This window comes from Bombus impatiens, unplaced genomic scaffold (genome assembly GCF_000188095.3).
Source record: "Bombus impatiens unplaced genomic scaffold, BIMP_2.2 scf_0155, whole genome shotgun sequence".
In the NCBI taxonomy this organism is placed as follows: domain Eukaryota; kingdom Metazoa; phylum Arthropoda; class Insecta; order Hymenoptera; family Apidae; genus Bombus; species Bombus impatiens.
This window is the reverse complement of record NT_176574.1, coordinates 1,091,628-1,209,374: the sequence shown is the minus strand read 5'-3', so window position 1 is coordinate 1,209,374 and position 117,747 is coordinate 1,091,628. Positions and strand designations below refer to the sequence as shown.

Here is a 117,747-nt window from a genome sequence, read left to right as displayed (position 1 = left end):
CGCGAGAGCGCGGAAAATTTAAAGACCAGACTTAATTATAACTCGAACTTGGCCAGAAGTCCAGTCTCTCTAGTCGGTTCGTCCGCGTTCCGTGTTCATCGCTTTCCATTTTCTTCTGTCGTGATCAACGCTTCTATGCAACCTAATCGACGGGTATACATCGGGTAGCATCGGTAAACTGTTTGCCATTTTATAAATACACCATCGTATCTAGACGTTTTAGTCGATTTTTGATAACTAAATGAGAATCTAAAAATGTAGAAGTGTCCTGAGAATTCATATAATATACGAAACCATAGAAATTTCTCAGTATTCGTTATAATATTTGATGGGTGAAATAAATCATTATTTACGTATATCCCCACTTCTCTGCTTATATTCACAAAAACATGAAATTGCATAAGGACAAATTGCAATTGCAAGATACGCGAATATTGCTGAAATATATAAAGTAATGGCCGAAATACAATTATAGATTAAATTATTTATTTAAAAACTTACTAAAGTTAAAATTAGATGTGGTTCGTTTTGTTTTATACCGATGCTAAAATAGTAAAAACTAGGCAAATATTGAGATACTTGATACGAGTTCCCATTTCGAGTCGTTCATGTGATACGTTTATTACGTTTAAGAGCGTAAGAGCACAGAAAATTGAAAGATGAGGCTTAATTGTATCGTTTGATTCTCGCTAGTTTATTCGTTCTGATCATCGTTTTTCTTATTTACTGACTCCTTGAAACTAGAATAGATTCTTTCGTGACGGTACAATACATTTGATCGCGTTACACGTAGATTGGAATGTGGAACTTTAGATTAACCCGTGAATGCACAATTTATACGGTCAATTTCACGATATATACATATATATTCATATATATATTCCTGATTCTCCAGCGACTACTCTGAGTCATTGATGATATGGTTAACTCATCGCGTACAATCGTAGAATAATTGCTTACCACACAACACCTGCGATCTTTACATATTCAAATTCGAATCTATGCGTAAACGGTTTGATAAATAAATCATGAGAGGATGAGTGATGGGGAATCTTTAAATATAAGTACAAATTGTACATTTATTACCGATATAAATCCATTTCGTTCGATAAAGAGAAATACGAATTAAAAATTATGAACATTAAGAAAGAACATTCAAAAAGCGCTTTATTTTTACGGTATAAGATATATTTTCCGGAATGATCAACTGATCTTTTTCGATTGTGCAGTGCAATCATGTGTTTCCACATTTGTTATGTAGATACGGTAGTGCTTGGTTTGGTATGCATTCCTACAATGTTCGTACATGTATATGTACGGACCCAGATTCCCTGCAGCATACGTGATTATTATCAAATAGGACGTGAAATGCATGTGGCTTCGAGGAAAAAGGAGATTTGATCTGTGCATTCAATTAGTAATTGATTTACGATTCGTTTCGATAGATCAGTCAGGAATAATTTTGAAAACTAGAAAATTTTCATCTACGTATATAACTATATTTTAACAACGATCCTGATCATTATGGTTGTGTGTTATGAAAATACAAAATTTTTTACCAGTAAAAGTAGAAAAATAACATTTTTGTAGCGTTACTGTTCAGGAGAATAAGTCGTGTAAATGATAGTATTCTAATAAAGTATAACCATTTTATTTTTTTTTATATCTTGTGTTTTTAATCGCGCTCTTGAATTGAATCGCTTGGGTGAGGATGTATTACATACATACATAAAATTCAGATGAATTTAAAGCGGGATACAATGAAATGAATTCTTTTCTGTATCGAATCCTCCAGGTAAGAACGTACGTTTTATGCAAAACTACGCATAATATTTCGATTAAATTAAAATACGTCATATTCCGGTAAGTTCCATTCAGTTTTGCAACTATTCATTGAATGTATCACGTTTGCACTCTGAGGTAATTGACTTCCCGTGCACGCGATCTTTTTCATTAATAGACAATGTTTGTAATTACGTATTATTCATTCTCTTTCGTCCTTTGTGCAACACATACGAAAAGAATTGTAACTATCGCTTTCAAACGTCATTTTTCTCATAATTTTGTTTTCTTGTAAACAAAATGTAATTCATCGCTCATATTAATAATATCATTCATAAACATTAAAGTTAATGTCTAAAGCGAAGTATATACATTTTTTATTCGTTATAAATAAAGATGTACCAAAAATTCATAATTTTGATAAGAAGATGTAATCTACGAATCTATAAAGATCTTCAATTCCCTAAAATCCTAAGAATCTTTAACATCTACAAAAGATAGATAATGTATAGATCTTCGCATTGAACGGGTATATCAGAACGTGTTCTTACAAATTTCATGAATTTTAAACATTCCCCTGTTGTTTTCAACGATCAAAGAAAGTTAGAAATCAGAACTCAATGATGGTTTGAGGGCCATGACAGACATCAGAGATACCAGAACGATTTCGAGTAACGCGAGATTGCGTGGCGTTGCTACTTTCGCTGCTGGCGCCTTATTTGCGTAGGTGCGTTTAGGTGAAACAGACATACATATAGAGGAGTGTACAATATACAGCACGACATAGAAGCTAGCCGCGACTTCATTCCTCACGGCCCGGCGCGCCGCGAATCGATAAACGGCGACCATCACGCAACACATAAACCCATCCTCGCTAACCACCCCGACCTCTACGACCGGCTGCACCATTCCCCGGATCGTACGGCATCTGTACGCTACACATCGTGTTATCGTTAAAGTAGACAGAGCTTTCGGTACATCGGCACTTTCAATAATGACGTAACGTCTTCTCTCCATCCTTTTCATTCATTTACTGATCTCGTTTCTCTTTCATATCTTTTCGCATCTTTCTTCTTTCCGTACTCTAATTTTCAATTCTAAACCGATGAAATCGATGAATTTTAGGATAATAGAAATCTTTAATTGTGATAAATACCGATTTTGATACATCCAACTTGAACGATGATATAGCATTTCCACTCTTCTTCCTACCCTACAATTCACTCGCTAATCTCGTTTCTTCGCACTCGTATGCAATCAATTGGATGCTTCACCTATCTTTTTAGGTGTTCTTTTTCTTTTTACGTGTGTCGATAACCATAGAATCAGCCTGAAAACAAGAGGCTTATGTATCTTTGTACGATTTCGATGACCTTTTTTAATAGAAAATTGAAAATAACTTGTGAAGTACTTACATTATAAAACAATCGTTTCAAAATTCTTTAAGCTAAAAAAAAATTATTTGTGTCATACATTGCTTTCTAGCGGAAAAGAATGAACTTAAAAATTTGGAAGAACAGCTATACAAAACGGGGAGAACGTGACAGATTTACTAAAGAAGAAAGCAAGTATCTGAGTATCCGGAAACGAGGTTATTCTAGATCGTATGCAATAGCGGCGAATGCGAATCATTATCATTTGCATTCATAATATGTAGTTGCAAGGTACTTAAACATAATCGCTACTTTCAGTAATATACAATGCATACGCGTGTATCTTATTAGGGATATAATAGCTAAAACAGATAAAAACGATTATCCACTATATATAGATCTTAAATTGATAGAATGTACAAAACATACTCTTTAACCTTAATTTTGTTACAATATACAAGCTCAAAACTGTACATTGAAAATATGCAATTATATAAAATCTGTAAAACAAATAATTCCGCGTACTTCACTGTTCTGTTAGATTTATCTGTTTATTTACTTTATAATGTGGGAGTATATAATGTACATACCTATACTTACACACATTACACACATGTGAAGCATACACGCTAAACACATACCTGCATACGTGGTTCAAGTCCGATCGTGCAATGTCTTCGCAATGTACGTTCATCATTATTTAATGAACAAATTATATTTGCAATTCGTATATATTTAATCTTTTTAACAAATATACGAATTATTTTCGAATGAAATAAATGATAAATTACATACAAGCGCAATCCATTATATTAAAAAACTGGAAAAAACACTTTATCATGTTGAAAAAGATACACTTTTACGAAAGAAGATCGAATAGCATTCTGTAACGAGCAAAAATCGTCGAAAGTTTGGCGCGAAAATGAAGTGCGCATGTAAGAAAAGTGGCGGACTAGGTGGAGCTAGCAGCGCAGTGAAAACAGAAACCCAAACCGGTCATGGAGGCTAGTTAACGACTGTGCGCCGCGCTTGTGAATAGTAATTTCACCAGGATATTGTGATATTTATACGGACGACAGAAAATCGACAGAAATATCGCCGGTTTAGACGAAAATGGGTGCATACCTGTCAGAACCGATTACGAAAAAAGTATCGAGCGACGAAGCAGGCAAGAATGTCGCATTCGGCGCGAGTTCCATGCAAGGCTGGCGAATTAGTCAAGAGGTAAGCTAAAACCCTCGAGCGGCCAGTGCACCGTTACCCAGTTTCGTTTCGGTCAGAGAACGGTTTGCCGGTTCACCGTTTCACTAGAGTATTACGACATTCATCCTGATCTATCGCAAACGTAATCCATCTATGTGTCGAAGCGCGAAATTCAGTCTATTCGATTCGAGAACGACAAATACTGCGTTGATAGTAACAAGAGTGCTTCGGCGTTTCGCTTGTGAACAAAACAGTACTGTTGCAAAATTAAGAATATTCATTGTCATGGTTCGAAGCCACTTCCGAAATGAAAGTTTTCACAGCCTATGAACGCTTCACGTGTTTCAGATTAATCTAATTAACTTGTTATTGTTTTTAATATAAATATCAATAACAGTACAATCTGTTTTTTAATTTAGAAATAGGTAAATAATATCATTGTTAAACTCACTGTGCCCAGAATAATATTTGTTATCCATGTTAGAATAACTTTCTAATAGTAACCTTATTTATTAATTAAAATATTAATTTTATATGTACATATGATAATTCACATGAATCTTTTTAAAAAATTTCCAATTAGTATATATATAAAATATACATTTGGATAAAAAATATAATTATTTGCTTATAGGATGCACATAACTGTTGCATAGATTTTGATGAAAATGTTTCATTATTTGCTGTATATGATGGTCATGGTGGTCATGAAGTAGCAACATACTGTGCACGTAATTTACCAGATTTTATTAAACAAACTGATGCGTACAAGAAAGGAGACATTAGGCAAGCTTTACTTGATGCCTTTCTGGGCTTTGATGCCACACTTGAAAAACCTGAAGTAGTTAGTATCCTTAAAGAACTTGCAGGGACATCTACCTCAGATAAGAAAAAAGATGAGTTGAATGAATCTGGTGCGTTTCTTTTTGTATTCAAACTATATTTTTATATAAATTACATTTTCATAAGTTAAGCTAATAATTATTATATTTCATAATTATTAGTTTGTTCCACCTATTTCTTTGTACAAAAATATGTTTAATAAAGTTGTCTTCATACATTACATTGCACATAGATGAAGAAGAAAATGTTAATAATCTATGTATGGAGGCAACAATGCCATTGGAAGAAGTAATGGCAAAATATCAATCAGAAATGAATCCTAATGTAAAAAATCTAAAAAACGAAAAATGCAGTAAAAGAGTATGTTCTGCGAGCCCTTATTTACGTGGTCGAAGAGGTAAAGAAAAAGCAAGCTCTTCGTCATCTGGCGCCGGGTGTTCATCATCTTCGTCATCTTGGAATACAAATGAAACCGACGTGAGTAGTTCCAGCCAACCATGTGGGTCGACTTTATCTAATATAACGAAGAGAAATGAATCTGAATGTCCTGGAAACAATGAAGCTGAACAAGTTCTTGATTCAACTACAAGTAATGGAAATGCACATGTCTCTGCACCAGTAGGATCAACAGCAGATGTGGAGGCAACAAAAAGTGCAGATATGCCTGATAGCTCTGAAGATGTAAACAAAAAAGTTACAAGTCCTGATAAAATTACATGTACAGAAGAATTAAATGCAAATGAAGTAGAATTAAATGGTGCAGAATCAAAGCGAATTGAAGATGCTGATAGCAGTAAGGGTGGGGGTGATAATGTATCAAGCAGTTCATGTACTCCAGTAGAGAATGGAGATGCAGGACAGCAAGAACGTATAACTAGTACTGGTAGAAGAAGAATTCAACCTATCACTCTATATCATACTCTTTTAAAGAAAGACAATGAAGATTCTGAGGATGATGATGACGATGAAAATGATGAAACATTTGATGGTGTCCCAGAAAGGTAAACAACTTAAATGGATTAACATAATACGATATAAAATTATCCATATATTTTTTCCATTACGCTCCTATTATACAGTTTTAGCGATGAAGATGATATAGAAGATATTGACGAAGATGAAAGCGAGGAAGATGAAGACGAAGACGAAGACGAAGATGAGGATGGAGATGCCAATATCGACGATGACGATGACGATGATGATGATAGTGAAAGTCTTATGATGGATACAGAAGAGGTATGATGACTTTTTTATGAAATATATCCCACTACTTGCGCTATAATATACATATAATTATGTTAAAATAAACACGAATTATTAATTTATACAGCCAGGATATGATAGTGGATGCACAGCAGTAGTTGCAGTTTTAAAAGGGAATGAATTATATGTAGCAAATGCTGGAGATTCCCGTTGTGTATTATGCAGAGATGGTCAGGCTATAGAGCTTAGTCTAGATCACAAACCTGAAGATGAACCGGAAATGGAACGTATAGTAAAAGCTGGTGGAAAAGTGACAGCTGATGGTAGAGTAAATGGTGGCCTTAATTTATCAAGGGCACTTGGGGACCATGCTTATAAACAAAATGTAAACTTATCACCGCAAGAGCAAATGATCTCTGCACTTCCTGATGTGAGGCATATCACAATTGAACCAGAAAAAGATGAGTTTATGGTGCTTGCGTGTGATGGTATCTGGAATTTTATGTCGAGTCAAGATGTTGTACAATTTATTCGTACTCGTTTGACACAAAATTACGAAAAATTATCAAAAATATGTGAAGAGGTACAAAATATACTTGATCACTTCTTTACTTATCATTGCTCAAAATGTATATTATTTATTAATAAATAATGTTTCATTGTAGTTATTTGACCACTGTCTAGCACCTGATACTTGTGGAGATGGTACAGGATGCGACAATATGACGGCTGTAATAGTGCGATTTAAGTCGTCGACTGATGCTGTAACGAATAGCACTGTTGCTGAAGTATGTACTGCTAAAAGATCGCTATCGCCATCTAAACCGACAGAAGAAAATAATGATTGTATTGTGCAGGAAGATATGATGAATTCTTGTAAACGTCTTAAGACCGAAGCAACTATGTGAGAAATGTGTTAAATGCTATGAACTGTTGCAATCTCTGGAAACAGATGAGTGAATGTGAATTTATGTAAAATTATGTAATTCTATAAAACTGTGAATTTTGAACAGATACTCAATGGTAATCGATACCAGTTACTTCAAATATCATGTAAAGTATGTTAGTACTGGCTATTGGTGGCAGACTGATCAATTGGAGCATATGAGGATGATACTTTACTGCTAATATTTCGACACTTTAGTGCTTAATCTGATACAAATAGACAGTGTTCTTTTTCATTTAAATTAAAAACAATTGATTTTCAAAACTGTTTCACTACATCTGTTATTACTGGACAGTGTACTATACGGTCTAACATTTTGATAATGTCATGTACAAAATATATAAGACAGTTATACAAACATAATTCTGTACAATTAACGATATAATAAATATTTCACTTTATAAGTACTTTCTATGGTAATGATAAGGTAGATGATAAGTATAAATAAAATCACTCTAAAATCATTTACTAAGTCAAAGCCTTGTAAGATTTTACAAATAATATAAGGTACCATAATGATTAGAGTAACAATAAATTTCTCAAGTTAAAAATTTTTTTATTGACTCAATATTTTGTGTATCTTAACTGTTTTATATCCTTATTGATCAAAATTCAATTATACATCATCTCATTTGCTCCATTAACATGAAATACGGAATATACTCTTTGAGTTTTTAGATAACATCCATAGTAGATATGTAATTGTACATATTTATAAATTTAGACTATAGGATTTATATTTGTAATTTAACGTGATACCATTTCTTATTTTTACGAAATAAAGTTTATTTTTGAATCCCTGAGTATAGTGGTTGAATGGATGGGTGTGCGAGTAGTCTTAAAATGTGTAAACTGTATTGCATAATAACGCCAATTGCGTACTACGCATTGCTAATTTGTGATCTTGTACTAAAAATATTGTTAAAAGAATAATAGTTATGTTATGGAATACTATCTACTTAAACTGTTTAACATATTTTTTAAATATCTGACAGTATCATACATTCTGTAAGTTTGTGACAACATGAAAACAATATTTCTAAAAGAAACAATAAAATTATAGATTAAATTTAAACATACAAACACTTTCAAAATTAATAATATATGTATTGGAAACAAACTAATTTATCACAAGAAACATGTAAAAAGTGAGGATGAAAAAAATATTTAAATTATTTATATCTTTTTAAGAAATACATACTTTATTTTAATGCCAATTATTGTATCTACATTATGTGCTTACAAGCGTTTTTCATCTTATATGATTAATTAAATTCTTTTTCTGTGTAGTTACAATACATAAGTAAGAAACATTTTTAACGACTAAACTTTAAAATAGAAACCCAACTTCATAAATTTTTTTTTATCTTACAGCTATGGTTTCATTATATCACTATTTCACCATAACGTGAACATACAATACGGACAACGATTGTCTATTCACAAAACATACAAAGTTTATATTCGATAAAATAATATAGATGTTAGATAAATAATTAATATAAATTGATCACCTGCGATGTCTTTAAGATTGCTTCAAGTTTTGTATTGTTATTCATCTTTTGCAACTGCTCACATATAATTGCGGCTATTAATAGGCAGTAATTATATAACAGCATTGTTTACAATTATAACGAAAAAGCAATCATAATTTTTACGGAAAACAACAAATAATACCATTATCAAAATGATTAGTAGTATATGAATATTAGAGACAGTATGTAGAATGATTCAGAACTGATGTGCCTTTCTGATTCAGGGGTTGGAAACCTTCAGAATATGTGTGTATATTTGATGCCGTCTTATTAAGAAGGGTTTAAACCCCGACACCGTCTTAACTGCAAACTTCGTCATGAACTTATGTATAAATATCTTGTTTCATAATATATGTCACTCTAATTATGTTTAATAGTTTTTATTTATTCTCCTTATTTTGATCAACTTTTGACGCAAAAAAGTACAGACATACGTTCATAATGTACTTAATTGAATTCAGTGTATCAATTCTAATTATAAATTCAACTCTTTAATTCACCGTTAATTGTTCAATAGTTTCTAACTGTTCCATTTCGATCTTTTTTAGGGAATCGTGTTGTATACGAAGTCTCTCAAGTTCCATAGATTTTTCTATAATCTGTGCCTGTAATTTAATATATAAATGTTATTTCTAAATTGCTTAATAAATTAAAATTTATTAAATATACATTTACGTTCGCCAACTTCATAAATTTTACATACTCATATATAAAGTTAACGTTTATTTTATTTTAGAAGTTGATTATTTTCGATAAATAATTGTTATACAATAAATTATTTTAATTTTTAAATAACCTGAATTTGTTGTTTTTGAGCATCCCTTTCTTTCGCAACAGAACGGAGTAAATTCCGAGTTCCAATAGTTTTCATCTTCTCTTTTTCCACCTCATTTGCCAACTGATCTATTATTTGTATAAATTCATCGGAATTCATTTGAAATTCGGTAATTTCTGAGGAATAAAGAACAGTATCGAGTCAAAAAAGAGAACACATGTATAAAATAAGTATTTAAAAAATCATATTACAAATTGTTTCGTGGTACAATTATAGGTACAAAAGATATATTTTATATAAAAATTTAGAACATATTATTCTAAATATATGTATCATACATACAATTTAATTATTTTTAGTATTATATATTATTAAGTTTAAACATAAGTTATTATAATTATATTCAGTAAGATAAGCTTTGAAAATGAATTGCTTATATGTATTCGTATGATAACGATGAAAAAATAAACAACTTCTATATATATATATATAACTTAATTTAATAGCTAATGATATACATCAAATTTCAAATTATTATAGTAGCGGTGCTTTTAAAATACTGATCAGAAGCATCCAAAGGCGGTAATACAGATGGCAGTAATTACTATAGGGAAACATGTAGTACAAGCATTTGTTTTGCACAGAGAGTATATTTAACAATCGCTGGATGTACAAAAAATAAGAAATAACGCGGTAAGTTAACTGAAAAACCTTGTAAAATATCTTGTTTGTTTAAATCGTGTATGTCAAAAGTGTACGTGTATACACATTATTTTGCATGAATTGTGATAATTTCGGTAAAACTCACTCGAAACAAAATTTTGACATTCTTCTTTAAGTTTATTCGTCTGATTTGCAACTTCTGGTTCTAATACACGAATTTTGCTTAAATCATCAATATAAATTCCATACTTTGCTAAAGGGTCAGCCATTTTCTTAAATAAACAAACGATCGACTCTTAGGTAGCTGCGCCTGCGCGTATCCAGAACTAGTCTTCGTTTCTTCATACTAGTCACTCGCCAAAATGGGAATACGATAGGGTATATTTTTTGCCGAGTCGTAAGACACGAAAGAGTAGTGAATCGTGTTTTATTTAATAAGATTTTAATATATAAGATGAGACTAATAAATGCCACATAAAACATCTTTGTGCTGGTTACTGTTTATCGATGCGTTGACACTCAAGAGACGCAACGCTTTGTTCTTTCTCTGTTATATATTTTACATTTAATATTTAGAAATCGATATATTTTTTCATCAATTTATTTATTAACGTTGATACTTGACGGTCTGATATATTATCATTATCATCCGTTATGTCCGGAAACCACAAAGCAGGAATTAAATATCCTTCGGAATATGTTAAGCTCAATATCGGCGGTTCTCTACATTACACTACTTTAGGGACACTCCAAAAACATGACACTATGTTACGTGCTATGTTCAGTGGCCGCATGGAAATTCTTACAGATCCCGAAGGTGACATTTTACAATATTGTTAAAATTTAATATGATAATGAATTATACTCTGCACGTTTTATTCTTTTGCAATATCAATTGAAATTCCACGACTTAATAAAAATTCATGTTTGAAATCTTCTAATATGGAATCATATTTTCATATATAAAAATCTCATTTAATACCTTTTTTTTTAGAAATGCAATCATTGTCTTTCATTTACTTAAAACCTATAAATATAATTTACAGGGTGGATACTAATAGACAGGTGCGGGAAACATTTTGGAACAATCTTGAATTTTTTAAGGGACGGTTCAGTTCCATTACCAGAAAGCACTAAAGAAATGGCAGAATTACTTGCAGAAGCAAAATATTATTGCATTAGCGAATTAGCTAAATCTTGTGAACAAGCGCTTCTTCGAAAGGAGAGGGAAGCAGAACCTATTTGTAGAATTCCACTTATTACTTCTCAAAAAGAAGAACAATTATTAATTAGCAGTACTACTAAACCAGTAGTAAAGTTGCTTGTTAATAGGCACAATAACAAATATTCATATACAAGGTGATAATACCTGCTTCCTAGAAATTGCAGTATGCAATGAAACAAAGAATGAATAAATATAAAAAGCCTTGTCTTTACAGTACATCAGATGACAATCTCTTAAAAAACATAGAATTATTCGACAAAATGTCCCTTAGATTTGGTCGTAGAGTACTATTTATTAAAGATGTAATTGGCTCCAGTGAAATTTGCTGTTGGACATTTTATGGTCATGGTCGCAAAGTTGCAGAAGTTTGTTGCCATTCAATTGTCTATACAACTGACAAAAAACACACAAAGGTAATCTCAAATGTATATGTAATAGATTTAATTGTATATATCCTATGCGATTATGAATATAATATGTAATATGATACGTAATGTAAAGTAACATGCCAGACTTTAATGTAGAAGAAACAATAAATATTTAATTTATAATACATAGGTTGAGTTTCCAGAGGCCAGAATTTATGAAGAAACATTAAATATTTTGTTATATGAACATCGAAATGGTCCTGACCAAGAGTTAATGCAAGCAACGTCATCGCGCGGTGCAGTCAGTGGTGCACCACCTTGTACGTCAGATGAAGAAGAGGGTGAGCGTTCAGGCTTGGCTCGCCTTCGCTCCAACAAACAAAACACCAACTGACCCAACCTTACCCCCTTTGCCCCTCCTAATCCAGCAACCCTTAACGTCGTTCGAGTCCTCGCTCTTAAAACGCGAGCCAATTCGAAGTAAGATGTGTGAAAACGAAAACTAAGCAAAATTTTTATATACATGCATACATATATAGACATCTACGCATGTACACTTATATATATATGTATGTATTCTCTCATACAAAATTGAACGATCAATATGTTTAAACTTGATTATTAGTTGTACCACTAAGTTTACAGTCTTACATTTTCTTATAATCGATATTTATACATCCTAATTATTTCACATATCTGGGATCATTTATAGAACAGAATGACAAATTCGTCTTAGATTTATTTATACTTTTATTATATCGTAAGATGTAGAAATATGTGAAAATGTGATATGAATACGTTTTCGTATTTCTTATTTTCAGATCATAAATTTTTAAAAGAACATAAATACGAGTACTGTTTATGTGCCAAATATTCATGTTAGAAGCGAAACAAGAATAAGTCGAAGTTGCCATTCTGTGATCAATGGAATTATTTACTCTTATACTCTATAACAACTTTTAAGCAGTTATTTAGAGTACTAAATTATATAATAAAGTTGCACAACATAGGATTGCATTGTTACCTGTTATAAGTATTATTATTACTATATAATTATATTATTACTTTATGGTTATTACAATTATATTATGATGATGATGATTATTATTATTATCATAGCTATAAACTCGACATGTTTATATTTTTTTTTTACAGAACAAAATTCTATGTGTCAATAAATTAATAAAATAAAAAATGTGCTTATATATACTTGCATTTTTCAACTTAAGTTCTACTAAACTGCTTAAAGGATGGTGCGGAGTGAACACTGCCAGTAAAATAATTTTAATGGAGTATATAAATTAGCCTGGTATAGTTTAAAAATGAATTCAAATTATAATTGGTTCTTCGATCTTAGAGTTACAAATGTTGGTCCTTTACTATGAACAAGACAAAAACTTTTATAAGCACGTAAGCTTTGTGTTAATTTTTATATATCATTCCAAAATGTGGTACATTTTTCTCATATTAATGCTTTTACTTTGCTTACACGCTTTCACTTATAAAAGCAAATGTATTATGATTCAATGAATACTGCAAATTAATATCACATATTCTTTTTAACATGGTGCAAACTCCTACATTTAATGAAGGGACCATATGTATTCCTATCTCGTACCTACAATTATTTTGCTGTAGGAAAATATATAAAAATCATTCATTAGTCCTTGAATTATTAAATTCTTGGATCGAAATCTCATTTTATTCTCCCGAATACAAGACGATATACCTAATATATTACAGTAATATAAATATAACAAAATTTTGCAACAAAAAACAGTTTAAGTTCCTATAATTTTATGTAAGAAAAATACCGGTATTATAGCTAGCGAATGTGGTTCATATCTCGTATTTATTATAAATCTCTATAGTTAATAAAATTATGTAACATGTAAATTAAGGTAAATGCAATATATATTATATTAATCAAAACATTATTGCTGCTTGAATTTTTCAACCTCACAGTAGAGCACATTTAATGGCCTTCTTTGGCAGGTAAAACAGACACGAGCTATAACATTTCTTCAAATTACATATTCTTATATATAAAATGAATAGAATTAATTATTCTTAAAAATAAATTAAAAATTGTACTGATTATTTATCTTTTCTTTCAGGAAACTAGTACGTCCCATCAAAATACATAGGGTAGCCATGGTCTGCTTATTAAATCTGCGAAATTCTTAATTTAGCCACATTGTATAAACCAGCACCGTTTATTAGTTAAAATATATAAAAAGCTTTGTGTGTGTCTTGTATCCGGGTGAATTGATTACCTATTAAAATTTTCAACATACATAAGCATATACATGGTTATATAATTCAATTTATTTGAAATTTAAAAATTCATCTAAATACCGCTCAAATAAGAAAATACTTTCTTATTCGCACTCCTTGTCTGGGGTTCACATTTACTTATACTTTTAAATTTACATATTGAGAATGTATACACAATTTCACAGATGAGTTTGCAAACTTGCCAAAATGTATTAACAGTAAAATATTAAATAGTAACATCATAAAAGGAACAATATTAAATTCTATCTACTAGATGTATAAATACCCCTAGTATAAGTACATGCACATGTAAATACTATTATTGTTACAAAAGACTAGAAATGATATTATATTTGATAATATTTTGTGAAAAATAGATTAAACTATAACTTTTTTATAGGTTTAAGTTTATATGACATTAAGTATAATAATATTCATGTTTCAATAAATTATTCGTGCATCCTCTTATATGTGTGTGTGTGTGTACACACATATTCTATATACAGTTAACTATGGAAGTCTTCACACATACCATTAAATGCTACAAAATTTCATTACGAAATTAGTGCCAAATTGAAATATATTATTATATAACGATATATGTATTTTGTTTAAATGAAAATTACACTTTTATTAGATGCACTTGAAAAGATTTGTGTAGGCCAACTGTATGTGAATAAATGAAAATATGTTAGTCATAGAAAAGATGATAATATTTAACATTATGTTAATGGAATGCTATACATGTGAAAATCAGAATTTTTAATAAAATTAATATTATTGTATAAATGTAATAACAGATATACACATTAAAATCATCTTCTGATCAATGATATTTTATTATTATAAATTGTATTTATCTTTCTATTTTTATCATATCATGAATATTATTTTAGTATATAGACTGGTTCAACTAAACGGGATTAACTAAATATCCGCCTTGTTTACTGTTATAACTTCTTAGGACAAAGTTACAGTATTCCAAGAACGACATGTGAAGGTGTTAATAATTTCTTTTTATAATCATTTCTTTTATGTGATTTCAAGATTATCAGTTTTTTTTTTTTAATAGAATGTCATATATATTTTTCGATATCCTTGTAGAGTCCAAAAAAAGAACTTCAATAACCATACCGTCCCCATTATTTAATTTTAAGATATTTGGGAGTAAAGTGTGTGACAAAATTAGCGACAAAATTAAAAAATCGAATTTTTCCGCTAGGCAAAATTTGTTAACTTTTGAGGGCTCAAATGAAAGTTTAGAACGTAAGGAATTAATTAAAATTAGTTTTATCTAATTGTTCTTCCTGATTTCTTAATTATGTTATAAGAAAGAACAAATTTCCTCTCTGTTATGTTATAAGCAAGTTTAAAAAATCATCCAATTAACCAAGAAACACTATAACCACCTAACAGTGAAATGATGGAACTAATCTCTTTATGATAAAATTAAAAACTGAAATTTCTCGCCTCTCTATGAGGCGAATTCTTGAACTATTCAGGAATTAAATCAAAGCTTTAACATTCCAGAAATCCTTTCTGTGTAATATTATTCTGATTTCCTATGTAATTAATTATATGCAATTAGTGCAAAGTATCCTATTTTAGATATGGTGGCCCCACCTGACGAGGCGAAGCAGTAGTACTAATAAGAAGCAAAATTTTTATTTAATAGATGGCACCACCATATCTAAAATACGGCGCCACAGTTTTGTTTCATATTGTTTGTTGACACGTTGAGGAGTACAGATTCGTAACAAAATGGGTAAAACGAAAGATATAAGTTCGGATGAAGAAAGGACTTTAGGTACGATTTTCGATGTGTTAAAAAATTAACATTTAGTTTACGTAGAGACGGAAACATTTATTATATTTTTCGTTTTATAAATTTCATTATTCATCTTTAGGTTAAGTATGTTAGAGATTTAATATCAGCATTAAAGGATTTCAATGACGCTTTACAAGAATCTGTTTCGTGGAAAATTTAATACTTTTTATATGCATTTGTATTTACTTGTAATGATCTTTCAATATTTATCTTATATATTGTTTTTCTTTTAGAAACTAACGAAGTATCTCCACAAAAGAGACATAAAAAGCATAAACATAAAAAGCACAAAAAAAGGAAAGTTACTCACAATGATAATGATGGCTTTAACAATGTTGCTACAGAAACAGAAAAAAAGAAGATGTTTCGAGTTAAAATAAAAAAAGATGATGAAAAAGGGTGAGTAAAGTAAAAAGGAGCAATAGATTAGATATTATGTCATTTTATAAATAATAGAGATATATTTATTTTATTATTTTTTGTAGTTTAGAGAAACCTCGTGAGAAAATACAAAAAACATCTAATCTTAGCATCGCAGGTGCAAGCACTGTGTTATCACCAAAAGCTGCAACAAAGAAAAAGGTTCCAAAAAATAGTAAAGGTAAAGATAGTGGCACTAGTAGTGAAGAAGAACGATGGCTCGATGCAATTGAGTCCGGAAAACTTGAAGAAGTAAGTAATTGTAACTAGTGTTTATAATATTGATTTCTTTATGAATAAGTTTTATTTATTATACATTAAATATATGTATTATTCTAGGTGGATGATGAGCTAAAAAAGATTAAACCAAAGGATCCAAAATTAATGACAGCACGTCAAAGAGCTATGTTTGAAAGAAAGACTGATACGGAACCAAATCCAGCTGTTGAACAACTTATGTCTTTACCAACTGGATACAAAGAAAAGGTTATGACAGCTGAAGCTATACAAAAAGCTGCTCTTAAATCCTTGAAAAGGAAACAACTTGCTGATGAGAAAAGAGAAAAAGATAAAGTATGTAATAATAACGAAAAATAAATATAATTACTATAAAATAGTATACTGGATTCTCTGTAAATAGTATTCAAAATTATACTTTTATTCCCATAGAAAAAGACAATGGAAAGATTACTGAAAAAGCAAGAATCTAAAGCTTCTAAAGTTATTGGTAAAGGAAAACCTTGTAGAAGGCAAGTTCCCTTGGTTACATACCGTTTAACGCTTGAAGGAAGTTCAATATCTTTACCTCCTGGAGAAGATTTTCCATTACAGCCTACAGAGGAGTAAGTCAAAATGATAGATAGTTTGAGAAATTTAATTGAAATTTTTATAAAATCAAATTATATTATTTTGTTGTATTTTTCTTTTTCAGAAAGGAACCACCCATACAAACTCTTTGTGGTGTAAATCAATGTAAAAAGCCCAAAAAGTATTCATGCTCAAAAACGGGTGTACCATTATGCAGTTTAGAATGTTATAAAACTAATTTAGCTCTATCTGTATAATTAATTAATATTTGAACTTGTCTGTGTTAGTGTATATACATCACATTACATTTTTTAATATACATCATTATTGAATAGTTTTACAAAGAAGGTAAATATAGATAGTGTAAAATACTAGATATATATTATATTTAAAAGAAATTAGAATTTTAATTGAAACAATACGGTTTTAAATTCAATTGTTAATATTACGACTAATTTGTAAATATTTTGTACATATCATTAAGTAACTTTCATTGTAGTATTTCGAATATGAGCATTTAGAAAATGAGTTTATGTACATGATTGGAATATGTAAAACAGAAAAAAAATATATGTAATAAATATTTATTACCTGTTTTTGAAAACAGGTAACGATATATTCATTAAGTTACCATCAAAATTTAGTAATATACCTCCCGTTAGTATTATATTTTCTTCCGGAAAATATTCGAATCTGCATCGAATGCATCTTGCATAACCAGAAGTAGCCTAGGCCTTGCTTTCACCAACCAAGATAGGCTCAACTAAGTCGCCGTATGATCGTGAAACGCGTAACATCGTCAGTGTTTATTTCCCGAGTCATCGTCGACTCGTGATTCGCGATGATTGTATGCCGGGTTTCGTAAATTACTAAATTTTGGGGAAACCCAGTTCGTCTGGGTCAAAATGTGGTGGTTCAAGAACTTTATAGCTTTCACCATCTTTTTTAGTTTACTACGAATATCTAGATCTCAAATAAGGGGTGAGAAAATAACTTATCTAACTTCAAATATTTATGTATTATCTATATTTGAAACGTCTATGTTTAATAAAATAAGATTATGAAAGTATAATAAAAAGAATTAATTTCAAAGTATATTACATTAAAATTACTTAAAAATCAATATATTTGCAAAAATGCGATTGCAAAATATTAAGACAAAGTTTTTCATTCTGTTGAAGAATCTATATTGAGTGCAAATATTTAACAACATGATTAACAAATGCTTAATTAAGTATTTAATTAATACTTTATAGAATTAATTAATATTTTACGAAATTCAAGTCTTTTGTTATTAACTCGATTATATATCTGAATTATTATTTAATTTCTATTAATTATTCGTTAATAAGTTTTTGTAGATTACGTTAACTAAATTGTTTTTCCTCTTTAAAAATTAGATGGTGATTCTCACGAATGTCTACGATCTTGTGCTGACAATGCACTTTCAAAAAAAGTATGCCGTTACGAATTCTTCGTTGAAGAATCACCTGCCCCGAACAGGTAAGATAGATAGAAGTCAGATAAGGTCTACGAATTTATTACGTATTTAATACATCAAAATCAATATGTATACTTTCGAAACTTTTATTTCAATCCAAGTTGAAACTACCAACAAGCTTTCGAAATTATTCTTCCACATGAGCAATTTTATATACTATATAATATAATGTAACCGTTTCTCAATCAATTAATACAAACAGAATGAATCAAATTTTCTAAAAAATTATATAAAATATAAAAGAAAACTATAAATTTTACACATGAAATCATTCTAATCTAGAAGGATGTATAACTTGTTCTCGGGCAATGCTGCAAACAAACTATAGCGCCGCTCAGGCACGATGTAGACCTAAATCAGCGAATATCCTCTTTGAAGGAGAAACCTGTCGGAATCTCGGTCAATTCGAATACACAATTTCTAGTGTAATTCAAGAACTAACGGTTCACACGGATACTAAGTGCATCTTTTATTTTTTCAATTCCCAACTGGTTCTTACACTACCACTTACTGTCACGAACATGATACTTGTATTATAGAGAATAACGCTAGGCTAGATACATAATAACATCATAGGTATACTTTGCGATCGTTGTTAAAATTGTGTGAAAATTGTAATCGTTATTAAATTCTTTTATTATTTTTTATATTATTATTCTAATATTTCATTCTGGTCACGATACGTATTATCTGATGTCAAGTACATATGCATTCAAATTCTATTTATCTGAACTTTTTAAAGTATGAATGGGCAGAATTAATTGATATTATATATATATACCATTAATTAATTTTTCTTATATTTTTATTGTTATTTACAGTATTCGCGATTGTACAAGCAAAAACGAATCGATGATCCACGACAACGTAATATTATTGAATAGCTTTCTAAGAATCAATGGGAAAAGCCCAGGCCCACAAATAGAGGTAAACATTTTTGAACTTATTGTTATCTTTCAATTTATGTATTAGGTATATTTTATACCTCTTTAAAAGTAGTTCGAAGCTATAATATATCAAATTTGTTCATTGTTAAGATATACTTTTGGTTAATTAACAGTACAATTTCAACGCACTTAATATTTTGAATTACGAGTTCACCTTTCAATTTTCAGGTATGTCTTGGAGATACTATAGAAGTGCTTTTATACAACAGATTAGGGTCCGAGGAATTATCTTTTCATTGGCATGGTATACGGCAAAGGAATTCGGCTCATATGGATGGTGTTCCGATGGTCACACAATGTCCTATTTTGCCATTTGGGGGTTTTCGATATAAACTAAAACCGGAAAATGTTGGTACATACATTTATTATGCACACATAGGTAAGCACATCGTATTCAAAACAATGAAATATGCAAACTGATTATATGTGAATGCTAATAAAAATATTAAATAATCAAGAACGATTGATTAATCGAAAAAATATTATGTTCTACAGATGACTGCAAATTTAATACTTTTCTTCTTAAAAACTAGTTCTTATTAAAATAAGTAACGTTTGTCATAAAAATAACTAAAATCCACTATGATTGATTAATTTATCAAACGGTGTTTCATCATCGTTATCCTTCAATAGTTAAATGCATAATCTCATAAATCAGGTATAATAAAGTGATTGTAGGGGTTAAGAAAGTTAATTTTATTTAAATTGTTAAGTTAATTGTTATGTAATTTTTTAACTGTATCACTTTGATAACGTTTAAATCAATTTCAATTTTCCCGCGCTGTAGAACGGCTTCTACTCCTGCGAGGACAAGCAAAATTAAAGTAGATCAATAATCTTGAAACCGTGTACTGTAGAAGTAAGGTTACAGGTTACATGTTACGCTTACTGTTTTAAGAAAAGTAGTGCGTATTAAATACTTAAATATTAATTTTCTTGACATCTATCTTTTTAAATTTTATATGTGTTAAATAGTCAAGTGAATTATAGTAATTTTGTGGTGATAAAATACAATGTAGAATCGAATGTAGCAAGAGATAATCTTTCACGCAGGAGGCTCAGGTACATTAAGTCATTTACATAATATTCTCAATATTTTAAAAGACAATCGTAATGACATTGACTGTTTAATGCCTCCTTCACTTCAACACTGATGGACAAAAATAAATTCATTTGTGTTTTCTTTTATAGCGTCTTTTGATCTGCAGTGTACATTATTATGTCAAAAGCATTAAATAAAAGTAATTTAGTATGAACTAAACCGAACTAAAATAAAAAAAAGTGCAATCGCTTTAAATTTATTTCGTATACGAAGAAGATTAAATTTAATATAGACAAGAAATGAACTCGTCCAAATTTTGTTCTTATTAGCGCCCTGGATTATCACGTTATAGGTATATTGTTCCAATAAGAAATTTTGTCTAAAATATCAGAAATACCAATGCATGTGAAAAATATGAAATTTATAAGAAATAATATGACATTTTTAATCGTTATTGCAAAAATAGTAGTTTCGAGGAAACATCAGCTAAAGTGAGATCAGCAATCGTTTCGATTTACATACGTTGTAATCGAACAAAACAAAATCGAGGAAGAAGATCGATAGTAAGCATTGAAAGATTAGTCGATTTTTAAGGTTGCTTACACAAAGAACCTCAAATTAGCTGCTATCAATCCTGTCATCTGAAATTGAATTTTTCATTATTGCGAATATCAAAAAATTGCTGTACAGTTCTAAACCAATCTTGTATTTACTTCCTATATAGTATTATGATACAAAATTAACGAATATCTTCTTAATATTAATACATTTTATTTACCTATTTCTATAATTATTAAATTTACAATTAAAAATTATCGCACAATTTATTCACAAATATAAAATAAAATTACTGTAATGTATTTATAGAACTGAATCCTTTCATTAATCATGGATATAACAAAAGCATTAATGACATTGAATTATTAGTTTCACAGCAGGCCGACGGCGTATACGGGTCGTTGACAGTTCGAGGACCACAAGATGACCCTAGCTTGGAAAGGATACTTCTCTTGTCATCAAGGCCGCCAACTCCTCTGTCGCGACACTCGCACCTACACCCACCTACGCCTAGTGAACTTCTCTTAAATGGCCAGGTATTGTTTTATCTAATTAGACAAGACGCTACGGTCAGAGAAAGATATATGTAATCCAGCATGAAATGTAGCCAAGATTTCCATATGCCCAGGGAACAAAACCGTTTTCGAAGATCAAAATTCTCGATACGAAATAATATGACAATAAGAACAATTTTTATACAAATATTATTTACTAGTGTTATTGCTTTTTACATTAAGATATTTTCATGGTCACTTGTCAAATGAAAAATTATGTTTTATTAGAACATGTTGAACAAACGAAAGCTATCTTTTTCTCAAAATTGTAAATTTTTTTAATGATATTTGTAGTTCTGTATGAATGAATGAACGAATATTCCAGCAAAACCAATCATTGCGCATATACCTAGCGTCTTAATTAAAAGATATTTCAAGTTTTACTTTTATTCGTTAATTCATATTAGTAAAACTTGTTGTATAATATAGATTACGTCACTGGAATGAGAACTTTCTCTCGTTGTACATTATGTTTCACAAAACTGACGTCATCATTGGCTATGTCTTCTTTTTCAGAATAACGGATCTATCTTGCAAGTCCATTATGGAAGGAAATATTTATTGCGACTTATTAACGCCAACGCGTACAATTGCCCTATACTATTATCCATCTCTGGCCATGATTTTCGCGTCTTGGCTGCCGATGGGAACCCGGTTGAACCGACGGTGGGCAGACACATCTTTTTCTTTCCAGGTATGCAGGCGATTCTCCTTGCTTATACCGTGTGTTTTGTACATTCGGCACACGTAATATATGATCGTTGTACGTACATGTCGGATATACAAAACTCTTCATCCGAGATTTTATATTTAAACCTTGCCTCTCGGTTTTCGTGTACACAATTGCGCTCAGTATTTAAGTGAAAGCGAGTAAAGGGGGCGAGAATGAATTGCAATCGATAAAGGTAGGACGAGACATAATAAAATGAAATTGAATTACAGCTCGTGGGATTAAATTATGTGAGCATTATAGATAGGTATAAGATAGATATGTATTTATAGCATAACTTGAGTATAATCGCCGAAGATGAATCGAGATGAAATATTATAACTTAAGAATGTATATGTATATTGGAAATATTTTTGAAAAACATGTAGCGTAATTCAGGTCGTTCACGACATGTGACTTAAAGCGATAAACGATGGTGAATAGTGGAAGAGTAAACGTTTGATATAGCCCTAATTGTTCTGCGTAAACTAAAGAATTTACATGCGTGATCGCACATAAGCGAAGCGCGATTCTGCCTGACGATGTTCATCCTGCAAAAGACTATAACTAGCGTTTTAAAAATGGTAAATTAAAGAAAGCAAAGGAAGTTACAAGCTATGCGAAAGAGGAGACGACAACGGAAAAGAAAGTGGCACGATATAAAGGCGAAGAACGAACGAAGATGGAGTAGTCGAAGAAAGGGAAAGAAAGTGAAGAGAATGAAGAGAAATGATGAAGATTTATGTTCGACAAGGAAGTAAAATGACAAACGAGAAGGAAGGTAGAGGAGAAGATCAAAAGAAAGGAAAAGGAAGAAACGTAGCAGAAGACAATGGAAATGAAAAAGCTTGGCTATCGTAATTAATGGAAAAGATAGGGAAAACAAAAAAGAGAGAGAGAGAGAGAGAGAGAGAGTGAAGGAAATAAAGCGGTGGAAGCGACGCGATGGAATTGAAGAAGAACGAAAAACGATGAAACGAGGCGCAAGGTCGTTTAGTAAACAAAGAGGAAGGGAACGCTCGAGGATACACGCAACGAGGCCGTAAGAAAGAAATGCGAAAGGGAAAGGGGAAAAGAAAAAGAGAGAAGGAGCAAGAAAAGGAAAGAACGAAACCGCTTGGTAGTCGCACATGCAGCGTGCAGCGGTGGCTGACTCGTTCGCGCAGACTCGGCCGTCTTCGTGTTCTCGCCGGGTTTCCGCAAAGGGAAATAAAGAAAGGAAGGCGACCAAACGCGCGCGGGTCTCGCGCAAAAATCATTAAAACGCGTGCTCGATTCGCGGCTGCGGCGTCGTTGTCGACTCATAGTCGACGATTTATTAGCGGGTACCCACCCGCTTGCTTGTCAGCCGACCGCATCGTTTAACTTTAGTCGACATCCGTCCGTACTTTGTAAATACTTGGACGTACGAGATACATAGGATTCTTTGGAGAAAACGGTGGCCCCTGGCCTAACAAGTGCCCGCGCGTCGCCGTAATATCGTCGTGGCCACTCTATTTTCCATGTCTAGCGACGACGCGTGGAACGAGCCAGAAACGAACGACACGCGGCTCGGCATGGAGTGGACTCGCGACAAAACTCTCGAGCTACTGCGCGAGTATCAGCAGAGACGCGTTCTCTGGGATTGGAATGCTCGGGGGTATCGCGACCGAACGAAGCGAAAACGCGCGATTCAAGAGCTCGCCGAGATCCTTTGCTGCAACACCCTCGAAATCGAGAAAAAGATCACGAATCTCAAGTGTCAGTACTCGAGAGAAGTTCACAAGATACAGAACAGCCGTGACGCAGCTACCGGGCCCGACGATGTTTACGTATCCAAGTGGTTCGCCTTTAAAGCGATGCAGTTCCTGCAATTTGGCACACGTAGATACAGTAAAAGGAAGAAGGTAGGTAGTTACATAGCTATAGATCGTTCTTTATCATTGCGCGTGTATATTACAAGTACGCTGTCGCGCGAGAAATCCAGTTGTGACAGATATTTCGTTCCCACGTGTCGCATTTACCTTAACGGAATACATATACAGACGAGACTCTCTTTCTCTCTTGCTATCAAATTATTCAAGAAAGAAATACTTAGTGTACTTTTGCCCTTTTTTTCCCTCTTTTTATCACACAAAATCTGTGGTAAGCAGAATCATAAAGGCTCCCTTTCTCCAATCGTAAGGAGGCTAGTTTACGCCATATAATTGGCCAAACAATTTCGAAGAAAGACCATTGTGTTTGAATGCATTTCGTGGAAACGATCACCTCGCCTGAACGAAGCGTCGCTGCTCGGGATACGCGTTTCGTCGACTCGTAGCAACGCGACGTGTCATTCTTTTTATAGCAATTTTTCATTCCGTGACTTCGCATTTCGAATCGATCTTGCTTGAAACGTGTCCGATTCTCCTGCACATTCGTGCGCTACCCGATTGCTGATAAACGATCATTCTATCCTTCTCCAATCTGGTCGTTTCCATGCTCGTTTTCTTACATTCTATACCGTATCTGTTCCTATCCGATTCTCTCCGTCTCATTTGCTTTGCTCCGCCTGTCGCCGCCCGCCTTTGTGTTCCTCCACCACTTTCTCCCACAAAGTTCTTCCAGTCTTCGTCTTCGAGAAACCGATCCAATTATGTCGATACATTGCTGCGATTAATTTGCCAATTTTTATGCAAATTTATATTTTTATGGACACAACTAAAGAAATAGGACTTAAGTAGAGAGATGGCGTTTTATCTGTTAGAAATTCTTACAGGTATCGTACTCTCTGATATTTTATACATTCTTCTATATTGTGTGCAATCTTTGGATTATTCTATGCTTAAATTTCACATAAATGCATAAGAATTCGCAGTCCAGCCATGATACTCGATACAGTTTTTGCTATTTTTATCGTTATTATTTATCGTTATCGCTATATTTCTATCGTTTCGTAAGAAAATGTAGAGGTTACTGGTAGGTGATAGAGGATATGGTTAGGCGTATAGATACATTAAATTTCACGAGAATTTATTTTTTATTTGCAAGTAACATAGTTCGATATTATTTATTCGGAATACTTTATCGAAAAACCGGTTTGAATGTTACGATATTCCAATGATCATTACATTTGATTATTTTTATTAGTTTAAAGTATAAATATTAATCAAAGTTCAAGGAACTGGTTGTAACGTTATCGCCGAGTCTAGTCAAGATAAATAAGAAATCGATCATGAAATGTCAGTATGCGTAATAATATATATTATATCTAGGGATATATGCACGTACATATAGAGTGACAAAAAATCAGCTAGGACTTTAAGAGTTTTATTATGTCAAACGGGAAAAGTAAAGTATATTTCACTCTTTCACAACGTCGTTCTTGCTGCACTATGAACGAGGTATTTTGCATATCTTTTTCTATAACGTTTCACAGGTCATTTTCGGTCTAACCGTGATTAAAAAATTGCTTAAATTTGAAGAAAGAATTATTATCGATACGTGATTTCTTGCTTCGATCATACGATATAGATTCGATTCAGAAATCAAAAGCAAAGGAATAATTTAAATGGAAAAGCAGTTTACGTTTCTTTCTGGTATATACCGCGAACTGACGCGTGTGCTTTTTCTTAATTAAGATACGTTCGGGCATTGTTTCTCGAGCTATTTAAATATATTCCCGTGAAAGTTTTTAATACGAAGTTTCCTTGAAAGATCGAAATGTTAGATAAACGTTGAATCGTGTGAACCGAGTATAGCGGATTGAATCGCGATTCGATTCGATTGTGTTTACGCGTGCCGTGTAATTATCATAACCAGGAATGCGAGGTTTTCTCTGGACTCCGGCAAAATTTTTGTAGCTAAATTAAATTAACACGAGAAGCGAGCGTGCGATGAAAATTGGCCTGTGTGGATCCCTAAAATATCGTATCGTAATCAATGATAATAATTAATAAAATGATAATAATTAAATAATTAAACAAAAAGAAAGTGAAACATTGTTGATAAAACGGAGAAAAACTGAATAGGAACACGAATTCTGTAATAATACGATAACTCGTAGATCGTACTCTTGTTTTTTTCTGTATTATTTGTACATTTACTAACACGTTCAAAAAATAGAAATCTATGCGAAGCGGTAAAAGGTAGACTTTGCTTAGTTAGTTAAAGTTATTTTTTATTTTATAAATAGTGTCCTCTGCTCGTAGTTATTATAACATACAACCTTAGTTAGCGATAAATTATGAGAAACATTATCGTAAAAGACCATGTCACATTAGAATTATGCGCATAAATAAGGAATATTTGTAATGTGAGAAGACTTAAGCGACTGGACCGGACTATAATTTTGTTTTTCGGACAAGAACTTTGAACGATAACTCTCCTCTATCGAATCTATGTATCAATCTGAAATCTTGCCATTTAAACGAAAGACCATACGTATGTATGTAAAATAGTAGATAGATTCACTCTTATTATAGAAACTCGAACTATATGAGCTGTTGTTTATCCCTCGACGAGTTCAGACAACACAAATCCTATACATTTCTGTTCTACGCGTTTCCTGTCACCCCTATACCGAATGCAACTGGGTTTCACTCGCACGCGTGAACGTACGCACACGCGTGACGATAAACCGATCGCAATCGACGACGGCGATAGATATGGAAATATATTCTTCTCCCTGCAGAAAATCGAGGAGGAGACGTCCAAGCTGCAAGAGGAGTACATAGTTAGTGACATCGATCCCGAGAGCATAACGTTTATAGACTGTAACGAGGAGACGAACGGATCGGGAACTGGTTCGTTCAACGCCTCGCTAAGCGAAGACGCGGAAGAATCGTCATCCTCGAGCTTGAAGGCGATGGAATTGTATAACGGCTCGTCGCACAATCATAATAGTCCGATTTGCGATCTGGACGAGTTCGGACAGACGAAATTGGAGACTACTTCCGACGAACGAAAGAGAACGAAAGAGGAGTTCGCGAAATTCGCGGAGAGTATCGCGGTACAGCTGGCAGAGATTCCCGACTCGTATTCGAGATCTGTAGCGAAGCTGAGGATCAATCAGATCCTGTTTGAAGCGGAGATAGGCGTCTACGCACAGACACGTCGCTAACAAATGCAACTTCGTTCCGAGTTCGAAGAAACAAGTAAAAGACGATCGTAGTACGATGATGGTGAAACGTCTCCGTAGAAAGAGATTTGTACGCTGTATACGTGTTATTTTGTCATAATTAGTCGGCAAACGAGGCGATGTGTTCATATTCCGTATGGACGTTGTACGAATTCGCAACGATGGACGATAATTAACGTCGGTGTCGGAGTACCGAGATGGATCAGAGAGATTGAAAGAAGAAATGCTTTTGTGACTGAACGAGAGCGAACGAGTAACTCTATTTAGCGCTCTAATTGCACCAAGTAGATGCAGATACGTGTCGTAATATTATGGGAACTATCGTGAAATAGTAGCGTGGATCGTGCTCCAAATGTACGATCGTTTTAACGACACTCCCGATTTTCACATAGGATTGTGTTAATATATTATATTTAATTCGAAGTTCGTCAGAGAAACGACAATACGAAGACTCTTAGCGTTTCTTGCTTATCAGGATCATTATTCGATTCCCATTTCTATCTTAAATTACAGATTAATTACGTTCATCGATACAAGCTACGCGAAACTTCGAATCGATGATTAAGGATAGTAACTTAAGCTAAATAGTCGGGATTTTTAACGAAACACATCGAACAATTTATTGTAATTTTAACTTTTCGTCCTTTAGATAGACAATTTTACGCAATGGGGTGTAAAACTTGCGCGAACAGATTGTATAATAAGACACGAAAGTTGTAGGAATTAAGACGTAATTTACAGTTGAATTCGTAAATTAGAATGCATGTAGTTGGCAAAAAGTCGTTTGTGATATCGCTCATTATACGAAGCGAAGTTTAAGGGATTTGAACGAGACATTTAAGAAATTGTTTATACTTGATATTATATTTTTTCGTAAAAGATCTTTTCCTGGGAATTAATCGTTCAAGGCCCCAGGTGTAAACTCGAATATCTCTTTGGAAGGAAGATAAACGATCTACGTATTATTAAGATTGTTGTGCTCCGATAGTAAGAGGATTCTGTGGAATCCAAGGAATAATTGACGTTATCAAGGGATAATAAATTTAACAAAATATTAGAAAAAAGATATTTTGTAATTAAAAGCCAGAACCACGCTGTATTATAAAAGGTAAACGAAAGGAGGAATTTATTTTCCAATATTTAAATACCTTTTGCGTATGAAAAATACGTTAACAGGTACGTTATCGTTTTAGCATTCGATTCACGAAGAAGACTGTATTTCTAAAATCTATTGCTATTTTTCGCGATTGTTATTTGCTTGTTTGTTACGATGTAACTATAATACGAATCGAGTATCTTTTTAAAGTATCTTCGATCGATCAAACGTTATATATAATTGTGAAACGAAATGTTACTCATATTCGATGGAAATAACGGATATGTGATTTTAAATGTGAATATAAGTCAAAAGTCCATGACATTTGAGTCAAGTTGAACAGAATAATGATGAAATACCGGTGAACTCGCTGGAATATTTAGAAGGGAAGTTTATAAACTTACGAATAAAGATTTGTTCGTATTGAGCAATGAACACTTGTTCAATTTCAAGGAAAAAGTATGTAATAAAGATTTTTCTTTATACGAACAACTTTCTTATATTTTTGATACATATTCCTAAATTCTTGAATTTTGTGTAACTTTCAAATTGATCTGGAAAATTTGCCCGTTGAAAAGGAAAGTTGATTGCCAATTACAAATACTGATTTGATTGTTTGCAAAATATCTTAACGAGAAAGTATTAATTAATGCGCATGTTGTGATACAGATCATATTTTATAAAATGAGTTCCAACGAAATTATTGATCCACCTAACAGCGATATTCGTCATTTATACAATCTGTCTTATGAATGATCTAGATTATAAGAATGTATTCCATTGATAGGTATCGTTTCAGGGCTTTAAATAGTAGACGTAGCAAAGTATAGACTACAAACTATTTTTTATCGAAAGCAATCCCTCCGTAAAATTGAAAATAAGTCGTTTTAGATTACTTTATTAATTTTCGTTTAAGAGACAAACTGTATTGTATTTCATATCATATCGACTAAATCCTTTGTCAGTAGGTAGGTATAAAGAAAACATTAGATAGTAATGATTGTACACAAGATTCAACAGTCTCCGGTGTATGTCTTTATATAACTCGTTCATCCTTGTTCCTGATTCTACGATAGTTTTATATTTTTATATTATTGTGATCCTTTTTAGAAGCTTTACTGACAACCGTTAAATTTTAAAATACATAGTGGAAACTAATATTCACACGATCAAACATCCTTTTTTTTTTTTTTTATAAGTTTGTATTCTCATTTCTATTAAACAAAATTTGGTTCTAAGATCATTATCAGAGGAATATTATTTCTTCCGATCGAACCTCTTTCTCATATCCTAAAAAGTTCTTCGTGGTAAATAATCTCGAATCAATTTTGTTCATATTACCATATCGATAATTTGAATAATAATTGATCGCCGATCTTTTAAATAGATCCGTTCCCATATAATTTAAGTGAACATTTCATGGATAAAGATATATCATGATTCTGAAAATGAAAATTGACAAAATGACAGTGTAATTGTTGTAAAATTAACGATCAGTAGAGACAGAAATATAATATAAAAATAAAAATGATAAAACTGTAATTTGCTATTATTTTTAATGTCTAATCGTAGATAAATCGAATAGGTATTAGTAATAATTTAATAATAATAAAATAATTTAATTTAATAATAATAAAAGTAACATTTTCTTAGTCGTTACTTTAACGTATATAAATATTTTTCAGTAGTCGTAAAATGAATTTTTTCGCGTTTCAAGTTTCTATCAGATATTAATCTTAATGATGCTCAATCATGAATTCCGAAGAAATACAGTGTCTTTCTGTGCAAAAGAAGAAAGTACATAGGCGAGAATGTAGAATAAGTTACATAGGGATCTAAAAGTTAAACTACACGATCGTTGCCTTGATATCCCATAACTTTTCTTCCGATAAATAGCGATTATAGCGTATTAATATTAGTGCATCAATAGCACAGTGTAAAAAATTCTTTGTAAAAAGACATAACACTAAAGTTATCTATTTATCTGTCTAGAAAAATCTTGGGAAGAATCAAAGTGATCATTGAAAAGTTAAGGTTGTACTACACGCGTGATTTTATTCTCGTGATTCATATTTTTTCCACATATTATTTTATTGCGAATGAAAACAATTGATCATTAAAAGTAAATATTTTATGTATTTATTCCAAAATATTGTTGGATATCCATGTAATATAAACTCTATTAAAAACAGATTTGAGAAATGAAATTTTCAAACGTATAAACAATTTCCTCGGTAAAAATAGAAACTCGGAGGATAGTAAGTACATATTTATATACATATGTGTAATAATTGCAGTTTTATGCTGATTACGAAAAATTAATTCGAACTGAGATTAAAAAAGTTTGCTGGGAGTTATAGGCATATCTACATGCATATACTCAGCAGCAATGAAACTTAAATTCTTCCTGTATTACGATATACATATCCCCATATTATTTCTTATAGTTTATATAGCTATGGTTTTTTATATTATAGCAAAACGTCTACACTTTACTTTGTATACTTTTATTCAATAAAATAACTAGGATACCTGTTTCAGATATGCAATTACTCTTTCCATAAATTCAATACCATAAAGTTAGAATATCAGCTTTTAATAGAAAAGTGGATATTTCTAGATGTCAGCAACGAAATTTGTATAATATTAAGGAATAGGATAATCTTATCATTTTCTTTTTTATTTTTTTTATAGATTCTCTACTATACGAATTTAATTTTAGGTGAGAGATTTGACATAATTCTCGAAGCAAATCAACCTCCTGGGAAATACCTCGTTGATATAAAGGGCCATCGGGACTGTCAAAACCTTCATCAGGAAGCTTTCATCCTTTATGATGATATAAAACCGCAGTCCGCTATAATCAAAGACGAAAAACTATTGAAAATCAATGACTATGCAATTACGAACAAGGGCCACGATTGTCATGAAATATCAAGGAATTTCATTTGTGGTTTGGATTTAAAAGGCTCGAGAGGGATCGAGATTAACTCAGACGAAATTATTTATGTTCCATTCGACGTGAATGCTTTTTCCTATTTCACGGATGAAATGTCCGACTACAGATATAATTTTTACGGATGCCCTTTCTATCCATCAGATCTAAGTAAGGACATGAAGAGTTTGTTAATATTAAAACTATCAGTCTGTAATGCCTGCCTAAATGTATTATACTATGCGTAAATGACCATAATTAATTTTTTTACATTTTACCAAAAGTACCTGCATAATTTTAGCAATTGCGAAATCAAACATTTGGAAGTTGTTACTTGAGCTGATTTGATAGTTGTAGGCGTCAGAACTGTTATTTCTAATTACTATTTTGTTTGTTCAATATTATTCGATATAATTTTCACTTACTTATAAATATAAAATACATACGCGAAAGATATGCCACATTACATTTATTCGCGATAGTTTCTTAATGGATCGTAATTTTTATTTTCTTAAATCTTTCTTCTTTTTTATACTTCTCGACTTTCTACATCCATAAATGCAAATTTCAGGTGTGAGCAAAGAAGGAGCAAGGGTTGCACAAATTAATCGTATATCGTTTAAATATCCCATGTCTCCGTTATTGTCTCAACCGGAAAATATACCAGAGGAATCGATTTGCTCTTTGGAAACGCGTTCAGAAGAGTGTGCTGACACACCATTGTTTTGTGAATGTATCCACGTGATCGAAGTTCCACCTAGAAAAAATATCGATATTATTTTAATAGATGAAGGTAATTTTAATCTACTTTACATTATGATTTATTATTTTATATTTAAGATAATTCTTTATTCAGGTTCTGGCGGAAATGTCTCCCATACGTTTCACGTACATGGCTATAACGCGAGTGTCCTAGGAAAAAGTAGTTTCGAACGAGCAATTACCAAAGAAGAAATTATCCTGTTGGATCGTAACAAACAGTTAGATCGCAATTTTTTAAATCCACCTCAGAAGGACAGTTTCGTTGTACCAAATAAAGGATACGTTATTCTTCGTCTTTTTACTGATAATTTAGGTAGAAACCATTATATTTGCAATCTTTAGCGAAATCTCTTAAGAAAAGAATAATTTCATTTGTGAGAATCTTTTAATAAAATTATGACATGAATTCATTTACCATTTGCAGGATATTGGATGTGGGAAGCAAGAAGCACGGCAATATCATCAGGAATATCTGGACCTGTTATGCAATTTTTGTTAAAGGTAGGAAATCGTGAAAGCTTCTTACCCGTTCCTTTGGACTTCCCTACCTGTGGAAGTAATAAACATCCGGACATGGTATTCGAAACCAACTAATTTAGTGTATAAACTGTAATTTATTATATTACCATATATTTATTTTATATCCTGCTACTTAATTCAAGTCAATTAATCACATTAATTTAACGTTGTACCATAAATAATCTTTATTTACATAAAAAAAGAGAATCTTTTAAAAGATAAATATTTTTCTAAAAAAGCAATTTGTGACTTACATTGTGAAGAATAGAAACGAATAAAATAGTAAATTCTAGAATGCAATTGAGGAACCAATTAAGTTTGGGGAAACTTATAAGTTATACAAATCTTTTAAAGTGTCCACCGCTGATCTCCAGTTGTTGCATACCGCGTGGCACCGGTGGAAGATCACTTTTATCCCCTACGTGAATGACCAGTTCCATTCCGGTTATGTGATGCCAAATAAAGTGGCAGTGAAGTAACCACCATCCTATAAAATAGTACTTTTATCTTCATCCGAAGTATTTTAATAAATTTATAATGTTGTAGATGTGATTCAAATGAATTTAATTAGCATCAATGTAATATTTACGATAAATGATTTTAGACATTTAGAAGAAGAAGAAGAAGAAGAAGAAAGTCTAATTTTCTCGAAAAAGAAGAACAGCTATATGAAGAAAATGCTATTTTGAAAGTAATTAAATATTTTACCAGGATTATTCGCCTTGAAACGTATAATTGCGTATCCTCCATTTATCAGTTTATTAGTGTCTTTACCAGGTGGATTTGAATATTCCCCATTTTTAAGACGTTGCATGTGTTGGTCTATTACTGCTTCTATATCTTATCTCGAAATATTTCTACCACCAAAATCCCCCATACTAAATACTCTAAATTCATAACCGTGCAAGTAGAACGAATGATATAGGCCAGGCAGGAGCACTGTAATATAATTTGTTATTTAACGCTATATAACGTATATATGTTATATAACGGTATTCTTTTCGTAATGAAACAAGATCAGCCTATTAAATAGGTCAACATTCTTTTATCTTGTACTAAAGACAAATACTAGATACCTTCGTCGTATATTACTAGCTCCACGATATTATTCAGTTGTGCATTGATAACGTCAGAACATGTGCAAGATTCGGTGCAATCGTTCTGTACGTTTTCCTTACATATTGTTTGGCGAGAAGTACGTTGCGAGAGCAGAGGCGCCGATGGTTCCACGTGCGAGATATTAAACGTAACAGCAATCTCGGAACCTGCAGCTGGACCTAAAACGAAACAAAATGTTTTACGGAAACAAGATATATAACAATAAATAAATAACACATAAATGAAATATAACAATAAAACGAAAAAAATTGTATTTCTTTAATTGGATGCAAATAAGCAGATTTTTTATATTTATGACGCACAAGAAATAATTTGCTATAATTAGAAAATGAGTAAGATGACTTATACATATATAGGCACTTATTTATTATGAGAGAATCATTAAAAGAAACTTACTAAAGTAGCGAGGGTACTTGTTTGACCTAAATAATTTCTTGTCCCCATCCTGATTGTAAACGAAGAACCAAAAGGGTAATATGTGCCTCTCATCCGGTTCAACTTTCAAGAGATCAGGATCGATGTCGAAGGCTTCCACTTGGTTCACACAAACGGCACTTTGTGTGTTATTTGTATTGCACTCCGTTCCATTAAGCGAATTATACGTCTAAAAAATGTGAAAGAATCACATGTTACAGTTGTTAGATACATCTAAATACAATTTACATATAACGCCAAAATTTTAATCTGAGAAATTTGTAAACACATTTGTACAAATCTAAATTTAACGTGGGTGTCTGATGACTATCGTGGTTATTATATGTATGATCTAAATGTAAAATATTTCTCACTATACATATATGTATATTAATACGTACGGTCCTTGTGTCGTATAGAATTCAATGTGGAAGAAACCGAGTATTTTTAACGGCTTGACAAATTACTTTGACGTCGTATTGACCAAAATTAATTTCAGCTGTCGCACGCTCCAATAAGGCCACTAAATTGCCTGAGATATATTATGTCTATATATATATATATATATATTAGGTCGTTATATTTCCAATTACGAAATCGTTTGATAAAATTAGGGCGTGAATTCATTTATTATCTGTAGGATATTGGATGTGGGAAACACGGCAGTATCGGCAGGAAACTGCACTCGTTACGCAATTCTTCTTCGAGGTAGAAAATCGTAAAAGTTTTTTATCCGCTCCTTTGTACTTCCCCAGGTGCGCAAGTAATAAACACCCGAACATGGTATTCCATACAAATTAATTTAATGTATAAATTTCAAGCTAAAAAGTCACACTAATTTTACGTTATACTACAAATAATTTTCGTTTACATTAAAAAGGAGAATCCTTTAAAAGGACAAAGGATAGGTAAATATTTGTTTAAAAAGGTAATTTGTGACTTATATCGTGAAGAATAAAAAAGAGTAAGTAAGAGTAATAGATTCTGAAAATATTATATTTCTGTTTCATCACTTTTTACATGTTACAATACGATCAAAGAATTAATTAAACTTAGGGATATCGAAAACCATAAAAATCGTTCAAAGTGTGCAACGCTGGTCTCCAATTGTTGCATACCGGGAAATTTGGTGGTACCGGTGGAAGATCTTCTCTGTCCCCTACGTGTATGACCAGTTCCATTCCAGTAATGTGATGCCAAGTAAAGTGACAATGAAGTAACCACCACCCTATAAAACAATATATTATATCTTCATCCAAGATGTTTTAAGCATTTACTGTGTTGTAAATATGATATAAATGAATTTAATTAACATTAATCAAATATTCGAGACAAATGTTCTTAGATGAAGAATAAGACAGTGCAATTTTCTCAAAAACGGGGAAGAACTACACGCGGAAAATTGTTTCGGAAATACGTATGTATATAATTGAATATCTTACCTGGATTATCCGCCTTGAAACGTACAATTGCATATCCTCCCATTGGAATTTTAACAGTATCTTTACCAGGTGGGTTCGTATATTCTCCATTTTGAAGGCGTTCCGTGTGCTGCTCTATTACTTCGTCTATGTCTGCTGTCGAAACATTTCTATTATCACCAAAATCCCCCATACTAAACACTCTAAATTCGTAACCGTGTAGATGGAACGGATGATATAAGCCTTCCAGTGGTACTATAATAAAATTTTGTTATTTAACATTATCGAATTTGCAATATTTTTTGCGCAATGAAACAAGATTAGTCTGTTAAATAGGTCAACATTCTTTTATCTTGTTTCGTACTAAAGACAGATACTAGATACCTTGGTCGTATATTACTAGCTCCACGATATTATTTAATCTTGTATTGATAATTTGCGAACATGTGCAAGGTTCCGTGCAATCGTTCTGTACATTTTTCTTGCATACCGTTTGGTAAGAACTACGTTGCGAGAGCAGAGGCGCCGCTGGACTCTCGTACGATATATTGCCAAACGTAGAAAGAAGCTGAGAATAATCGTTTGCAGCTGAAACGGAACAAATGTTTTACTAGTAACACAGGATAGACATCGACAAATAAATAATACAAAAATGAAAAACAAGGATAAAACTGAAGAAGAAAATTTTATTCTTTTAGCCGAATAAAAATAAGCTGATTTTCGTATGAATAATTTCTTGCGCGTTAGAAATAATTTGCTATGATAAGAAAATGAACAAGAGGATTTGTACATATGCATATACTTAGTTACTTTCAAAGAAGCATTAAATACAACTTACTGAAATAGGTACGGTACATGTCTGCTACAAATAATGTCCTGTCCCCATACTGACTGTAATTATAAAAGAAGAAAGGTAATATGTGTCTCTCATCCGGATCAACTTTCAAGAGATCATCATCGGTCTCGAAGGCTTCCAGTTGGTTCACGCAAATTCCATTTTCTGTGTTGTCTGTATTGCAATCCTGTCCACTAAGCGGATTATAGGTCTAAAAAATCGAAATCATCAATTAATAGAAATCAAGGAAGAATCAGGTATTACAGTTGTTAGATACACCCAAATAGTATTTGAAAAATAATTGGAAGATTTTAGTCTGAGAAATTTATAAAAGCTAAAGTAGTTCGTAATAATTAAAAATAGAATTAAAGCTACATTTCTTTCTCAGGGAAAGTAAATTTTTATTTAGGATGAATAAAGCAGAGCATGTTTTGATACTTACAACACCATCTGTTGTATCGTTATAAGTAGGACTTGGTCTTGTAGGCCAATTAGGACCACCATCGTATTTTAAGATAGCTAACTGCTGTACCCCAGTTTGGTTACATTCACCAAGTCCACGCACTTGTATCCAATAAGAATCAACACTTTGATTTGCAGTTAGGATAAAATCGACGCGTTCACCTGTATATTTCGAATGCTTATTTTAAACACATAAAACGTAAACTGGTACAATAAAGCAACTTTCTCTCGACTCTGTATTAAAGCAAAAAAAAAGTTCTATCATATGGAAAATATTCTTAGTCGTAATAACGTAATAATCTAATCGAACAGCCGATTTCGAAAGGAAAAGTTGAAATTTATCAAACCTGAAGACGAGATTATTTTATCCACTGTTCTGGGTTGCACATTTGCACCATCCTGAGCAATTATGACTAATTGATGTCCTTCGATTCTAAGTTCCGCCAGGCATACTGTACTGAAAGAATTAATCATCCGTATTCTGTGTCGTTCTCCGCTCCTTACGGTATATTCTGTTATCGGTGAATTCGTAGTTTGGCCGGTAACTGGATCCTAAAAACAATTATAATTTATTAATAATTAATAATCTGCTTCTGACGAATAGTATTAGCAAACAGAAACGAAGAAATCGTTTCTATCCGAAATTTACCATTTAATCGCCTAATGCTAAGAGTTTTGCGATCCTTAGACAATATAATATAAAAGAATATTTTTGCAGTAAAGATATACATATAGTTTACCGTCCAATTTCCTAAACCGTTTATAAGTATGTTCTGCGGAGCCTGTCCTGGATCACGTCTATACGAACCAGGATAACGTTCTAACGATAACACATGCATCCAATCACTTAAGAATATGATAATGTCATCTCTATCGTATGATTGATAATGAGGATCTTTAGATGGTGGATCTCTAACAATAAGACCACCATATTGCCCATCTAGCATGTGTGTCCAGATGTGAGAATGGTAGAAATGCGTGCCCGAATTTTGCACTACAAAGTCATATCTAGAACAGGATATCACAAAATTTGTATTTCATTTAGTTTCATACCGTGATATTTTATAAGAAGCTTATTTTACATGAAATGTTTTCTTTTATAATGGACACTAAATTAAAAGGATTAAACCGTAATAACAGTTCGCGTAATCAAATCTTTTATATAATAATAGACAAAAGAAATGAAGGGTGATATATCGTTAAATAGCAGACCGAATAAACGATATCATGATATTTATGGTAAAATGAAAAGACAGTAAAATATAGACTTTAAAATAGTATTTACCTAAATGACGAAGAAGACGGAATCGGGCATTGTGTGACATAAGGAACACCATCGTAATATTGAAAACCGTTTTGGAAAATTCCGTGCCAATGTATCGTGACTTCATTTCCTGAGGCAGCATTCCGCACGTCTACTATAACGCGATCGTTCAAACACACCTGAAAACGAGTCAAGTGTTTTCTCAAAAAAATTACGATCTATCACAAAAGTGTACTGTACATTTTCGTCTCCTTCGTATTTTCTTTATGCCCACGTACTTGTCGAAATTAACGAAAAGACAATGTCGAATAGTTATCGAATCTAGCAGTACTTTTATGTCAGATATATGCAAAGAAACTGAAAAATTTATGTAAAATCCTGCTCAAAATACCAGGATCATATGAAGAATACGAAGGAGAAATCGCAGTTCGTTATCATATTACGATTTTTACCTTGATCAATGGTCCTGGTAACTGTCGATTGATAGGTATCAAAGACTTTTCAAATCCATCTCCTAAAATACATTGGAACCTTTGAGATTCCACGTTACAAGCACTGAAAATATTGATATTTAGTTTATTTAATCACCGACTTAAATATGCGAGCATCTTTATTTCTAGCTTATTTTACTGCAGCTATTTTCATAGTTCCACGCTTTAATCAAATATATATCGGCGGCGGCAAATTAACGTGAAACGCTCGTGTGAATTGTCAGGAAAATTGTCAGAAAAATAAAAACAAAGAAAAGACACGCAAACGTGGTGTAAGGTGGTTCGTCTGCACTGGGCTTAGACTCTGTGTAGACTTTTGCCCGCGCGATATCTCTGTGATCATATATCCTTCTTCGTGCTTCCAATTAAAAATAAGGAAAACAGACATACGATCGCAGCGACATCGTAGCGTGCATCTGTTCTAAAGAGTTTAGAAACAAAGGGCAACAAAAGTAATCCTTTGTTAAGAAATATTCCGAATTATAATTGCCGATAAATTCCTGTGATTGATTTTTCGTTTTCCTTTAGGTAGCAAGATATGATGTAAATAATTCTTTACTTGTTCATACAGCAATTATCAAAGATTGATGAATAATATTAATTTATGAAGCGAGTATAACAAACAACGACTTAGCATTAAAGTACAGGTGGTTAGGAAGAGAAAGAAAGAAAGAATTTTATAATTTAAGGATTGCGCTAGTTTTGTAATGTGTGAATATCATCCTTATTTTACTGTTATTAATGTTAATTTGTATGGAATTCAGTATAAAGAAATTCTCACTTCAGATGCTATAGAAAAGATAAATATTACGGAAGGCAGAAGACCGAAATATTATTATTATAGATAATATTATTATTATTATTATATTTATTTATTTTATTCTGGAAGCCGCAATAGATTAAAATATACTATACCATAAAATTTATTTTTTGGAAAATATTATATTATATCTGTTCAGGTTTTTCTGACAATTGTTATCAAAACCATTCGCGTCGTTGACAATTTTTTAGTTCATGAAATGTACGTTATTTTAATCATTCTACGAAGTTTAATAAAACGTAGCTCATTGATGACTATCGTGGCAACTAACGTGTTAACGTGTATCTCCTGTCAGATATTACATACATGATCCAAACTTAAAATATTATTCAGTATATATATGTATATCAATACGTACGGTCCTACTGTTGTATAGAATTCAATATTGAAGGAATAATAACAATTTCTAGGTTCTTCAAAATCTGTGCAACTTCGTGCACATTCTTCGGGCGAAGAAAGTACTATCGATGAAGAATTAGGACCATAGTCGTCGGCCCAACCCCAGTACGCTGCGCACAAGTAAAACAATATATTAGAAACGATATTGGAAAATCATCGAATAAAATTATAAAATCTGTCAAACGATCCTAATCAAAGTGAAGCGTAATGGTATAATTTAAATAGCAATAATACGAAGAATAATACGGAAATTTTTAATTTTTATTATTATCAGAAAATTTAAGAGATGAGATTATAAATGTTTCGCGTAAAAATATGCATACATTAAATACATGTATCAACAAAAAGAGATATAGTAAACATTTATTAATTCATCCACAAGCATTAATTCCATCATTAAATGCGAACAGGGATTGATATGCAGACAATAAATCTCCTACGCATATAGTTGAAATAAGCGGTGTCTTTAAAATAGTTCGAGACGTACAAAACACAATAAACTAACTTAAGGAATATTATGAGTTACTCGTTTCAAATGAATCCATATTCATATATGCACAAATTATATACACTAATAATATAATTTGTATAAATAAATTTGCAGTAATTTGACAAATTTTTAATAAATAAATTACATTTGTAAACACTTACGGTTGCTGTACGACAGTTGCACGTGAAACAGCAGAACAATGCAAAATGCATAAAATTTTGTCACATTCTGAAAAATATTAAAAAAATTAACAAGCGTCATTTTCCACTAAAACCAAACAAAGTCCAGTGTTTTATGGGCCTTCCTTTAATTGACTACTACTAACATTTTTTCGCGCTAATAGCTTCAATTTATAGAAAAAAAGCGGGCAATTTAATCATTTTCAAAACTTATCGGCTTATCTACATTTCCGGGTATCGATTTACTTTTAATTACTCTGTAAGTTGTTTATCGTTTGAAAGCTTTTTAGTGCTGGCTTCCTTCAAATTATACAATGTCGAGGACATCACTTAAATGGATAAATGCAAAATCTATTCCACATATTTGAATTATATGTAACGAACATTCTGATAAGAAACAAACTCAGTGCTGTGTAAACAATTACTATAGAATGTTTTATTATAATTAAACGTAAAAAATAAACTTTTAGTTTCAAATATCTAATGTAAACGTGCCAGACCTCTGGCAGAAATCCAACTTAAATTACATTCTACTGTATAAAACAATACAACAAGGTTTTACTGTATAAAACAATACAACAATACAACATATTATACAATATAATATAACATATATAACAATAATTTATCATATTGTTATAATATCAATTATGGAAGAAAACATTAAAAAGGATTCTTCCATGTTCAATAAAATTTTACATTAAATTCGGTCAGTCGTATATTCCTCATCTCAATTTTGTGTACAATACATGATGTAATACTTAATTCTTACCATTTGTCATTTACACAACTTATTTATCTTCTTCTTTTTTTTTTTCAAAGTTTTGTTTATCTTTTTACACGTAATTGGTGTTCCACTATGCAAATAAAAGCATGTAATTATTGTTTCTTATTATACCCAAAATTGGAATAATAACAAATACATATTGATAGTATGAATAATGCATGTCACTGCGTAGTATAAAGATAACTAAAGTAATAAGTAAGTATATAATAAGTGATTTATTACGTCGAGTTTGCTTAGATAAGTCCGAAACATTTTCCCTCTTTCTATTTTGTCGTATACGCACAAACATGTTAAAAATATCATCTTCAAGGTGACTTAATGTCCTAATCAAAGTATTAAGAAAAGTGTTATATTTTGGTAAGATAGCGTTTTTTAATTCTAACTTATAATTCAGAAATATTTTACTTCTCTGCTTAATTCTGATAATTCAAAAAATAATGCAAAGCATTTAGATTAAAAGGAAATATTGTTTTAAAATGCATCTTTATATTATCTTTGGATGAAAGTCGTAATTTTTCTTTCGTATTGTATAATGTAAAAGCATTAAATTCATGAGGTTCATCAAATAATTAACACATTATCCTTTTTTATATTTCAGATGTATTATAATTCATGTTGTATAGCAGATGTACATGTACATATATGAGATGCTCAATCTCCCTTAATTTCTTTTACATAATTGGACATAAATTATTTATACATAAAATGCATTATATTGTTTACTTATCGAGTTGGAAATGCAAACTGACTTATATTTATAGATATAAATAAGTCTGTGACGTCGCATTCAATATAAAAATACAGTTGTATGTTTGTTTAAATCAAATTTGTAATATATCGAGACGTTTATAGGAAAACTTGCATTATTTATTTAAATAAATATCGCATAGACAATAGTGATGTCCCGAAACGAATAATATTTCAATTCAATGCAAAATATGCGGCATTAATATTTAATATATTGTAAGAAATCCATTCCCGGCTTTTAAAGATATAAAGATTTACAAAAACTTCTGAACAGTATCTTATACCAGCTGCTATTCAACTTGTGGATGAGATCATATCTCATTCTTCGAGGAAGAAATATTGCCCAGCTTTCTTCTGTTCCAAATCCTATTAACAATAAAATAAAATATGTACGAGAAAATTGATGACATAAAAAAAAGGTAATATCTAAAATAAAGTAACATACTTTCACGGACTGGCTCTTATTAATCCTCGGTCTGAAATTGTTTGGATCTCTTCTGAACGTAATACCCAAAAGTTCTAAAAACCTGTTCATTCCATTTAATAGAGATTGCGGACTATGAGCTGTAGTCGCTAATGATGGAGTACCGGAAAATACAATTACACGGTCAGCCAAGTACGTAGCCATGATAAAGTCATGCTCTACTACGAATCCAGTTTTCTTCGCATGTAAAATAAACCTAAAATAATCGCGTATTTTGATAATTTTTTTTAATAATACAGATTAATACAAATAGCCAGAATTTTCAATTACCGTTTTATTACTTTAGCTGCAACTAAACGTTGCTCAGAGTCCAGATAAGCAGAAGGTTCATCGATTAAATAAACATCGGCAGGCTTTCCAAGACATAAAGCTAAAGCCACTCGTTGTAATTCTCCTCCAGAGAGATTCTGTACTTCTTGATCCATAATATCATCTATTTTTAACGGTTTCATAACGTCCGTTACAAATTGAGGATGAACATAAGCGTCCCTAATTTTTTCATGTAATAATTGCCGTACAATGCCTTGAGATTTGGGACTAATTTTTTGTGGTTTGTAACTAATATGTAACTGGGGAATACTTCCTACAAAGAATAAAATTAAATCATTTAATATCAATAATTAAATCATTTACTTTTTTATTTAATACATAACGAATATATGAAAAATTTCTTGACTGAAGTAAATCTGACTTTACTTACCCGATCCATCATCAGGTGGCAAATTACCAGCCAACATTCTGATGAATGTCGTTTTTCCCGTTCCATTTTCACCAAGTAGCACGAGAATTTCTGAATCTGTAAATTGACCCTTCTCAACATTTAATTTAAAAGAACCCATTGTCTTCGTCATCGCGGGATATTCGTAATGATTCATGCGTTTGACTTCTTCCTCGGTTGCACTTTCGGCTACTTTAAATACAAGAGATTCCTCACGGAATCTCAAATTTTCGGTTGGCACAAAACCATCGAGGAAAATATTTATACCTTCTCTAACAGAGAAAGGCATAGTAACAACACCATACGCTCCCGGAACACCATAAAGGCAACAAATAAAATCAGACAAATAGTCTAAAACTGATAAGTCATGTTCCACTACTATTATGAACCTGATAAATAGGAATGATATTTTAGATTATATGTATATTTTTATTATATTATTTAAATTATTTATACTATTTACTTATCGGGATGAATAAGAGATCGAATCGTCACAGCCGCATTGAGGCGTTGCTTTACATCTAAATATGAAGATGGTTCATCAAACATAAAAATGTCTCCATTTTGAATGCATACCATAGCACATGCAAAACGTTGAAGTTCTCCACCAGAAAGTGCATCAATACCTCTATCACGTATGTGCATTAAATCTAAAAAAAATTCAATAGTTCCATTGTTAAAAGTCGGCTTCCTCGCTTAATTTTTATTATTTTATCGCTGTTCTTAAAATATCTTAAAGATATAAATTATTAACAGTAATTTGAACTGACCCAACATTTTACAAATTTCCATCTGATTTTTACACTCATCCTTTTTATCTAAAAGCTGTTGTACAGTGCCTTTTACAGCTTTAGGAATTTGATCTACGTACTGAGGTTTGATAAGAGCTTTTAAATCATCTTCCAATATTTTGGTAAAATAATTCTGCAATTCACTACCTCTAAAATGGCTTAAAATTTCTGTCCAATCTGGTGGATCCTATATTAATTAAACGAGAAAATTCCATAAACTTTAAAAAAAATGTATATTATGTAAAGAAAATATATTATTATACATACTGAAAATCGTCCTAAATTAGGCTTTTGTTTGCCTGCCAAAATTTTAAGAGCAGTTGATTTCCCAATTCCATTAGTTCCAACCAAACCTAATACTTCTCCAGGTCTTGGAATAGGCAGTCTGTGCAGTTTAAATGAATTTTTTGAATAACGATGTGTCGTTTCTTTCTCTAAATTACTAGGAAGATTAATAATAGATATTGCCTCGAATGGACATTTCTAAAAATACATATATATACATATATTATAATTTTAAAATATTAAATTGCTTATTATTAATTTAATATAATAATATTGTACTCCATTATTCACTAATATTTCTCTATAACATTTTTTATTATACCTTGACACAAATACCACATCCAATACACAGTTCTTCAGATATTGATGCTATCTTACTATTAGGAGTAACTTCTATACAAAGTTTTCCCATTCGTACTACTGGACAAGATCTTTTGCATTCTTGCCTGCACCGTTTTGGTTTACATTTATCAGAATTAACAATAGCTATACGAGTCAACCGATCAGTTTCCTCCATTGACTTTTTTGGTGGCATGATGGTAAAATATTTACCTGCCTGAAAATGTTATTATAGAATTTAAATTTAACAAAGAAATATTTAAAATTTATCATAATTTTAATTTCTATTACTTTCTAAATATTAAATTAGGTGCATAATACAAAATTTTAAATAATATAATCGCTATAATATTACAAATAATTGCAGTTATTAAATAAGAAATATTAAATTGACATAACAAATTGACAATGAAATTACAATTTAAATGTGAATATTCTAACAAGAATGTATCCAAACAATCAAAATATATACACTAGATTGAAAATAATGTAGAACTTTATTAAATATATCATATTTTGAAATAATTGAATTTGTTTAATCAAAATTTTTCTCAACGAGGAATATTATTAAATAATTGAACTACTTAGAAAATATTTCAACATATGTTCTGCTTATATTTCGTCATAAACGAGTAACCACTTTTTCAATTAGGACTGTATGAAATGAAAGAATGTAATGAAAATGAAAGACAATAAATTAATATTAAACATGTTATATTATAATTTTCATATATTTGCATTTAATTAAAATGTTTAAATACATGAAAATACAATGCTCAGTTCTACCACGAGTTTCTAACCTCAGGCAATTAATAATAAAACATGTTAATGTAATGGTACTTTATAAATATACCACATAATTAATAAAAATAATTTTTTTCGTATGTGTTAGGCCATTACTTCATAGTACTTAATATAGGCTTGTACAAACGTATACCTGTCAAAACCAAAAACGTGGAGGAAACTCCTTTACAACCTTTTCGAAGGAGCTTCCGCACTCGTACACCACCACATGCCCTTACTTCGATCATAGAATATAGAAATGACATAGAGTACGTACTCGATAAGAGATGTATCTTCTTAAATAACTTTTAATTCTTATAATAATCGTAACATTCTTCTAACTACAATAAAACATTTATATATTGTTAATCTAGACGAATCACATAATTTTATAAAAATTTGCATAAAGTAGTAAACAATTTATTCTCAGCCTCCCGGCCATAAAAGGAACTTGTTTCATAATTATTTTCTTCATTGACTTGCATTTACTGATGTATAGCATTCACAGTGTTATATATTAGTGAATGTATTCTCGTTTATTCATTTACCTACTTACACATGCATCCACTCATACAAAATTTTTACATACATAATTTAATTTTTAATTTCTAAAAAAAAAGAAGAATGTATAAACTGCGAAACATATAATTGTCATTATTCACAATTTATATTATACTTTGACTTTAAGATTTGTATTAATGTACATAGAAATAGAATCATTTATTATAATAGAAAAAAATAATACACAATATAAATTGAACGAAATTATTATAAATTATTATTTAACTTTCCGGGTGTTTCCAAAGATTGCGATATACGCTAGTGTACGCCACCTAGGTCGGTATGTATATTATATCATTTATATCTTCCATGAAGCATTATAAAGATTTGTTCTGAAGATTTAAGCATAGAATAGTAGGAATTACTTATATCTTCTGATTTTGTAGTGAGTACTATCTCAAAATAATGTCATTTTACTCCTTAGAGACTTTAGTTCCTGACTGTTTCAACAATACATTACTCTGATGTATATGAACAAATATTAGCCTAACCGTATTTGGTTTTAAAGCAGGTGTCATATGACAGTTCTTGATGCGTCTTTTGTTTATACAATTCACTTAATTGATGCAGTGTCAAAGATTAGTGTACTGTAATGTACTATAATATTTACTATTTATTATTACATGTAAGATTTTTGTATTTATACATAACAATTTTTGAGACTTGTATATTATAAAAAATGGCGGTTTCATGTAAACATTTTCTTTTGTAAATTTTTTTACTTCCTGTCTAATATTGGTCACCATTTTTGTTCGTAAATCTTTTTATAAAATAATTACGAATATTTAGTAATTATATCTATGTTTTATAGATTAATTTTCAGTAATGTTTTGATCAGTCTTTGTTAATTAGATTTGTTGAGATCTATTTTTTATGATATATTATATTAATATCTTTCTTAAGATATATTCTAAATTTTCCAATCGTTTACTTTCCAAATGGTTTTAATTTTACTTTTTATCCAAAAACATGTTAAATATATTAATATATTTTTTTATTTATATCATAATATAGCTGTTGCATTAAGTGGAATGGAGCGAAGTATTCATGAAATGTTGAAAGATGCTCCATCTTTAAATGATAGCGATAGTGCAGTTCATAGTGGAACTCCTCCACCTCATGTACCAAATAATTGTAATAATGAAAATCAACCCAGACCAGCTACAATAAACTTAACATTGGGTAGTCCTATATCTCAAATGTGTAAGTGGGATTTGTATTAATGAAGTATAATCTAATAAATCTATTGCAAAGAATTAATTTGAACATTACTCAAATATTTTTGTATATCTAATAGCTGTAACAGTATCTCCAAATACACCTATTCAGAATGGTGATACACAAACAATGCGTACTGCTCAAAGTAAAATTGAAAGCATTAAAAATTGGAGTATTTCTACATATAAGTGTACAAGACAATTAATGTATGAAAAACTTGGGAAAACATCCCGTACAGTAGACTCAGGTAAGTTCTATATAATATAGCTTAATGTTATTTATGTTTTTTATATAACTGTTATATCTTTCCTTTTATAGAACTTGAAACACAAATTGAATTATTAAGAGATACTCAAAGAAAGTACTGCAATGTGTTACGATTATCTAGAGCATTAGCTTCTCATTTTCATCATGTTGTTCAAACGCAACATGCTTTAGGGGAAGCATTTTCTGAGTTAGCACAAAAATCTCCAGAGTTACAAGAAGAGTTTCTATATAATTCAGAAACTCAAAGGAATTTGACCAAAAATGGTGAGACATTATTAGGGGCCTTAAACTTTTTTGTTTCTTCAGTAAATACACTTTGTAATAAAACTATCGAAGACACATTATTTACAGTACGACAATATGAAACAGCAAGGTAATTGTTAATATCACACTGTTTTAACAAGAGAAATAGTTAAATATACTTTGCAAATACTTATAAACAAAAGAGGTTTGTTTACAGAATAGAATACGATGCCTATAGAACAGATCTTGAAGCATTAGCACAAGTAACAAAAAACGATAGCAGCAATGCAGCAAGATTGGAAGCAGCACAGGCAAATTATGAAGAGCATAAGCAAAATTTTGAAAAACTAAGATCAGATGTTTCGATTAAACTTAAATTTTTAGATGAAAATAGAGTATGTTATTAGATTTAATTTTTTATATTATATTCTTTTAAAATGTTACATATTGTGACAATTTTTTTCTTATTACAGATCAAGGTAATGCATAAACAGTTATTATTATTCCATAATGCAGTATCTGCTTATTTTTCTGGAAATCAAACTGCTCTGGAAGCAACACTGAAGCAATTTAACATAAAAGTTAAATCACCAAATTCATCTTTACCATCGTGGCTTGAACAGTAGTTACATTAGAAGAAATGAATTCAAGTTATGGGAAACATGAACAAAAAAATGCATTCGTCCATACGAATTTCTTCTTGAAAGACAAAGGAAATGACAAGGTAGAACAACTTTCAAACACTCTTGAAAACGTACTAAAGGACACTGCTGTCAAATAGTTTGTCAGTTTGAATAGGTTTTTGAAGAAGAATAGATTGTCATCTAAAAACAGACTGAATAATTTCTGAATTATGCTTTAAATATTGGCCAATATTCGTGATACATGTCATATGTATCAGTGAATTTCAATTATATAATTAATAATTATATGCAACAGTTAATAATAATGAATAACTTCTGATGAAAGATTTAATGAAGATTCTTTTTATTCGATAGCAATGCTTACAAAACTTTAAAGGCAATAGATATTTAATTTTTATATCTGACTTAAAGAAGTTCTAATGTAAATACATAAACTATGATGATATATTGAGCTTTGAATTTTACGGTATGTACAAAACAGCATTGATTCTTTATTTATATTAGCATCAATTTAAATTTGATAAACTAAACAAATTGAGAACTATATTATTTTAATATTCCTCATTTCATTTTAAATATAAAGATATTGACCGAATTTTAACTTTGATTCTCTTATAACTATTAGGTCAAGATATATTCCTTATTTACGCACGTTGTTAAATTTAATCTATTTTAAAAGAAAGAGAATTTGAGTACTTCCAACTACACAGGATCAAAAAAGATTATATCATATTTTTAAAATATGCGGTGCTAATTAAAATGAGCGAAAAAAATGCTAATATTACACGGTTTAATTTAATAAGTGCTGTATGTTAGTTTGATACAATCATTTTTGGTCACTAAATGTTCAATATTTCTACACATTTATTATTATATGTAGACTGCGGATTTTTATGCATTTTATAGCAAATTTAAAAGTGCAAAATTGAACAGAATGTATGTGATATGAAAAAGTATATAAAATATCGTATAGTGCTTTCTGTGTACTTGTACCTAAAATAAGGTACTTGTATTGTCTAAAACAATTTTCTGCTAAGACTATACTCTTTTAATCATATACTAAAAAATGTGAATTTGTATAAATATCTGCAGTCTAGTTGTATGTATATATTGGCTTTATTTATAATTTTTTTATATAATAGTCAATTGTTTTGATAAAAATAGGAACAAGTTACATGCTTATGATTAGCCTAATCATATTTTTAAATTAATGGTACTTCCTTTGTGCAATTAATATTTATACAAAGATGCTTGTAACTAAGTTTACTTAATTTTACTTTCTTTTTCAGATTATGTTATATACATTTTTACAAAATAAATAATTTTTATTTTGTTATTAAACATATTATCATAACACAAAAGATAATATGTAATTATAATATCTAACTTTCAGAAAACTTTTGGGTATTTTAATATAGAAAATATAAAGTTTATTTACATTTTTATATATACCACAGTATTGGTTTACTAAAACAAAGAATCAATTTTGATTAATGTGTGAAAAGGAAAATATTTAACTGTTGCAAAACAGATTCAAACTAGTCATATTTTATAAGAGAATATTTAAAAATTAAATGGCTTGTGTAAAATTATAATTTTATATACTTTCATACACATTGACATTATGTATACAAATATTTCTTTTAAAGCAGCACTATTGTGTATACTGAAACGTTATGAATTATTACGCTTCATAAATAGAAAAATTTTTAGTATAGATATAATAAATGTATGTACATTGTCATTATTGTTTGTTGCTTATACTTAAAGTTTACAGTAACATTAATAGTAACTTAAACCATAAAAATGAAGCTAGTTATATTATGATATCATCAATGCGTCTTATCATGTTTTAAACTAACTCTTCCAATGTGATCATAATATAAATTTTCAAATACACATATAATAATGTGTATTAGTGAATTGTACATCAAATAAATGTACAATTCACTTTCCAAATTTTTGCGAATTATCATCATTATATATCTACATTTATGTATAAAGCAAAAATTATGATTCATACTGTAATAATAACATTTTATTTTTTTACATAATGCAAATTGACTTAATATATAATTTCTGAAAATTATTACATCTTTTTATTATGAATCTATAGAAAATACATTCCATTATTTAACAGGTTTTTTAGGAATGTTTAGACCAACAAAAGCAAATACTGTAATTAAATAAAAATAAAATCTTATATTTATTAAGTAGAAATAAGAATGAGAAGTTACACAGAATAACTTGAAATATCCAGTTGAAGCACTTTTTAAGTTATGAAATGTATTGTAGCTACTATATTATGTTCCTAATCATGATGTTATTGTGTGTATATTATGTGTATACAAACTCCAAACAATAAATGAATGCTTATATATCTTGCTTTGTATAGAATTCTTGTTAATTACTAGCACTGTTTCCTATCAAAATATCAAGTTTTATTTAAAAACTAGAAATGTATTATCAAAAAGGTAATTATAGTATTTTGTATATTTATTATTTTCATAGAATATTTTCATAAAATATATAAGTGTTTTACAAGAATTAATTGGTAAATAATTATAAATAACAATAAATATATACAGAAAGAGAAGTAACTTGAAATACAGTTAGGTTTAAAAAGTATATTTAATAGAGGACCTAATTAATTTACAAAATTGACTATTCATTGCTTTCAGAATTCTGCTCTTTTCGTGCTGCATCTAAAGCAGCCTGAGTCTTTTCAAATTCCTCCATGTTTTTACGAGTGATAGCAGATTGCACTTCCATAAATACTTGCATTACTTTATGATTCGCGTGGATATGTTTGCCTGAACAGTTCTCTATGCATTGAATCTATGGCAAATTTAAAAACATAATAAAAAAACGAATTTTATATTTTTTAGTACATAAGTACTTGTAGATTCAATATAATTGTGATGGGATACATGCATTTTATAAATAAAACTAATAATACATTTTAAATTTAATTATAACATACCTCTTCTGTAGATATATCCCTTGACATAAATGTACTCATGCATGTCTTGAAACATGTTTCAGATATTTGATTAAACAAACTATGGAAATCCTTCATCTATAAAAAATATAACATTAATACATAAAAATGTGATTTTATCGGTATTTCTATGTACAATAGATGAAATAGGTTAGGAGTAAATAATCAATTACTAGGCATGGATTATTAATAATTAAGTACATTTCTGATAATCGAAGCATCCATATTTGAATTATTTATTTTAATTCCCAACTTAAATAATAAGTTTACAATGTTACAGTATTCGCCGGTTTTACTTTTATTCAGGTTATGTCACTTAAATGTATTTCGAATTAGTATCGATAACTTCAATATCGATCGTTGATATGTTTTGATCGATTTTGGTAAACAAAAGCTCGAATAAAATAATTTTAATTAAAAATTGTTAATTAATGAAATAACAATATTGCAATAACTTTGCAAAGTCACAATCTTTCATTAGGATTCATTAATGACTAATCTCATCTTGCGTTTATATGTTACGTTATTGAAACATGATTAAATTACTTACATATACGTATGTACATATATACATACAACTATTAAATAATTGTTTTCTTTCTACCTTTAAACACTTATTATAAATATTATATAGTTTAGAAACTGTAATACTTTCAGCGACTTATGATAGCTTAAATTTTTTTCCAAATAAAGACTAAGTCAACGTATATGCAGAATATTTGAAATACTCAAGAACGTAGTACAATTTGAAATTTGTAACATAATATGTGTTGTACATTTCTTTCAATATTATTTATCTGTGACATATTTTATTTTCTCGATTAAAACTTTACACAATATAACATTAAATAATATATACGACGAATGAAACATCAATAGAAATTTATGCGAAATAAAAAACAGCATTATAACAGCAGGCACACTTATGAGAAAATGATGAAACAATGGGAAAATTAAAAAAATAGGTTTTTACAGTTTATATAAGGATACGTTAATCGAAAAAGAAAAAGGAATAATTTGAATACATCCAATATTGAGAAAAAGCGCGCGTTTATCGGCGCGATTCGGGGGCGCTCGGGTTTAACCGGATCGAAACGTCTGTGATTGGTCGCGGGTCCCGAGTCAGCGAAACGTGAATCAGTCGGCGTTGACGGAGCAAGGAGTACCGAGTTCGATTTGAAAGCAGTGTAGAAACGGAAAGTTTGTCAGTGCGTGTCGCCGGTGAATGAAGCGGGCTAATTGTTACGTGCGATGGCCGCGTGCTATAGCGAGCAGGCATCATCCAGCTCGGGAAACGTAACGAAAAAGTCACCTGCGGCCGCCGCGAAACCAGTCTGTTGGCAACATAGACTGTTCGGTAAACAACTGTCGCGGTGCAGTCAGGTTAATCAACAAGACACAAAACCGTGCGATGCAAGTGGTATGCTTGTCGATGAAGACGGCCAGCCGACTTGTGAAGTGATCGGTGTGTATTTTAGTTTCATTAATCCCGGTGCTACGTGCGATGACTTTACGCGTCAGCTGCTCGACCTGTACACCAATGTCAACTCGTTATCCCCGTCACACACGGAAAACGATCGGGACACAGAGAATTCCACCAGAGGTAGAGAAAGGAGGAAAAAGTTCGAGGTCGTGCACGTGGTTCTTTGGAGTAACGTAGCCGATGTCCTCGACTTTGAAGAAAGTTTCCGTGCACACGTTGCAGAGTTACCCTGGTTGGCTGTACCGAACTTGGACTACGAAAGAAAGGTAACACGCATCTCTGTAATTCTTTCATATTTCGATTTCCACTCCTCCTATACTTTATTCGATTTTTATATATCTTTATTGGGATATCGCTAAACAAATTATGGATAGTAATACTTCTGGCATTCGACAGTACTAAAATAAGGCGTCGTAAACACGTTAATGTCATGTATATCTATTTTTACTATTAAGTTCTACGAAATTAACAATCATATTTTCTTTCTCGAAAATTTTCAGAAACACTAAAACATTTTCATACTATGTTTATTTCGTAGCTTCTTTGTATCTTTCGTTCGATATATTTTCTTGTTTTCAATTTTATTCACCTCCATCGAGATTATAACGGGCGAAAGAACATTCCTAAATAATTGCACTCGAATTACTCCATCTCTCTCTCTTTTTTTCTGCTTGAAGCCGATATCACCAAATCTTTATCACTGAGATCGCGCAGCCACGCTATTTCAATTAAATTCAATCAAATAATTAGATTGGCTTTTTAAGCCGAATAATGGTTGCGTTTGCCGGAACGGCCATTCAGATAACTACTAACTCCTTGAAAATGAAAAAGCGCGTTTCTATTAATTCGAAACACCGTACGAGATAATAATTTTAATGGTTTTCCCATATTTCCCAACGGTGGCAGCTTTTCTTCACGACTTTTTCACCGGCTATGCGAATTTTACGGTCAGACGGGCTGTGATCAATTGAGGCGAGCGTATCATTTGAAATTTGTATACATATGTCTGTCATAAAGTTACACATGTATACATAGAGAAGGCACACATGCTGTTATGCAGAAGGACTGTGCGCGCAGCGCCTTTTTTATTTCCAACGGGTGTTTTAACCCCTCGCCAGACGTGCTATTTAGGGTCCGATTTTATTTGCACCGACACACGAGGCAGAGTCGACTTTCTCTAACTAAAAATCGTTCGTAATATTTCCACAAAACATCTGCTTCTCTACGAACTAACTACTAACGTGCTTTTTCAGTCACGATCAAATATGATTTCTTTTTTCTTTTTTAATCAACATTTGCACGACTTCTTTCTAGTAAAGCGTGTTTTAATCTATTCTTTTTCTTTTTATAGTACAGGTTTATAGACAAATGATATATTATACGAAGATTTAGTCCAAGTCAAAAAGAATCTAACGAATTAGAAAATAATTTCAGAAATCCAAGTAAAAGAAATGCCGATTAAGGTAACAATTTCACCCTGCAGATGGTGCTGGAAGAAATTGTAAATCTAATAATTTTACCAAGGGGTTACGAAAATCTGTGAAAAAATTCCTAACACCGTTTTAATTGGAAACAAGCAAATGAATGAATTGAAATTGAGACGAGAATTTTGTTCGTGGCGATTAAAAGCAGACGGTAGGACGGCATCGTACATTGATCTTTTCATCACCCACGCACCTCGATGACGCACATATCTCTTGTCTCGAAAGTTTGAGTGACTCTGCGTTACGTTGCAACACTTCGCACACGCATAGTGGATATTCGGTTTCCCCTATACTTTTTATGCAAGTTAACGAGGTTCTACTATCGCATCGGGGTAACGAATTAAAAAGAAATGACACGAGAGAAAAGAGAAATGAAAAAGGAAAGTAACGGTTTCCTATATGACGGTTTGAAACAGCGGTTTACGTTGGATAGTTTGCATTTGTGTAACGGAGATGCTTTAAAATTGCTATGTAAGGCGGCTGCTGTTAGTACTTATTGGATGCATACGCATTAGCAGCATGTGAATGTAAGGAACGATCGGAGGTTGTTATTCTCTGTCTTTTTTTCACGATCATTAGTCAAGCCACTCGAATTGTTAGTGTTTGTGATATATATATATATATACACATATAGAGTAATAGACAAAGAAAAAAATATATATGTATGTATGTATGTATGTATGTATGTATGTATGTATATACATATATACTTGACAGTCTGATTCGCGAGTAAATGTAACGATAAGAGTCCTGCGCAATTAGCGTCAAGTAGCCTCGTGATTCTTCCTTGCTCGTTATTCCGCCTATCTACCTGATCCACGTTGGGAATCACCCCCTTGAAATCGTAGGTTCTTTGTATACAGTTCCATTCATTTAACAATGAGAAGAGCAACTTTGGGTTGTGGAAGGTTGCAAGAAAGAAACGACGATCAAATTTTCCCTCTTTCACCATCTTTCTCTTTCTCGTTCAACATTTTTTTCAGTTTTTCGCATTGAAAGCAAACAAAGAAGCCAGAAACAATTGCGAAGTAAATTCTTAATTCCATTATTGTCTATTGAAAACAAAATTATTAAAAAGGAAATGTTTCGCGAGATCATAACGTAAATTTGTCAATAAGAACAAAAAACGAAGCAAGTAATTGGCAGAGATTACGGTTAATAACGCGAGTTATCGTTGCGTTACCATGCATCGTTAATGAAGTCCGTATTGATCTCCGGTGGCAGCCGGGGCTATCTTTTTACGTCGCTCCTTGAGAAGGGAGCAAGGGGACTGTGTCCAGTTTGTTCGACAAAATTGAACGGTTAGTGGTATCAAGGAAGCAACTGAGTGTCCGGCTGCTTGAACAGCTAGGTAATAGAGGTGCGCTGCTCATCGTTTGTACGGCGTAAACCGTTTCATAAAGGTATACGGCGGGTGGCTTTGCCTTAGACGCAGAAGCACCTGAGAAAGAGTCAAGGCAGCCTTTGCATTCGGGGTGGCCGACCCATATCTTCCGCAAATAGCTTTCTCATTCGGCCGGCAAGATCAAGAAAGCGACGGAAGGTAGCAAACCGAAAAGAGAGGAAAGATGTTTACGTTTGAGCGTACATAGAAAGAAAAGAGAGAGAGAGAGAGAATGTGCGCGCGAATCGGTGGCGATGCAGGTCTCCTCCGCTCCCCGAAAACGACTGAAACAGCAAGAAAAAAATAAAGGAAGGAGAGAGACGTTGGAATCTAGATAGACTTTGAGGCAGTTCGTACACAGAGTGGCCCGTACGCGGCACTATGTAATCCTTCCTCCACCTTTTTCCACCCCCTTTCCATCCACCCACACCCATTTCTCCTCCTCCTCCTCCCTCTTCTGCTCCTGTCTGCTTTTTACCTGGCATATCGTGTAGATTACACACGACCTACTCGGCAGTGGTCAAAGAAAAAGTGTAGTACATACGAATCGTCCGAATAAATGTATTCCAGTGCCTATGACTCAAAAACTCGCGTGAAATCCTGCAAATGCTTTGACGCCGCGCGTATCATACCCATAAAAGTGGTAGAAAGTTGGGCGAATTAAAAAAATTAAATGTTTCGCGTCATTTCCCTACCGATGCTCTCCCAATGTCTCTTAGCCATTTAATTCGTCTTTTTAGATTATACACTATCTTAATTCCTACGTTCTTATTCTTATTTTAATTTAAGCGACGCTGAATTTTGTTTCTTCTCTTTCTACCCTCCTTTTAGTTAAATATTTCTACTACGCTATTCCGTCAAGGATCTTTCTTTCGAAGATATTTCGATGGGAACGTAAACGTTTCAAACGTGTTCCCATTGTCGTTCGTAACCCTTAAAATTTACAAAATCGATCCTTAATAAGATGCGAACAGTTCTTCCATGTTCCGTAACATTTTCAAGCCATACACAAACGTGTAGTCTGCGTGTAATTGAAAGCATGGTAGTCTTAAGACGTTGCTGGGGTTGACCAATGGAAACACAGTGGTCTCGTCAGTCTCGGTCGGACGAGAGACGTCGGGAGGCCGATATCTGTATATACCAGGGGTGCGCAACTCCAAATTATATTCACCCCTACGTCAAATCGATTAACAACGTTCACAGATCGCGTCATACCAAATCATACTTAATCTAGATGTAATGGTATATACATATACGTCAAGTTCGCTCAATTTTATACGAATTCAATAAAAATGATAAAATCTTGAAAATTGTAGAAGTAAAATTAGCTTTGAAAATGGACAAAATTTGCAAAAATTAGATATCGAATGGAAAATACATAAAATTTTTAAATTTGTACCTGTTTCTTTTCTTAACACATTGTTGGCCAACTGTGTTATATAAAGACTAACTCGTATCGCCAATTATTTTACACAGAAACTAACAACTTAACTTTCTGCCTGAAGATACAGTTTACTCGTGATTGGTCAACAACGTTTATGTACGAATGTATGAATCTTATTTTTTGAAGTACTTTAAAACGTATTTTAAAAAGCTCTTTATACTTTTGCGAATAACACACATTGCAATGATATAATGTAAAACGCGCGTCGGCGAGATAAACCATTTAACGACAAGAAAGCTTTCCGGAAAATTTAGCGCGACAAAGCGCGCGTTGTGCACCTCTGTCGTTCACGAAGAAGGCGATTGAACGCGCGCGAACGAGTCAACAGTGATCTCATCCCTTCCCCTCCATCGCTCGTCTTCTACCCGATGTCATGGCATGGCAAAGGGTTCCCCTTGCCGGAGACAGACTAAATGGCAGAGTGTCTGCTAAAAAACGAAGAGTAGAGAACGTCACTTTTCAAATTATCCTTCATCTTCCAAAATCCTCTTCCGTATCCGTGATACTCGAAATAGTTGAAACAATCAAAAACGAAGTACGGTTGTTCATACGAAAGAAAGTAATCTCGTTGAAAAAGCCCGTACGATCGAAAGCGATTTCGACTCGTGTAATCTTGATATTCGTCGGATATCCGATATTCGACACTTGCTCGTAGCAAGCATGGACGAAACGTTTAATCGAACGTGGCTAGTCAGTGTAGATAGAATAATGGTATCACACGAGGATTTTTCGTAGCGACACAAGCGTTCCGTTGCCGGGAGGGAGAAAGAGAATCGACGAGGGTAAGCGGGCGATGGAGCAAGGACGACACGGGGGAACGAGCAAGCAGGAGCGATGGAAGTAGCGTGGTAGGGGACATACAGACCACCGGGGGAAATAACGATAGCACCGTCGAGCGAGCGGCAGCAACGCCAAGGGAGGACGTACGCGTTATCGACCGCTCCAGACGGAGACGGCGAACCAATGTATATATACATCGAGCGTAGGAACGAACGAGAAAGCGCCCTAGGAAATATACGAAGGGACGAGGTAATGCCTCCCCGTGAAGGGTCGCGATAACGTACGACGTCGCACGTTCGGCTACCTAGAGAAAACCCTTCTTGCCTTATTCCAACGCTCACCCTCTTTCTGTTCGGCTGTAGCGCATCGGCCCTCCGAATTTTACTCGTCTCCCGATCTCCCTCGATCGGGAAAATACTGCCAAGGGTATATAGTCCTTCCCAAGGAAAAGGTCCGCCAGAAAATAATCTGTCGAGCAACGAAAGTTTCGAGGGAGGATCGATTGCGCGATAGGTGTCGGTTACCGAAGATTTATTGAAATCTCTCTGGTCTTTTTGAACCAGATCCGTTAATCCAGACATCTTTTTGTCTCCGCGGTAGCTTGTATCACGCGACAGATATTCGAGTCTGTTGCTTGATTCGTTGTCGTCTTCGCCTGTAATAGGAAGATTGAACGTTGGGGTATAAACATTTGTTTTAACTGTTAGTCGTTCGAAATGGCGGATGAACGATCATAGCGATGTAAGTATATTGCTATTTTTTTAATAAAATAGTATCGATAATCTTTATATAAATAATATTTAGAAATGGGAGGCGCAGATAGGACAATTACAGTAATAAGCGCAACAATGTACGAAATGGCGTCGTACGAATAAATTATTCGTCATCGAAAAATCTGAGATGATTGGAAACTTTATTTCACCTCTTAGACTGTTCTTCATTATCTACCCTGGTATAAAAGGCTTCTGCAATATGTCCATTGTGCTTCGATCTTCTCTGCTCCTTTTGTTCTCTTGTAATCAGACAGCTTAACGGGAATCAGTATTCAATGCTAACGAATACTATAGTTGATCATCTTCCCGAGAGAAGTACGTAAGTGTAAGTACGTCCTAGCGCAATCGACAAAAATCGTTAATGCATCGTTTAACGGTATCAAAGCATTTGAGACCGACTATTTGCTTGTTTTAGATATATGTATATAATGGATTCTACTGTTTTCCTATTGGTAGAAAAAATATTTTTTTTCAAGAATAAATGGTTAAACATTAGGATAATTCATTAGAACTTTATTAAAGTGAATACAAATAGGATATATAACGGATAAAGGATAGTAAAAATACATAGATACCCTTAGAAACAAGCTATTATATATTATACTTGGTCCGATCACCGTACTACGGATTTTGCCTGTTCACCTGATACGGGCTATGCCAGATAGGGGCTATGCCCGACCGGGGCTGTGCCCAACTGGGGCTATGCCCGATACGGGCTGTGCCCGGTGGGGCGACGCCCGACTGGGGCTATGCCCGACACGGGCTGTGCCCGGCTGGGGCTGTGCCCGGTGGGGCTATGCCTGGTGGGGCTATGTCCGACAGGGGCTGTGCCCGATGGGGCTGTGCCCGATCATCTAATACGGGTTATGCCCATAGTTGTAGGTTAAAGGGTTAATCTTTTACATCCAAAGAGCTGGCTTCTCCCGATATAAGAATTGCATTATAAAATAAAGATTAAAGTGCAAATAATCAAAAACATTTTATTTTATGGATAAAACACGAAGCAACCTAGTACCATTTCACATATCGATGAATATTAGGTTTTCCTAAAAGTTTCTTTCGCGAGCGTAAATATTACGGGCAGTACGATGATATTATCATATTATTACGTGTACTTCGATTATCAGCTAAAGTTGTAACGAAAGCCTGTCATAAGGGTAACGATAAGAGTAGAATAATATTGTGTAAAGATCGTTATCATCGGAATATACGTGATAACCGAATATTCTTTTTTTTTTATTTGGAAGTAGTTTACAATCAATTCTCATTGAGTATTGTAAGTAAATTATTCTGCCCTTAGATTACCCATAGATAGACGTAGAAACCCTTGCTTGAAGGATAATCTTGGAATTAAATAAAATAATCAAAATCTCTATGTGTATAAACAGCAAACAGTATGGCAAGCTCCATCAGTAACCTTATTACAAAAGTTCATTCGAAACTACGAGAAATTCAAAGCAATACAACTGAAGAAAGTATATAGGTAGCTGCAGCTACCGCTTGTTTCAGAATCCACAAAAGAATTTCCAGCAAGTCTGCACCCTTCGAAACTGCCATCCTTTCTTATTTGCGCCGCTGCAGGAACTTTTAGCTTTCTTATCATCTCTGTTTTCACGGTTCATACTATGTATTATAATCGTGCAGCCTGCTAGAAGAGACGGCGATTCTTATTATCAGCCAAGCTCAGCCATCATCGTACCACTAAAACGGGAAGATACTTCCTTTTTAAAAAAGGATACGAAAAGAAAGGAAAGGAATTGCTAATACTTCTCTCTCAACTCGAGCATAATATTGAGAGGGTTGACTGCTTATCTAGGAAAAAACGGAAATCTAACCCCGTCTGGGGTTATTTGCCTATACGTATATCTTTCCCGTGCGCGTTCATCCTTTCTTATCTCTTCCGGCTTGAAAAACTTTCAACCAGTTTCTACTATCATGTTCGTGCCCCTTTCCCTTGCCTTCCATTCTCGTCCCTTTTTTGCCTCTTGTAGCACTGTAATCATGCAGCTGGGGGGCAGAAGGGATAGCACTCATTGTCAGCAGACATTACTCCCCTGTAGATACTCGTTGCGCCCTTTTTCGCCGTGCTTGAATTTCGTTGCGTGTTAGAAGGATAACGGAAGAAACAGAGGCGGCAGGCAACGTGTTTCGAATTTCTTGAACGTGCGTGTGCACGCAGCACACACGACGCCTCGTTCGTTTATATCGTCACGTTATTCCTCTCACGGTTCCTGAAATTGATGGGTTTCGATCTTTCCATCTTTCTCCTTCCTTTTGCTTCGACTCTTTTTTTTCCTCTTTGTAGCCAATACTCAAGTACTCTGCGAGCTGAATTCAAAACCACAGTTTACGTGGCGAGAAACGTATTTTCGTAAAATCGTACAACGTAAAACACCGATGAGGATTGCGCTATTACTTTTATCGATATGACTCTGGATAATAATCGAATGTAAAAGTAACTTTTATATCGATTTCTCTTATTTTATCGTGTTTTGAAAACAATTTGGAGAAATATCTGAATTGAGGCGTAAAGAGGAAAACAGTAATTTTACTATTTCTGATTAGCGTAAATATATCAGCCGCCAATTTAATTTATCACATATTATGCTTTAATGCTTCCCATAGATAATAAAATTATTAGAGCGAATAATTCTGATCAGGGTGTGTGCTTTCGTTCAATTTTATTTTCATCCAAAATCTCATTATACATATTAAAATATAGTAAATTACAATACACGTATTTCATCGACATGCAACTTCAATTACTCCTGCCTAGTTACACCTTTCACATTTCATTAAAACAGGTTTCGTTTCGTCAGTATACACGGTTCTTTTTCTTATAGAAATATATGTTAGAACGTTTATATAATCACTTAAATTTTTCTCTCGATTTCATACTTTGATCAGGAATCAAGAGATTATTGCAATCTTGTCGAATGGAAATCTTCTCTTGCGATTTAAAACAAAGAATGATGGCTCTCGCGAATATTTATGGAGGAGTTTGAAGAATCTCACGATCAACATTGAAATACTCTTATAGCCGACCAAGTATCTCTTTTACAGACCAGACTGACTCGAAGGTATCGGATAAAGGCCGATGTACCAACTTTGATTTTATTGGACGGTTCTAACGGCTCGGTGGTAACCAGAGGAGGCGTAGAGCGAACCATCGGCGACTCCAGCGGGGCTGAATTTCCTTGGAAAGCTCCTCATCCGAAGGCTGCTCTCGAAGATGGACCCTTATTGCCATGTGGAGCACGCGATAGTAACGAACCCATGCTACACGAAGAGTTACGTCATTGCTTTAAGGGTGTTTACTTCAGCGCACATTGGGTATATACTTACACAATATTCTCATAAGTTTCAACTATGTAAAGCTAAAAAGTATATTTCTCGTATTCGTCTCGATATTTATAAATCGCACAGATGTACACAAAAATATTCGTGTACGAATTATTTACAGCGCTAAAGTAGTATTCTATTCTTCAAACTATCGATTTCTTGGAAATTTATAATTAACGAGATATTGGAAAATATGATTAAATCTACGTATTTTTCACCGTAGTTAAAATTAACCGTTTGTGCTCTAATTCTCCTGCACTGAATAATCGATCAACAATTCCAAACTGTTTCATGTTTATATCGTGCAAGTTAAAAAGAGAATCTTAGGTAACAATAACAGTGTGAAGCTAACGATCATAAAATAACATTGTTATTTAATAATAGTTGTAGAAGACAGGGAACAAAAAATATATCATCTTATTTGACTCGTATTTCTTTTGAATTAATTATTTTGATGAAAAAATATAACTTTTTTTCCTTTATAAATATCATATGGAAAATGATATACATTTTCTGCGTTTATACAGTGTCCACCTTGCAAAGCATTTACTCCACAACTTGTGGACACCTATCAGCGAATTCGAGAAAGAGGTCACGATTTCGAGGTGATCTTTGTAAGTTCAGATAGGTAAGTTGAAAAAATGATGTCACTTATTCATTTCGGATAAAACGTAAAATATATACTTACATAGTAAGTAATTACGGTATAGTCATTAATTGAAATACAATTTCTATGATGTTAGGAGCGAAGAGTCTTACAACGTTTACATTGAAACGATGCCTTGGTTGAGGATACCTTTTAGTCAAGAAGAGAGACGACGAAAATTAGCAAGTGCTCTCGACGTACAAGCAATACCCACTTTAGTAATACTTGACCCTCGAGATAACATTATAACTTTGGATGGTCGGGCGGAATTAATCGAGGATCCTGAAGGATTGGTAAATAAAAATTTATTGAATCGATTTGTATTACTTCGTCGTTTTTTTGCTGTTTTTGATATAAAGTTTTCAATTTTTCAGAATTTTCCATGGACCAGTCGTCTGGTGAATATTTTAACTGAAAAATACGCCGCTTCGTTACATGATGCACCGGCAATTATTCTTTTTGTCGGTAAGTTCACTTTATAATATTTGTATACAAAATGATTCGACACAAAGATAGAACAAAACTTTAGAAACATATTGGTCGTTAAATAAATAAACATCTTTCTATGTATGTATAGTACCGGTAGTTTATTTATGTCATTATTATGCTATGACAGAAGGTGAAGACTGTGAGATTCAATTCGCAGAGAGTGTATTATTGCCAGCTGCACAGGTGTACAGACAAGGTAGACCTGACTATGATCCAAATTATGATGATCCAGATGATATTTTGCAATTTTATGTAGCATTAGATGTAAGTACCAATCGTATTTACCCGTAACTAATTATTAATAATTACTCTCAATTTAATGGATATACTATTGTTTTCCTTATAGTGTGAAACATCAGATATTCTTCGTGAATTTGTCGGATTAGATGATGCTGTACCTCTCTTAACAGCAATTGATATACCTCGAGGAATTTATGTGGTGATGGAAGATGGTGCCGAAATAACTGTAGATTCTGTACAACAATTTGTCGATAGTTTTCGCAATGACAAATTGCCTATAAACAAAATAGCTGCAGTACACAAAACTGCTAAGAATGATTACGTTTCTACTTGAATTTTTGAAAATCAATTGACAATTTTATACAAAATATTGAAAGCCATGTGGAGGAAGGAGCAGTCAAGATTTTAAGTGGTCATTATACAACCACAAAAAAAAGAAACCCCATCCTCTCTTCTCAATCCTGTCTCTGTGATACCATTGCTCCTTTCGTAGGAAGGATCTCGCGCAAAATGGCGCTTGTATTCGCACACCCCTTTGTGGAAGTAACCAAAAGACATGTATTATAATATCATAGTTAATAAAAACTGAGCGAATTGTATTTTTAAGTGTACACATGCACACGTTAATATATTATATTATGTACTACTTAATAAACGCCAAATGAACACGTCGAACGTATCTTGAGTTACTAGCAAGTGCTTGTTATTAACTCTGTTCTCCATATAAGTAATAATCGTTAATCTCATGCCTTGATTACAATTATTTTATAAATTAAAAATAAATGAATGTGAAAAATTGAATAAATTTATTCATACATTTTTTAAGTTAATTTTGTTCTTATATAAAAATTATAATTATTACATATCATTTACATTATACAATATTTGCTTTATCATCCAATAAATTTTGTTATCAGTTATTTCGTACGTAAATGAAAATATTACTAACTTACATTTGTCAGTTACAATATGTCATAAAAAATAAAATGTACTTAATCGATCCTGTCGTATTTTTAAAAATGTTTCACGCGTTATTGTTACTTCGTATTATTTAAAAAAAGGAAATAAATATGTGTGAAGAGAAAATTTCTATTTTATATGTTAAATAAATTACTAAAATTTTAAGCTAGAAGAGATGCTAAAGCATCCAAAAATCTTGGTCTTTCTTCGATTTTCAGTCTTATTACTGAAACATAGAATATTAGTATGTATGTAGAAAAATAAATGCTAAAAATATCATAAGTTATCCTTACTTGTAGAGTCAAAGTAATCTGCTTCTATGTAAGAATTTGTATTTTTCGCCGCTTGCTCAAAGGCTCTTCCAAATAAACTACGATAAATATTAATATTATACATGCAATAATATTAAATCCACTTAAAATATTTCCATAATGGATTTCAATTAATTACTTATAATTACCTTCTTGGTTGATCTTCACACACTGGTGGTATGCCAATCATTATACACATTTTCTCTTCTGCGTCATACACTGAAGAAGCTACAAGTGGCAATTCCGGTGCCCGCCTGTTTTTTGAAGATTCTACATAAGCCTTTAGAGTAAACTGAGCTAACATTATTAATGGATATGGATGCGCAAATATAAGATTGTCAGCACTTCCCTCTGGAATAATTATGTAAAGAAATGAACCAATGTTTTTTATTTCCTTCAATTGTAAAATACTCTGTGCAGTCTTAAAAATAGTTTTAAGCATAAGTTTTGCTTTCTCTATACCACTTTCTAAAATATCTTTTTTTGTACGGGATAAACAGTCCAATGCATCTAAAAAACAACCTTGTGGTAATTTTGTCTTTGACTGAAACATTTAAAAAATCGATGTATTAAAATATACACAAAATTAAACAAACAGAAACATAAGTGTTAGATACTTACAGAAGATTCCATTACAGCAAGCATAGCATAAACTATATCTGAAGCACAATATTTAAACTTGTAACCATACTGTAGAGTAAAACTTGTCCCAATTATAGTATCTACTTTATATTTTCCTGCTAATTTTTCTACCATTTGTTTAAATTCTTGCCTAAGAGCAAGATCCATTGCTGAAAATCGTTGCTTTGATTGCGCTAGTGGCAAACCCATGTCTGCCAATAATCCCTTCAATCGTTGTTCTCCTCGAAGAGACCAAAGTCGTAACGAAACTGCAGTTGGTACTGAGTGTCTTAAACTAGCTTCTACAGTCCAATGGCGATATAACACAAGTAGGAGACTACATTTCTATGTAAGAAAATAAAGTTTGTATTTTATCATACATAAACTTCATAAAATTGAGTTAAAAGGATACTCTTTGTCATAAGTAATTTTAACTGTACTTTGTCGCTGTTCTTGCTTATCAACTTCAGCTCCTTTATGAGTTAATCTAGATACATGGGCTTGAAGGGAACCTTCTTCAAGAACGCTTAACCTTGATTCTACTTTACCAAGAATAGCTTGTTCTGTAGAACCAATTATAGCCCACCAAACCATATCCAAATTATCTTTTGTCATATTCCATGCCATTTCAAATATAAGCATTGCACTCTACAGAAACACAAAATATATTTAAATTCTTATATTCCATATTATAATAATGATATTTATATATTTTTTTGATAACTCATACTGATTTGCTATAGTAACTGTACTGTGTATAATTGAACAAAATAGTTGCTCTTTTCTCAGTCCATTCTCTTCGTTTGGTTCTTCTAATAATATCTTCTTCATTTAACCTTCGCCTTTTTGTCTGAGATCCATTATTTTCTGATTCTTCGTCTGTTTCATTTTCATCAGACTAAATTTACAAAGGAAAATTTCTCCAATTTTTTTATTGTTAAATTAGCTGGTCATATAAAATTGAAACAAATTGCTTACAGAATCATCTCTAAAGACATCATTATATTCTGGAATTTCATCATCTTCATCTGGTTTACCAAGTATACGTACTTGATCTTCTGAATATACATTACATAAATCGTAAGGCCTATGGCTATCAACGATATAAAATATCACAGATTCTGTAGGTTGTAACAGTTCTACTAAGTCTAATGTACCCCCACAATTTATAAAAATAACATTCTTTACCTAAGTAAAAAATAAATATTAATAAGATTTGGCACAAAAATATGATATGTACATATGTTTTTTAAATTTTTATTACCTCCTCACAATTCTCTTCAAAGGCACGAACCATATCCTGAATACCTTGAATAGGTACAAGGGTATATATCATGTTATCATATTTAAAAAGTTGTTGTAAAATTCTACAGGCACAAATGGCATCAACATCAAAGTTAACCAACAGTAAACACCTCTACAATAAAGAATTAATGTTAGTATCTTATTTCATAACAAATAATCTAATGTATATATAATTATGATAATAATATATAATGTATATTTATTTATAATACATATATAATCACTTTGTCATTCAACAAGTGAATAAAAATTAAAGAAAAAACATAATAATAATTTCAAAATTAACTTAAATAAATTGTACAGTAATTTAAAAATATACTTATAATTTTAAGAAAAGTTGTAACCTATGTAAACATGACAAATTTTATAATCGAAGGGTTCGAAAAATAACTCACATCATGTTTTATTAAACGGTAAAATCCTCTTTCTAAGTTTTCCACAAACATGATGCAGTGATCTTCGGCATGGGAATATTTTTTATATTCACTGCTCTTTTTATTCTGTTTCACCCATCTCTAGCTTACCGCGAAAACTAAACATAACAGTAGCTAACAGTGTCGTGTTACGATATAGAATACAAGACAATCATAGATACAGAATACAGAATACAAGTCGTCAACAGTTTCATTGTCTAATTTTATTTAAGTATTCCAATTGATTTACAAAATCATAAGATACAATCTGTTGATATATTTGCTAATATCGGAGAATAGTCGAATTTAAATATGATTGGTATACAGAGAATGCCAAAGATGAGCGTCAGCCAAGCATCTTTTAGAATTAAAATCTTTTAGAATTAAAAATTCTATTGTATATCATCCCTTATCATTATATATTATATTTTTATAGAATTTATTTATATAATTTATTTTCACTGATATGCAACACTTAATATTACAATGGGTTTAAAAATGTCTTTATGTTATTCAAATAGTACATAACGTAGCATATCTAAAGTATACATAACCCATGAAGCAATATTGCGGACACATTTGCTCCTGTGTGTTTGGGGTCGCTTTAGTTCGTTGGAATACACGTGCTGTTTTCACTTAGATATATCAAAATGGCAGAAAGCGGTAATTATTTTTAATTTTATTCGTATATTATGCTATTTAGTGTTATATTTATTATAATCTACCTCTTAATTTGAGTCAGTATCCTTATCATATATATAAAAATAAGTAAAGATATTTACCTTCTGTTATAAATATCAATTGGAAATTTAGCGGCAAACACGTGTTTTAGTATTTAATAACTGTTTGATTGAAGATATTATTCTAAATGCATATTCCATACATTTATTTTATGTCAAAATTAATTTTCTATTGATGTATAGTTATATCTCAACGTAATGTCTATTAGTGCAATAGTGGTAATTTCATAGGTTATAACACTTATTTTTGTTATTTAGATAAAAACAAGAAGAAAAGCAAAAAGAAGTCTCTTGGAGAGATTCAAGCAACAATGAAATGTCAACTTGAACCTTCAAATGAGATTGTAAAACTGGAATATAAAGATTGGCCTCTTTTATTTAAAGTGTGTAACATAAAATTTAATTCATTTTATGATTTCTAAAGTAATTTCTAACACAGCCGATTCAACATAAATGTTACTATTTCAGAATTTTGATAAAATGCTTACTCGTACAAAACATTTTACACCCTTAACTAGTGGCTCAACACCATTACATCGTACTTTATCTGAATATATAAAATCTGGGTGTATTAATCTTGACAAACCATGTAATCCATCATCACATGAAGTTGTTGCATGGATAAAAAGAATTTTAAAAGTAGAAAAAACTGGTCACTCTGGTACTCTAGATCCAAAAGTATCTGGCTGCTTAATAGTATGTATTGATAGAGCAACTAGATTAGCTAAATCACAGCAATCTGCTGGAAAAGAATATATTGCAGTTTTTAAATTACATTCTGCTCCAGAGAGTCTTCAGAAGGTAAATATATGTTAAATTTAAAATATTTTAAATACAAAACATTGTTATTAATAAAAGAATTATATAGGTAAGTCAAGCATTAGAAAAATTACGTGGTGCACTATTTCAACGACCTCCACTTATATCTGCAGTGAAGCGTCAGCTTCGTGTCAGAACAGTTTATGACAGTTGGTTTATTGACTATGATGAAGAACGTAATATGGGAGTGTTCAGAGTTAGTTGTGAGGCTGGTTCATATATTAGAACTATTTGTGTTCACCTTGGCCTCTTCTTAGGCACTGGTTGTCAAATGCAAGAATTACGTAGAAATCGTTCAGGTGTTCAATCTGAAAATGATGGAATGGTTACTATGCATGATATACTTGATGCTCAATGGTTATATGAAAATCATGGAGATGAGTCTTATTTGAGAAGAGTAATTAAGCCACTAGAAGCTCTTCTAGTAAATCATAAAAGAATTATTGTAAAAGATAGCGCAGTATGTATTTCTTATCTATATGTAAAGACTACCTTTATATGTGATTTTTTTATAATACTACATAATTATATTAATAGGTAAATGCTATTTGTTATGGAGCTAAAATTATGTTACCTGGTATTTTAATGTATGACGATGGCATAGAACTAAATCAAGAAATTGTAATAGTGACTACAAAAGGTGAAGCTATAGCACTTGGTAAGTAATGTATCAAACTAACATGGACAGTACGTTATTTATTACAGTAATTTATGTGTTGATATGTTGATGTGTGATGTGTTGATATCTTTACTTATAAATAAACGTTTCAAAATTATCATTTTTGCATTTTTTTAATTACAGCTATAGCTTTAATGACATCTCCTACAATGACAGCTTGTGATCATGGTGTAGCTGCTAAAATTAAAAGAGTAATCATGGAAAGAGATGCATATCCAAGAAAATGGGGTTTGGGACCAAAAGCTTCCATAAAAAAACGTATGATAATCGAGGGAAAATTAGATAAATATGGAAAACCGAATGAAAACACACCTGCAGACTGGTTAGCAAATTATCCAGATTACTCTACACCTACAATTAAAGTAATTATCATTTTCTTTTCGCATTTTTTTATGTAAATATACCTGGTATAAAAGTTGTACATTTAATATCTCATGGATTTAGACTGAGGCAAATGGAGATACCGATCCTGCATCTAAAAAACGAAAATGGGAAGAAACAGTTTCAGAACCTACAGACGAAGTTACTATAAAAGAAGAGAAGGTTGAAGATTTAGAATTGACATCACCAAAAGAAAAAAAGAAAGATAAAAAGGAAAAGAAAAAGAAAAGAAAAAAGGAAAAAGTAGAATCAGAAGCTGATGAACCCATGGTTACAGAAGGTGCAACTGAGGTAAAATAACTTACATTTAATTTCCATATTTAAAATCTAAAAAAGATTCAAATACTTAATATTATTATTAACAGGAATCGCCAGCAAAGGAAGAAAAAAAGAAGAAGAAAAAGAAGAAAGATAAAGATCAAGATCAAGAAGTAACAGTTTCAAGTTGAAATAATTTTTTAAATATGTCCTTATTAAAATATAAGTACCATAATTTTTTATAAGTACGAGAGAAACGTTATAATACGTCATAAAAAGGAATATAAGTTTCTTATACAAAGATAATTTTCAAAAAATGTATACATATTTTACAACGTCCAGATTGTAAAAAGAATATCCATCTTCTGCAATATATATAATATATATATATATACATATACAGATGCATAGATGTAATTCAATTTATTATTAAATTGAAAAAATATTTTATATGTTCTCTAAACTTGTACAGATCGTGATTCAAGTCAGTTACATTTAGTAATCTTTTAGATTATATTAAAGAATTCAGTAATATTACATTATTAATAAGAATAAACGAATTTCATTGTTAGTCAAGTATTATAAATTTTACAAATAATAAAAATGTATATTGATACGATATTTAGTATCAGTAAATGTACATAGAATAAGTGAATTACATTTGCAAAGTATCGAGATATATTTTGCAAGTATAAAAAGATCCATTATGATTTATCTACTATAATAGCATTTTTTACGTTATACATTTCATATCGTGCACTAATGCGCAATATTTACATTTTTTATTATGAAGTGCATTTTCGTTTATTATTTCGGTCCTATTCAGATGTTTATATATAACATATTTTATCATACTTTATCAAAAAGCAATAGATTATATGTAATATCCGAGTGGCTGTCATACATTTTGAATAATAGTGTAAAAATCTACTTGTCTATTGTTAGCATTTTTTAATACAAAAATAAGCAGTATAAAAATTTGTATGTATTATGTATATCCCTTGAGTGTAAATTATAAACACGTATATTTTAAAAAGATGTATATTTTTTTATAATATTGCAAATGGTATTTTAAGAAATAGTTATTTGAATACAACTGAATCAAGCATAGCTCCCAGGCACTGAACAATGTTCGTAGACATAAGTGTATCCACTTTTTCCTCTAAATGTCGTTTTGGATCTTGTTTACCCACATTTTTTATAGCTAGTTGTTCAGGTGTCATTTTTTCTTCATCTTCTAATGCCTACAAGAATAAATTCTCAAGTTAGTATATTTGATGTGAGATTTTAATTTCAGACTTAAAAAATGTGCAATATTATATATTAACACGATACCTTGTTATAATTTTTAGCAAGTTCAAGCATTTCAGATACAATATTTTCATTAAGTTTGCTGTGTTCTGAATATTCAGCAAGTGTAAGACCATCCATCCATGTTTTCTTATGTAAATTTAATAGCATTTTCTGTTCTAGTTCATTTTTACGATAGTTAATGCTAATGCTATAATAATGGCGATTTAAGCCATGAATCAATGCTTGAACTGATGGCTTTTGTAAATGACCTAAATTAGATGTAGTTTGACGGGGTTCTTGTCCTAAAACCTGCAATTTTGCATATAATATCAGCGAATATACATGAATTTAATTAAAATTAAAATTTCCATTTTTAATTTGTTAATTACCATAGTGTTAGGAGTAATTAATCTAAATGCATCGATAACAACTTTTCCTTTCACTGACTGTATAGGATCAATAACAACAGCCACTGCTCTTTCGCTAAGAGCTTCAAATGATTGTTGTGTGTTAATATCTACACCAGAGAGCCAGCATCCAAATCCTGGATGTGAATGATACCATCCTACTACCATCTCTGGCCGACCAGTTTGTTTCAGCATGTCCAACATTTTTGCTTGAAATACTGGGTCAACTGCTTCCACACTGACTCCCTAATATAAATAACATGATAATATTAAATTAAATGTTAGAAAAATATAATTTCAACATGTATTTTAACAAAATATTATACAAAATTTGGATTCTTACTGTTCCTGTTTGAGGCATAGCAAATACATCAATAACACGTACAGTGTAATCATCAACAAATTCACCAAGCATTAAACCCATTACTTCCATAGGTACACCAGCCCGTCCATGCTTAAGCATTTTTAAAAGGGCTAATGACGATATGTACACCTAACAATAATAACATAACAAAAGTGATACATTAACAAATACAAAATATGCTATTAACCTGGCATTACACACATGAACTTTTGAAACAAATGTATCGATATGATATATTTTTATGGTCTATAATTTCTTGTCGAGATAACTTAAAAAGCAAGAAGTCATAATTATAAAATATCTTATCGTGATTGAAATAAAAATTGTCAATAAAATTAGCAATCAAAGTAAAAAATTGAATAATTTTAATGATTGAGTAAATTCTACCTGCTCTGCAGTATCAACAACTGGAGCATCTGACGGTGGAGGTCCTTGGCTAAGACCTGGCATAGCACCTCCTAGTCTCAATAATCGATCCATGACTATCTATTTTGTATTTTTCGAACAACTCTAAAAACATTGTATAATAATTAATTTGGAATTCGAAATATATAAGATTCTAATCATTAAATTGGCTATAAAATCTAACACAAACCAATTATTAATGAGGTTAACTTTTGTTAACAATATATCCAAGAAGAATTACATTTATTTAGGTTATACAATATTACGTTTATTTACTTACTTATTATATTATATTTTTGATTAAAAATAGTACGATTTATAAATCATCCGTAGTATTAAGCAAACATTCCTTTTATGAACCAATGCATTGACAACTCTCAAATCTGCACACTCATGAGCGCAGTCTGCTGGAGGAACTAGCATTTATACTTATGTAGTATTGTTCATAGATGTTAATGGTAATATTTTGAATTCAACAATAATGACTGACGTTCAAACCGCACCTCGTGCTAAATATGGAGGAGGGCCGCTTAATTTAGGTAAATTTTAAATTGCTAAAATTAGTAGTGATTAGTATAAAAATAAATATATATAACTTTTAATTCCACGTATAAACAGATAAGGTTATACGTTTAGTTTTTTATACTCCTATTAAAATAAAAATTTGATAAAAATGAATATATTTTCTGAATTATTATATTCATTTCAGGTGCATATCGATGCATTTAATACAAACATGTTTTTCAGGAGATCCTGATGATAAACATTTAAGAAAGGTAGAAAAAGACGTTCTTATACCACAAAGAATGCGAGATAAAGCAAAAACCGAAAAATGTGTTGCGGAAGTTGAACGTAATAATTAATTTTTTTTGTTAATTATTATATGTATTTTTCGACATGTACTATTGTTCCTATATTTAAATTGTAGGGTTTTCAGAATGCTGTAAAAATGCTAGTGTTCTTATGACTTTCCAGTGTCAAAAGGAAAATGCTGCATTAAAAGACTGTTTATCACAATGGTATAATGATCCAGATTTTAAAGCAGAATGTACACAAGAATATTTAGATGAAAGAAGTGAATACCGGAGAACTGGTATTGCTAAAAGATTAAAAAGCAGCAGATACCAATCATCAACATAAGTTAAACATAATATGAGTTCCAAGCAATGTACATATATATATATATATATATATATATATATATATATATATATATATATATATATATATATATATATATATATATATATATATATATATATATATATATATATATATATATATATATATATATATATATATATATATATATATATATATATATATATATATATATATATATATATATATATATATATATATATATATATATATATATATATATATATATATATATATATATATATATATATATATATATATATATATATATATATATATATATATATATATATATATATATATATATATATATATATATATATATATATATATATATATATATATATATATATATATATATATATATATATATATATATATATATATATATATATATATATATATATATATATATATATATATATATATATATATATATATATATATATATATATATATATATATATATATATATATATATATATATATATATATATATATATATATATATATATATATATATATATATATATATATATAGTAGCATTATTATCTTTATTTGATCAAAATATGAATTGTTTTGCTTAAAAAGAAATAACAATTAAGCATAAATATATAGAAAAACAATGGTTCTAGATTTATACATGTATACATTTACAACAATAATAAACATGTTAAATATCAAATCAATATGAATCATCATCTTCCTCTTCTATATCTTTATGTTTAGGATTCCATCTTCGCCACAATAATTCTCTCACAGAAAATTCAGAAAGCAGATCCACATTTAATGAATCAGATGTTTGCAAAGCTGAAGATGGCCACAAAACTTGTGCAAATAATATTTCCTATATTAAAAATAGAATATAGAATATAAAATGTGTTAAATTTACAATGATATTAAAATAAACATATATAAAATATTGTTACTGAATTACCTTTGCAGTAGTTTCTGATAATCTTTCCAGTCCTAATAAACTATTCCATGTTAATTTATGCATACGTTTATCTTGATCTGTGATTAAGGTATCACTATCCAAAGTGTCTATTATTACAATGTAAGATGCATGATAAAATGGTGGTCCTTGTTTATATAATACTAAAATATTAAAAAATACTCATGTCATAAGATCTATTTGACGAATTATTCAAAATTTATAACTAATAATAAAAAGAGTACAGTACTTACAAAAATCTCCACCATATTTAAGTCCAGGTTTTACTACCCACCCTTTGCTTCGAAAGTAATGATATACAACATACTTTGATATAAAATTTTTATCAGTTTTGCAGAAAATATGCCATGCACTATCAATATCTAATAAATTACCATCAAAGTCTATTAAATTTAAACAACCTAAACCATACAAAAGAAAAAATGTTTCTTCAAATGTAAGATGAAGAGTTTCTTGAATAGGAAAACTTTCACATTCAATTTTAGGTTTAATTTTTTGTAAATAATTTTCAGTTTCTGAGTCACTATCTGGTAAGACAAGTAATTTGTTTTGAACATCTAAATTATTTTCAGTAAAACATATATCATTTTCTTTTAAACTAAAACTTGAAGGAGACTTCTCTTCATTTTCAATGGATCCTCTTTGATTATTATCAATATTGTTACACTGTTTGTTAGATTTGTTTTCTATAATAATCAATGCATCATCCTCTTTTGTGGAATTTGAAATTGTACCATCTACTTCTAACTCTTCATCAGTTTGTTGATTTTTTTTGTGTTTTTCATCTAAATGAGCAGAGTTTGTATCTATTTCAATTATATCTGGAGTATTTTGTTTTGGACTGATTTTCATTGACAATAATTCAACATCATCGTCATTAGGACTTGTAGAATAACTGTTCATAATAATAATTTCACACTTGTTTTCTTCTGGATTTGTTTGTGTGCTATTAGGTTCCATGCTAAGTTCATTAAATTGTTTTAACCATTCCTGTCTACGAAGCCATTGTCTGTTTCTTATAATTGGAGGAGCTCCATATTGTGTTTTGCCAAATGAAGGAAAGCCACGTGACAAAGAACCTTTTCCAAAAAAGCCCTATATGGATAATAATATTAAATATAGGAAATGGAAATTTATATGGTTACATGTATAGATATTTATTTGTAGATGATGATTACCATAGAATGTATTGCAACAATTTCATTTGGATCAATTATACAAGATCCTAAATCGGTGAGATGAGCAGTATATGTAGTCCATTCATCCTGATTACCTATCACAATAGGAAGTGGTAATTGTTCTGTTAATTTCACACGTCGTTTTTTCTTTGGTTCTCGTAAATTCATTTTGTGATTATATTTGATAATACTAAACTACATAACAATAATCAAACATTTTATATTGCGAGTTTTCTTAAATTTATTATTTTTATAGTATAGGTTAATCTATTCCCCATTTAGAACTCTATGCATAGATATGTATTACGGCAACACAGATTTTGCTTTGTATTAATAATTTTTTATTAATATCGTAACTTATTACTTAATACGAAGTTTTTAAACTTGTCATCAACGTAACAAAGTGTCTTCCAGTACAGAATTTTCGAATTTGAAGCAATAGTTTTTATTCCTCTTTTGCAAAAAAAGACACGACACAGGATAATTAATGTGTTTTTTGTGTTGAATCTAGTATAAAATAAATATATATTTTTTAAAATTACTGTTTATAAAATTTTAAATAAAAAACAGGAAGGGCATTGTGATGCCATCTATCACTTTTATCAGTTAAAATTTTTGCTTGCTGTTAGTGCCATTGACTTATCTTGACGTAGATGGCATCACTATGCACGAAATAGGACGCTTTGCCTTCATTACATATAATTAATTAAGTATGTAAGAAAGGAGAATAATGTTATACAAAGAATATTTCTCAGAGTTAAAGCTTTAATTAGATCCTGAGCGGCTCAGAATTCGCATTGTAAACCGTGATTATATTTTTTAATTTCATTATAAAGAGATTAGTTCCATCATTTCACCGCTAGAGTTTCAATAAATCAGAATACTTTAAAGTAATTTAAAAATCTTGTTAGTTATTCGTTCTATTATACTATCCAATCCCATACTGTCTGCTTTCGGATACCTCTATACACTCTATGCTCTATGCTCTATGCTCCGGTACCAACACTATGAACGAATGTATATTTTGCTTTTTCTTTCAAAACAATGGAAGAAATGTGCGTATAGTTCGGCATTTTAACCGCCAGAAGCGGTAATTTGTGGAGCGTATAAAATTTGACTGAATTTCTCCAATGTTTATCAGCGGTCTTCGTATTCATTTCTGTTAATAAACTTTCATTTGAGCTCTCAGAAGTTAAACAATTTTGCCTAGGAACAGAAAAATTTATATTGTTTAATTTTATCACCTGTTGATTAAGCATGATTAAACATTATATATGTATATTTCAGACGCAAATATTTCCAGATTAAATGAGGGGAATGGTATACTTATTAATATATCGCAAATAAATATTTATTTAAGAAAATTATGGAGACTGAAATTTCATGAAAGAAATGATCATGAAAAATACTAATTTCTATTGTTGCATGTGGCTCTGGAAATATTGTAACTTTATCCTCAGGGGATTTTACATTTAATAATAAATAAATCAAATATTTAAGTGATTAAATTCAGCTTGTATGTAACCAACATAATTTTGATTTATATTAAATAATGCATGTGGTTTACATTTATATTATATAACTAAATAAAATATTTAAAACATCAAAAATTTATTTATTTGAAATATGTTTGTAAAAATATATTTATAGTATAAATAATTAAGTTATTATAATGAATTGCTTACAATTAAAATAATACTATATGATTATATTTATAGGTACAAAATCTTTAATCTAAAGCTTTTTTATTAAAGTAAAATTGAAATTCAAAAAATGGAATAAAATTAATAAGTAAGCATATTGAAAATTATTAAAAACTAAAAGAAGTTTTTTTCTTTGTAAACAATTGTCATACATTTGTTACATTTATTATCTTAAGGCAATCTCTAACATTTCATTTATATCAACTATCTTTTCCCTTGGCTTCCCTAATGTTTTTCCTCTTTCACATTCTACTTTATCAATTTTTTTCCAATCATTATATAAAACTATGGGTATTCCTTTTTGCTCCAGTATTTTAGATAAACCTATGAAACCTGGTTTATTTTCTGTAATTGATAATTCTTTATTCATTAACATACCAATTTGAAATGCATTTGTCATTGTTGATAATATAACTCCTACAGGACCTGTTCCAGCCCAACCTGCAGTATAAAGTTTATCTTGAACTTTACCTGCTATATTTTTAATACGACCAATTTCTGTGTCAAATGGTATTGATGCATCTATTTGAATAGACTTATAACCAATGCTACGAAATGCTATACCACATTCAATTTCTTCGAATAATCCAGTAGGTACAGCAAATTGTGCTCGTATGTCATTACCTTCAAGTTTATTTATTGATAGTTTAATACTATGTATACTATCCGAACCTAAAAATTCTATGGGACTTCTTAAAAATATTGGATATAATTCTTTTGCCATTGTTCCTGTATTTAAGGATGTTTTTTCTAAATATTCTACCATGAGTTCAGTTAATCTTTTCCGTGGTCTTGCTAAAGTGTTAATTACTTGTTTTACATTTATAAAATCATCTGCACGCCAATAACTCCTACAGCCATCTAATTTTAATATTTCCCTGAGTTCTGCAATTGTAAATGCTGCTTGTAATGGACCTCTTCTTCCTATTAATGATACTTTACGTATTTTACTTTGTGATAATTTTTCCAATGCAAATGATGTTATATCAGTATTCTAAAAAGGCAGACTTATAAATAAATTAAAAATATATTATAAAATACATTTTATGAAAAACTTAAAACATACCTTTAATTTATCTACTGATGTTAGCAAAATTCTTGCAATATCTATAGCAACATTACCTTGTCCCAACACAACAGCTTCTTCTACATTTAAATTAATATTTAAATTACTATCTGCTGGTACTCCATTATACCAACCAACAAATCGTCGTCCCGATACTATATTATTTAAATTTTCCCCAGGTATATTCAATCGTTTATCCTCTTCTGCACCATATGTCTAAAATATAAGCAAGTAATTGTTAATATTACTATTAAGTTAAATAAGGATAATTGCATTTTTATTATACATACTAATAAAACTGCATGATAAATTTCTTGCAATTCCTTTATAGTAACATCTTTTCCTACATTGACATTTCCTATAAATTGAAAACGTGGGTTAGATGCAGTTTTCTCAAAAGTATGAATAACATTCTTCACTTCTGGATGATCTGGTGCTACACCAAAACGTACTAGACCATATGGTACTGGTAACTTCTCTAATATATCCACTCTTACATTAGCGTTTGTCTGTATCAACATTATATCATTACAATATTATTCTAATATATTGAATGTTATACATACCTTTAATAACTGTTGTGCAGCATAAAATCCTGCTGGCCCTGCACCAATAATACACACTTTTGGTACAATATGTTGAGTTGAAAATAAACGAACATAATTGTAGATTTCACCAAATTTCATAGTAAACACTTGTACTGATCTAAAAAGTTGTATCGTAAAAAATAAAACTATGTTTAATAAATATATTACTATATAACATTTTTTTAAAAAGAGGCAACCACGGATTTTCATTTTGAATCTGATTGTTGTTTTAAATAATATATTTAGAAATTAAAATTAAAATTTATACATAATTATAAATTTGTTATATTCACACTTCATATTTATATAGGTTCATCACTATGTAATATCAAATTAATTTTCAAATCTTATATTATGGCTATGGAAAGGAAGCATACACTATAAGCAGATATATGTTCATATTTTATTACATAAAAAATTTGATACAACTTTGGTATTTTGTGGAATATGTTGACTTTATGAAATGCTGTTTCAATTTGTATCTTTTTTTAATGTATGTAATATGTAATTAAAATATGTTTTTAGTATCCAATGATTAAGGTGCTCTGCTGAGAAGCACAAATTACATCCTAGAAATGCAAATAATATGAAATATAATATTGTAAGACTATAGTTGGGATACATTAATATAGTTTGTTTTACCTTCATAGAATGCTGATGAAGAAATTATTTCCAAGATAGCTTTCTCTTGTTTTTGAGCTTCAAGAGAAGCAGCATTAATTTCACTTAAGAATTGTAATACTTTAAGATTATAATTATAATGATATAGTGTGATTTTCAATCCTATATCGTCACAAACTGTAACTTTCAATGATTTGAAAGCATAACTTATAAGATAAAGCAGTTCAATACTAAGATGAGTAAGCAATGAATAGCCAAATAAAACTAATGTTGCTCCAATGTCAAGTTTTTGTAATGTATTGTATATTTCTGTGATTATTTTGTGGCTATCATAAATATCCGTATATTGAAAAATTAATACTTCATGTCTTGGTTCACAAAGCATTTCATTTTTTACTTTTTCTATACTTTCTAGAGAAGGAAATTGTATCTTGAAATTCATTTTAATAAGAATATCATCAACACCATTTTTTATTTTTAAAGCAATTCTGTTACAAAATTTAGAACTACCTATTTTATGAAATACTTTTCCAGAACGAATTTGTAATTTCTCTGGGAACTCAGTAAAGTTGTACTATAAGAAATAAGAGTTTTATATTATGAAAAAAATTTATATTCAGAAAGTATAATGTACTAAGAAATGATAAAAAGCAGCTTACATTTATGATTTCATCAGATGATACATGGATCTCAATTTTATTAAAATCATTGCAAAAACTTTCTATTCGACCTATAGGTGCCAAATGTTGTTTTTCACAACGTTCATTGTATGACCCTTGTAATGATTTTTTATGTTGATTGGTGCTGATATAATTAGACGATATAATAGCATTTCCTATGATTTGCCCTATTTCTAATTTTTTTATGTTATACATTTTTATATATCTGTCAGCAACCATACATTGAATTTGTTTTATGTTTTGTAACATTTCAGAATTATCAGAGTTAAATGAAATAATATTATTTGCTATGACTAGGCATTGTCGAAATTTAAAAAATTCACTGCATAGTATAATTCTTTCCATAAATGTACATGGAATATCACATTTATTAAAAATTGCTTGTTTAGGACCATATTCGTAATGTTCTCTGAGTTTTTCTAAATAAGGTGAGATAAATGTTGGTCCCTTAAAGTTTGTACATACAACATACATTTCTGAATTTCCTTCTTTGCTCGTTGCTGGCTTTGTTATACTGACATTAGTAAAACAACAAGATAATAGGTAAATCAGGCAAACTGTATTACACTCGAAAATAGTAAAAATTTTTAATAAAAAACTGCCTCCAGTAGATAATAATTGTAAGGCAGCTACAGTTTCACAAAAATGCAAATGTAATAGAACATTTTCTTGTTCTGCTGGAACATCTGTACAGTCCACACTACCGTCAGCAGTAATTAAGAATATATTACAATGTGATTCTGATAATTCTACAAGTTTATTTAAGTTCTTTAAATTCAAAAGATTTCCAGTATTATCTTCTCCAAAAAACCAATGATCTAATGTATGTCTTATGAATCTATCATCATCAATCATTATAGATGCTGAATTACCCTCGTAATATGGATTTAAGGTCATAGCAAGCCAGTCCCATTTAATATCAGGAACATTTGTTTTTAACCAATGATTTAAAGATGTAATAAAAGCTCCAGGTGCTTCGCATAAATGGATAGATCTAAAGTACGTATCATTTGCACGAATGTAATCCACTGGTATTAAAGGAAATGACGATACTATTTCATAGAATTTACACCATGCTTGAGTTAAAAGTTCTGGTTGAATATGGGTTCTCAATTGCATGATAACCTTTTGTGCACTGTTTCTTTCTCTTGTATGTAATTGCCATTGATCAATATCATAATTATTTAAACAATTCTTTGTAGCATTCAATTCATTTTTTATCTCTTGTAATTCATCGATTGTCCATGGGCAATCTTTAAACATTGTTGTTGGTTCAGGCAGTGTATAGCATTCATTGTTTACAATAGAAAAATGTTTATTAAATAAATTATTTACATGATCGTTATTTGTAAGTAATACCTGCTGTTTTTCTAAATCATATGCCTTTGCTTCCATTATTAAATCAAGTCATTGATTTAGGCTTATTCATATAATTTTATATAATTGCTTTTAGATAAATTTAAAATATAAAGTAGGAATGTGTACGTGTGCGTATAACAAAATTAGAATTATAAATATGTAATACTTAATCTTTTAAAAAGAATTGATTTTTTTTCGAAGGTTTGAGGTTAAGATTTTCGTATGTAATTGTTTTGGCTGATCTCTTATTTTTGACAGATGCAATTAATCCTCACCTTTTTACAGCATGAAAATGAGTGCAATATTTTATCTAGTTAACAAAATTGACAAAAGAAATTATATTATTTCGTTTCATAAATGCTATAAAAATACTACACTATAATATTTATACATTGTTAACACTATTTTTACTTCACAGTTTGACGTACTTAATTAATATTTCAAAATAACCACGTATAGATATAATTTATTATATGTTCTATAATATATAACTACATAATTTAAATAACACTTAAGATCAACATAGACTAGTAACGTATGTAAATATATACCTACGTATAAATACTTTATTTCAACGGAAACATACGTTATAGCTTATAAGACAAGATATAAAATGAAGATAAGGTAAGATTAAACATAAAATTAGATAATTTAATGTAAATATTTTATTAGTACTTTATGAATACTTTGTAAATTTCATTTCATAAATAATATTTTACAATTTTCTCGCATTTTCTCGCACGAGGCGTTACAATATTATTTCAATGTTGAAATTTATTGGTATGATAGAATCGAACTTAAATTTTTAAGTTCAAGATCACTTCAAGATTATAATGTACTATACTTATAGGGCGATGAATTCATCTCGACATCAGTTATAATCCAACCAGATTAAAACTGCACGGTATAATTTGTAAACATACGGCTGACCTTTTAGTATATATTTATATGTTTATGTGTTTAGTAAATTTTTTAATATATCTTTGCTGTAAAAAATTTGTTGATGCAATGACAGACACCGAACGATGTGAAATATTTGTGTTTTGCTTCTCGCACTTTATATAAAATTACATATATGATAATGTAACATACAAAATATTTTTTAATAATAGTAATTTATTTACATAGCAACGTATATTACAGTTATGTATTGTAACATCAACAGATATACATAAATGATGATGCGAATGATTTTAAGCGAAATACATGTCATGCGATTCTTCATTATTTTAATTGACCAGAAGATACAGGAAATTAATCGATTTCTACGAATTCCAAAATCTTCTGATTAGTTCTAAATGTTGATTAAAATTATTTGGATTTTGCGCGTTTGTCGTCCTGTCACTTTTTCTTGTATCCCAATTTCCGCAATGCCTTCAGATCCACATCGCCATAGTAGTCTTCGCTATGAAATTTATTATTTATAAGTATACTTAAATGCATACTTGAAGTTATAAAAATACCCTTTATATGGTTTAATAGAGAAAAAAAATTATAAAAAAGGGAGAAATTAATACGTTAAGTGACTTACAATATGATTTGTTGCAGAATATTGAATTTCACATCTTCGATTATATATCAATGAATTATATCTTTCCATAGATGCATCATAAATATATTTAGTGCATTAGGTAATTACGATAAAGTGTTTGTAGTGTTTAATACATTCACAAAATTCACCATATGAAATTTGTTATAGTTTTAACAAACATGCAAGAGTTAGAATTACAACAATAAATTTCCAAAAAAACAAGCAAACACGAAGAACGTTTACGTGATAGGATGAGAGATTAGGGTTTTGAGAAGCACATAAACCACTTTTTTTTTACGAATTTTTGTTCCTTTTATTTTACGAATTTTTCACATTACTTAAAAATATACGGACGAGTCTAGCTTACGCAAGCATACTTGACCGAGGCCAAGAGTGTGTGGAGGTAAGTTCGAATTGAGAAAATTTCGAAAAAAGAACTCCTCATCCACTGAACTTTTTCATCGAATTTCCGTTTCTCAGAACCAGATTCAGTGAACATGTTGCGATTTAGACGATACACAGATCGTGATTAACGAGCTTGCCGCCGTTTCCGTTTTAAATCGTATGTCTTACGATAGCGAAGGGGGTGTGAACAGCAAATACGAAGGAGAAACAAAGTGGCTAAATGATGATAAGAGGCAAGAAAGAATGATAGAAGTTATCGATGAGACGATACGATTGTCACTCGAATTATTATCAATTCGAATTTCAATATATAGAATACGCGTCTCAATTTTGATCATCGAAGTGCCTGATGCGGAACGAAGATGGGCAAACATCGAGGATAGATAGACTTTTCCACGCGTTGATGGAGGTAAGATCAGTCCTTTAATCATTTCCACCATTTTACCCGATGCAATTCCTTGTTTAAATAATTACGCGACCGAGAACAAGAACTGTAAAGGAGCATTCAGACGATCAGTATATCGTCAATATTATTGTCAATATTTGAGGTTCTTGACGTTATCGTGCGGAAGAGATCCTCTAGACGATCAATATATACTGTGAATACAATGTTGAGAACCTTAAATATCAACAATGATATTGGCAATAATATTGTTCGGTTGAACGTTTCTTAAAAGCAACGCGTGGAGAATTACTAGCTAATCGCGCGTTGCCATCGCGTCGGCATCGAGGCACACGGATGAACGTCAACGCGAGTGCAGGAATTTGACATTTACTCTCCTCGCTACTCCTCAGTCCTCGGAAGAAACATCTCACGGATTTCTAATCGTGCAATTCCTCCGGGATCCGAGTCAAATCATCGAATACGAAGCTATAACCGGATATACAGAGGTCGGTCGTACGTATGTAGAAAAATTTGGCTCGAATGGGAACGCAAGAAACGAACGTAACCGATTAACACTTTTGGCTCCTGGCGCTATTATATATATTTCGAAATATCGAACATCAGGATCGTTCGTTCGAGATTGTTCTGCTCGGCTAGGTGTGTTTATGTCTGTATACGCGTGTATCATTGTTTCTGCATATGTGTGGTGTAATAGAAAAGTAGGCGAAGGAGAGTTCTGGTAAGGGTATTTGAAGAATGGTGAAACGTGAAAGAGGTGAAGAAAGGAGGAGAGGAGAGGAGAGGAAAGAAGATGAGAGGAACCAGATGGGGGAATCAAGAGAGGGGAGATAGATTAGAAATTATTCTTGAAGGGGTGCGTTGGGCCTCGCAGGTGCCGATGGGGGCCTTGGTTTGCCTTGAGGAGGCTTCCTGGTCTCGCCTGAATTTTGAATTCCGGCAAGCAGCTCGCTCTTCCTGATGCTCTTTAGATCCAGGTCACCGTAGTAATCCTCACTGTGAAGCAGAACACCGGGAAAAATCCGGGAGTTAGGACATGCATGACGTGCTACCTCGCGTGCAGCCTCGTGTCTTTTTTTTTACAGTTAATCACGTGTACGTGAGAAGGAGTGATTACGCGACCGGATCTGTTTAGTACGCGGTGCGTGCGTGCTTAGAAGACGCGTTGTATAGCCCGTTCCCGAAAATGTGTGTTACGAATACGATATCGAACGAATACTTTTGAGCGTCATTTATATGTATATTATCCGTTCAGGTATGGAAAGGTTCCGTAATGGGTATTTATAGCATTACATTTCCCGACAAAGTACATCAAGTAATTTCAATAGAACGATACCATTACAAATTGTAGATATTATATTAATTAATTACATATGTTAGAAACTGTTGTTAATTAACGATATTTATTGTTACCCTGATAATATTCGTCCATCATCGAAACGTACGTTTCATTCAAAATGTTTCGTAGTATTCATCGGGGTAATTAAAAGAGAAGGTAATACAAACAAAATAGTACATAAAAGTATTTACTGGGTACCTTATGTTTTGTATGTTCATGAATGATACAAGACCGTCGCCTTTACTATCTTCACTAATGTTTACTTGTTTTTCAACGAGCAAATTAACATCTACTTATACCTTTAACACGTTTCGATTATATGGCTTTCACACACGTTATTCCTGTCCCCAAGAACGATTATATAAATATTATGTTACCAACATTTGGATGGCTGTTACGCAAAACCTATCTACCCGTTATGAGAGCAAGGTGTACCGTGAATATCCGTTTAATTACGTCACTCGAAAAAGGTGAAATATCTTACGAACTTTTAACCATGCGGCTAAGTTTTAAAGACTATAATCACCGTGGGTCTATCTGGTTTATCCAGAATTTGCCTTTACGTAACACCTAGTCGCAAAGCTTCCTGATCTGTTTAAATTTACGTGACAGTCTCCCTTCTTAACTCTTTTTAACGCTATTACTCAAAGCTTGGGGCGACAAAAAGTATACAAGGAAATTTACGATCTACTTGTAAAAACAAGGACATTTTTTTCGTTGTTGTAAGCGAAGGAAACTTTGTTAATGACAATCTATTCGTGCAGACATTTGAATATACTATGTTCAGGAATGCATTTTCTCTTATTCCAATAACGTGTTTCATAGCACCACAAATTCCTTCCTGTAACTTTGTCGCAAGGTCCCTAACGTATTTGGAAAGTACTCAAGCAATTTATCATAGAATTGAAAATGGAAATTGCCTACTTTTGTTTTTGGCTTCCGTTTAATATCAACTAAATCAAATTACAGAGTTGAAAAATCGAAAAACAAAGATTGTTCTTCCGATTTCATTCCCAAACAAATTAATCGATTAAAACGATTTAGAAAGATGAAAGATTAACAAATGAAGTTATTAACGTTAAACGGTGAACTACACTATAATTAGACTGCGGATATTTATGCAAATTCATATTTTTATGAAATGAAATCTCAGTAGGAATTTATTTCACCTATTAAATATTATATCGAGTAATTTAAATGAGATATTTTATATATTTTTGTATATTAACTGCATTCACGTAAATTTGTGAACCTCTTTTAAATCTCTCAGAAATGTGTAAACAGTCGCAGTCTAATTATAATAAAAGAAATAATTATACAAGAGATAATTACAATAAAAGGGGAAAATTGACTTACCATCCAGGGACGTCTTCGGGGTCTTCGCAGGCACCGCTGCCATCGGCGTCGCCGATCTTGAAGACAGTTCCGATCGGGCAACCGTATTCCCTAGCGATACCTTCCAGACATATGTAATATTTTCTGCAGTCCTCAGGATGGGCGTGTCTGCTGAAGCTGCCGGATGCTCCGCTCACTTCGCCCGCGGCCGGACACGTGAAACCTCCTGCGACCTCTGTGTAACGCGATAAACGCATAGAGTATGATGTGATGGAAGAGAGAAAGGTGTCGCGTCGCCATAGCTACTTGGTTCGCGATCGTACAGGCCATGAAACACCACCAAGGGCCAAGTGGAAGAAGCCGGTGAATGGCGAAATAAGGCTACGACTTTGAATCGTGCCACGCGAATTAAGAGGATACCGCGCAAGGAAATACAGGATGCGCGTGGGAATAAATCGCCAGGTATCACTGCACGTATCGAACGATGAGCAACGCAACCAACGAATAATATAATATCGTTTCAAGGAGAAACGAGAATCGTCGATAGTTAATTGATTTTCAGTGAAAGTCTTGCAACGTATTTGTATTAGTTCGAAGAGAGTACAGATTCTAATAATTTATAAAGTTTCTTTATGGAAGATGTTAAAATCGAAGGACAGGAAAATTATACGACGATTAAAAACATATCAATCCATGAAAAAGGATTTCCTTGGTGTTTTTCTGGAATTCAGTTAACTCAAAATCACCAAAAAGTCTGAATAGGGTCAAACCAAATTGACAACAAGAAAGATATCCTTATAAAGGCAATTTAAACGACGAAAAAAGGAGTGTTCGATGTAGGATCACGTAAAGAAGTATCGGAACATACCTTCGTTCTTGCATTCAGGTACTTGATCGGCCCACATACAGACTCTGGCTTCACGGTCGTAAGCGAGTCCAGGACTGCACTGGTATCTGGAAGCCTCTCCGTTCCAGCAATTCCAGAATACGTCGCATTTCTTTTCGTCGGCGAAGATACCGTAGAGGCGAGGACAATGCGGCGTGCTAATCGCTGGTTCGAGCTGTGTCCTGTCTCCGCAATCTACGTTGTGGAGGTAGTCGCAATTTTCAGTGAGGAACTTGCTGTCGCTTGCGTCGAAGGCGAGTCCGTTGCCGCAAGTTTTCAATTCCGCGACGTTGTTATCGCATTTCCAATATTTGTCGCAGGATATATGATGAGGATAGAAACCAAAATCGTCTGGGCATTTGAACGATTCTTGGGCGGTTGTGCCTGCAGTTGAAAAAATGTATTATTATTATTAACGTGAAATCGGAGAAAAGTAGAGAGGATAATCTAATCAATGTGAAAATTTCGCTCGTTTTTTATATAGAGAGCAGTCGCAAGGAATGTCGCTGTAATAGCGAAACAAACAAGGAAATTCTTGTCGTTCCTTGTATTACTCGACCTTGCATTAGGAATGGTTTAGGAAAGTCGTGTTTTACTATACCTATATAGCGGCGAATGTAGAAATATCGATTAATTTTTGAAGCAATCGTAAAGAAGGTTGTTCAAGTAGTAAAACTAACAACGAGCAAATGTCAGTCAAGTTAAAGGCAGTCGCTGTAATTCGAAATACCAAGCCAATTACCGGAGTCAACTTTCAATTGCGTCGATGGTTATAGTACAACTATAAACCAACTATTTATTCCTTTAAATAATCCTAAATTGGATATTTCTGCGTTGAAATCGTCTAATCGTAGCTAAAGTTTTCAAGACGGGAATGATCCGTTGAGAAAAATGTGTTTTGCGGTTACACCCGATATAACGCTTTAATCGTGCCAGGGATCGTGGTAATCGCGTTCAATTTTACCGTTTGCTGGATATTGCTTTCGAGAGAAGATTAAACAATAAAATTGATCGTCGACCGCAAGACGCTAATCCCCATCGTTGCGAGCATCTTCTTCCACTTCCTTCATCTAGCTCTATACCTTCCCTGCGCCCCTCCCTTCACATTTCTAATCGCGTTTCAAGAGGGAAAAGCATGGCAGGGAGACGATAATGTGTATAGATCGTCGACACCGTTTCAGGTATTTATTATCGATGGTAATGCCGCCTTTTTGTCGCGTATTGTCCTCAGGCTAGAAATTACCCCTAATAATCTGTTGTTCTTTTCTCGTGGCATATGATGTCTGAATAACCTAAACGTCTTATGTAAGGACACAAAGTGACTTTCGCCAGGCGCTTTCACTTTGGGGTCTAGAGCCAGACCCAGCAGCAGCCGCAACACCAACACGACTCGTGACTGGGCCCTCCCAGCATCCCGTTCACTCGATTCTCCTCTACACGTTCCCCTTTCGTATGTGTGTGCTCTCTCTCTCTCTCTCTCTCTCTCTCTCTCTCTCTCTCTCTCTCTCTCTCTCTCTCTCTCTCTCTCTCTCTCTCTCTCTCTCTCTCTCTCTCTCTCTCTCTCTCTCTCTCTCTCTCTCTCTCTCTCTCTCTCTCTCTCTCTCTCTCTCTCTCTCTCTCTCTCTCTCTCTCTCTCTCTCTCTCTCTCTCTCTCTCTCTCTCTCTCTCTCTCTCTCTCTCTCTCTCTCTCTCTCTCTCTCTCTCTCTCTCTCTCTCTCTCTCTCTCTCTCTCTCTCTCTCTCTCTCTCTCTCTCTCTCTCTCTCTCTCTCTCTCTCTCTCTCTCTCTCTCTCTCTCTCTCTCTCTCTCTCTCTCTCTCTCTCTCTCTCTCTCTCTCTCTCTCTCTCTCTCTCTCTCTCTCTCTCTCTCTCTCTCTCTCTCTCTCTCTCTCTCTCTCTCTCTCTCTCTCTCTCTCTCTCTCTCTCTCTCTCTCTCTCTCTCTCTCTCTCTCTCTCTCTCTCTCTCTCTCTCTCTCTCTCTCTCTCTCTCTCTCTCTCTCTCTCTCACGTACACGCATACACTTTTCGTCCTCTGTAATTTCGCCTATACTTACAAGCTCGCGACCCTCTCGATCTCGTGTGCGTTGCATGTTCACTTTCATTTTTCTCGGGACCGATCCGGCTATCAAAAGTCGCGTCTCGAATCCGACAAAGTAGCCCCGTAATCGGAACCGCTCACGATATCGTTGGCCGTAGAACGTATGCACGTTGGTCGTTTTATAAACTTTTTAGCTCTTTGGCCCCCAAGAGTGAATTTTTGTGCTCGATCGCGATGGTAGTGGATGATAAAAAGAAGGGTCAAGATCTGGGCCAAGGTTATCCTGTTGCAGTCAGAGGAACCCAGGGAAGGGGAGGAAAAAAGAATGGAAACGCGTGTCGAGAAGGTTTCTCTTTGCACGGAAATTGAACACGCCTTTCGATCTCGTTTCAACGGTATGTTTCGTTTGGAACACCGAGAAAGTCGATAATAACCGTCTTCGATAACTATTTTCAAATTGTTGGCACGTCGTTTGTACAGTGGGTATTCTCCGATCTACGATCGTACGCGAAGAGCGATAGAGTAAAGGGAAATGCAGAGAAGTTTCTAGATATTTTACTAGTACGCGGTGTTAACGGGAATATTTTGATACGCGATATTGGTTGTACTGGTAGCTTGTACTGGTCAGACGTAGAAATTAGAGTTACTGGGGGTATTTAAAGATTTGTAAGTAGGTTTCTTCCTGGTTATCAATCGCATATTAAATCGACCTGCTTTATATTCTTTATGGTAGATATTCTGTTAAAAAATATGGTAAGATGGATACAGTACTCCAATTTACAGATGAAATTACAGATAAAACACTTTTCAAGCATCGATAAAATTCCAATATTAAACACACGAGGAATAAACTTTCTGTTCGAGAGAAATTCATCGAAAATGAATAAATCTATGTTAATATACCGATCGTGTACAAATTTCAAGATTTACGTTAACAAGATACCGGGTTCAAAGAAATATGTTAACGATGCTCGTAAAACATTGAATTAACGATTTCGTACACAGGCTTTTCCGACCATTTCGTTTATTCGTTTCGTGAAACGACAAGTATCGTGTTTATCGTGACAATCGCGACGAAAGAAGAGTGCACTCTCTTCCCGATCCACAGGCATATGTCACACACTTAGGTCCTCCACTTCCGATAAAATGATCGTGATCGTCCTCGAGTAACACTTTCCTCCCCCGTTTCTTTCTCCTCGATAACATTTCCATTTTCTCTATTCTCCACCCTCTTATATCCTCCTGCTCGTATCTCGCGTTTATTTCGGGTACGTACCGGCGATCAGAATGGCAGCTATCACGTAGTACGTCCTCATGGTTACGAATGCGTGTGTCCCGCGTGGTACAGAGATCGGATTACTCTTCTCTCCCGAGTGGCGGTAACAAAATTTGATTATTTATTTAAGAGGGAAAAAAAAACTATTATCACAATTTGCGTGCACAGGCTCCACCGCGCAGAGAGAACTCTGTGTTTGCGCCCTGTCGTTCTCCACCTTTATATAAGTCATTGGTCACGTGTTGTTCCTCTTCCACCTCCTTGTAGAACCTCCTTCTCTTCTCCTCGTCACTTCAAGAAGAGGTAACGTCTATACCTCGCCACGTTTCTTCTCTCCCTCTCACGCCCTCTCTTTCTCTTTTTCGCCAACCCGATCTCCCTTTCCTTTTTCCTTTATTCTCCTCCACTGAAAATGCCATCCAAAGACTTAACAGAGGCCCGGTAATAACGTCTGCCACGTTCTTTCTTCCCCGTCCCCTTCTCCCCAGTGCTCATCCGTTTTGCCCCATCCTACTGCCTTAAATGCTAAAATAATTTTTTATCCCCAATATCATCCGTACCTCTACGAATCCGTTCTTTTTCTACTGCTTTACCTTATTTTTCGACTTTTGTTCTTGGCCGTTGTTTGAATACTCGCGGGACCAGTTTCGATCCAGGCTGGTTTTCACGCGAACCACCTCAAAATTCATTTGGCGATAAAAATCGTGAAGGTTCGCTTTGTTCCATCAGTCGACGAGCATCCAAAAATTTTCTACCAACTGATTACTTTAATTCGATCGTAAGAAATTCTACTTTATAATAGAGAATACAGGAAAATATCTCCAAAGAATTTGGGCTAAGACATTCTATTCTTAAAATATCAACTCTCGAAATAATTCTGCGATTATTATATCACACAAATGACAGGATTCGCTAGCGGAATAGCATATTCCATTAAAATATTACATCCAATTCTGTATAACATGCGATCGTCGATAAATATTATCCGCTGATTGATTCTAAACAGTTACTATTCCGTCTATTGTTATTACATCGATTTGTTCGCACGTATAAGGCGCGTATCTAGCCATCGAAATTCGTCGAACTCCTGCAGGTGCGACTGTTTTCGTACACAGTCAGCGTACTGGTGCGGTCGTACAATATGCAGAATACTGACCGATCGCAACGTGATTATAATAATAATAATCGTAAGGCTGAGGCGACTATTCGATATAAAATAACGGAGAAGGCTGGAAGGGGGCGAAGGTCGAACACGAGCAACGTGACTCACCGTGACACCCAGCTCCCATACGCCACCCTGATCGACATTCCGACAGAGGTTATTCCATAGCAGCCAGTTTAGTTGGTCGTTAGCTTAAAGGTTTGGAGCTTCTGGAAACAGGCTAGTTAACATTTTCTCTAAGGTTTTAAATATGAGAAAAGATCGTATCGATATGCACGATCAGTTTCATGTTAAATATCTTTCTAAAACATTGTTAATTCCAATGGCAGTTCCAATTTAGACATTACAACGTTCTTTTAGTTTATTAAAATGAACGCAGGATTGAAATGTAAATATTCGAATATCGTAGCAAAATTAAATTCTCAGTTATATACTAGGAGAGCAGATGGAAGTATAGGTAGAAAGGTAGATAAATGAAACATTTCAGCAAAATGATAGAACTTTTTAAGGGTTTCGGGTGTTGACTGATTGTACGAATACATATTATCGATATATAGTGTTTATCGATAACTGGAATTATCTAATTCGTGAAAATTCTACGAGTTCGGTTGGAGTTAGGTTTCATATACAGCTGAATCGAGCAACCATTGACATTTATTTCCTTACATCACCCATTCGCATTTCTGGCACTGTTGCGTTTCTTCTATAAGAAAGTCCCAAGAATTTTGCAATTGTTTCATCACTTTTCTCTTACACTTTGCGGTGAAGCTTGGTTGTGATCGGGTGAGAGCGTAGATATTTTGAAAGAAATCGATCACTAAACGATCGCTAAACAATCTCTGAATTTTTCTCAAAGAGACATATCGATATTAGTTTAATATTATAATTAATAATCCAAATATTATAATTAATTATTATTTTGGGTTAATTACGAAAGCTTCTACTATAATATCTTCATAAGCTATTCGTATCACATGCTTTTGATGACAAATATTTTCTTCAAAATTTTTATGTTTTCTATATTATGCTAGATTTGAAAATTTCTAAGAATAAGTAAAAAATTAAATCACACAAATTTCTTAGCCCGACAGAAGCTCGCGTCTTCGTCGCATGGAATTTTCGAAATTTCACATTGCTCTAGAAAAAAATCAGTAATCGAATAAATGCAGAGCTATTCTAATTCAATGTATTTCCGAGGACACGGTTTCAATCAAGGCAGACAGGCGCATGTTAATGCCGGACGCTTTCGACAACAACGGAACTTTCTCGCTCGGCTTAATCCAGTTTCTCGAATAAATCGCATTGCCCAGCTTGGTATTTACGTTCATGTCCATGATCGAACAGTCCAAAGAGGAATAAATAAGTTTATCGTGATATCGTAGATTGATTGACCTTGGAGTAATTGGAAGTAAAACGAAGACGAAACCTTACGAATATCGTATTCGTTTCCAAATATAATTTCAGGTAGAAACTTTTTTTATTAATGAAATGTATTAATGAAATATTTTCTGACCACACACATTGTTAGGATTTGTTAAGCAAGATAGTCGATATAGCGATTGAAATTGCGTTCAAAATATTCTTTATGATAAAATTGTCCAGGTTTTGTTATGGAAGGTCATAACCAAGGCCGTGGTCATGTGGATCAGTTACGACCATGAAAGTGGATGGAAATCAAAACTGTAAGGTTACAGTCTTATTAATTAATTCGCAGTCACGCCGATGCGGCGAACGGAGTTTCACGTTTACGCGTGTAGCTGTTACGACGAGAAATAACATTTTTGCGGTTCGTCGCCATAAGGAAATTGCCCGTTAAGTACATGGCCTGTTACACTTTTCTTATTGGTCGTGTTTCCGACGAAAGCTTACAAAGATTGAGATAAAAGTTTGTTATACGTTGACTTGGATATAAAAATACGCGACTATAATAGAATAATTTATACGCCTAACAAGGAATATACATTTTTATAAATAATTAAACTATTATTAATAAGGAAGAGATACCACAATCTGAAATGTTATTTAACATATTATTTTATATCGTATTTCCAATTTGATAGTAATTTGCATGCGAGTTAATATTGGAAACCGTATGGTATCATTATCTTATATGGCTCGATATTCAAATGAACGTAAAATGTAGCTTCTTTTCAGAGAATCCATTAATTTCTTATAAACGTTTTTATAATATGATGCAAAAGCTATGATTTAAGCAATCATTTATTGATTTTCAAGCATACGTATCTTTCAAAAGGAGATGCGTCACGACTTACATTTCTTTAATTAATTTACATATTTCCAGATCTTTTTCTTCATTTGCATATGATATACCGGCAATTATTATATTATCGTTTCTGTGCTTTCTGAAAAACACTCTATTGTTTGAATTAAATAAATAAAATTCATATTCACGATTTGTTCATTAACATTTAAAGTAGCACTAAGAATAATATTCAAATCGATGGGATCTATTCTGATTTAAATTTACAATATCAGAAATGTTGTACATCCTTTAATTAACGTCATGCACTTCACGCACTAATTGTTTTTCCGTTTGATGATTTTAATAAAGGACTAAATAGATCAAAATGTTTTTTCTTTGTTACATATTAATATTCCTTTTTGTGCTCATGATTCGATTAATGAACTTCAACATTCTGCTGAAACTCTACTCGTATTTGTTATTTTTTTGTCGCGTATATGACACCTTAGCAACGGTGGCATTTACGTTTACCGTTGATGGTAACGTTCGAAATGATTTGTAGACGTTTCGTCACGAGAGAGGACTTTTATGAACTTTGATGAACTGCCGTTTTAACGTGACAAGCCTAAATGCGGCAGGGCCATCCGAATACGAAGTTGGAGGAGGAAGCAGGGAGTATCGTACCGGATGGCTAATGCACAAACACCTTCCGGATAACGGTAAGACTGCATGGTGTGCAGAGTGGTTTATTGCGGTAGTAGACGGTATTACGTGCCTTAACGTGCCAAGGATGCAGGTGCCGCGCCTCTTGTTGATTAATATTCGGCTCGTTGATCTCCTTAAGTCAAGCGATTCGAGCAGGACAACCGGTCGTCCTCCTCCTTCTGGAAGTTCTCTCATTACCTTGCCCTGAATCTCCTCGTCGATGTTACTCCACGCGTATATGCATATTTACTTCGTTTACAACGATATATGTAATTCGTCTTTGTTCCTTGTTAATTTAATCAGCCTTTCCCCTGGCAAAAAATTCGACGTCGAAGGCTTACTTCGGTATACTTGGAAACACGTTGTTCGAGGTATGCGAGAGTCTCCTCCAAGGATAGCTGGAGACACGAATGCCGGATCAGGCGATGAACGGGGTGAAAATAGCAGCGTTACAGTTTGTATGATTAATCCGATCGCTTGCATTCACGGCGAGTTTCTCATGATTTCTAATACGGAATAGCGTAAGCGGAAAATCTTGAATGATTTCTCATGATTTTTAACACGAATCCCGAGAAGTTTCGCGACGAAACGTGGTGTAATTCGTGATGGGACGAAAATCCGGTCATATAATATAGGACAAGGCGTTTCTAAATTTTAGATTTTAAGCTTTCACAGTAGTTGACAGTGATTGACAGTAGTTCTTGCACGTTTGCATCAACGTAGTTTGTTTCTTCAGGGCAGGACTGAAGTTGGAACAGTTTAAGCACGATTAATCTCAATTCGATAGAATTAATAATTCATTATGTCTTTATCTACGAATTATTCTAAACATTACGCCATGTGCGTAACTTAACATAGATTGCTGTATAAATTGATTTAAATTATCATTACGTTGGGTAAAACTATCATTGAGAATGATCTAGAATGTTTTTCGCGAACAAAGGATAGCCAGACACGACGTTTTTTAAAGTTACCGTTACGTTCGGGTGTTTTGTATGCCAGTGATATCAGTTGGTGTCACCGGAACCGTCGAAGATGTAACAGACTCGATTCGAGGAATTATGCGCCCCGTGCTGTATAATTATATTCGTAATTGACGTAACCGTGCGGGTCGTTGTGGTTTTTGATTTATGGTCAATGACACGACAGTTCAGTCCCACTAAATCATCTACATAAATGGTTTAGAAAAACTTACGAAAGATTGCGTACAATGCAAAATCTTTATATCGTCTTTTATCTGGCTAGTAGATCTCGTTACGGATATGTGTTTAGCGAGTTCGATGCGCGTAAAGCGTTACCCTCGCCGTCCTTAATAAATCTTTCATTTATTGTATTCATCAATAAAATTCTATATTCCATATTCATTACGATCCACGTCCATGAATCAATTACGATCGTCCTTCAAATAATTTCTGTTCGCATAAATCTGACTTTCAAATTTGTAAAATCACATTTTCGTATCCCAAATTATTGTAATTTAGGCTTATTCAGGAATACACGACCTTTTATAAATATCAGGGTACAAACTTACATTCAAGGACCAGGACATTTAACTTCATTTTACATCAAGAACCAAGCAGAAACTTAAAATGGGAGAAAAATATTGTATGTATAAATTACACATGTATGAAGTATAGCTGGATTGCTAAAAGATTATTGAAAAAAGTGTTTGATTTCATACGATATCGAAATCTTGGAGTATATATGCTGCGCTTTGTCTCAGTTCGACAAGGATGCACATCGTTCTCGTCGAACGAGACGGTCTGGCATACAGTGCACCATTCCACTTTGTGCATCGACGAGATAATCTTGCTTTTTATTCGTTTGCCGTTTATTTACGAATATCAGAATCGTCTATTTCTCCTGCTCATACGACTATTTTGCGATCAAACTCTGTAAAGTAGTTTAAATGGTAAATTAAATTAACGATTAAATGGTTAATTTTGCAATCAACAACATCTAGATTCCACCTATTGCCCTCTTATGCGCTCTTGTCATATTCTTTTCCGGGGGATATCTGAACAAATGTGAAATGATCAGAGTATTGAATGCTCGAGAGCATAACATTACGTGTAGCACGTGCAAGAGCACGCGTTTTCCTGCGATCAGCACGCGACGTTGCGATTCCATAGCTCGCGTCACAGTATTATACCCGGTAGCTTCTTCTCGCGAACGTACGTAAGGTAAGTCGAGGTAATGTCTCTTTCGAATTGCATAATGCGAGAGAAGCGCCACGGAGACAAGCGTTGCAACGAGGATGGAACGGGTTGGCCGCAGCGTTGGCTTTTGCCGACGACCCGACATGCTTTTATCTGGCACGGCGCATCATTCGCCGAACGCAACGGTGAAAGTCGACTACTAGCTGCGACAAACGCTTCAACATCCGAAATATTCAATTCGATTTTTGTTCTCCAAATCGGTTTCAAACGCTAGTTTCTGTGCTTGCTTCAAAGGATTTCTCATCTCGTCGACTATTATCGATAATTTGGAGGTAAACTTTCGAAGTGCACCGGCTCATGATCAATATACCGCGGACATTTATGCAAATTCATATTTTTACGAATACAATTTAAGAAACAGAATGTATCGTCTTATACGTATTCGACGATTGTAACTTAAAAGCACGTTGTAAATTAATAGCGAGAAAATAAAAATTTTGCTACGTGATATAGAGTGATGTTAATTAAGTTCATATAATTAAATTATTCAAAAATTGGATAATGCTAAGAAAGCGTAACGTTGTGTGTGAGATTATATGTTACACGAAAGAGAAACGCGTAATTTAAACATTCACGGACTTAAGACGACCAACATACATATGCATACTCAAAACCGTAACTATTATAATCCTAAGCTATTACGTAATACGTGTACCCTAATTCCTGCACTCGTTAAAAATTTGTATCAAACATTTCGCGCAAAATTCCAATGTTTCGTATACCTCGCTTAAATAGAAGAGCACCAACGACTTGTAATTAACACGATGCTCATCTAACGAATTACACCAGCTGTGTTTTAAAAAAATATTTTTAAAAAGAGCTGCGAGGAATCTCGAATTACGAAAACGAGTAACACGAAATTTGTAAAGTTATCTAACATTTTTCGCGAAGATCGCGAACAAACATTTCCTAGTTTTCTATCCATCGCAGCCCTCGATAAAAATCATTGTCACTTTGACTTGAAATACTTTGTTAAGAAGTTTGAACAGTACATGTCGTACACGTTAATCGTTGTCAGGTCCGGTGTTAAAGAAACTAACGAAACGTTTAATTCTAGTCAGATCCCTGAAAGGCTCATTGACAATTAAGTCTCGACCTAACGCGACTTCGCGTTCGTGCAACCGCAAACCCAAACGCAAACATCAATATAAATACTACCATTAATCGCTAGTTTGTTACACAATACCTTTACGTCAGACATTTTTGCGCGATGCGACGATGCAATGTATTAAGGTGCGTTTAGACCAAACAAAGTTCATGTAAACGGTTATCGAGCAATTTGTCCGTAACCTAATTTACTTCGAAAGAGCTTTTTTACGACGAGTGCGAGCGAACGATTCGATGAACAAACACTAAATGGCGAGGTTCTATATAATTATTTTATATAATAATATTGTTAAGTTTATCTACTTATCCTGTCAATTTCGGCGGGCCAAGCTATTATCGTATCGCATCGTTCGTATTGCACCAAGAGCCTATAGAAGATATGAATTTTGTATGTGTTTCTTTTTTGTAGATTTTGTACAGAAAAATATGAAAATCGTCTGCTATTGGAAGTTGAATTTGATTAAAATAAAATCATCCGCTCGGTCTAAACGCACCTTTACGATCACTCGCTAATAGCGAAACGAATATGATGTTGCGATCGATTGCCATCGTTGCACTGGTGAAAAGGAGGAAGAAGCTGACACATCATCGACGGGGGCGGACAGAACATAAAAGTCAGCGTTGCGGCGACGTTTGGCACAAGTGAAAGAGGATGATGAGGTTGTTGACACCACGTCGAGAGGTGTTCCTTGTGCGCGCGCGTTCCTCGACGCGTTTCGACGCCTTCGTCATCGACGTCGCGTCGTTGGCGAGTGCGTCGACGCCACTTCGAGAATGCCGATCAGGGAACCTCCTCCTTGGACGCGGTTTGCATTTCTATTTTGCGTTTCCTCCGCGATCATATAGCCCGATATGAATCTCTGCCATGTAAAAGTCATAGGCTATTTCATCGCGGAGAAGATTGATATTCCAAGTTTTCAACTTAATTTTAAGATTTACATTGTTATAATTTTTCGACAGAAATATAATTTAACGTCAACAGCGTTTGTCGATAAATGAAGTGTTTTTAAGTTTTCTCTATTCGAAGTTACATTAAAATAGCCAACGTATAACAGCTTTTGCCTATTTCTTCGTCGCTACTCATCCACTACAGCTACGTTGTCTTACTAAAAACTAGAGTATTATTTATTAGATGGTACAATACGTTTCCTTTATATGCTTAGTATTATTACTACGTAATTTATGTAAGTAGAAACTCACTAACCGGTATTATTACCTCAATTGAGGAAAACATTTCAGCGCGATAAAATACAAATTACTCGACATGTCTAAGTACAGTATTACGACGATATTTTCTAATTAACAAATCTATCTTCTTCTAACCTGCATAGATGCAGGTTTTCTAGTTACCACTACAATAGAAGCAGTGCTTCGTTAAAAAATTGTATCAAGAACGTTATTACTTATTACTGGATAGATGTCTTGTACCAGCATAAGTAGCTATCCTAAATGCAAATTTTAGATCTTTGTATGTAAGTTCCCGTCGTTGGAAGCGGTTTATCGCGGAGGCGATTCGTTGGAAGAAAGTTCTAGTAACGATTTCGAAATCAGCCCAGATATTCACGTTCCGTCGGTCGGTTCGTCTGTCAGTTCGTCTGCCTGGCACGTCTTTTCCCTTTCGCGAGAATCCGGCTATTTTATTCCGCGAGGCGTTCAAACGGTTTTCTCCTGTTCGCCTTTGCGCGCCGCGACTTTTAAGTGTCCCCCAGTTTTCGACTGACGCGTCATCGTCGACTTTTCTCCATTGCTGCATAAAGGAGGTCCCAGTTGTATCCAACGATTGGAAAATTTACCTGTTCTAATCGTTTAGCTCGATGGGATCGTTTCGATGAGCGAGAAAATTATTGGAGAAGATATTACAGGATGATCTGGCTGATCGCGTCTCGCTCTATTGGTTAAGATGTTCGATTGACGGTGAAAGTAATCGCTAATTGTTATACATTTAGTTCTGGTATTTTGATCGATGCATTTGATAATAAAGTGTTTGTTTATTAAGGTATTTTTACAATAAGTATAATAAATCAGTTAGAGAACAACTGGCCCGTGTTATATTAACATCCTCTTTCTCTCTCTCTTTTTATTTTTCACTTAAATTTTAAGTAAAATTTGCTTCGTCATCTAGAAGTTTGTTGATCGATGTTTCAACCTACTTGTGAGGTGTCTAAATGAGGTGTGCCTATCGCTGTTATTACACATTTTACGCTGTTCGCGTCGGCTTTCCTTCAAACAAAGGAAGCAAGTCATTATCCACAAGAAAATGATTTACTTCGGCGAACTGAAAAGGTTAACGAACGTCCAAATTTATATTCCACGCTTACTGTTCCGCGATTCTTTGTTGCTTTGCGCCTATGCCTGTCGTGTCCGGTGCGCACGGTGCACACAAACGAACGGCCGAACACGTATCCAGGTATTATAATGAGAAACCGTTAGATCTCGTGGCCGATTAGCCAAATGGAAAGAGGGAATCCTTGTGAGCGAAACCGATGCAACCAGTGCTGCTGCAGTGGTTGCACTCCGTTGCAGCGACGCGCTATCTTATGGTGAAGTCGATGGTTAGATACATCTAGAACGGAACAGAGATTGTTCGAGATTTTTTTTCCACTATGCCTCATCTGAACGCAATTTCATATCCTTTCCTTTTGTAGATTTCTTTGTTCCAGATTGACGAGCGTTTCGAAAGAATAATTAAAAGCGCATAACGCGTTCTATTCAATGTTTGTTCATTTCTTACAAAATAGGATTGTGCGTTAATTGAATAAAATACTCGCGACACCCTTTTGTCTAATATATTCAGAGTAAAAATCTTGTTACGTGCAAATTACATCAAATTATTTATCTTGAAATGATTCTAATGACACGAAACGCGTTAATTGACGATCATAAAAGGTAACGTAATATTTTTCAATGTGCTAGAGGTATGCTCATTATGTCACGTGTAATGTAATACACGTATACGTGAACGTAATACTCTAAACATAACATGATGAAAGAATACATGGCAAGCATAATGTTTGATAATTTGATTACATCTGTGTCCCTATTTAGCTATTATTTAATTTAGATATCTGATGTAGATCTTTCTGTTTCTTTTTTCCAAACCGTTATTGCAAGAAATATGAGCGTTGCATCGCTCCTCGGAAAATGAATTGAATGGTGAATAAATTCTTGGATAAGCTTCTTTTGCTCATTGTGCTCGATGAAATTAATTAGCGGAAAACAAATAACGTAATAAAGAAGTATGAGGAAATTACCATCATTTCTCACCGTTGAAACTACAATTCTTAATGCTTATGTTCTTTTCTTGCTTAAATCGTTACTTATTTCTTGTACTTAAATAAGAATTATCAGCTCGATTAGTTTGTGACGTGGATTATGATTCAAGGATACGATAGATCTACGATAAGCGAGAATATGGGTGAATGCGTAACTTTAGGGTATATTATATTTAAATATCGCCTGGGGGTTTGTCCGTTTCTTAACTCGCCGTTACCAATTGCCCAGCGAACGACTTTCAGATCATTTTATCCTCTTTCAGGACGATAATCGGTATTTATTCGCTTTCTAAAATATGAGTCGAATAAATGCGTTTTGTAGAGATAAAATCGATATGACGTGTTCACGATATAATTTATACAATTATATAATTTATAATATTACGACATTGTCGATTTTAACGAAAAAATATTCAAACAGTTTGATTAAAAATTTTTAAAGTGGGATAAAAATAATGTAAACGCGATACGCGAAGTACCATACGGTAAATGCCTCCTTCTTAGAACCCCTCGAATTCTATCAATTTTTCACTAAAAATCATTTCATCACTTTCGCAACAGAATAAGACGGTCATTTGCAATTGGAGAGCATCGTTGAATTTCAAGGACGCGCAGATCGCCCGCATCCAAGCGTAGCGGTAGAAATTTTTCTGGATGAGCAACGACGTCAATGGCGAACCTAATCGACAGACCGTCTAATCCGGTCGCGAGACTGCAATCGGCATAAGTTAGAAACGGTATGGCATAATGGGCTGCGTTGCAACACTACGCGTGGGCGCCACTGCAAGGCGCAATGCACTTATGCACTTACATATAAAAGGATGCGGCAAATCTGTAACGGAGCGGCGTTTCCAAGCGAAACGAACGGAGAGAAGCGACACGTACGGGCAGAAACGAGACCACGAAGAATCGAGATCACGGAGAAAGTAAAACACAAAGAAAGAGAGGAAAAGAGGCAGAGAAACTACCGGTTCGATACGGTCGTAAGCGATAGAACGAGAATATCAATCCATGTTACGAGGGCTCACGATAGACGAAAATCTAAAATAGCACCTTTATCCTTGAAATGAAAAAAATATAGATATTTTTAGAGCTATTCCTTTGCTAGTCTATGAGAGTAGACTACCTAAGCTGAATGTAGATGAGTGAGAAAGTTGGACAGACAATGAAGCGAAAATCGTTGCAAAGTGAGTTCGACTTAGGTAAAACGATGAAAGATGAACGTGGCGGATAATTGACGGTTAAATATCGGATATATAATTCATTGAGTGAAATCCGTGTAAGCTTACTTAGAGTCTGTTACTTATAATTCACGTCAGAATACGGATCAGTGCGAAAAGCAATCGGTTTTAATAATTAGGGAAATGATAAATTAAATTTAAAATGATTTATGAGTTTCTAGATGTCCTGTTTCACAATGAGAGTCTAATGAATGCCGTTATTTGCTCGTTTTACTTATCTAACGATTTGTGAGTGAATTCGTATCTCTTGTGGACGCGAGTCTTCTTACGAATAATTTGTCGAACTTCCTACGATATCATTATTGAATTTTGATAAGCAGCGCATAGTTCACCGAATGGTACTGGAAATTTATCGACCGACATTCATCTGAAGTAGCCAAATAAAGTTCGATCCACAGAGACGCGAAACGAAAGTGGAAAAGGAAAGGAAAAGCAGTGAAAAGATAGAGAAACAGGAGGGAAAAGGAACTGGCAGCAGATGCATAGGTCGGAATGCGGCATCGGTTGCCCAAGGAGAACCACTTCGCGCTGCGCCCTAGATATTCCACAGCAATCCGTCGTTCGACGTCGGCTCTACGTGCGCCATGGCGTCGACTTCTGCATGCATAAGGCTATTTAACCAGTTAGCTATTTTTGACGAATATACTCGTCATGAGGAAATGGCAATATTTTGTATTATGACAAGCCCTGTCAGTAATAAAATTAAAAGATAGGACGATCGTTTCGTTATAGCTTAATTCTATATTATAACAGCCACATATACTCTGTGTTTGACGAGTATACTCGTCATCGTTTACCTTTTGCGACGCATTTCAAATACACATTTTTCAAAGTTTCCAAAGAGGTCGAAACAGCTAACTGGTTAAACGAATAATTATCGAACAGACATTCCCATCGTCTGGTGATCTTCCAACACTTTGCAGATACATACGTGAAAAATGTTTTTGCAAATAATTTTAAACAAACGCCGTAGATTTTGCAGAGTAATAAGAATTAATCAACAGATATATAATGCGATAAATCTCTATGAACTATAAGCGACTACCAGATTGAAAATTTGTTGAGTAATTTCGAATTTTTGAATAGATACGATCAAAGAAATGCAACTCCAAATATAGCTTAGTTTTACCTTCTAAATATTTTATTACTTAAATTTGATATGCGACGCATAGTTGATCGCATATTATATATATTATACATAGACAAGGGATGAAAAAACAACAGAAAAACGATAAATCGACGATAGAAATTTCTATAAAGCTTCACACGCTGTTTAGATAGATAAAATCAAAATTGACAATAATTCCTTCGCTGCATTCGGTATATGATAAAATCACATTTTGTAACTTTTTTTTAATAAATAGATGTTTCGCTTCGTTGTCCGTTCTTGATAATTCACTAATGGAATTATATTACCTGCAACTGGCATAAACTATTTTTCCAATCATTTCCCAAAGATTTTTCACGTGATTCAAATCTGGAAACAGGCTGACCACGTTAGAACCTTGATATTTTTTTGATGTGGCCATTGTTTCGTACGTCTCGATCGTTGTGTTGATAAATAAAATTATCACTTTCAATTCCTCCTGTGAATGGTACTTAAAACCGTTTTTACATCATACATACGCTCGTACATATATTATATACGCTTCTTTCCTAGTTTCCCTAAAATGGTATCACACACAAATTTGTCATTAGAATGGAACAATTATATAAGATTTTAGGCATCGTACCGTGTCTATCACGTATATACTCAATGAAGAATTTTTACAGTCACGACTTCCACAGACTTAAGCTGCGTTCATTAATATTCGTAATCGCCTAATACAGTGATCGACCAGCGAGACATACCGCTATCGAATACGTATACGTATACATACTTAGACTCGAGACGAGTCGCGGTTTCTTCCGCGATCGGCTTGGTAATAAAGTAGACTGCCTCGCCACCGGTAAATCGGCCGCCGCGTCGATACGCTTCGCGTGAGATAAGAAATGCACGCGTGTATATTGGTATGCATGCGAAGGAGCATACGGGAAACGTAGGGTGAAAATGTAAACCGAGGGGAAATGTTGATTCGCTTTGCATAGATTGGAAAACGTAAGAGTGATTCGTTTGCTCTTGTTGTGGCGCGCGCGAGCGCATTATTCTCGCTTTCTCCTGATCGTGATTCGGTGTCTATGTATTGAGAGTAGCCGGCGGATGGTGTGCTTAACGAGTTAACGATGATCGCACGCAATTATGCTTATGGTTGGAGCGGATCGACGCGTTACGAGGATGTTGTCCGATTTTCTGGCACGGTGTCGTGCACGCGAGCGTTCGCTTCTCCGGTTGGATATATCATCCAGTGGAGAACGTAATTCTTACGCTTAGTTTCAGTGTCGAAATTACTGCTTTTAAGTCGAAAGTATCGATGTTTCAACGGGCCCGACGAAATTTCAGTGAAAGCGCGTAGTTTTGTAATTACGATTTACTGTACTCGGACGTCTGTATTTCTACTAATTTTCTAGTTCTCCTTTGTGTTTGTAATAATCATTTGGTTGGTATAATTCTTCCTGCCTCGAGTGGCAACACTGAAATCATTTACACGATGCATTTCAATAACCATCCTAAGTTTATATTAGGTCGAGTATTAAGACGATTCGCGATTTCTTAAAACAGCACGTTCTTGTTAGTTTCCTACAAAATCTATTTTATCTTTCTTATGAACGAGTGATTCGATTATCTCATTTCGCTATTTTATGTGTGTTTTATGTGATGTGTGATTTCACAGTATTTGAACGATTTTTATAATATTCTATTCGAAATGCGAACACCAGTGGAAGAAGAAGAAACTTATCAGTCAACCCAATATTATATCTTACATACCACTTGTTATTACCAAATCGACAAACAATAAAAAATTAAGGTCACGGCTATGCATCATCCTCGCTTAAATCCAATTAAGTTACAAACTATTGGAACCATCTTGGTTTTCGTGTTCGATTAATTTAATTGGAGATCAGTCCCTGATCCTTGCCACTTTGGCGTCACCGTCTCTGTGTCGAGACAAACAGACGAAAAGACGAAGAAAGCAGCCTTCCACGTTGGCCCGATGGTGAAAGTCGTCCAAAATGTCACTGGAGTTTAACCTTACTGCGAATATGTGCTTACGCACGACTGAGGTGTTGCGGGACAAGGCAGCAGCCGATGCGAAACTAAATACGTATAATATTATGGCTTGTTGCATAATTCTTTTTCTGACATCGCCGATACATCGGGATGAAGCGGTAGAGATATATACGTGGTTTTACCTTAAGGTCATACATGTACAAGTTCCGAGCCTGTTTCAAGAAATCATAGTCTTCTACTATAATTAGGAGACCGAATAGTTATAATGAACAATGGAAAAATACACATACGCATTGAAATTTTCAGAAATTTTCTCTAGAACGATATGATGTTCGGAAATTTCTTCACTGGCGATGGAGTTATTCTTTTAACGCCTGATTAAAATGCACGCTTACGTCGACGAATTATGAATTACATAAATATCGAAAGGTCTTTCGTTGGAAAGTAGACACGGAAAGTAAGATCGCATCAAAAAATCGTGTGTTATAAATATTTCTCGAATGTTTTAACAGGTTTAATGCGGCCGTTTTGAATCTGAATCGATACATTTTGTAATAGGTGTATCATACATTTATAATACATTATGTTACAAAAGACTGTAAAAGATGCTTTCGAATATTTCAAACGCTTCAATTATTTTTACGTAGTACGGTTTCGTGTTACAATCTTTCGTTAGTGGAACGTAAATTGAAAAACACCTGAACGTATTGTTGAAAAGCGAAGAGAAAGGGAAAGTGGCCTTCCATTTCTCAAACGTCTACCGGCTGTCGTTGACGCCATCGACCTTGCCAGATGCCGATCGTTATTTTCTACAGGAAAAACGGATCATCGATGTTGGCGAACGTTGTGACTTCATCGTTGATAATGTACAGCGTTTTCTCTTTTTCTTTTATGTCCACGAATAACGAGTAACAATTGTTGGAAATCTTGGTATGAATAATATGTCTGTTCATACCTTTTAGTGTTTTTATTTTCATACAAAATGTATGTATTATCCTTTTCTATTATCTTGTACAGGGATTCGCTAAAAAGCTAAGCTAAGCTGTGCAGCCCTGAAAATATTTGCTTTCATATACAGCGAGAGTCAAAAATCAGAATGCACCTCGAAGGCACGTTTATTCAAAAAATCTTACGCGTATGTTGCATAAATAAAAAATTAATTAAAAAGATATGACGTATGTAGAGAAATACAAATTAACAATATTTAATACAATACGATAATAATACAAGTTAATAATTAATAGTAAAAAAACATAGGTAAGTCTGTAGGTACGTTAATATTATACGAACCTCATTTTTGTAAGTGTTCGTAAGGTGTTTGGTAAAAATGGTTCCGTACATATATCGTACATATATTCCATGCATATATCGAAGCAAATATTTTTCAACTTAGCACTGCATAGCACAGCTTGGTTTTCTGGTGGATCTCCGGTTTACGTGCGTATGCAGATGGTTAACGTGTTTCAGGAATTCGAGGAAAGTTTGTCCTCGCAAAGTTGAAAGACAATCCCTCGGGGCTTCCCCAGCCTCTCGTTATTTTCTCAGAACCGGATTTTGAAACCACAATACATATAAGTATCGCACTGGTTCGCCCCTATCCATCCGTGCATATACATATAGCTTTCTTACAATTAGATAGCAACCTACCGGTGTTGCACAACCTCCGGCAAGGTGACCTAGTTGTACCTTCGATCGATGTAGGTTGGAGAACCTTCAGATTCGGTCAAGCTCCCTCCGTGCTCTTTGTTCCCAGGTGAACGTCACGATAAATATCGTTCCTTTGCTTTGGTTCGACTATAACGAACAGCTCGAACTTACAGCCAATAGTTAGAATAGTAAACATAGTTATACTTTTATTACCGATTGTTCATTAAGATACCAGAAGGAACGAGAATCTAGCAAACGGATAAAAAACGAGCAAACCGAAACACGTGAAAAGAATTAGATAAAAATATCAATAGTTTGGTTCTCTCAATTTTGTATCAAAGTCATCGAATTTTAAAAATGCGTTGTTCTGTCGAGCTTTTTATCAAAATCTTTTGTTCCATTATTACGAACCATATGGGTGAGTTCGATTTACAGATACTTTTATCGTGTTAATTAATAAAATTGAATGATTTTCTCCTTTAATGTAAGTAGATTAGAACGCATTTCTAAATAGGACTCTGGTTGTACGAGTAACACAAATAGCGAGAGCGGTAAGAAGGTAGGAAGAAAGGAATGGCCGGAGAAAGAGAGAATCCGTGGAATTCGAGTCACACCTAGAAACAATGACTTCCAAGAGATATTTACCTCTCGAAGGGAAAAAATCACGGAACGCAACGACGAGACGTGGGCGAGGAAACCCACAGCGTCTTCCTCCGTTTCTTTTTCATTTCTTTGATCGAAGCTACCCTGAACTGCATACAGAAGAAGGCTGGTAAGCACGAGAGTAAGTAAGTACCAGACTCTCTATGCACTAAACATTCGTGTGTTTCGCGTGTGTCACGCACGAGAAATGCAGTTAGCCCGCCCACGCGGTTTCGCGGAAACCCGGCCCTGAAACAATGCGTGCCTCGAAGGGTATATGACCTAAACTTGCCTCGGGAATACTTAGCGACCACGTGAAAACGTTTACCGAAAGAACCTCCACCTTTCTTCTTAAATTCGCTGGAAGAAGATCAACGCGTTATCGATAGTTATTACCATGAATTTATTAATCGCGTTACAGGTAGTTTTGATTAAGCGTAATTGATAAAATTTAATAATTACAGCGATGACAAGAACCATTGTCATATTCTCTTATTTTTCAATGATGCATTTTTTCATTAGATTTTACACGTCATGTTCGTAGCGTCAAATTTTTCTGGTCGTACGAAAGCACTGTTAAATGGTAAGAAATTTAATATACTTGGACGTAATTAGTTGATATGTAAACGCAATAAGAAATACAATATTGTGTCAACACTTCTCTGACAACTTGACTATGAATACTGAAAGAAGATGCAATTAAAATTGTTTGCATTTGTGTTTTCAGAATTATATTCAAGATGTGAGAAAATGAAGATCTGTAGAAAATAGTCACTCTTGTAGACACTGTAACTGTGACTTAAAAATCTCTGTTGTCTTCAATAGAGCGATATTACATAGTAATAGCATTAATACGATATAGCGAATAGTAGTATAATATACCAATAATATACTCCAATCATATACAAATAGTAGAGAGATAAGCTACTTTTACTATCAACTTTCATAGATTTCAAATCGCCTTCATCTTTCACCCAGGTTTATGTAATATTTAACGTTACAACTTCTTAATGTTATTAGTCCTAGATGTAGAAAAAGAAAGAGAGAGAGAGAGAGAGAGAGAGTAATTTATAACATTTTAGAACAGTACAATTTATTAACTGATAAACAAAGAAATCAATTTATTGTCAATATCAGAAATAATGGTAAAAACATGAAGATTGCTGGATTTATAAAATGGAAGTTACAAATACGATGGAAACAGTAAACACAAAGATCTTTGTGCAGCAGGTGCTACCGAAATGAATGAACAGTATAACAAAGTCATGCGATATTCGCTCTATGTATACATCAACGTAAAAGGAATGTTCTGTAAGCAATATATCTAGAAATGAAAAAATAACGTTTATGTATAATATATTGTAATATTTTGTTCTTTTTTATTAACATAATTTAGCAGAAAAGCCACAACAGCAAAACTTACTCTAAGTAGATTTAGCTCGATCTTTATTATTTCTTTCTCTTTTACTACGTTCAGAAATATATTACAAATCTAACTACAGCAAACTTTGCTGTTCTTGCTACTAACGTAAATGAATTATGTTAATTATCTCTTCAATAAATTGCCTCCGTGGTTACTTGCATTTTTTTACTAATTTGTCAGGACTGTTCCTATATCTTAACTCAATCACTTTCGTGATTTTGCATTAGATTAGTATCGTATAATAATGGTATGTACGTAGTATTTATCGTGAAAAATACGATACAGACTATGGTGTGCCAGGCAATCGAACCCACCCGGACTCTTGGCGTTCGTAGCCGACTATGTTATTCACTACGTCGACGTCGTAGCTATTTGTATTCCACGATCTTGGTATTTGAGTATGGAAGGATTTCCCATCCTACATTTGTATTCAATATTAATGTTGAAGATAATTCATGTTTCGTTTGATGTACTTTCAGATTACAATACGAATGAAACTTTTATTGCGTTGAGATGCACAGACAGAGTATGTAAAATAAGGAATAAACGTGTAATAAATCAAGACCGACGAGTTTCATAAGTAAATCGATTAACTGAACCAGTACAAGAATTGGAACTTGCTTTAATAGATCATGAAATTCAGGTTTCTTGTCTACTTGTGCACCAAGAAGTTGTGGCAAAAAATCAATGATTGCAAAAGAAAGTGTGAAAGATTGAAAAAGAAAGAAAGAAAGAAAAGTTAAATAGTCAATTTATTGAAGCTGTAGCCATACACGAGGGGTCAGAGTTAGCTGAACGAACTAGAGAAAATATTTTAATCGATAGGATGAAAATATTAAAAGAACGTAAAGAACTTTTAAATGATTTTGATGAGAATCCTGCTAGATATAATGAGCATGTAAGATTACAGGTTTTGTACTTCAAAATTCTTAACAAGTAACAACAGAAAAAGTTATCGATATAATATTTTTGAAAATATCTCCTCGTTCATCATTACAACAGATATTCAAAACAATCAGACGAGGAACACCAGAGAAATTTATCAAACTATTAATCTATTAATGCAAATACATTTACGATAAGTCATGAGAAATGACTATCAGGACAGACGCCTGTGGATGAAATATGTTTGCCGTCTTTAGGCGATTTTCATGAAGAAACACAAAGAACATTTTTTGTTTCAACTTAAGAAGACCGACGAAGTAGAAAATATCGATAAACTGTCTGTTATTAAGGAATATCTTTTGTACTTTTGTATTTTTAGACAACACTGATTGTTAAAAAAAAGTGTACGTTAAAATAAAACATTGTGTAAGAACAAATTATAGCAAGCTGGAAATAGTCTTGTTGTGTCGCTGGTATGCGAATAGAACACGTGTCTGTTACATGTCTGAATTCACGAACGCGTAGCAGAGAACGATCGTTTTTTTAAGTTGCACTCGACTCTGAGTTAGAAATATTAGTAGGGAATTTACGGTGTATGCGAATCGGTACGATGATGCAATCAAACGATCAATTTCCTCGTTCAATTTCGACTTTGAATGACTCGATCGTAGTGGCTGCAATGGGAAATCGTAGTACATGAGTATTATACATATCAGCGATATTATTAGAAAATCTTCATTCAAATGTTATTATGAGTATGAAGACAACAACCTACTACCTTCGTTCCTTCGATTTTGCAAAACTCGTCAAATTTGTTGCTTTCTTACAAGAGAGAAATTACAGGTTTCCAATTTCTGCCATTCTGCTCGTAATCGCTATATAAAAGATATAGTAATATTAAAACAAGTATGATAAGAAGAGCTTCACAATGCTGAAACATAACTATCGCGAATTAATTAAATCACAAAAAGATTTTAATATATAAAAAGGAAAAAACGTTTAAATTTATTTCGTTCTTTATCCAAACCGTCAAAAAAGAACGTTAATTGATTCAAAATGTCAGCCTAACCTGTCAGAAGTAGGGTTCCAAAGTTTTCGAAGTAGTTTCTCAAGGAGCAATCTAGAAGCTATACGAAACGGTGGAGATAATGAGCTCTATAATTGACTAAAAGGTCAGTCGATAATTTACAAGTCTCGTATTAGATGTATTATTAGTCTAATTTCTCCATTGTTCCAATTAATTATCATTTAAATTGTTTTTATGTTGATACCTCCGATTTCTCCTCTTAATGAGAGGCATACAATTTAACTAAACACGATTCTACTCGTCGTTCGTGATTTCGTGTGAAATTTTAGAACTGGTCGTATTTTTCTGGCTTCGTCAATTAGTATGCGCCGCGAAGAACACGCGTTTCGTTCAAGTTCGCATAAAAGTACGGTACGATCGGGCGTGGCACCAAGAAAGCCGGGAAAGTGATATCTCTCTACTGTCGGTGTGTTCTGTCCCATTCAGGAACGGATAAAGATTTTTGTCGCCCCTGTCACTCGAACGCGCGTTAATCCGCTGCTAAATCGACATTCAAGAACGAAATCGACATTTTCGTTCCTTTTTAAGTTAAAAGATCTTACGAAAATATCTTCAAGTTCATCCGGTATAGCTTCGACAAGTTAGACATTTATAATAATATTTCGTTGAAAATATTCAGTTATACATCATAAGAGAAGTTGTAGAAAGGTACTTTACTTCGATGTGGAAGTTTGATCTAAGATTTTATCTAAAAAACAAAAATAATAAGTAGTATAAGCAAAAGTTTATAAATAGCTGAAGTTGAATGAAATTTTTTATTTTATTTCTAACGTGAAACGTGTTTATGTGTAATTTGTACATTTTATCAGAAACAAAGCACAAGGTAGTTCCGGTTACGGCGTCATAACGTTAGACAAGTATTAATTACGTAATTTTGAAATTTTACGATAGAACCGAGTGAAACGACTTTCGTTGCTTTCGTTTTTAAACACTTTCAAAATTACCGACATCACGCTTTTCTGTTTCTACGCGCCTTCTTCGAATTGTTGGTCAATCAGCCGTGACATTACAGTTAGAAAGAACGTTCGCAAAAGGAATATACATACATTTTGTTCCTTATGTCCCCGAAACCTGACGCTCATGTCATTTCTTACGATCGTATGAAAAGTTAAGAATGTCACTATGTTTTATCATTGATCCTGAGTTTCCATATACGTTCATTTTATGATAGGAAAAGATTTCAAAGTAAGATCTATTTAAAAGTTTAGAAGAGAAGGAGAAATTTCTTCTGCTGTATGTGTAATATAATATATAATGTAATATGCATATATGATATAATATATGTATGTAATATAAAAAAAGTAAAAAATATAATATGTATACGTACTGCATAACTCAGTACACATATATCATGTTAGAATTGCAGATGAGGTGAATATAGAACATACCTGACATCTTGCGGCATATTGCTGACATATCGTGATCGCGTGTTCTGTAATACCGATCGTTGAAAAGACCGAGGTTTGGTTGCGCCCTCTACAATTTAAGGCGCCGAATTTAGAAATTACATATTCATACATATTTACTTACATGTCTAATTTGAATTAAAATATGACGCAATTATAAAATAATTGAATTTCGAGATATGTATTTACACATTTTATCGTCTCACTGATGCTTTAGTTTTTATGAACACTGACTAAAATTCTTGTTGATATTTCACGTGACGCAAAAACTACGCTAAAATTACATACGTACATATGTATATCAATTTAACGCGAAAGACCATAATAATTACGCTAATAGAGCAAAATAGAATATGTAAATAAATCTGAAAAGCGTTTGATCTTTCGTACGCAATATGTCAACAGCATTTCATATATTTTGAGATTCTCCTAATCTTGCTTATCGACGGATACAATGATAAAGGTACCACACGAGGAACAATTAACAATTCAAGTTTTAAGAAAAATCAGTGCTTTATTTAGTTTAAGTAGTCTATGTATTTAATACAAAGCGTAGGTTTGATTAGCTGAAACAGAAACAAAGAACAATAACATTTAGTAACAGTATTTCGTTCAATTTGTTTAGAAAATCAATTAATATTTCGTTAAAATCGCGTAAAGATTGATTAAAACTCCACTTGTTTCAATACGTTGAAAAAAACAAACGCCTACTAGAAATATACTTACCATTTGGCGATAGAAATTGGTTTACAAGAATCTGACGGCCTATCGTACGAGTATCCCAACAAACATTGTTGCAAATGGGGTCGTCCGTTTCTGCAAAGCACCACGCTCGTGCATGCAGCGTTCAATCTGTGCACATCCCCGTCTTTGCACGGAACCATACTGAGACTGTGAGGAATATCATGCACCACGTTCCATGGGTTTTGCAATTGCTCCGATGCCTGTTGTTGCGTACTAGACAGTTCTTGTTGTTGTTGTTGCTCTTTATCGACATCCGATTGCGTAGCTACAGATCGTTCGTTCCAGGAATCAGGTTGAATTCTGCTCAGCCAAGGATTTCCAGGATAAGATTGCGGCGGTCCATAGGACGGTAATTGACCTGGTTGAGAAGGTTGAGCTGGTTGAGATGGTTGAGATGGTGCGTAAGACGGTGGTTGCGCTGGTTGTGGCGAAGGAATATAGGATGGTGGCGATGGCCATGTTGGTGGCTGTTGCGGTAAAGTAGGTGGTTGCGATGGTGAAGATGGCGGCTGGGTTTGTGGCGAGGTCGGTTTAGATGGCAGCGGAGGAGTTGCTGCGCCTTTGCAGTCGACGTTGTACGGGTAGTCACAGACGCCCAATATCTGCGAAGCGATAAATTATAAATAAAACGTAAAGAATTTAGATTATACGTTGTCGAAGGATACGGTTTAGTGAAAAGCAAATAAATAGGGAAACGTATGACGTCTCTTCGTAAGTATTAGGATGCATATAAAAATAAAACAACCCTCACAAATAATTAGAAAATTATTAAACCCTGTTCAGAGTTTTAGATGGTAAAAAAAAATATATCCTCAACAATAAATAAAAATCTTCCAAAGTTCGATGTATTCTTTGTTTGTATCCACTGTATTTTTGGGTCGTTATTCTAGTTCATTTTGATATTCGTATTATTAGGTTTTTAATTATATCTTTAATTAGATATTCTGAAGTGATTCTATGAGTCAGATTTAGACTCTGGGCTATTTAATTCATCTCAAATTTTTTCAACGATCTGTAAACCAGAGAATTACATGGACGCCAGCAAATAATTGTTAATTCGTTATTTTCCTTGACAATTCTAGCAAATAGCTCCGATAATCATTTCTCTAACGATCTGGGCCGATTATCGCGCTCTCTATGAGACTAACAGGTGTATTAATATCTATGAATGAAAGCGTATGTTTCAATATTCGTAACTGCCATCTGCTGATGCATCTCTGTAAACGTTAAAAATCGCACGTTGGTAAAATGTTTAACATCGAAGCGTGATTATCATCTGATCCGATTATTATCTTGGTTCTGCGTGAAATTTCAACCCTAAATTATTCGAAGCTTATCGAGGCAAAGAGAATTTATAGCGGAAGCAAGAAAACGGAATGACGAAGTAGTATATGTAAGGTTAATGCCGAATTTAATTTCAAGCATTGACATGGAGGCCTCAAGAGCGGCCTTTGACCGTGTACGGAGACCAAGTGGGAGTTCAAGTCGAGGAGACTCTCACGCTCACGTGGGCCACCATGTTACTCTAAGATTTAAAATTCTGCAAGTGCCCTAGAAATAGCTCAAGAATAAGATCCTTACGTCATTATAGACCAAATCGTGAGGGCAACCGAATTTAATGGGCTTCTTGTAAACACACACGTAGAATTCCGAGCAGTTCGTCGCACTTCTGTAACGACCATTTGGTTCTGGACAGAGTTTCGTTCCACTGGTCAGAGACGGTCCTGAAGAAAAGACAAAAGTTTGTACAATGGCAGATCGATGCGTGAACATCGATGGAATATCAAAGATGAAAAATCTTTTTCTATCTTTATATAATGTAGTTTATTTACGTCAGAAACATTGGCTCTAGTAGCGTAATTTCTAAGAAATATACAGGGTGGTTGGTAACTGGTGGTACAAGCGGAAAGGGGGTGATTCTACGCGAAAAAAGAAATCGAAAATATAGAATAAAAATTTTTTTTTTTACTTTTTCTTTTTTAATTTTTCCATCGAGACAACGATCTACAGTGAGATCCGTTGTAACGTACCGCACGCGTACCGAGCGAAAATTCAAAATCGATTTTCTCGAAAACAAAGCCTCGAACGAAAAATTTGTATTCTACATTTTCGACTTCTTTTTTCACGTAGAATCATTGTACCACCCTGTAGACATTGCTACAATATGATATTAATGAGTAACTACATCCTGATAAACAAATTCTTATCACTGATAAACGATCTTTGTCGATTTTTCCTACGCAACTAAAATTCACGAAATTGATATCAGGTCGAATTATTTTTTTCATTTGTTCGAACAATGTAATTACCAATCTACGCGTCACGTCCAAATAAATAATATAATATCGAAATAAATCTAAGATTCGAGAGCGTATAATTTTGAAAATCAAGAAAATAAATATGAAACCGTTTACTTACTTGGCGTGGGCATGGGGCGATTGCCGCAATTCACGTTATAATCGTAGTCACAAACTAGGGTAATATCGTTGAAGAGTAATCCATCGGGACAGGATTGTTCGGTAACCGTGTCGTCCCAACAATTTAAATAATTGGAGCAACTCTTCGGGCTTGGAAACTGTCCCCGAGGAGCGTAACATCCAGGCGGCGGAGTTATTACCGGTATCGGGTTACTAGTTATGGGTCCTGGTAACTCGTTCGTGTCTCCAGGATTGGGAAGACTCGGATAAAGTTGCCTCGTATTCACAGTTTCCGAATCGTGCGATTCTGTGATATTCGTAGAAGGATTCTTGTTCCAAACGTTTGCACCGTTGTCCATCTTTTGTAAATCCACGAGATCCCATGCGTTTTCTAAATCTACCCGCGTGAAACGTAAGGCCGCGATCAATTAAACGTATGATTTTTCCAAGTATAACGAAATAGTTTGAAATTTCTAGTCTACGTGCTATACAATCCTAGAGAAACAAAATTGACGAAATTCGCCCTATTTTTGGAAAGAGAACCGTCAAACCCAATCTCGGTATATCGATAGCAAGCTTTTAAATAAATCCTATACAAAATTCTATAAAAAAGAGTAAGAATCTATCCGTTGCATAAGAACGTCGACGTCACCCTCAACTACGATTGATACTAGTTTACTACCGATTTTCGCGTTTCCATGATATTTGTGTATCGTTTCTATAAATTAACCGAAATATTCATATATGCATATTTATGAACAGTAGAGCCTAATCCACTTTCCTTCAACGATTCAAACTTCGAAATAATGAAAAATTAGCGTGCAACCACTGACCTTGACGTTGCTGTCGAGAGCGTTCGATGTGTCTTTCATGTAACGTGGTCTCGGAGGATGCCGCAGCGGTTGTTCTCCTGGCGGCGTCGCAGAGACCCAGCACAAGGGACAACAATATCAAGACGAACCTCATAGTAACGTTCGATCACGAATTGACGGAGGCTCGCGAAGACAAAATACGACGATGGGTTATGGGACACCCTCCAGTTTTACGGTTGAAACTCGACTACGGTTAAACTCGCGATGATCGTCAAGGGATCGTTGGCGAACCTCGGTTCGGTTCGAGTCCTTGCGTTCGATGTTCTGATGCTGGATGGCCTGGACCTGGTCGGTTCCAGGGCTTACATAGGGCATCCCCCACCACGGGTCTT

The 117,747-nt window shown here is 33.1% G+C and overlaps 20 protein-coding genes and 3 long non-coding RNA genes across 31 annotated transcripts; 10 read left to right on the top strand and 13 right to left on the bottom strand.

Annotated features, from left to right (window-relative positions):
- Positions 1 to 1,632: 1,632 nt before the first annotated feature.
- On the bottom strand, positions 1,633 to 4,029 carry LOC117151371. Its single transcript, XR_004461242.1, has 2 exons — positions 3,198 to 4,029; positions 1,633 to 3,112 (listed from the first exon to the last, which is right to left on the bottom strand). It is a non-coding gene; the product is annotated as an uncharacterized LOC117151371 (long non-coding RNA).
- A 99-nt stretch (positions 4,030 to 4,128) lies between these two features.
- On the top strand, positions 4,129 to 9,252 carry LOC100744126 (probable protein phosphatase CG10417). Its single transcript, XM_012382634.3, has 6 exons — positions 4,129 to 4,379; positions 4,993 to 5,272; positions 5,434 to 6,202; positions 6,281 to 6,437; positions 6,532 to 6,987; positions 7,070 to 9,252. Exons 1-6 carry the CDS (start codon positions 4,269 to 4,271, stop codon positions 7,310 to 7,312), a joined length of 2,016 nt encoding a protein of 671 aa, XP_012238057.1. The 5' UTR covers positions 4,129 to 4,268; the 3' UTR covers positions 7,313 to 9,252.
- On the bottom strand, positions 9,250 to 10,645 carry LOC100744360 (intraflagellar transport protein 20 homolog). The gene is made up of 3 exons (XM_012382635.2): positions 10,469 to 10,645; positions 9,682 to 9,836; positions 9,250 to 9,490 (listed from the first exon to the last, which is right to left on the bottom strand). The coding sequence occupies exons 1-3, from the start codon at positions 10,590 to 10,592 to the stop codon at positions 9,377 to 9,379; spliced, it is 393 nt and encodes a 130-aa protein (XP_012238058.1). The 5' UTR covers positions 10,593 to 10,645; the 3' UTR covers positions 9,250 to 9,376.
- Positions 10,646 to 10,847: 202 nt separating this feature from the next.
- Positions 10,848 to 14,569, top strand: LOC100744245 (BTB/POZ domain-containing adapter for CUL3-mediated RhoA degradation protein 3). 2 transcript variants are annotated; one of them, XM_024365875.2, is made up of 5 exons: positions 10,848 to 11,140; positions 11,370 to 11,682; positions 11,763 to 11,961; positions 12,107 to 12,257; positions 14,034 to 14,569. In XM_024365875.2, the coding sequence occupies exons 1-5, from the start codon at positions 10,978 to 10,980 to the stop codon at positions 14,039 to 14,041; spliced, it is 834 nt and encodes a 277-aa protein (XP_024221643.1). In that variant the 5' UTR covers positions 10,848 to 10,977; the 3' UTR covers positions 14,042 to 14,569. The 2 variants fall into 2 exon arrangements, with proteins under 2 accessions (XP_024221643.1, XP_003487521.1); XM_003487473.3 differs by having other exon boundaries at positions 12,107 to 14,569.
- A 1,293-nt stretch (positions 14,570 to 15,862) lies between these two features.
- Positions 15,863 to 17,874, top strand: LOC100743892 (INO80 complex subunit B). 2 transcript variants are annotated; one of them, XM_033319526.1, is made up of 6 exons: positions 15,863 to 16,000; positions 16,255 to 16,420; positions 16,552 to 16,693; positions 16,781 to 17,014; positions 17,111 to 17,283; positions 17,373 to 17,874. In XM_033319526.1, exons 1-6 carry the CDS (start codon positions 15,955 to 15,957, stop codon positions 17,503 to 17,505), a joined length of 894 nt encoding a protein of 297 aa, XP_033175417.1. In that variant the 5' UTR covers positions 15,863 to 15,954; the 3' UTR covers positions 17,506 to 17,874. The 2 variants fall into 2 exon arrangements, with proteins under 2 accessions (XP_033175417.1, XP_003487518.1); XM_003487470.4 differs by having other exon boundaries at positions 16,507 to 16,693.
- A 71-nt stretch (positions 17,875 to 17,945) lies between these two features.
- LOC100749951 (laccase-3-like) lies at positions 17,946 to 33,399 on the top strand. Its single transcript, XM_012382644.3, has 10 exons — positions 17,946 to 18,229; positions 18,649 to 18,751; positions 19,571 to 19,676; positions 19,865 to 20,075; positions 21,666 to 21,832; positions 22,367 to 22,544; positions 31,476 to 31,859; positions 32,260 to 32,481; positions 32,545 to 32,763; positions 32,875 to 33,399. Exons 1-10 carry the CDS (start codon positions 18,154 to 18,156, stop codon positions 33,042 to 33,044), a joined length of 1,836 nt encoding a protein of 611 aa, XP_012238067.1. The 5' UTR covers positions 17,946 to 18,153; the 3' UTR covers positions 33,045 to 33,399.
- LOC105680427 lies at positions 22,551 to 30,291 on the top strand. The gene is made up of 2 exons (XM_012382646.3): positions 22,551 to 24,445; positions 27,211 to 30,291. Exons 1-2 carry the CDS (start codon positions 24,062 to 24,064, stop codon positions 27,637 to 27,639), a joined length of 813 nt encoding a protein of 270 aa, XP_012238069.1. The 5' UTR covers positions 22,551 to 24,061; the 3' UTR covers positions 27,640 to 30,291.
- LOC100743659 (laccase-1) lies at positions 33,331 to 41,028 on the bottom strand. Of its 2 annotated transcripts, none has more exons than XR_002946198.2 (11): positions 40,846 to 41,028; positions 40,154 to 40,304; positions 38,937 to 39,039; positions 38,506 to 38,663; positions 37,961 to 38,228; positions 37,568 to 37,772; positions 37,201 to 37,382; positions 34,485 to 34,692; positions 34,046 to 34,246; positions 33,678 to 33,908; positions 33,331 to 33,456 (listed from the first exon to the last, which is right to left on the bottom strand). XR_002946198.2 is itself a non-coding variant. In XM_003487468.4 (11 exons), the coding sequence occupies exons 1-11, from the start codon at positions 40,943 to 40,945 to the stop codon at positions 35,555 to 35,557; spliced, it is 1,989 nt and encodes a 662-aa protein (XP_003487516.1). In that variant the 5' UTR covers positions 40,946 to 41,027; the 3' UTR covers positions 35,472 to 35,554. The 2 variants fall into 2 exon arrangements, 1 of the variants encoding a protein (XP_003487516.1); XM_003487468.4 differs by lacking the exons at positions 33,331 to 33,456; positions 33,678 to 33,908; positions 34,046 to 34,246; positions 34,485 to 34,692 and adding exons at positions 35,472 to 35,730; positions 35,945 to 36,178; positions 36,308 to 36,511; positions 36,762 to 36,969 and having other exon boundaries at positions 40,846 to 41,027.
- Positions 41,029 to 42,235: 1,207 nt separating this feature from the next.
- Positions 42,236 to 46,083, bottom strand: LOC100743781 (ATP-binding cassette sub-family E member 1). The gene is made up of 9 exons (XM_012382667.3): positions 45,952 to 46,083; positions 44,998 to 45,231; positions 44,658 to 44,873; positions 44,370 to 44,577; positions 44,063 to 44,249; positions 43,582 to 43,988; positions 43,152 to 43,464; positions 42,843 to 43,077; positions 42,236 to 42,763 (listed from the first exon to the last, which is right to left on the bottom strand). The coding sequence occupies exons 2-9, from the start codon at positions 45,208 to 45,210 to the stop codon at positions 42,716 to 42,718; spliced, it is 1,827 nt and encodes a 608-aa protein (XP_012238090.1). The 5' UTR covers positions 45,211 to 45,231; positions 45,952 to 46,083; the 3' UTR covers positions 42,236 to 42,715.
- Positions 46,084 to 46,608: 525 nt separating this feature from the next.
- On the top strand, positions 46,609 to 49,589 carry LOC100743062 (arfaptin-2). 2 transcript variants are annotated; one of them, XM_012382670.3, is made up of 6 exons: positions 46,609 to 46,743; positions 47,373 to 47,561; positions 47,656 to 47,823; positions 47,895 to 48,216; positions 48,304 to 48,481; positions 48,560 to 49,589. In XM_012382670.3, the coding sequence occupies exons 2-6, from the start codon at positions 47,390 to 47,392 to the stop codon at positions 48,710 to 48,712; spliced, it is 993 nt and encodes a 330-aa protein (XP_012238093.1). In that variant the 5' UTR covers positions 46,609 to 46,743; positions 47,373 to 47,389; the 3' UTR covers positions 48,713 to 49,589. The 2 variants fall into 2 exon arrangements, with proteins under 2 accessions (XP_012238093.1, XP_012238094.1); XM_012382671.3 differs by lacking the exon at positions 46,609 to 46,743 and adding an exon at positions 46,760 to 46,983.
- Positions 49,590 to 50,912: 1,323 nt separating this feature from the next.
- LOC100743543 (mitochondrial import inner membrane translocase subunit Tim10B) lies at positions 50,913 to 52,278 on the bottom strand. Its single transcript, XM_003487467.4, has 3 exons — positions 51,933 to 52,278; positions 51,714 to 51,809; positions 50,913 to 51,568 (listed from the first exon to the last, which is right to left on the bottom strand). The coding sequence occupies exons 1-3, from the start codon at positions 51,954 to 51,956 to the stop codon at positions 51,395 to 51,397; spliced, it is 294 nt and encodes a 97-aa protein (XP_003487515.1). The 5' UTR covers positions 51,957 to 52,278; the 3' UTR covers positions 50,913 to 51,394.
- A 580-nt stretch (positions 52,279 to 52,858) lies between these two features.
- On the top strand, positions 52,859 to 64,232 carry LOC100742585 (nucleoredoxin). The gene is made up of 7 exons (XM_003487459.4): positions 52,859 to 53,480; positions 62,143 to 62,412; positions 62,949 to 63,049; positions 63,165 to 63,360; positions 63,442 to 63,532; positions 63,684 to 63,820; positions 63,903 to 64,232. Exons 1-7 carry the CDS (start codon positions 52,983 to 52,985, stop codon positions 64,128 to 64,130), a joined length of 1,521 nt encoding a protein of 506 aa, XP_003487507.1. The 5' UTR covers positions 52,859 to 52,982; the 3' UTR covers positions 64,131 to 64,232.
- LOC100742463 (cell division control protein 45 homolog) lies at positions 64,149 to 67,439 on the bottom strand. Its single transcript, XM_003487458.4, has 9 exons — positions 67,389 to 67,439; positions 66,953 to 67,105; positions 66,667 to 66,876; positions 66,419 to 66,586; positions 66,101 to 66,336; positions 65,689 to 66,025; positions 65,217 to 65,611; positions 65,050 to 65,126; positions 64,149 to 64,982 (listed from the first exon to the last, which is right to left on the bottom strand). Exons 1-9 carry the CDS (start codon positions 67,437 to 67,439, stop codon positions 64,918 to 64,920), a joined length of 1,692 nt encoding a protein of 563 aa, XP_003487506.1. The 3' UTR covers positions 64,149 to 64,917.
- Positions 67,440 to 67,922: 483 nt separating this feature from the next.
- On the top strand, positions 67,923 to 71,255 carry LOC100742337 (H/ACA ribonucleoprotein complex subunit 4). The gene is made up of 8 exons (XM_003487457.4): positions 67,923 to 68,069; positions 68,405 to 68,529; positions 68,615 to 68,947; positions 69,015 to 69,425; positions 69,503 to 69,623; positions 69,768 to 70,006; positions 70,089 to 70,316; positions 70,391 to 71,255. Exons 1-8 carry the CDS (start codon positions 68,057 to 68,059, stop codon positions 70,472 to 70,474), a joined length of 1,554 nt encoding a protein of 517 aa, XP_003487505.1. The 5' UTR covers positions 67,923 to 68,056; the 3' UTR covers positions 70,475 to 71,255.
- A 53-nt stretch (positions 71,256 to 71,308) lies between these two features.
- On the bottom strand, positions 71,309 to 73,184 carry LOC100742704 (26S proteasome non-ATPase regulatory subunit 14). The gene is made up of 6 exons (XM_003487460.4): positions 73,033 to 73,184; positions 72,735 to 72,857; positions 72,327 to 72,476; positions 71,966 to 72,229; positions 71,619 to 71,885; positions 71,309 to 71,527 (listed from the first exon to the last, which is right to left on the bottom strand). The coding sequence occupies exons 2-6, from the start codon at positions 72,825 to 72,827 to the stop codon at positions 71,366 to 71,368; spliced, it is 936 nt and encodes a 311-aa protein (XP_003487508.1). The 5' UTR covers positions 72,828 to 72,857; positions 73,033 to 73,184; the 3' UTR covers positions 71,309 to 71,365.
- On the top strand, positions 73,156 to 74,905 carry LOC100743424 (COX assembly mitochondrial protein homolog). 3 transcript variants are annotated; one of them, XR_004461244.1, is made up of 4 exons: positions 73,156 to 73,291; positions 73,500 to 73,604; positions 73,681 to 73,954; positions 74,455 to 74,603. XR_004461244.1 is itself a non-coding variant. In XM_033319537.1 (4 exons), the coding sequence occupies exons 1-3, from the start codon at positions 73,234 to 73,236 to the stop codon at positions 73,890 to 73,892; spliced, it is 375 nt and encodes a 124-aa protein (XP_033175428.1). In that variant the 5' UTR covers positions 73,156 to 73,233; the 3' UTR covers positions 73,893 to 73,920; positions 74,644 to 74,905. The 3 variants fall into 3 exon arrangements, 1 of the variants encoding a protein (XP_033175428.1); XM_033319537.1 differs by lacking the exon at positions 74,455 to 74,603 and adding an exon at positions 74,644 to 74,905 and having other exon boundaries at positions 73,681 to 73,920; XR_004461245.1 differs by having other exon boundaries at positions 73,161 to 73,291; positions 73,462 to 73,604.
- On the bottom strand, positions 74,526 to 76,687 carry LOC100743180 (tRNA-splicing endonuclease subunit Sen2). Of its 2 annotated transcripts, XM_024365967.2 has the most exons (5): positions 76,412 to 76,687; positions 76,048 to 76,142; positions 75,103 to 75,964; positions 74,852 to 75,012; positions 74,526 to 74,761 (listed from the first exon to the last, which is right to left on the bottom strand). In XM_024365967.2, the coding sequence occupies exons 2-5, from the start codon at positions 76,048 to 76,050 to the stop codon at positions 74,600 to 74,602; spliced, it is 1,188 nt and encodes a 395-aa protein (XP_024221735.1). In that variant the 5' UTR covers positions 76,051 to 76,142; positions 76,412 to 76,687; the 3' UTR covers positions 74,526 to 74,599. The 2 variants fall into 2 exon arrangements, with proteins under 2 accessions (XP_024221735.1, XP_003487512.1); XM_003487464.4 differs by having other exon boundaries at positions 76,048 to 76,687.
- Positions 76,688 to 76,793: 106 nt separating this feature from the next.
- Positions 76,794 to 77,406, top strand: LOC112212410. The gene is made up of 2 exons (XR_002946235.2): positions 76,794 to 77,102; positions 77,335 to 77,406. It is a non-coding gene; the product is annotated as an uncharacterized LOC112212410 (long non-coding RNA).
- A 490-nt stretch (positions 77,407 to 77,896) lies between these two features.
- LOC100742822 (NADPH:adrenodoxin oxidoreductase, mitochondrial) lies at positions 77,897 to 82,633 on the bottom strand. The gene is made up of 5 exons (XM_003487461.4): positions 82,339 to 82,633; positions 79,383 to 79,521; positions 79,107 to 79,325; positions 78,817 to 79,032; positions 77,897 to 78,744 (listed from the first exon to the last, which is right to left on the bottom strand). The coding sequence occupies exons 2-5, from the start codon at positions 79,500 to 79,502 to the stop codon at positions 77,917 to 77,919; spliced, it is 1,383 nt and encodes a 460-aa protein (XP_003487509.1). The 5' UTR covers positions 79,503 to 79,521; positions 82,339 to 82,633; the 3' UTR covers positions 77,897 to 77,916.
- On the bottom strand, positions 79,785 to 82,339 carry LOC100743301 (cap-specific mRNA (nucleoside-2'-O-)-methyltransferase 2). Its single transcript, XM_003487465.4, has 3 exons — positions 80,684 to 82,339; positions 80,046 to 80,598; positions 79,785 to 79,972 (listed from the first exon to the last, which is right to left on the bottom strand). The coding sequence occupies exons 1-3, from the start codon at positions 82,097 to 82,099 to the stop codon at positions 79,875 to 79,877; spliced, it is 2,067 nt and encodes a 688-aa protein (XP_003487513.2). The 5' UTR covers positions 82,100 to 82,339; the 3' UTR covers positions 79,785 to 79,874.
- Positions 82,634 to 83,159: 526 nt separating the features above from the next.
- On the bottom strand, positions 83,160 to 91,496 carry LOC100742211 (protein obstructor-E). 2 transcript variants are annotated; one of them, XM_012382657.3, is made up of 4 exons: positions 91,275 to 91,496; positions 87,945 to 88,346; positions 87,098 to 87,311; positions 83,160 to 83,468 (listed from the first exon to the last, which is right to left on the bottom strand). In XM_012382657.3, the coding sequence occupies exons 1-4, from the start codon at positions 91,312 to 91,314 to the stop codon at positions 83,405 to 83,407; spliced, it is 720 nt and encodes a 239-aa protein (XP_012238080.1). In that variant the 5' UTR covers positions 91,315 to 91,496; the 3' UTR covers positions 83,160 to 83,404. The 2 variants fall into 2 exon arrangements, with proteins under 2 accessions (XP_012238080.1, XP_003487504.1); XM_003487456.4 differs by lacking the exon at positions 83,160 to 83,468 and adding an exon at positions 84,983 to 85,398.
- Positions 91,497 to 111,976: 20,480 nt separating this feature from the next.
- Positions 111,977 to 113,197, bottom strand: LOC105680428. Its single transcript, XR_001102102.2, has 2 exons — positions 112,921 to 113,197; positions 111,977 to 112,664 (listed from the first exon to the last, which is right to left on the bottom strand). It is a non-coding gene; the product is annotated as an uncharacterized LOC105680428 (long non-coding RNA).
- A 626-nt stretch (positions 113,198 to 113,823) lies between these two features.
- LOC100749713 (formin-like protein 13) lies at positions 113,824 to 117,524 on the bottom strand. Its single transcript, XM_012382656.3, has 5 exons — positions 117,377 to 117,524; positions 116,545 to 116,940; positions 115,708 to 115,850; positions 114,109 to 114,728; positions 113,824 to 113,948 (listed from the first exon to the last, which is right to left on the bottom strand). The coding sequence occupies exons 1-5, from the start codon at positions 117,507 to 117,509 to the stop codon at positions 113,945 to 113,947; spliced, it is 1,296 nt and encodes a 431-aa protein (XP_012238079.1). The 5' UTR covers positions 117,510 to 117,524; the 3' UTR covers positions 113,824 to 113,944.
- Positions 117,525 to 117,747: the final 223 nt, after the last annotated feature.

What these genes read in the sequence shown, in the direction of transcription:
- LOC100744126 (XM_012382634.3), top strand. Translation starts at nt 4,269, where the DNA reads ATGGGTGCATACCTGTCAGAACCGATTACGAAAAAAGTATCGAGCGAC. An exon ending in AGATGAGTTGAATGAATCTG is followed by an intron (nt 5,273 to 5,433) that starts GTGCGTTTCTTT and finishes CATTGCACATAG; the next exon opens with ATGAAGAAGAAAATGTTAAT. An exon ending in TATCAAAAATATGTGAAGAG is followed by an intron (nt 6,988 to 7,069) that starts GTACAAAATATA and finishes GTTTCATTGTAG; the next exon opens with TTATTTGACCACTGTCTAGC.
- LOC100744360 (XM_012382635.2), bottom strand. Translation starts at nt 10,592, where the DNA reads ATGGCTGACCCTTTAGCAAAGTATGGAATTTATATTGATGATTTAAGC. An exon ending in ATGTCAAAATTTTGTTTCGA is followed by an intron (nt 9,837 to 10,468) that starts GTGAGTTTTACC and finishes TTTATTCCTCAG; the next exon opens with AAATTACCGAATTTCAAATG. An exon ending in CTCAAAAACAACAAATTCAG is followed by an intron (nt 9,491 to 9,681) that starts GTTATTTAAAAA and finishes ATTAAATTACAG; the next exon opens with GCACAGATTATAGAAAAATC.
- LOC100744245 (XM_003487473.3), top strand. Translation starts at nt 10,978, where the DNA reads ATGTCCGGAAACCACAAAGCAGGAATTAAATATCCTTCGGAATATGTT. An exon ending in AATTCTTACAGATCCCGAAG is followed by an intron (nt 11,141 to 11,369) that starts GTGACATTTTAC and finishes TATAATTTACAG; the next exon opens with GGTGGATACTAATAGACAGG. An exon ending in AACAAATATTCATATACAAG is followed by an intron (nt 11,683 to 11,762) that starts GTGATAATACCT and finishes TTGTCTTTACAG; the next exon opens with TACATCAGATGACAATCTCT.
- LOC100743892 (XM_003487470.4), top strand. Translation starts at nt 15,955, where the DNA reads ATGGGTAAAACGAAAGATATAAGTTCGGATGAAGAAAGGACTTTAG. An exon ending in AAAAAAGATGATGAAAAAGG is followed by an intron (nt 16,421 to 16,506) that starts GTGAGTAAAGTA and finishes TATTTTTTGTAG; the next exon opens with TTTAGAGAAACCTCGTGAGA. An exon ending in AGTCCGGAAAACTTGAAGAA is followed by an intron (nt 16,694 to 16,780) that starts GTAAGTAATTGT and finishes GTATTATTCTAG; the next exon opens with GTGGATGATGAGCTAAAAAA.
- LOC100749951 (XM_012382644.3), top strand. Translation starts at nt 18,154, where the DNA reads ATGTGGTGGTTCAAGAACTTTATAGCTTTCACCATCTTTTTTAGTTTA. An exon ending in CATTTATTATGCACACATAG is followed by an intron (nt 20,076 to 21,665) that starts GTAAGCACATCG and finishes TTGAATTATTAG; the next exon opens with TTTCACAGCAGGCCGACGGC. An exon ending in TCTTTTTACTGATAATTTAG is followed by an intron (nt 32,764 to 32,874) that starts GTAGAAACCATT and finishes TACCATTTGCAG; the next exon opens with GATATTGGATGTGGGAAGCA.
- LOC105680427 (XM_012382646.3), top strand. Translation starts at nt 24,062, where the DNA reads ATGTCTAGCGACGACGCGTGGAACGAGCCAGAAACGAACGACACGCGG. An exon ending in GATACAGTAAAAGGAAGAAG is followed by an intron (nt 24,446 to 27,210) that starts GTAGGTAGTTAC and finishes TTCTCCCTGCAG; the next exon opens with AAAATCGAGGAGGAGACGTC.
- LOC100743659 (XM_003487468.4), bottom strand. Translation starts at nt 40,945, where the DNA reads ATGACGCTTGTTAATTTTTTTAATATTTTTCAGAATGTGACAAAATTT. An exon ending in ACGGTTTAGGAAATTGGACG is followed by an intron (nt 37,773 to 37,960) that starts GTAAACTATATG and finishes AATTGTTTTTAG; the next exon opens with GATCCAGTTACCGGCCAAAC. An exon ending in CATGTACCGTACCTATTTCA is followed by an intron (nt 36,512 to 36,761) that starts GTAAGTTGTATT and finishes GTTCCGTTTCAG; the next exon opens with CTGCAAACGATTATTCTCAG.
- LOC100743781 (XM_012382667.3), bottom strand. Translation starts at nt 45,210, where the DNA reads ATGCCACCAAAAAAGTCAATGGAGGAAACTGATCGGTTGACTCGTATA. An exon ending in TCTCTTATTCATCCCGATAA is followed by an intron (nt 43,989 to 44,062) that starts GTAAATAGTATA and finishes CCTATTTATCAG; the next exon opens with GTTCATAATAGTAGTGGAAC. An exon ending in GCAGCTAAAGTAATAAAACG is followed by an intron (nt 43,078 to 43,151) that starts GTAATTGAAAAT and finishes CGATTATTTTAG; the next exon opens with GTTTATTTTACATGCGAAGA.
- LOC100743062 (XM_012382670.3), top strand. Translation starts at nt 47,390, where the DNA reads ATGGAGCGAAGTATTCATGAAATGTTGAAAGATGCTCCATCTTTAAAT. An exon ending in ATCCCGTACAGTAGACTCAG is followed by an intron (nt 47,824 to 47,894) that starts GTAAGTTCTATA and finishes TTCCTTTTATAG; the next exon opens with AACTTGAAACACAAATTGAA. An exon ending in CGACAATATGAAACAGCAAG is followed by an intron (nt 48,217 to 48,303) that starts GTAATTGTTAAT and finishes GTTTGTTTACAG; the next exon opens with AATAGAATACGATGCCTATA.
- LOC100743543 (XM_003487467.4), bottom strand. Translation starts at nt 51,956, where the DNA reads ATGGATGCTTCGATTATCAGAAAT. An exon ending in ATGCTTCGATTATCAGAAAT is followed by an intron (nt 51,810 to 51,932) that starts GTACTTAATTAT and finishes TATTTTTTATAG; the next exon opens with ATGAAGGATTTCCATAGTTT. An exon ending in GGGATATATCTACAGAAGAG is followed by an intron (nt 51,569 to 51,713) that starts GTATGTTATAAT and finishes AATTTGCCATAG; the next exon opens with ATTCAATGCATAGAGAACTG.
- LOC100742585 (XM_003487459.4), top strand. Translation starts at nt 52,983, where the DNA reads ATGGCCGCGTGCTATAGCGAGCAGGCATCATCCAGCTCGGGAAACGTA. An exon ending in TCGAGGATCCTGAAGGATTG is followed by an intron (nt 63,361 to 63,441) that starts GTAAATAAAAAT and finishes TCAATTTTTCAG; the next exon opens with AATTTTCCATGGACCAGTCG. An exon ending in GGCAATTATTCTTTTTGTCG is followed by an intron (nt 63,533 to 63,683) that starts GTAAGTTCACTT and finishes ATGCTATGACAG; the next exon opens with AAGGTGAAGACTGTGAGATT.
- LOC100742463 (XM_003487458.4), bottom strand. Translation starts at nt 67,439, where the DNA reads ATGTTTGTGGAAAACTTAGAAAGAGGATTTTACCGTTTAATAAAACAT. An exon ending in ACAGTTACTATAGCAAATCA is followed by an intron (nt 66,337 to 66,418) that starts GTATGAGTTATC and finishes GTGTTTCTGTAG; the next exon opens with AGTGCAATGCTTATATTTGA. An exon ending in TGTGAAGATCAACCAAGAAG is followed by an intron (nt 65,127 to 65,216) that starts GTAATTATAAGT and finishes TATTTATCGTAG; the next exon opens with TTTATTTGGAAGAGCCTTTG.
- LOC100742337 (XM_003487457.4), top strand. An exon ending in AGGTGAAGCTATAGCACTTG is followed by an intron (nt 69,624 to 69,767) that starts GTAAGTAATGTA and finishes TTTTAATTACAG; the next exon opens with CTATAGCTTTAATGACATCT. An exon ending in ACTCTACACCTACAATTAAA is followed by an intron (nt 70,007 to 70,088) that starts GTAATTATCATT and finishes TCATGGATTTAG; the next exon opens with ACTGAGGCAAATGGAGATAC.
- LOC100742704 (XM_003487460.4), bottom strand. Translation starts at nt 72,827, where the DNA reads ATGGATCGATTATTGAGACTAGGAGGTGCTATGCCAGGTCTTAGCCAA. An exon ending in CTATGCCTCAAACAGGAACA is followed by an intron (nt 72,230 to 72,326) that starts GTAAGAATCCAA and finishes TATTTATATTAG; the next exon opens with GGAGTCAGTGTGGAAGCAGT. An exon ending in TAATTACTCCTAACACTATG is followed by an intron (nt 71,886 to 71,965) that starts GTAATTAACAAA and finishes GCAAAATTGCAG; the next exon opens with GTTTTAGGACAAGAACCCCG.
- LOC100743424 (XM_033319537.1), top strand. Translation starts at nt 73,234, where the DNA reads ATGACTGACGTTCAAACCGCACCTCGTGCTAAATATGGAGGAGGGCCG. An exon ending in AGGAGGGCCGCTTAATTTAG is followed by an intron (nt 73,292 to 73,499) that starts GTAAATTTTAAA and finishes CATGTTTTTCAG; the next exon opens with GAGATCCTGATGATAAACAT. An exon ending in ATGTGTTGCGGAAGTTGAAC is followed by an intron (nt 73,605 to 73,680) that starts GTAATAATTAAT and finishes TTTAAATTGTAG; the next exon opens with GGTTTTCAGAATGCTGTAAA.
- LOC100743180 (XM_003487464.4), bottom strand. Translation starts at nt 76,215, where the DNA reads ATGAATTTACGAGAACCAAAGAAAAAACGACGTGTGAAATTAACAGAA. An exon ending in TTGTTGCAATACATTCTATG is followed by an intron (nt 75,965 to 76,047) that starts GTAATCATCATC and finishes TTATCCATATAG; the next exon opens with GGCTTTTTTGGAAAAGGTTC. An exon ending in TATCAGAAACTACTGCAAAG is followed by an intron (nt 74,762 to 74,851) that starts GTAATTCAGTAA and finishes TTTTTAATATAG; the next exon opens with GAAATATTATTTGCACAAGT.
- LOC100742822 (XM_003487461.4), bottom strand. Translation starts at nt 79,502, where the DNA reads ATGAAATTTGGTGAAATCTACAATTATGTTCGTTTATTTTCAACTCAA. An exon ending in CTGCACAACAGTTATTAAAG is followed by an intron (nt 79,326 to 79,382) that starts GTATGTATAACA and finishes ATGTTGATACAG; the next exon opens with ACAAACGCTAATGTAAGAGT. An exon ending in CATCAGTAGATAAATTAAAG is followed by an intron (nt 78,745 to 78,816) that starts GTATGTTTTAAG and finishes CTGCCTTTTTAG; the next exon opens with AATACTGATATAACATCATT.
- LOC100743301 (XM_003487465.4), bottom strand. Translation starts at nt 82,099, where the DNA reads ATGGAAGCAAAGGCATATGATTTAGAAAAACAGCAGGTATTACTTACA. An exon ending in CATCTGATGAAATCATAAAT is followed by an intron (nt 80,599 to 80,683) that starts GTAAGCTGCTTT and finishes TATTTCTTATAG; the next exon opens with TACAACTTTACTGAGTTCCC. An exon ending in TTCATCAGCATTCTATGAAG is followed by an intron (nt 79,973 to 80,045) that starts GTAAAACAAACT and finishes TTGCATTTCTAG; the next exon opens with GATGTAATTTGTGCTTCTCA.
- LOC100742211 (XM_003487456.4), bottom strand. Translation starts at nt 91,314, where the DNA reads ATGAGGACGTACTACGTGATAGCTGCCATTCTGATCGCCG. An exon ending in AGCTGCCATTCTGATCGCCG is followed by an intron (nt 88,347 to 91,274) that starts GTACGTACCCGA and finishes TTTCAACTGCAG; the next exon opens with GCACAACCGCCCAAGAATCG. An exon ending in CCCGAAGACGTCCCTGGATG is followed by an intron (nt 85,399 to 87,097) that starts GTAAGTCAATTT and finishes TCTGCTTCACAG; the next exon opens with TGAGGATTACTACGGTGACC.
- LOC100749713 (XM_012382656.3), bottom strand. Translation starts at nt 117,509, where the DNA reads ATGAGGTTCGTCTTGATATTGTTGTCCCTTGTGCTGGGTCTCTGCGAC. An exon ending in CTCTCGACAGCAACGTCAAG is followed by an intron (nt 116,941 to 117,376) that starts GTCAGTGGTTGC and finishes TCACGCGGGTAG; the next exon opens with ATTTAGAAAACGCATGGGAT. An exon ending in ACGATTTGGTCTATAATGAC is followed by an intron (nt 114,729 to 115,707) that starts GTAAGGATCTTA and finishes ATCGCTTCGCAG; the next exon opens with ATATTGGGCGTCTGTGACTA.